Genomic DNA, 144,179 nt, shown 5'->3' with positions numbered 1-144,179 from the left:
ATTCTACTAGTACAACAAATATTTCTTTTGTGCCAAGTCGAATAAGTGCTTGGCTGAAAACATGCCTGTTGCCTAGGCCATGCCTAGCTGTCACATCCTGGCTCTGAGTGCAGCTGTCCTTGCCAACCTTACCTGATGTTTCACCAAAACAACCTTTGGGAAAATCGACCCCCATCAAAACGGCCCACTCTAGGTCTTCCAGCTCTGGTTGCAAGTCTACTTCTCAACCCTCCGGCCTGAAATCCCAAGCTTTAGTTCCTTCACAACTATGGGTTTCGAGTTAGCTTCCCACCCCATCCCTACTCACTCTGCCGAATAAATCTTCAGATATTTCTTTTGCCTAGAAGATTTGTCTGACGATGAATTCCAAATCTGTTGTCGTCAGACATACCCATCTTCCATCATTCTTCCATAATCGGAGTGGGAAGCAACCGATGATGCTGATCTTTAGGAGTCCTGGGGGTCATTAATCATGACTTGTGACCTACCTTATGGCTGTGAAGCTCTGCGAGGTAGTTGGAAGGTCTACCACCCCAATTTCCTAGCCCGCCAACTAGGCTATCTCTAAGGGTGCCCTTTGCTATTCTTTTCATCTCACTCCCTTTTGAATCGAGAACGCCCTTTTGGTTCCTCGAAAAGGGAATGCGAGATAGCCGAGAAAGAGTTTACCGAACGGCGCACCAAATTCCACCTTCGGTCGAGAAACCTAGAATCCTTGTGTACCAGCACCTTCGTCGAGTGGTGAGATGTTTACCCTAAGGATTTCTTCTACACCTCGGCCAAAGAAATTCTAAAGAAACTTTTTGGCGGTCGCCCAAAGAAAGTCCTTGCTCCAAAATCCAAAGAAACGGCCCAAGGCATATACCTTCTTACTCTTCTTGTTCATCCATTTATTTAAAACTTTTCTAACTCACTCAGTGTTATTAGGTGGTCGTCCCATAAAACGGACCAAGGCGGTGGCGATGGCAATGGCTAAAAGGAAACTTGCCCCTCATGTGAAAAAGGTGGTAGCTGTTGCACTGGCTTCATTGAGCAGATGTCTTCGCCTAGAAACTGAAACGGTAGGAGACACTCATCGACCTAAAAAACGCATCAAGAAATTGGCTAAGAAAGGGGAGCGGGATTCACATTATCTCCAATCAAACCATAGGAGGAGCTGCTCCTAACGTTTCTCTCCCTCCTCCTGTCGTCGAGGTTTCGATTGTGGTGCAGCTCGATCTGGTGATTGAGCAGACCATCAATCCGGTTGTCGGAAAACTTGCAACTTCAACACTGACAGCTGCTCACGTCGAAGTCGGCCTCGTGGTTGTCATCTCGGAAGAGTGACTCCGACGGTCGAGAAGAATCCTAAAGAAAGCTGCAACGGTCATCCTGGAAGAAGAGGTATAACATTTTATAATGTTCTTCTATCTAAAACTACTTGTCTAATAACTGATACCCTTCTTGTTTTAGGAGGATGAGAACGAAGGCCCTTAACTGATGAGGGGGCCTCGGGCGGCCGAGAGAACACCCTAAAATCCCCAATTGGTGGTCAAAACGGTCGGTTGAGACGAAACTCCCCTAGCTGAAACTGGTCCTGATCTTGCAAGGGCACCGCTGGCTAAACCAGAAGCAATAGCAAAGACTCCGGTTCATCTTCAAGATCAAAATCTTAGCATTCCTTTTCAAGAAATTACTTTGGCTTTTGTAAGGCTCGACCACTTTCTTTTGTTAATTTTATTATAACAAGTCTAAACCGAGAAAAATATTAAATGTCAGGTGGCACGCAGGCCAAGTAATTAATAAGCTAACTACGTCATTCGGTTGTGTGTGGGCATGTCAACTCATCGCCCAAGCTTGGCCGGGGAGTAAATGTGTTTATGTCGCGTTGGGAGAGCTACTGACTTCTTGATCTTGCGACTACGGCCGAGGAAGGAACACGTCTCAACCTTCGGGTTCTAGAGACTGAAGACAAGGCTGCTAGTCTTGCGAAGTTCACGGATCGTTGGCGCCAGGTTCGATCACTATGATTATATTCGTGAGAGTATAAGCACACCGATTTGGTACCAAACTATACGGGCACAAGTACTCAAAAGAGATGTATGTCTTGATAGTAAATGTGGTTCGACCATCAGAATGCCGAACTTTAAACCTCACTTGTGAATATCCAATCATAAACAACTTGACGTTCAATGTGCTGAGCCCAGTAATTCGTAACACCTCATTTCGCCGAGAAGGCTAATGAGATGACCTCTGCCAATAAGGTTTGAAAATCATTCTCGACCAAGTCTTGGATAGATAACCAGTCGGCTTCAAAGCAGTGTTGTTTATCCAAACTGGAGGTGCTCCGCGGTCGCCTGATTCTATGACAACAGTGCTGTTTATCCAAACTGAAGATGTCACCGGTTGCATTCACAGTGCTGTTTATCCAAACTGAAGATGTGTCGATGAGAAAAAGAAAATAAAAATCTGAAGGTTGTTGAGAGATTTTGTGTAGAGCGAGAGTTTGCGTAGGGCAGTTTGTGTGTTGAATTGAAGAGGGCTCGAATGATACACTCCCCTATATATATATAGCAGCGAACTTACTTCTAGCCAAACTAGAGATGAATCCAGACTAAAACTCCCAAATCTAATCTGATCAGGATTCGGCCAATCCTAGTTTTAATAGGTCTCTGAACCAAGCTCTATAATGAATCATATTCATCCTCGAATTCTCAATGCCTTCAACTTTGAAACCTCCTTATTGTACTAGGACTGGACTTCTTCGCTCTAATCCAAATCAATCCTCCTTGCAATAGGACTCGGCTGACTTGATTGGGCTTCTTATGACAACGGGACGGCCCATCAGGCCCGGCCCAGGCCCAGTGTAGGCAGGACGACTGTCCGGGGCCCAAAAAAATTGGGGGCATTAAAATTATTAGGGTGGTATATTTATATATGTTTTTATAAGAGTATAACTTTATAAAATTTGGTTTAGTAACAAAGAAATTTAACTAGAACTAGTGGTTTGTTATTTAAAATGAATGAGGAGGTCTTAGGTTCAAAACACCATGTGTGCTTATTTACATTCCAATTTTTACAATTTTTTTTTTCATAATAGTATAAATTTATAACATTTGGCTAAATGATCAAGAAGTTTAATTAGAAGCAATGATTTTTGTTGTTTAAAATTAACAAGAGGTCCTAAGTTCGAAATGCTATGTGCATGTTTATTTTTTCAATTTTTACAAATTTTTCTTTGGTTGTTAATTTATTTACTAGCTAGTAGCTATGTGGGTTTCTATTTTTAAATATCCGTTCCAATTCAAGTCTAATCTTCATCAAAGAGTAATGCGTAGAATAAATTTTTAGACCAAAGTTGCAAATAATATTATGTGTCATCAAAAGTTTAATTTAATGTTCATTCATTAGTTATACATATCATTAAAGACTCAAAACCATTAATATTTTTTTAGTCTTATATTGACGAGGTTAGTAAATAAGAAAAAATAAGTCACGATTTATACAAAAACACTTTAAAAGTTCAAATGGAAAACAAAACTCATAATCTATCTACTTGAAGGCCCGAAATTTTTTAGTTTCCTTCTCTTGATACAAAATAAATTAATTATTCCATGTTTCTAAATTATTGAGTTTAAAATGTTTTTCTAAATATAATTTTATCGATGTTTTATGTGTGAAAACAAATATTTTTTTTATATGAAATGAGGGCACATTTTTTTACGTCACCCCGGACCTCAAAAATCTCTGGAACAGCCTTGCAGCCCATAGTATTTCTGAAAGAGTGTTGGATTGAACACAAACTTAAACTCGGCCCAACAATATAATTTTGGGCCCAAACAATATAAATTCTAACGATTGTATATATAAATTCCAACGATTGTATATTATGATACAAACGGTTAAAGCATTTGTTGTTTTGTATACTATATATAATTTCCGAAACATTTCTGAATGACCAAGCGTTTCAGGTAAAATTTGCAACATGAGAGTGTACACAGAACAAGAAGTTTGATTATAAAAATGCTTTTGTATCATACCAAGGTATCTAGTTTCCCAAATTGGTTTTTGACAAAATCCGCTAGGGAAGCAACACAAGCAGGATCCGTTACATCAAGCTGATGAAAAACCACAACGTCAGAGAGGCCACACTCTTTCAATTTTTCAATAACTTCAAGACCCATTTTCTCATTTAAAGCAGTTAACACCACCATGATCCCATTGGCTGCCAACTTCTTCACTGTTCCAAATCCAATGCCCTGATTCGAGCCTGTGACAACCGCATACCTGACAAATCAAAGGCTCTTTTTATTAAACATCAATGAAGATATATGCATTACCGTGGATAAATCACATGAACAAACCATTGTATACAATATTTCACAAGACCGATTACACGACTAGCACGTGAAAGTAGGGTTATATACAACGGTTGTGTACAAGAAATTTCATTACTGTGGGTGTAGCCAAATGATCTGATGTGATGTGCGGAGCATCAAAAACATGAGGGAAGCAGTGAGTACTACCTCCTTCCTTCTTCTGCCATGGTTGATGAGCTTTCAGATTTTCTCTTTCTGATTTCTGTGTGAAATGGACTTTGTTTATAAAGTCATTTCTGTTGATCTTGGCTCTTGAGTTGGCTTGTCTTTGATAGGGATTTTACTACTCATATGAATGCGATAAAAACCTCCTATTATACTTGCAAGAATCACAAGGTTGTTGTAAGTACAAACGGATCTCGCAAGGTCGTTCTCCACAGGGATTATTGAATAATTCAAAACTAACCAAATTCCAATTAATTATTGTAAAGTAGAAATTGAGATGATTGATTTTATAACCTACTTAAATTAAAAACGAATTTAACTATTAAAGATAAGACAATCTGCAATATTAAAACTAGAGAGAAAAGAAAACAGTTTTGGGAGAATCAAATTAAGAAAACACTAGGACCATCACCTAGCAATCCTATGAACTTTTACCAATTACTTATGATCTATACATGCCACTTTGAAGGTTAGATTTTCTTAATTCACATTCTACTTGGAACCTCCAACATAGAACATATATCTAACATGCAACCCGTCCGGACGTTTGGATCAAATCTGAACATGAAAGACTCATTATGCTTTATGAAAATCCTTTGAAAAACCATGCAATCCTTAAGATGTGGTATTCATCCTAAGTGAAATTACAATTATTAATCACAAGAAGCCAACGTCAATTTCAGGGAACCTTCCGACCAAAATTGCATCAAATTACTTTTCTAAAGATCCTAATGGTGATCAGGCATTAAGACAATTAAATAGTTTTTATCTCGGTGATTAACAATTCAAAGTATGCATGCAATCAATCATAAGCAATTAAATAAAAATCACATATTCATGCTAAGGCTCAAGGCTTCGCCCTAGCAAAAGAAATTAGTTACGCATATTCATAATTGAAATCATAGAAAATATTATTAAGAAAAGGATTGAAAGTACCTTCAAGTAGAAAATCTCCAAAACCCTAGCAATTCTCTCTGTCTCCAAAGTTGCATAAAATAAAGCGTAGAGAAAAATTGTAGATGGCCAAGCAATATATCTGCTAAGCCTCCACACAAAACCTAAAAACAGGTCCTTTATTCCCCCTAGGAAACTAAAATTAATAATAAAATAAAATAGGAAACATAACCCTAAATTAAATGGTAAAATTCGCCTAAAATCTGAACAGCCACGTTTTGGACCCATAAGCTGCTCCAAAACTGGCCTAATATAGCTGGATTTAATGTTTGGAATATTCTGAACACTTCTCCAGAAGGCCACGAACTCATCCGAGGTCATCTTGGGCTAAAAAAACGCAATTTAAGCCCAAAAACGTCATTTTCCAGCACTGCCCACTGCTTCTTTATTCCATCGCCAGAAAATAACCGCTTGGTGAAAAAATCCCAAATTTTGATACGATCAAGCTAAGTGACTCATGAACGTTTTCCAACTGGAATTACTCCAAAATTCGTCCGTTTGGTCCTGTTTTGCTCTAGAGGAAGTCGAAAGTCCTATATTGAAAATACAATTCAAAATATCAAAATTCTTCCAAAATATTAACCAAAATATACTAAGATTAGGCTAAAATATATAATATAAAATCTACTCATCAGTCTTCTTTTGCTGGTAGATTGCGTTTTGGTCTTCTAGATCTCGTCTTTGATTAAGCAAATCAAGATTGCCTCTTATACATGCAATGCAAATATCAAACTTATAATATGTCAAGTTTATCCCCCTCCAGGTCCGACCAATATCTTGAGTTTATTACTAAATACTATGTTGCTGTAGGATTCTTATGGATAAGCAGCCACATTCGATGAGTGCATAATGATTTATTTTAAGGAGTTTTAACGAAACACTTCCAATACTATTTATTTTAACGAAAAAAAACAATTTTACTCTAAAAAGTCACTCTTGATACTATTCATTTACAACACCTTTTTGTCATTTTGATTAAAACTCAAAGTTTTCAAGCTATTTTTATTAGTTTTCCTTTTATTTTATTTTTTAAAAAGATTTATATTTGGGATTCTCTGTATAAAATTATAGTTCTCCCTCAGTCCGTGGAGTTGCTGGTATTTCAATAAACTAAACCGCCAGGGATTAAGCATTGATGAAGCTAAGAGTTTGAGAGAGCGATTCGGTTTGCAGACTGCAGAGCAGCCTCTTTCTGTTTTAAACTATTGCTGTAGAATGTGCAAAACGATAACAAAATATTAGGCAAGTAATAAGATATTATCTAGGGTTAAGTATATTTAACACCATGAAAATAAGGAAGTATATCAGAAAATGAGAAAACAAAAATTTAACCGTAGTTAAACTATTAAATAGGTGGCAAGCAATGGGATACCGGGTAGCATACACCAAGGTTAGATTCGGGTAGCAAGTACTGCTCATTTGTATTAATTACATATACTTACGTGGTATCTCACCGTTTATAGTGATTGTAATGAAGGTATGCATGTATAGTAGCCAATAAAAAATAATATAAATCACAAAAGCAAAAACTTCCATCAGATAGTAGCCTCCGCCCTCTACTCTGGCGGCGGTCAAGTTGGCGACTGCCTCTTTTTCTCTCTCCTCCCTCTACCCATAAAAGAGAAAAAAAATAATGCAATTAGCATAAATGATCAGTTTTTGAGTTTTGATTGTAGAAATGATCAATTTTTAGTAAAGACAGACATGTTGTTCATACATTGTTGACTCAAGGACCACATAACACTGTAACGATGATATAATGATGACATAATAAACATTGATTATTTTTATAAGGCCTTTTAGCCAAAATGGTCTATGGGATTTTCATAACTCATCATTTTGGTTCTTGAGATTTCAAATGAATAGAAGTGGTCCCTGAGATTGTCCATCATCCATCATTTTGGTCATTCCGTTAAAAAACTCCGTTAAGTGTTTCAGAGCTCTTGGCCAGAAGTTTGGGTAATTTTCAAAGCTTCATAACTCAATCGTTTCTTAACCAAATTTGACCCATAATGTATCAAAATGAAGATAAAAAAATGTAGAACAAGATTATACCTATTTGGAAGCCCAATGGTTACCGGTGATGGTCGGAAAATAGCCTCAAAGTTGACTGGTCCGAGGGAAAACTGGAAAACTCGCAGGAAACTGGGTAAACTTTAAACGTTCATAACTTCTTCAATACTCAACGAAATTAAGCAATTTAAAAAATAAAAATCATACTTCTCGACGAGACAAAGAGAATGGTACCTTTTTCAGTGGCTAATTTGCCATGGTTTGGCCGGAACAAGGCTTGAAAGTGGCTATCTTGGTCTCGAGTTAGCTACTTTCGATCAGTTTTTCGGCCAAACAACCGCAAGTTAGCTGTCAGAAAAGGTAGAATTATCTTCAACTCATCGAGGAGTATGATTTTCATTTGTTGAATCACTTGATTTCGTTGAGTATTGAAGAAGTTATGAACGTTTAAAGTTTACCCAGTTTTTGGCGAGTTTTCCAGTTTTCCCTCGGACCAGTCAACTTTGGGGCTATTTTCCGACCATTTCCAGTAACCATTGGGCTTCTGAATAGGAATAATCTTATTCTACACTTTGTTATCTTCATTTTGATATATTATGGGTCAAATTTGGTTAAGAAACGATTGAGTTACAAAGCTTTGAAAATTGTTCAAACTTCCGGCCAAGAGCTCTGGGACACTTAATGGAGTTTTTAACGGAATGACCAAAATGATGGATGGTGGACAATCTTAAGGGCCACTTCTATTGATTTGAAATTTCAAGGACCAAACTGAGGAGTTATGTAAATCTCAGGGACCATTTTGACTAAAAAGTTTTTTTATAACTAAATGTCAAAAACTGATTACTCAAGCTAATTGCCAAAAAAAAAAAAAAAAAAAAAAATAGAGGGTAACTTTTTTATTCCCAACCACTCCGATTTCATCAATTCGTGGCCTACCTTTAAAACCATAATATTGTCCTCAATGGACACTGGTAAAATAAGTAATCACCATGCAAGACGACTAACTCGATGTGCTACGTTGTACGCCCATAGAATCTGCGGTTGCTGCCATGGTAGGTGTGTGGGTTTTTTTTGGGGGGGGGGGGGATTTTTTTTATAACAATTTTTTTTCACACCCAACAAAAAATTTAAGTTGACTATGGAAAGATAACTGTTGGGTTGGAATAAAATTTCTTTCAAAATTGTGGCAAGAAAACTTAATTGGAAAAACTGATGGCTAAAAGTCATTAAGTAGGTTAAAATGGTTGACTTTCCAAATTTTCCCTACCAAGGAAGTAAAATATAAAGCTTTGGCAATTCCTTTCTGAATCCGTCAGTGTTGCTAGCGGACAGAAGAAGCGTTAATGTGCGCGATTTGGGTCTTTAACATTATGTATATGTTGATTTGAACATCCAACTAACAAAATTATTTCGAAAGTCCAATAATAGAACAATTATTAGAATTTGATATTCCTATTATACTTCCAACAAACAAGGGAAAAAAAACAGCAGTTGGCGAAAAGAGGGCGGTGATCATAATTTTTCAGTTTTTTTTTTTAACAAAAAGTATTATCTACATTAAGAGAAGGAGGGTGGACTTAGTCTCATAATGAGTTAGCAATGATGTGATTCAAATTTATCTTTGATGAGAATTGAACCTAAGACCTAAATCCTAAACCGTTCACTTACAAGTGAAGATGAATACTACTAGATCATAGTACTAAGTGTCATTTCTAAACCACATAGGTGTCGGATTTCATTTTATCATCATAATCTTACATTCATCCGTATGTGTCAATAAGTAGAAGTACAGGGCTCTCAAGGCTACTGCTGTATTACCCGAACCTAGCCATTCATTCAAACTAATCTAGAGCCTATACTTGTCCATTTCACAAAGTCATACCTTCCATATTTATCTAAGAAACTAGCCGTTCCAAATAACTGTAAGAAGATGAACTTGGAGGATGGAATTCAATTAGGTTTCAACACTTCACCTTGGTACCGTTTGGTACGTGGGACGAGGTGTTCCGTCCTAAGTTTGGTCCTAAGTTTGGTGCACCAAAAACAGTGAAATGCGCTGTTCCGCGGAACGAAATTTGGTTACTTTTTCATTCCACCTTCCCCCTGAAATGACTCGTTCCATGCTTGTGGAACACAAACTTATAATTTTTTTGGACAACAATACCCCTCCTCTTTTTCATTAATTCCACAGTCTACCCACCCTCTCTCTCCCATAGCCCCCCTCTCTTCTACCCTCCCTTTTTCCTGTAGCCTCCTCCTTCTCCACCACAAACCCAGCTGCATCTTCCTCGACCTCAACGCTCTCTCCACTGCCCATTGGGCTTCCCACTCCGGCCGCCTCGTCACTATAGTTTTTACCTCCCAAACCCTGATTCTCATCTCTTCCAAACCCTGCTTCATCTTTCTCACTCTCAGATGGGTACTCTTGAGTTCAGTTCGAGCAACGAGTTTTCGGCGAGTCGATTGCTTAGAGTGACCGACAACGGCAATGTACTCGACGATGACTTTGGCTTTGAACCCAGCTTTATCAACTCTGAATTGCAGTTGGGAACTTAGTATATATGGTTTTTTTTTTTTTTGGGGAATGAGTAAAAAATCTTCCAACCCAGAAAACAAAATCTCAATTTGCAGGACAAAAGGATCTTTGCTTATTTGCTGTTGGGTTTGAAAACCTTTGTGAGATAGAGATTTTGGGAAACTTTTGTTTTGAAGGGGGTTTGCAAGCAACAAAATCAAGATTGAAAGTCTTTTCAAAACAGGTAATGGGGAAGAAGACGGGGTAGGGAAGAAGAAGATGAACAGTTCATCTTCTTCTTTTTCTTTTTTCTTTTTTAAGTTTTAATTATATAAAAATAAAAATTATTTTTTTATTATTAAATATTTTAAATCTACATGGAAAAAAGAAAAAAACTGTCTTGTTCCGTTCCATGCCGTCATGCGCTTACCAAATGCAAAACGGAACAATCGTCTCGTTCCGTCCCATCCCGTTCTGTTCCGTTTCGTCACATCTCGTCCCGTCCCGTTCCGTTCCGTCCTATCTTGTCCATCCCATTCCGTTCTGTTCCGTCCCGTCCCTTCAGCGTACCAAACAGTACCTTTAAGTTGTTTACAGCCTTAACAGTAAGCAATTCTCTGTGATATATCTTTTACAAGTAGCTTTGTAAAGATGTCAACCACTTGATCTTCTATTTTGCAGCAAAGAAGTTGAACCACATTCTTCTGCAAAGCATCCCTAATTAAATGATACTTTCTTTTAATGTGTCTTGTCTTTTGATTAATCACTAAATTCCTTGTCATTGCTATTGCTGACATATTATCACACATTAAGGCAAGGTTCCAAAAAGCGCTAGGCGCTAGTCGAGTGGTAGGTAGGAGTCCAGTGTCTAGACAATTTTTTTATTTTATTTTTTTAACACATTTATCCCACCATTTGTATAGTGACACGTGATGTACCACCTCATGTGCTGGTCACATTGAAAAATACCCAAAATACTAACCCAATGACATGGCTCAGTAATATTAAAAACACCTGTCATTTAAAATTCTTTTTGAATACTTGTTATCTTGTTAACCAAACACCCAATTTTATCTTCAACCCACATCCAAACACCCATATTCTTCCTTACTTCTTTCCTAGACCGGCACCCCAACCGCTTTCCGTCAATTTCATCCCCACACCTCCTCCCTCAATCTCTTTTCCATCCATCACAACCGCATCTCCTTCCTCATCGATCCCACTCCCACCCCCTCTTTTGTCGTCCTCATCGTAATCCCTTATTTGAATTTCCTTCGGACCTCTGTTAATCTCCACCGCCCTTCCTCTACATATTCAACCAAGATAGTGCATTATCCAAAACCAATTTTTACAGGTGCCATGAATTCCGACGAAAGCGAAAGGGCCGAACCAGCGCTTCTAGGCCTGTGTTCCGACGAGGGGAGGGGAGGGGCGGCTGCCATTCCTCGCCCTCACGTAGCTTTGGCCACTGTGTATAAGAATTACCTTATGTCTTGGTGTACAAAATAGCTTATATTTGGGCAAAGATTTCTTTGGAGAAGGTCTCTGGACCTCAACACAGCTCCCCAAAGGATTGGCACTTTGATGCTTGGTAGTCGGGCTCTTACTTGTTGGTGCGCTACAAGAAGAGTATAAAGTTAATTTTTGAAAGGTGCCTTTGTACGGCCTTAGGTATAAGCATTAAGGCTCGCAATCAAAATTAACAAAGTGCTAGGCTTGTTGGTGTGCTACAAGAAGAGTATAAAGTTAATTTTGAAATGTGCCTTTGTAGGGCCTTAGGTATAGGCCTTGAGGCTCGCAATCAAAATTAACAAAGTGCTAGGCGTGCCATTGCTATCTCAATATAGCAGATGTAGAACAAATGTGTTTTAAGTTGATTACTTGCGCCCCAAGTTATTCAAACTTCTTGTTATCAAAGGATTGTTGCAGATGGGTTAAGTTTGCAGTAAGTTATTTTTATTACCTTGTAAATAAGGACTTTTAGTTCACAATCTTGTATGTTTAAATGGAGGGAGTTCATGGCCTTTTAAATTATTTGATTGTTTCCAAGTTGTTCTTAATGAAAGCAAATCTATTAAGTTAACCAAATCCATATACAAATGGGTTTCTTAAATAGAAAAAAGATGGAAATAACTTGAATACATGCTGAAAAATGCATTAAGCAACAAATCTACTAATTTAGAGGACAAACAAAGAGACTCAGGCAAGATTTCACCTTGTCTGGCAAGGTTGAACCTCTTGTAGCCACTTCTTTTTTAGCTTACAGGGGTTGTATGCTAAAAGGGATGGATGGTAAACAGGTTTACACTAGGGAATCGATACTACAACACTAAGTGAGGTAGCAGAGCTTTTATACTAGACAAAAGATAGCTTTTCTAAGGAAGCTATTGCTAGAAGGACTGAATCTGGGTTGAATTTAGCTTTTTGGATGCAAATCTGGCTTGAGAACATAGTTTGTATGTTTGTTTGTTTGATTGGTTGAGTGCCCTTGTCTCTGGGGCCTGCCTTCCCATTTATAGACAATTTGGCCCGACTGCCTTTAGCTCTGCCTTTACCTGAAAGCTTGTTGAGGGTAGTAAGTCATCATCTTTTTACATGTAGTGCCACTAAAAAGTACTTTTTGGCTGATAGTAGGTTGGTCTCCATCACTTGTCACTTCAGTTATAGACATGTGGCTCATGCCTTGTTTGAAATCCCGTTCCTAGATTTCACTATTATAATCCACGTATTTGTATTATTGAGATTTTATATTATTTTTTGAGAAATTATATTAAATTATTTGAATTTAGATTTAACTCGAAGTTTGAAGTTTGTAAATTAATTATCTAAAATCCATAGACCTTTCGAGGTCACGATTTATATTTTCGAATAGATCTCAAAAGCACGAGTGCATATGCGAAAACTGTTTACGAGTCCGGATTATAACGGTATAGTTACGGACCTTTGAAGTCGTTTTACTAAACTTTAGATTTTAAGTTAAATAAAATCCCACTCTGTGGGAATTTGGCCCTATCAGATATGACTAAAATTGGTTCCAATCAGACAAACGGATGGAGGGGAGGTAACCAATCAGAACAAGGGGGAGAAAAAAAAAAAGAAATGAGAGGGAAGCTCCCAGCCTTCCCATGGCTGGGCACCCACATACCCAAACGACCCACCCCGGTGATTTTTGCCATTTCTTCCGTCGAATCACCACCATCCAACATCTGCAATCTCTTCTACAACATCTTCTCTACCACTTTCACTCAAGATTGTGGGTTTTTAAGTCAAAAATAAAAACCGTGCGGGTGACCAGAGGTGTTCGACGGTGATTCGACCGTTCCGGCAAGTTTCACCACCCTTCATCACCCTTAATAAACTCCACTTGGATCCAGGAACAAGATCCAATTAGTTGTAGGGGCGTTGGAACATCGAGGAAGTCGAATCGAAGAGTACCCATCTTAGGGTTTCCTAAGGGTTTGATTGAATTTAGGGCTTTTCCCGGCCAAATTGGACTTGGCCACATGTATGAAACTTGTTCTACTCATTAAGATCTACATTTCTATGAAATTTGGTAATTTTTGGAGTTAGTCGAACAATTGGGTTTCTATGCGCTGGAAGCCGCCACCTGCAACAGCGCGTGGCCAGTGGATCAGCGATGCCTTTCTAAGTTCAATTAGATGTTTTTGAAGATTAACACCACCCCGTCACCTATTCGGTTGGCATTGATCTCTTTTTTGCAAGAGAACACTGAGGTCTTCGCCTGGTCATACGAGGACATGCCAGGCATCTTTCCCGATATCATTTATCATCGCTTAAGTATTGACCCCAAGACCAAGCTAGTGAGACAGAAGCGAAGATCTTATGATGCTGAACAGTACGAGGCAATGAAGGCAGAAGTTGAAAAACTCAAAGGCATAGGCTTCGTCCGCGAAGTCAATTATCCAACGTGGGTAGTAAATGTTGTCCTTGTTAAGAAGAATCCGACCAAGGAAAGTCTTATGCTCCAAAAGGTCTTGTGGAGAATGTGTGTCGATTACACCTACCTTAACAAAGGATGCCCGAAGAATAGTTTTCCTCTTCCTCTCATAGATAGACTTATAGACTCTACGGCAGGGTGTGAACTCCTGAGCTTCATGGATGCTTACTCAGGATACAATGAACCCTCCGGACCAAGAACACACAGCCTTCACTACTGATAGGGGATTATATTGCTATAAAGTCATGCCTTTCGACCTAAAGAATGCAGGAGGGACTTATCAGAGACTGGTCAATTTAATGTTCGTCGAACAGATTGGGAAGAGCATGGAAGTTTACGTTGATGATATGCTAGTCAATAGCAAACACGCTGACCAACACATCACCAACCTATCTGAAACTTTCACCATAAATGTGCCTTTAGCGTAGGCTCTGGTAAATTCTTTGGCTTCATGATAAGCCAACGAGGCATTGAGGCTAATCCCGAGAAGATCAAAGCAATCCTCGACATGAAGGAACCGGCAACTTCAAAAGACATCCAGAGCCTTACTGGCAAGGTAGCGGCCTTAACTAGGTTCATTTCTAAGGCCACATACAGATGTGCTCCTTTCTTCAAAGCACTTAAGGGAAGTAAGAAGTACATTACATGGACTGATGAATGTACTGAGATATTCAAGAACCTCAAAGACTACATGAGTAAAGCCCCTATGCTCTCCAAACCTGAGGTTGGTGACATTTTCATTATTTATCTGTCGGTATCAGCTTTAGCAGTAAATTCCTTTCTCATTCGAAAGGATGGTATTGTCGAACGGTCTGTCTACTACGCTAGCAAGGCCTTACAAGATACGGAGACACGATACTCTAACATTGAGAAATTGGCTCTAGCATTGGTCATGTCTGCTCGAAAACTTCACCCTTACTTCCAAGCACACTCCATCATTGTGCTTACCAATCATCCTATTCGACAGATACTCCAAAGTCCTGACACTTCTAGGTGAATGATCAAATGGGCGATGGCATTGGGTGAGTTTGACATCTCCTACCAACCAAAGCCAGCTGAGAAGGGCCAAGCAGTGGTAGACTTTATCGCCGACTTCACATATCATGTTGACATTATTTCTACGCCTAAAGAAGTGGTTTCATTACCCTCGGAAGCTTAGAAAATAGAACCAACAGCTCCAACATGGAGTCTATATGTTGATGGCTCGTCCAACTAACAGGGTTGTGGAGCAGGACTAGTCCTTACGACCCCTGACAAAGTGGCGATGAAGTATGCTATTCGTTTCAAATTCAAGGCGTCGAACAATGAGGCCGAATATGAAGCCCTCCTAGCAAGCTTACTTTTGGCCAAACACCTTGAGGTTAAACGAATTGATATCTTCAGTGACTCCCAATTGGTGGTTAACTAGGTCACCAACAACTTTGATGCTAAGGATAGCTCTATGGCAGCATATCTAACACAAACACAATTGTTGCTTAAGCACTTCCACTACCAGATCATCCAAATTCCTCGAGCGGCAAACAGTCATGCAGATGCTTTGGCTCGCCTAGCCTCAGTGGTGGAAGACAAGATTGGGAGAAAAATTTAGGTCGAATTGTTGGCAGCACTAAGCACCATGGCTGCGGAAGTGTGCAACTTACAACAGAGGGATAGTTGGATTACCCCGATTTATAGATTCCTTGCTCATGGCACCCTTCCAAATGACAAAGTCCAAGCTAAGCAGATTTGATACAAGGCTACCCGTTACTTGATTATTAATGACCGACTCTACAAGCGAGGTTTTAACTTACCATACCTAAGATCCCTTATGCCCGTAGAGGCGGAAACTATCCTTTGGGAAATACATAAAGGAGTCTGTGGAGATCATGCTGGATCTCGATCCCTAGCACATAAGGCTTTTCGCCAAGGATATTACTCGCCAACACTCCACTAAGATGCCATTAGAATATCCCGCTCATGTGATAAGTGTCAACGCTACACAACTATTCCTCACTCCCCTCCTGAGCCGTTAACTTCTATGATCAGCCCTTGGCCCTTGGCCCAATGGGGACTTGATTTGATCAGCCCAATGCCTGCAGGGAAGGGCAATGTTCGCTATGCAATAGTTGTAATTGACTACTTCACAAAGTGGGCCGAAGTAGAACCCTTGGCAACCATTACTGAGGCAAAAATAGAAAACTTCGTATGGAAGAACATCATTTGCAGATTCGGCATTCCCAATGCGATAGTCACTGACAACAGGTGACAGTTTGACAATAATAAGTTCAGGATGTTCTGCTCTAAGTTCAACATCAACTTATGTTTTGCCTCCCTAGCTCATCCCCAGTCTAATGGACAAGTTGAAGCCCTCAACAAAATAATCAAGCGAACTTTGAAAACCAACTTGGACAAGGCTAAAGGTTGTTGGCCATAATTTGTACCCTAAGTTCTTTGGTCATACCGCATTTCGTATCAGATATCAACAGGAGAAACCCCATTCTCACTTGTTTTTGGTACAGAGGCAGTTGTCCCAGTTGAGCTTGAGCAAGCAACGTTCCGAGTCTAGAACTACGTACAAAGCGAAAATGACAAACAACTTACCCTTAACTTAGATTTAGTCGAGGAACATAGAAACCAGGCTCATTTGAGGAATGTCGCATACAACCAGCGTATCTCCAACTACTATAACTCAAGGGTCAAACCTCGTTATTTCAAAGTGGGGGACTGGGTATTGAATAAAAGATTACTGTGTGATAGAGTCCCGAGTGATGGAACACTTAGTCCAAACTGGGATGGACCGTTTGAAGTGTTTAGTATCAGTCGCCCTGGCTCTTACAAGCTTAGAAGCTCCGATGGCAAGACCCTTGGCCATCCATGGAACGCTAATCACTTGAAGTACTATTACAAGTAAACTCACATTGTACAAGTGTTAACCTTCAGCCGTTCGGCATCCAATGTAACGAAGACTATTTGGCATGAATTCAATTAAGAGGTAATTTAGACAACTCGGTCTTAATCCTCTTACATTCATAGCAATGGAACACTCGGGTTCAAAGCTTCACCATGAATGCTTCCAACATGAAACAAAGTCTAAGTATATGTCAACAAGACTATACAAATAAACGAACAGCTTCACAGTATATTCGTTCAATCATACATTCCAACACATTCATACATAAGCCAACTGTGATTTGAAAGGGTTCAACATACTTTGTGTCATTCGAAATTTGCTACGATCTTCCTAGAAACCTTGCCCTTATTCTCACTAACCAGGTGATGAAATGTGAAGAAGGAACTCATATTCATGCCACCAACCAGGTGATGAAATGTACAACCCGTACTCTCCTTCATGCCACCAACTAGGTGATGAAATGTACAACCCGTACTCTACTATCATTTGGCAACTTGCCACTCATGCCACCAACCAGGTGAAAAAGAAACTCATCTTCATGCCACTAACCAAGTGATGAAATGTACAACCCATACTCTCCTTCATACCACCAACTGATAGGAGCATATTTATGCGACTTAGTTGGCTTGTTCTTGTTCATTTATGTCGTGTTTCCTTAGTTATTTTAATGTTTAAAGTCATTTTCGTGTGTTTTCAGATTTTATGGACAAAGTAGGCAAGAAGATGCATTTTGGAGCATTTTGGAGCAAAATGGAGCTTGGAATGCATGTCACATATTTGGGCCAAAGTGGATGGACGAATTTGAGAACTAAAGAGGCCAAGAATGTGAAGAATTATGGTCCAAAAGATGAAGAACTCAGCCCAAAAATTTGTCACCCCAACTTGCCTTCATTGCCATGCAAAACAACATAGAATTCCCTTTGGATTCCCATGCCATGCTTGATCACTCTTGTCCCTTACATAATTTCTGATTTCATGCTTCAATTCATTTAATTATTACACTTAGTTGCTTGATACCTCTTGTTCCCTTCACCCACAAAATTTTATACAACTTTCACAACCATAACATGCACCAATTGATGCTCCATCATTCACATTTGGAATCCCATGCCTTGTGTACCACATGTTGCTGCACCTTTGACCCATTTATTGACACATTTTCACCTCCCTTTCCATCTCTATGCAATGTACACAATCATTCATGCCCCCTAGCTACAAGACCACTCCATTTTACCCTTCACACTTTGCATCATCACTTCATTTTCACCCTTGGACCATTGCACACCACATACACTCTTTGCCGTGCATTCTCCCTAGCCTAACCTGATTCTCTAAGGTTTTTGGGGCCTATATATACATGTTTACACCCCTTGGCAAAGGGTTCACACTCTCATATTCATCATTCATCACAGAAAATTCGTCCATACAACCTCTAGGTAGCAAAACACCCCAAAAACACCATTCTAGTGCCTAGAAAACATAACAGCCACTCCACCTTCTTCCACCCTCTTTGCCTAGTTCTCCACCACCCTTCCACCATCAAACACTCCTCTACACTCACCATAAACCTTTTCATACCATTCCCCATCCATTCTACATCATAAAACTACCCAAAAATCTGTCCACAAAGCAATCTGCCGCAAGCAAGCAAAGGAGAATTCTTGGATGCACTTGCTACCCAAGTTGGAGCATTTTAGGTGTTTTCTTTCCTTTGATTTTAATGTCTAATTTTATGTATCTTTGCTTTGTGAGTATGAGGAACTAAACCCCTCTTAGTTAGGGGGTGATTCGAAACCATGTTCATACTTGCAATATGATTTGATTACATCCAGTTGTGATTCATAAGTTGTGAATTCAATTTACTTATCCGATCATATAAAAAATGATTTGTGTATGTTGGTTGAGAGTGCACGCTTAATTTTCATGCATGAATTTAACGCTAGAATATAAGGAATTTCACCTAATCGTTATGAACTTATATTCACAAGTAGTGAAGGTTGCTAGTCACAATCACGTTAAGTAAATTCTTGGCATAAGTTTCATGCAAATCATAGTAACGAGTGCCTCGTCAATGCTTATGTTTTTCATAGAACTTAATGATTCTTGCTTGTATCTCTATTATGCAATTCATGTAGGGAACTTGTAGGGAATGTTTTGGGTTGTCGTATGCAATCATCCAATCCAATAACTTGTGGAAAAACTGAGGGTTAATTAGTGCAATTCACGGTTAATTTGGGGCGTTGAGTATTCATAGCTTATCGAAAAGCAACTGGAAATCGTTTTGTATGCAAGTGTGACATGTGTGGAGAAGAACCTCCTAGCTAGCCTTCCATCCATAAGTTTCATTCAAATTCATTTTACAATCTGTTTTGATTCACTTAAATTTGTCTAAGAATTTGTTTACTTTGTTCTTGTCTTAATTTAATTATTTTCGTCCAAAATCAACCCCATCTTATTTCTTTGAGTCATATTAATTAGAACTTGTCTTAGATTATGTTTTTAAGTGTTTTAGTTCATTAGAAAACCAAAATTCGTCCAAGTTTGTGTTAGAGTCCCAAAACTGCCCAGATTGTGTGTTTAAGGTAGTTTTGAGTGTTTAGGGGCTGTTTTGAGTCTTTTGGTTTGTTTTAGTGTTTTAAAGTATAGTTTTGCATTCTTTGAGTCTAGTTAGTGTTTTAAACTTTGTTTTTACGTTTTCAAGTCAGTTTCCAAGTGATTTAGCAATCCCTCCTAATCCCCGGCCTAGAACGATCCCTACTTACATACTTTACTACAATTGATAAAAAGAGGGTTTAAATTTGTGTGCTTATATATTTCGCATCAAAATTTTGGCGCCGTTGCCGGGGATTAGCAACTTTGCTAATCTCTTGGATTGTTTTCTTTCGAATTATTGTATTTTGTTTAAGTTTCTGTTTAAGTTGCTGATTTGTTTTGTTTTCTTTGTTTTTAGGTACTAGTTTATGACCCGTAGCTCACAACCTGTTCGTGAGCATATCTCCGACTTTGACGGTGATTTTGAGAGGACTTTGAGAAGGAAAAAGAAATTGCAAGAGTCTAATCCTCCTAGTCCCGAGCCTGAATTAGAAGAGCAAGAAGTTGAGGTTGAAGAGAAGGCCACGACACAAGTGGGTGGAGAAGAGCAAGGTATAGCCATGGACAACCGTACGCTCAAGGAGCTTGCCGCCTCGGGTTTGGATAATGCCGCACCATTGTGTATCCAATACCCCATGGCTGCTCAAGGTAAAACTGAAGAGTTCGAGTTAAAGTCAAGTTTGCTCCACCACATTCCAAAGTTCCATGGGCTGTCCATGGAGGATCCGAACAAACATTTGAAAGAATTTGAAGTGGTGTGCTCAAGTATGACTCCGGTTACCGTTGACGGAAGTATTTTAAAGATGAAGGCTTTTCCATTCTCTTTAATGGACAAAGCCAAGGATTGGTTATACGAGTTGGCTCCCGGTACAGTTACATCTTGGGAGAGTATGAAGAGGGCGTTTCTGGAGAAGTTTTTCCCAACTTCTCGCATCATTCTTCTTCGTAAAAAAAATAAATGGAATTCAACAAGATGAAGGTGAGTCTTTTCCTACATATTATGAACGATTTAAATCACTTGTTGCTTCTTGTCCACAGCATCAGATGAAGGAGGAATTGCTTTTGCAATACTTCTACGAAGGGCTCCTACCACTAGAACGTCAAATGCTCGATGCCTCGGCGGATGGAGCATTGGTAGACAAAACGCCTATGGCTGCAAAAATCTTGATTGCTAATCGAGCATTGAACGCTCAACAATACGAGGGTGTAGGCCAAAGAGGACCCCCACGGCAACAAGTGCATGAGGTAAGTTCCACTTCCAATATTCAATCTCAGTTAGCTAATCTTACTTCTCTTGTTTCACAGATGGCCGAGGGAATGAAGATTCAAGGACCCATGGTGTGTGGCGTATGTTCTATCCAAGGACATGCATCCGAAAAGTGTCCTCAACTCATTGAGAATGGTGGATGGGAGAGCGCTAATGTCATTGGGTTTCAAAGCCAAAATCAGCCAAGATATGATCCATATTCCAACACGTATAATCCGGGGTGGAGAAACCATCCAAACTTCAAATGGAGAGAGCCACAACAAGCCCAACCACAAGGAGGCTTTAGGCAACAACCCCCGGGCTTCTACAACAAACCATACGCACCCCCTCAATTCCAACCACAATCTGCCCCAAATACTTCAAGTAATGCTTTGGATAATGATACACTTGTTAAGTTACTAACCGCTTTGACTAATGGGCAGGAAAATCAAAACAAAAGGGTGGACCAACTAGAGAAACAAATGGGACAGATTGCCGAGGTTGTTGGGCAGATTAGAGACCAAGGAAGGCTCCCTAGTTCTACCATTCCAAATCCAAAGGGAGGGTTTGAATCAGCCAAAGCAATCACCCTAAGAAGTGGTAAGGAGGTTGGTAGGTTCTTCATCAAAAACAGGTCCTAAAGAGGATGAAATGTTGCAAATGGAAGAGGAGGAATCAAGCCCACCCACGGCAAGGATGGACACACCTATGCCGCAAGTGTCCATGGCCCCTAAACCTTCAAATCTGTTCAATAAGGGTAAGAATGTGTTAAATTCAATTCCGACTAATGTTTTTCCTTTGAATGTCCCCTTTCCTAGCAGATTTTTGCAATCAAAGAACGAAGAGGAGGAAAAAGATGTTCTAGAGACATTTAGAAAGGTGCATGTCAACATTCCCCTCCTTGATACCATAAAGCAAATCCCGAAGTATGCCAAGTGTTTAAAGAAGCTTTGTACAACAAAGAAACGTGTCCGGGAGAAAGAGGTGGTACATGTAAGTGAGAATGTCTCCGCCATCTTGCAACATAAACTACCCCCCAAATGCAAAGATCCGGGGAGTTTTACAATTCCGTGTGTCATTGGTAATACCCGTTTCAAATCTGCCATGCTTGATTTAGGTGCTTCTATAAATGTTGTGCCATATTCCATTTATGCATCTATGAACTTAGGAGCATTGAAAAATGATGGTGTAATCATACAATTGGCCGATAGATCTAACGCTTATCCAAAGGGAGTTTTGGAAGACGTTTTAGTGCAGGTTGATCATTTAATTTTCCCGACGGATTTCTATGTCCTCAAAATGGATGAATCAGACCATGCCCCTTCATTGCCTATCCTCCTTGGAAGGCCATTCATGAAAACGGCTCAAACGAAGATTGATGTGGCAAAAGGATTAGTCACTATGGCATTTGGTTGTGACATGATTAGTTTTAAAATTTCTGAATCCATTGAGACTCCTAATGTTGTTCATTCTTGTTGTGCCATTGATAAAATTGAAAAGATAGGACTGGACCGTTCAGCACCAAGCACAAAGGATGCATCAACAACCATGCAAGACGAGGGAATTGGAGTGGAGTACAAGGACCATACGGCCACTGTCCTCACAATGCTCAAATTGGCCGAAAGCACCATGGGGAAGAATGTTCACATTGCTGCCACTTCATCACATCACATAGGTAAGCCACCTAATCCAAATCCAATTCCCATTAAAGTTGATAGGTGGTTCCCTTCTTTGGTGCAGATACCCAAGCAGATCCCCGACGGTGGGCACAGAAACGTGAACCTTAGGCAACACAACGCACCCATCAACAAACATCACTATCCATTTCCGTTCAAGGATGCAATGTACGAGAGCTTTGTAGAACAAGATGTGGAGGAGACAACCCACTATGCTGTGGGTTCCCATGAAGGTTGATCAAGGTGTTCATCGTCCGGCTGGAAGACGTTAAAGCAAGCGCTTTAAGGGAGGCAACCCATTTATTCTGCTTGATTGTCAATTTTATTACTTGTTTAATTATTTTTGGTTATGACTTTCTATTTTGAAACATTAACAAATATGCAAAGGATTTTAACATTAAACTTCATGGAAATGAACAGGAAACTGGGAAATAAAGAAACATAGCATAATACAAGAGGGAGCCTTTACAAAGGCTGCGTGGGAGAGGTTGCAGTAGTCGGCGGAGTCTCAGCAGTCGGTGGGGCCACGGAAGGAGGAGGTATCGGAGGTTGATCAGTTGGAGCTTCACTACGCGGTGCCGCCCCAGAAGACGAAGGCAGATGCTGTTGGAACAAACCCACAAACCTCCGGTGATCAAGTAAAATCTGACCATCAGTTTCCTGCAGCTGGTCAATTTTCCTCTTCATGTTTGTGGCATAATTGTGTGCAAGCTTGTGCAATTGTTTATTTTCATGCTTGAGTCCTCTAATCTCCTCTTTGAGACTCTGTATTTCAGCTGCCAATGATTCAATGTGACGGGTTCGAGCAAATAGGCGTTGGGCCATGTTGGACACCGAACCTGCACACTGCACGCTAAGAGCCAGAGACTCCTTAACCACCAATTCATCAGACCGTCTAGCAAGCAGTCTGTTATCTCTGGGGGTGACAAGGTTCCGGGCCACCACCACAGCGGTCATGTCATTTTTCATCACCGAATCCCCAACGGTAAGAGGACTAGTAGGGGATATGAGGGACGGGCGCCATATGTTGTCTGGAGAAGGAGGGGCTGCGCCTTCACCAAGGTTCAAGTCAAAACGATGGTCGGAAGGGCCAGACATTTTTCAGAGGTGTTAAAGAAAGAGGAGATCGGACAAGTCAAGATCGTAGAAGTGCAAAACGGGAGTTTTTACAGGCAGAAATTCAAGAGTGCTTTGAACGTCCTGCATACCTCTATAAAAATCAGCACGCGATGGGATTTCAGAGATCGCAGAAATCGAAGAAGCCATTCGGAGATCGAAGAGGCGCCAGCTTTCTCAAAAGTTGGGCTTGCTCACAAACCACCAATTCCAGATACCGAAGAGTGTCAACTGTCTCAGCCTCGTCAGAACCCATCACACGCAACTCAGCTTTGCGAAAATCACGGGCAGTCTGTCGAAGCACCAATTCCAACCATATGTCTCTCTCAGCCTCGTCAGCACTTGTCACATGCAATCTCTGCCCTCAACGAAGCTCAGAACTCGAAGCGTAAATTCCGGATATTAAAGAGGCCTCTGCTTTATCGAGACGTGTCAGCATCTGTCAATTTGCACATCTGCGTTGCGTAAATCACGCGCAATCTGTCGAAAATTTTTGGAGAAGCGGAATGCACGTGAAAACTACTGTTAAATTATCCCAGGCTTGCCGACACGAGTAATGGAACAATGCCTTCCCAGCCATTAAGAAAATTCTATAAATGTTGAACTTCAAAGTGAAGCAGTCTCACCCAACTTTCAGCCTCACTTAACCCTTCATCCTCTCTGAAATGGCTTTCCAACAAACCCTCTCGAGTCACTCTGTATTTTTCATCCCCTGGGATACCCCTGCAAACAACCCATCCAGAGCACAAGTATTTCATATCATAAGGGTTGAGAGCACGAGTATCTCATATCATGTTTTCTCCCTGTCCTTTCTCCAACCAGCACCTGCTCTCGAGTACTCATCATCTTATGTTTCCTCTTCGTCTCTCACGTATAAGGGAAGTGAAGATGATACCTCGAAGCATGTGGAGATAACGTGCTGATTCATCCTCAACTAGGGACAAGGAGAAAGAAAGCAAGAGGTGGGCACTTGGAAAGATTGAAGAAAGAAACAGACCAACACCTCTCCCTCGTGCCTGCCCGCCGTGCAGAAGAAACAAGCAGAGAAGAATGCAGACTGCACTCTGATATTCCCTGCTCAGAATTCCAAACCAGTTCAAGATCAAAGCTGTGGAAAGTCACCAAGATCATCTATCTTAAAAACCAGATTTGCGTTCTTAACCTCTACTCTGTCTAATTTTTTTTTGTTTACTTTGCTATATTTGTTCTGTTATTCGTTGATTGTTTTTGTGTGAGTATATGCTTGAAACATTAAGGACAATGTTTGATTTAAGTGTGGGGGGGTAACCAGTGTTTTGCATAAAATTCGTAGAAAATTATCACCCATTACTTCTAGTGTTGTTCCTTGCTGTTTTAAGTATTTTTAAGCTGTTTTGGAGTGTTTCAGTGTGTTTTGACATAAAAATCCGAAAATTCATAAAAATTTGAAAAATTGTTTTTGAAAATCCAAAAAAGAGTTGTTTTTGTGCGCTTATTTGTGTCTTAGGGTACCTTCCAACACAATGATGAGGATTCGGTTTGTAATTGCATGACTGTTAAAGAGAGTTATAAACATGGATGAAAGTTTGATTTACTCTTTATTTATGCGTGGTTGTGGTTATAACTTATGAAATCACATGTAATCATAAAAGAAAAAAATTAGTTTTTGTAACATGCTTGAAGGAAAGAACTCAAACTAACGCTACAACCTTGTGAGACTTGAGCTTAAACGTTTATTTGGAGAGTTAAAATCTGTGCATTCTTGTTTTCTAAAGTCGTTGCATGATCTCATTATTCTTTGCTTGGTTATTACTTAGAAGGCGTTTCATCATTTAGTTCCAAATGCTAGAACTCATGCCTATTTCATTCAAAGAATGCTATTGATTTGCATAAAACATATTCAAGATGAAGTTGTGTAGTTATCACCACCAAAGCCAAACTGCCATGTATCCCATATCGTTATATGTTTAAGTTAACCCCATTGAGCCTTGATAGCCTACATTCTTTGTTAAACCACATTATCCTTACCTAGCCTAGTTTAGAACCATCCATACCCTTATTCTTGAAGCATAGTAAAGCATGATTCAAATTGAATTTCTTTTGATTAATGTATGGCAGAAAACAAGTGTGGGGGAAGTGTGAGTTATTATGCTTGTTGAAAAGAAAAGAAGAGTTGGAAAAAAAAAAAAAAAGGAGTTGAAAAATATGTGAAAAAGAGTTTTAAAGTGCTGCTTGTTGAAGAAAGGGTCCAAAACATAGAATTCGGCCCTAAATATTGCTTGAATTTTCCCTTCGTGTCTAAAAGTTGATTTCTGCAATCTAAGTGAATTCTAAGTTTCAATTTCATTACTTTACTTGCTATTGCTTTAAGAACGATTGTTATCCTTATCCTTCATTTGTTAGCCATCACCCCAAGCCCCGTTACAACCCTTAACTTCATCTTGAGTGTCATGCGTTTCAATATGTGGAGTTTGAAATTGATATGAGCATATGGTGTCACTGGTTCTCGCATCTAAGTAGTAGCATTCCATTCATGAGATCATATCTAAACATGCTTATTAACTCCAGAAATTGCTTTCTTTGTGATACATATATGTGAGCGTTCGTTTTCATATCTACATCAATCTTCTCACATATAACTAGTATAGGGTGTGTAGTTAGAAAATCTGAGTGAAAATTGAGTGCATATCTTGTAAGGAATTGAGTGATTTCTCTAAGGCATGTTACTACATCAAAAACATTATTTTAATCGATTAATTGTGAACAAGTAAGTGGTGACTATGATTAAGTACGTGCTTAAGTGTAAAGATGACTCAAATCTGTGGGGATAATAATTTTTAACATGTCATGTGCATTGGAAATCCCTGAGGCAAATGTTGGAAGGTTTAGGTTGTGTTTTTTTTTTACTTTGTTTCGTTTTATCTCTTTGTTTTGCTCGAGGACTAGCAAAAGCTAAGTGTGGGGGAATTTGATAGGAGCATATTTATGCGACTTAGTTGGCTTGTTCTTGTGCATTTATGTCGTGTTTCCTTAGTTATTTTAATGTTTAAAGTCATTTTCGTGTGTTTTCAGATTTTATGGACAAAGTAGGCAAGAAGATGCATTTTGGAGCATTTTGGAGCAAAATGGAGCTTGGAATGCATGTCACATATTTGGGCCAAAGTGGATGGACGAATTTGAGAACTAAAGAGGCCAAGAATGTGAAGAATTATGGTCCAAAAGATGAAGAACTCAGCCCAAAAATTTGTCACCCCAACTTGCCTTCATTGCCATGCAAAACAACATAGAATTCCCTTTGGATTCCCATGCCATGCTTTATCACTCTTGTCCCCTACATAATTTCTGATTTCATGCTTCAATTCATTTAATTATTACACTTAATTGCTTGATACCTCTTGTTCCCTTCACCCACAAAATTTTATACAACTTTCACAACCATAACATGCACCAATTGATGCTCCATCATTCACATTTGGAATCCCATGCCTTGTGTACCACATGTTGCTGCACCTTTGACCCATTTATTGACACATTTTCACCTCCCTTTCCATCTCTATGCAATGTACACAATCATTCATGCCCCCTAGCTACAAGACCACTCCATTTTACCCTTCACACTTTGCATCATCACTTCATTTTCACCCTTGGACCATTGCACACCACATACACTCTTTGCCGTGCATTCTCCCTAGCCTAACCTGATTCTCTAAGGTTTTTGGGGCCTATATATACATGTTTACACCCCTTGGCAAAGGGTTCACACTCTCATATTCATCATTCATCACAGAAAATTCGTCCATACAACCTCTAGGTAGCAAAACACCCCAAAAACACCATTCTAGTGCCTAGAAAACATAACAGCCACTCCACCTTCTTCCACCCTCTTTGCCTAGTTCTCCACCACCCTTCCACCATCAAACACTCCTCTACACTCACCATAAACCTTTTCATACCATTCCCCATCCATTCTACATCATAAAACTACCAAAAAATCTGTCCACAAAGCAATCTGCCGCAAGCAAGCAAAGGAGAATTCTTGGATGCACTTGCTACCCAAGTTGGAGCATTTTAGGTGTTTTCTTTCCTTTGATTTTAATGTCTAATTTTATGTATCTTTGCTTTGTGAGTATGAGGAACTAAACCCCTCTTAGTTAGGGGGTGATTCGAAACCATGTTCATACTTGCAATATGATTTGATTACATCCAGTTGTGATTCATAAGTTGTGAATTCAATTTACTTATCCGATCATATAAAAAATGATTTGTGTATGTTGGTTGAGAGTGCACGCTTAATTTTCATGCATGAATTTAACGCTAGAATATAAGGGAATTTCACCTAATCGTTATGAACTTATATTCACAAGTAGTGAAGGTTGCTAGTCACAATCACGTTAAGTAAATTCTTGGCATAAGTTTCATGCAAATCATAGTAACGAGTGCCTCGTCAATGCTTATGTTTTTCATAGAACTTAATGATTCTTGCTTGTATCTCTATTATGCAATTCATGTAGGGAACTTGTAGGGAATGTTTTGGGTTGTCGTATGCAATCATCCAATCCAATAACTTGTGGAAAAACTGAGGGTTAATTAGTGCAATTCACGGTTAATTTGGGGCGTTGAGTATTCATAGCTTATCGAAAAGCAACTGGAAATCGTTTTGTATGCAAGTGTGACATGTGTGGAGAAGAGCCTCCTAGCTAGCCTTCCATCCATAAGTTTCATTCAAATTCATTTTACAATATGTTTTGATTCACTTAAATTTGTCTAAGAATTTGTTTACTTTGTTCTTGTCTTAATTTAATTATTTTCGTCCAAAACCAACCCCATCTTATTTCTTTGAGTCATATTAATTAGAACTTGTCTTAGATTATGTTTTTAAGTGTTTTAGTTCATTAGAAAACCAAAATTCGTCCATATTTGTGTTAGAGTCCCAAAACTGCCCAGATTGTGTGTTTAAGGTAGTTTTGAGTGTTTAGGGGCTGTTTTGAGTCTTTTGGTTTGTTTTAGTGTTTTAAAGTATAGTTTTGCATTCTTTGAGTCTAGTTAGTGTTTTAAACTTTGTTTTTACGTTTTCAAGTCAGTTTCTAAGTGATTTAGCAATCCCTCCTAATCCCCGGCCTAGAACGATCCCTACTTACATACTTTACTACAATTGATAAAAAGAGGGTTTAATTTTGTGTGTTAACTTATTTTTCACATCACCAACCAGGTGATGAAATGTACAACCCGTACTTTAATATCATTTGGCAACTTGCCATTCATGCCACCAACCAGGTGATGTGATGAAATGTACAACCCGTACTTTAATATCATTTGGCAACTTGCCATTCATGCCACCAACTAGGTGATGAAATGTACAACCCGTACTCTACTTCATGCCACCAACCAAGTGATGAAATGTACAACCCGTACTCTAATATCATTTGGCAACTTGCTACTCATGCCACCGATTAGGTGAAGAAGGAACTCATCTTCATGCCACCAACAAGGTGATGAAATGTACAACCCGTACTCTCCTCCATGCCACCAACTAGGCGATGAAATGTACAACTCGTACTCTAATATCATATGGCAACTTGCCATTCATGCCACTAACCAGGTGAAGAAGGAACTCATCTTCGTGCCACCAACCAGGTGATGAAATGTGATGAAAGGTGATGAAGGAACTCACCTTCGTACCACCAACCAAGTGATGAAAGCAACCCACCATTCATTCCACCTACCAGAAGATGAGTGGTACAACTTGTACATGTGAACTCCTAGCATTCATAAATAATAAAAAACCCTTAAGCTTGACAACTTAATCAAGGGAGCACTTATGCCCAATAAGAGTTATAGTCACCAACAAAGTCTTATTGCAAGCCAACAACAACTTCAGTGCATGGCATAAGAAGATCAAGCTATTCAGCCCTCTTGCATTTGCTTCAGACATTTCCCCTCTGTAACAATGGAAACACTACAGCTCGTAGAAAGCTTCACACACTCTTGATCAATACAGTGTGAAGCAAAACCAATTTTGTGGTGCTAACAAGAGCTTCATCAATGGAGGGTAACCACAATTCTCAAAAGCTTTATACACTCTTGGTCAAGACAGTGTGAAGCAAAACCAATTTATGGTGCCAAAGAAAGCCTCATCAAAGGAGTTCAACCATAATTCTCAAAAGCTTCACACACTCTTGATCAAGACAGTGTGAAGCAAAACCAATTTATGGTGCCAACAAAAGCTTCATCAATGAAGGGCAATTACAACTCGTAGAAAGCTTCATACACTCTTGATCAAGACTGTTCGAAGCAAATTCAATTTATATGGTTCATCCAAACCTTTGACTACTACAAGGTGTGGCTTGCATCACAATTTCTTGCTCAACAGTGTGGAAGTAAAATTTGTATATGTTGTCTCTCCCACATTTTTAAATTTCTAATTTTCCCCAAAAAAAAAAAGAAATTGGGAAATTCAACAATTTTCTAGTTTTCGCCCAAAAAAAAAAAGGAAATTGGGAAATTCAACAAAGCTTCATCAATGGAGGACAACTACAAATTCTCAAAAGCTTCACACTATCTTGATCAAGATAGTGTGAAGTGTGAAGCAAAATCAATTCATGGTACCCAACAAAAGCTTCAACTCCAAAGCTTCACCTACAAAGCTTCAACTCCAAAGCTTCACCTATAAAAGCTTCACCCACAAAAGCTTCACCCATAAAAGCTTCACCAACAAAAGCTTCACTCACCATAAAAGCTTCACCCACAAAAGCTTCACCCACCACAAAAGCTTCACTTACAAAGCTTCAACTCCAAAGCTTCACCTATAAAAGCTTCACCCACAAAAGCTTCACCAACAAAAGCTTCACCCATAAAAGCTTCACTAGCAAAAGCTTCATCCACAAAACTTTCCCCCACCACAAAAGCTTCCCCCACTACAAAAGCTTCACCCATAAAAGCTTCACCAATAAAAGCTTCACCCACAAAAGCTTCTCCCACCACAAAAGCTTCATCCACCATAAAAGCTTCACCAACAAAAGCTTCACCCACAAAAGCTTCATCCACCACAAAAGCTTTACCCATAAAAGCTTCACCAACAAAAGCTTCACCCATAAAAGCTTCCTCCACCACAAAAGGTTCACCCATAAAAGCTTCCCCCACCACAAAAGCTTCACCCATAAAAGCTTCACCAACAAAAACTTCACCCACCACAAAAGCTTCACTTACAAAGCTTCAACACAAAAGCTTCACCTACAAAAACTTCACACTATCTTGATCAAGATAGTGTGAAGCAAAATCAATTCATGGTACCCAACAAAGCTTCAACCTCAAAGCTTCACCTACAAAGCTTCACCTATAAAGCTTAATATATATTTATTTATTTATTTTTGGAAATTCGAAAATTCAAAAATTCGAAAATTCAGAAATTTGAAAATTCAAAAATTCAAAAATTCAAAAAAAAAAAAAAAAATTGCCTATGCCTCATTTTCTTTGGGCCTAACAACTTTCATAACAAATATATATAAAGGAGGAGTTTTGGACTACCACTTAGAAAGGAAAATGGTGATGTTTTGTTACTTTGGAAACTTGGCTACTAGCAAGACACCTTATTCGTTAACTCCCTCAACTGGAGACTTGAGGGACTCCTACCATATGCTATTGCACCTTGATACTTGGAAGTCTCACGACCACTCAGTGACTTGGATTTTTTCAAGTCTCCAACTGAGAAGTTTTCCTCACTCGGGAAATTAAGGGAGCACTACCTCAACCTACATGCTTTACTCACAAAGCTTCAACACACAAGCTTCAACAAAAGGAAAAATTCAAAGAACTTAGTGAAGAAGGCCTTGGTGTATTTAACACAATACGTTGAAATGAAGCAAAGCTTGTTTATTGATATCTTTGATAAGTTACAAATATGTACATATACATGAATCAAAATAAACAAACAAGAGGGAGCCTTCACACAGGTTGCTTAGGAGAAGTCTCAGCAGTCGACAGAGCCCTAGAAAGAGGAGGCACCAGAGGGTGATTATTCGGAGCCTCAGTACTAGGCAAAACCCCAGAAGGAGGAGGCACCGAAGGTTGATCATTTGGAGCTTCATTAAGCGGTACAGCCCCAAAAGACGAAGGCAATAAATGTCTTTAGAACAAACCCACAAACCTCTGATGATCAAGTAAAATCTGAACATCAGATTCCTGCAGCTGGTCGAACTTCCTCTTCATGTTTGTAGCATAGTCATGTGCGAGCCTGTGCAATTGTTTATTCTCAATGGTTGAGCCCTCTGATCTCCTGTTTGAGACTTATCACTTCAGTCGCCAATGATTCAACTTAGCAGGTTTGAGCAAATAGGCGTTGGGCCATATTAGACACATAATCTGCACACTGAACACTAAGAGCCAGAGAATCCTTAACAGCCAACTCATCAGACCGTTTGGAAAGTAGTCTATTATCTTTGAGAGTGAGAAGGTTCCTAGCCACCACTGTAGCGGTTATATCATTCTTCATCACAGAGTCCTCAGCGGTAAGAAGACTAGTAGGGGATAAGAAGGATGGGCACCATATGTTGTCTTGAGAAGGCATGACTGCCTCTTCACCAAAGTTCAAGTCAAAACGAAGGTTGGATGGGCCAGACATTCTTAGGAATGATGAAGGAGAAATGAGGTGCAATAAATCTCTGAAGTAAGGGGAAAATTCCTACAAGCAATAACTCTCTGTATGTATTTCTTGCACACAATTGGTGCCCTTATAAAAGAAAGGGCAACAAGGCTGTTGGTTCAAAAATCGAAGAGGCACCACTCTCTGGATTCCGAAGAGGCACCACTTTCCACATGCAACATCAGCTCCTTAGGTACCACAGATAACTTTGCCAAAGATCTTTGACAAAGTTTAGACACATAAATTTTGAAGGTCCAACTACCCTACTATTACCCATAAGGGTAAAGGAACAACACCACTGCTTGATAACTAGAAAGTCCTTATGTGTGTCAACCTCCATGCTCCGTAGCAAGGCAGACTAGCAAAAATGCCCAACCTTTACTCACATTCGAGAAAACACTTCCAACAAGATTGCTTGCTAAAAAATCGAAGAGGCACCACTCTCCGAATCTAGAGAGCCAGACTCCCAAAAAGATTGCTTGCTCAAAAATTGAAAAGGCACCGCCCTCCGAATCTCGAAAGCCAGACTCTCAACAAGATTACTTGCTCAAAAATCGAAGAGGCAGGTCTCTCCGAATCTCGAGAGCCAGACTCTGAACATGATTACTTGCTCAAAAATCGAAGAGGCATCGCTCTCCGAATCTCAAGAGCCAGACTCTCAACAGGATTGCTTTCTCAAAATCAAAGAGGCACCGTTCTCCAAATCTCGAGAGTCAGATCCTCGACAGGATTGCTTGTTCGAAAATCGAAGAGGCACCGTTCTCCGAACTTCGAGAGCTAGATTTCCTTGGATAAAGCTTGTCTGTAATCTTCACACGCAACATCAGCTTTCCAGATACCACAAACCATTTTTTCAAAGTGCTTTGACAAAGTTAACACACGTGAATCTTGCAGCTCCTACTACATTGCTATGATCGAAAATGGTAAAGGAACAACGTTACCACTCTTTGTTGGGATAATTCTTATATATGTTGACCTTATCCTCTATAGCCAGGTAGACCTGCAAAAAAAAAAATCTTCACATCCGAGAGAGCACTCTCAGCAGAGTCTCTCGAAATACTCAGCTTATTTTCCCCCCGATAATACCTCTACAAACTAGCCACACCAGAGCAAGAATATCTCATATCATCAGGGTTAAAAAGAAGATACCACATCTGCCTGAAGAACAGATAGGGCAAGTGAGAAGGATACAAGGAAGCATGTGGAGACAAGCGTAACAGAACATGTGCCGAAACATCCATTACTTTGTCAACAACAAAAGTATCCCATATCATCAGGGTCGAACGTACTCTAGATTTGATGGACTTATTTTGACCATCAAATTCTTGAGTTGGCCTTATACTCTTGAGGAAACCAGAAAACCTTCCAGCCCAGTTCAAGAATAAGCCTGTGGAAAGTTACTTCTTCAAAAGCAAAAGTATCTTATATCATCTTTTCTCCATTTGCTTCTCCTTATTCTTGTTGTTGTTTATGACACAAGGAGAAGGAGAACAATTAACCGGAAGCCGAAGTCGAACCTCCGATCCAGTTGCTTGCTTGGAAGTCTGATTGCTTACCTTGTCTGTTACCTCTTTCGGCAAATCTCCTGGCTCGGCGACTTGAGGGACTCCTACTATAGGGTTTGTATCGCACTTGACCAAGCCCGAAACTACAAGTAAGCTTCAAGTGAAGATTGGCACTTGGTCATGTATAGAAAGGGTTTCCTTGGGCACAGGCACGTGCTGTTGCTTGACCGAAGTGTTGTAACATGATCGTGCACTAAGTTGATCTCCTATGATGTAACCATTGCCATTAGGGGTCGGAAATTTTATCAACAACATATGTGTGGATACCATCGCCTTAAGATCATTGATGCATATGCGTCCGAAGATGACATTGTATGCCGTTGGGCAATCAACCACCAGAAAGTTAGTGGTAATGGTAGTTGTGTAAGGGCCGATACCAATGATGAAAGGTAAGTGTATGCTCCCCAAAGGTTACACGATATCACCGGAGAAGCTTATCATAGGGGAAATTGAGCGATCGAGCAAATGTTCAGCTACATGAAGTGCCTTGAATCAGCAAACATAATATTGATCGAAGCCCCCGTGTCTACCAGGATTCGTCGTACTTCAAAGTTGGCTATGTGAGCTTCCACGATCAGTGGGTCGTTGTGAGGATAGATGATACCTCTTTCTTCCTCAGGGTAAAAACATATTGGATCCCAGTTAGGCTTTTGATACTTACCTCCCTTGATGTCTTCCACGTGAAACATTTGGTGGCTAGACCTTAAAGCTCGTTCACTATTTTTCATGGCCTTGTTGGAAGATTTAGATATGGGTGTGCCACCACTAATGGAATATAGCACATTCACTTGGCGTTGGTTACGGTTACCCCTTGGAGGGTGAATGAGGAATTGATCAATTTTTCCTACACGTGCCAACGCTTCAATATGATTACGAAGGGTGATACACTTCTCGCTGTCATGGCCGTTATGCTCGTGGTAGCAGTAAAACGTGTCTGTGTTCTTCGTGGGCTTGTAATCCGGGTGCCTGGGTTTTGGCTTTGGTATCAAGTGTGCTATGCTAGGGTAAATGGCCACGCATGTTGCGTTCAAAGGTGTGTATGGCTCATACCTCAGGGTAGGGGCTGTCCTGACACGTGCTTAACCCACTGTGTATGCCTCATACCTCAGAGTAAGTCTTCCAAGTGTTGGCATTGATCATGTACTTGAAGAAACAATCACGTAGGCCTGCCGTGAAGGCCTTGAGGGCGGTCTTGTCATCTGCCTCAGCGCAGCAAGAATACTCATGGCTGAAACGACCGACATACTCTCGTAATGACTCGTCTGGCTTCTGGCGAATAGTGTATAAGTCATCTGCAGAATTCAAGTGATCGGTTTGGAAGATGTGTTGATAGACAAACAGTTTCTTTAGTTCCTCAAATGAGTTTACTATCTCAGGTGGAACACGGTAATAGCAGTTTAAAGCTCCGCCAGAGAGGGTGGAGAGGAAGAGAAGACATTGCTCTTCATCGGTGTGCATCCAATATGCCATGGTGGACTCAAAGAGGTTAATGTGTTCAATTGGGTCGTCCCTTCCAGTATAGAGTTGTAAACCAAGCTTTTGTTTTGTCTTCACTTAAAGAGGGTGTCGAGGATCCTCCTTGTGAGAGGGCCAGGCCTGGGTTAGTTCCATTCAGGTATCTCGGCCTGACGTTCGCCTTCAACTTGTTTACTTCCTTAAGAAGCTGTAGGACAATGGGGGTCCTGAGTGGAGTCATGTACCACTGGAATTTTCTTTCGTAAGTCTCCATCGCCTCTTGGAAGTAGGAAAGTTTGAGTAAAGGCATGTGATTTTTCCTTGGACTCGCCGTACTGACTTCTAGGGCGAGTATGTCGGAATACCTCAGAGTCCCCTGTACCTTTATGTTCCTCTAGGACCTATCGTTCTTTCCCTAGATTGGCAGCTGGCCTGGGTTGTAGGAGGGGACCGAGTCTTTCAGAAACCCTTAGGTCATTGATCTTCCAGCATATGTAGAGGGGATTCTCTCGACGTTGCTTTAGGAAGTCTCGGCAGTCACGATAAACGGCTTTCGATCCTTCCAACCCTTATGCAAGGAGGTGTCTTCCTCCACTTTTCCTGCTTCGGGTTGAAGCAGCTGGGTTGAGAGAAGTCTCATGTTGATCAATGTTTTGATGATAGCTCGCTCCTCATCAGGGATACCCATGTCGAAGGAAGGTGACCCTCCGTGTTAAGGGCACCCAGATGATGGTTGGTGTCCACAGAGGCAACGAGCTCGCGTGTTTGAGTACGCCTAGTTTCGTGGAGTGTCTTAAAGAGCTTCTCATATTGCTCCTGGAGGACCTCATTCTTCATTACTATCTTGTTGTTTTGAGCTTCTAACTCATCGACTTTAGCTTGAAGAGCAACCCTCTTTCCTTCCTTCTTTCGTTGCCTCGCACCAAGTGTAAGAGGGGTGTCATTCTGAGTGCTGTGGCTTCCTTCGCTCCCCATGTTAGAGAGGGATGCCTAGTTAAAAAAGAGTGTATGAATGGTGGCAACCAGCTTAACAAAGCTGAAGAGAATGGGAATAAGTGTCATTCCCACAGACGGCGCCAAATGTTGATGCACAAAATCAGTGAGGACTTTGGTACAACAGAAAGTGTTAAGTTTGTGACCTTCGCTAGATTGCTCCGGTCACTAGTGTGGATAAGTATGTAAATGGATAAGGACAGGGAAGAAAACACAAGATGTACGTGGTTCACCCAGATTGGCTACGTCCAAGGAGTAGAGGAGTTCTCATTAATTGTGAAGGGTTTACACAAGTACATAGGTTCAAGCTCTCCTTTAGTCAATACTAATGAATGATTTAGTACCAATGACATTAGGAAATATTGTGAGAGAATGATCTCTATTTATAGAAGAGAGTTTCTAGTTTCATTCTGACATTGACACATGTCATGTTATGATTGGCTTCTGATGTTGACACGTGTCGCGTTATGATTGGTTTCTGATGTCGACATGTGTCGCGCTGTGATTGGCCTCCTGGTTGGAGGGAAACTCTTTTAGGTCCTTGACGGTATAACGTTGACCGGTACTCGGTAATTTGGAGATTGGTCAAGTATGGTACAAACAGATGTCCTGACTTTGTATTTGATATTCGTATGACATGAATTGATCATTTGAACCTAATTTCACTATGATACATTACTTGATCAAATTATGAATCGACGATCCAACCGTTGGATCGTTACTAAACTTTAATACCTTATAATACATAATATTTGAGAACCATAGAAACTTACGGATTAGGGATCTGACATACAGATCTTCCCGAATTGAATTTCTAAGTTTGTAAAATCAAATGTTTGCCGCCACTTGAATTTGTAGTTGGCGAAGATCCAATCGTCGGATCGCAATGAAATTTTAGTATATTATTTTAGAAGCATAATTTGGACTTTAGAAAGTTACGGATCAGAAATCCAATATGTGGATCTTCTGGATCGAATTATGTAGAATTGTGGACCCTACCTTTGATCGAAAGTTGACTTTTGGCCAACATGTCTCGAAACGTTCTAAGTACTAAGATTAGTAGTATGGGAGGCTTAAGTGAAGTCTAGTGGGCCTATATTGGTTAGAGATTGACTTGAACATATGTGATATGGTTATTACCTTGATTACTTATATTGGTATCATTTGTGAATATGACTTGGTTTTATAATGTGATTTCTATTGAAATGTGATTATATATATTTAGCCATATACTTATGTTATTAAACAAGATTTGGCTTATGTACTGATGATGATTGTGATATGTGATTTGACGTGCATATTTGAAAGGTGGTTGATTTGCATAGATGGTATGATATGATGAAATGTGAGTGACTTTAATATATGTGAATATGAAATGGTTTTATAATTATGTTTCCTGTAAATTGTTAATTTTTATATTTAGCCATCGATGTAGTTTTATGAAGTGTGATTTGACGTGCATATTGGAATGGTTTGTTTTGTATGATTAGATAGATGTGATTAAATGTGAGGGCTAGTGGTGGACCGTTAACCCATTGTCATGGGGTTTGTTGCTTCGAAACATGTTTCACCCCTCGTTTCATTATTTCATTTCTTGTTTCGTTGAGCCTTTATAACTTGAGTAAAATGATTCATGTCTTGTTTCATTAATTGGTTGTTATGCATTGTACTATACGATTCTATTGAGTGATGGTCTGGAATCGTATCCACTCGGATTCAGTTGAGTAATGGTCCAAAATCCCTTATACTTCATGATTCCGTTGAGTGATGGTTCAGAATCGTATCTTAGTTTGGATTCCGTTGAGTGATGGTCTGGAATATCTTCTACTCTGCGATTCCATTGAGTGATGGTCCGGAATCCCTTCTACTTCGCGATTCCATTTAGTGATGGTCTGGAATTGTATCCTAGTTTAGGTTCCATTGAGTGATGGTCCGAAATCGTATCCTGGTTTGGATTCTGTTGAGTGATGGTCCGGAATCCTATATACTCCACGATTCCGTTGAGTGATGATTCAGAATCGTATCCTGGTTTAGGTTCCGTTGAGTGATGGTCCATAATCCTTTCTACTCCACGATTCTGTTGAGTGATGGTTCGATTGAGTGATGGTTCGGAATCCCTCATACTCTACTCCATGATTCCGTTGAGTGATGGTTCGAAATCACATCCTGGTTTGGATTCCGTTGAGTGATGGTCTAAAATCGTATTCTGGTTTGGATTTTGTTGAGTGATGGTCTGAAATTCCTGCTACTTGGTGTTTTGGTTCTGTTGAATGGTCTAAAACCTGATGTTGATGAATTTCGTTAAGTGATCCGAAATCGCATCATTTGACTTGTTGGTTCCTTAGATTCGAGTTCAACTTCAGAGTTGTAAGCTTTTGCCAAACCGTGTCGCACTAGCCCTGTATTTCGATGCATTGTACATGTTATTGTTTGGTGAGATTATTGGATGATGTTGATCGTGATTGTTGGCATTATGATTAGACTTGTTGATCAATATAACTAGAGAATATAATTGTGCTTGGTCGTTGTTCTTTGTAATATTGGATGATATGCATTGTGGTATATTATTGAGACATATCGATTTATATGATGAATATTCGAGTGTAGTGAAATGACGAACTATGAATGACTTGATCCCTGTTTAGGGTACGTAGGCAGTCTAACGAGGTTAGATGTAGCCATAAAGTTTATGAAAATTACCACGCAATTCAAATCTTGAGTTATGTTTTGTACATATCCCAGAGGTATGGTATGTTAAATATATGGTTACTTGGTGATGTCATGTGTCGATCCTGGCTGAAAAAACTTCAATTTGCTTCAGATTTGGTGGCTGGGTTTCGGGCTGATTTACCTTGTTTTGATCTCTTTGGGCCTTCCTTTAGTCTTGCCCAATATTCAAATATTAACCCAAATAGTGCCCCCTTTAATCATTGTTAAGTCTGCAATCTGAGGCGTTTAATGATGATTAAAATGAACCCCATGCCTTTACTCAGGACTTGCACCACTTAAACAACCATTGTTAACCAACCTTTGCACTAACTCACGATTTCCAACATTAACTAATTGTCTCTTATATAATCTTCACTTAAATCCTTCGGCCAAGTACCTTAGCATTTTTAATTCCTCGAATTTCCAGAGTATTTAGATTTTCCAGAACTCTCTTGTTTTCACAGTTCTTGTTGACTATTCCCAACTTTTTTCTTATTTCCTTTCAAAATTCAATGGCACCAAAAGTTGTTCAACCTTCCTGTGAATCCTATGAGGGGATCGTCACCCTACATTGCTTGCTCAACGACCTTCATCGCCTTTGGGCTGGCCTGCAAACTTCACTTTTCTTTGAAGAGGGAGGAGTGCACTCCCTAGGGCCTGCATGGACCTCTCAAGTCCCGATTGTTGTGGAGAACAATATGCCCAAGGCCAATTGATTTACCCCCAACCCGTATTCGGCCGAAGTTGGCATCTCATCCTCCAAGTGGTCTACTCATCGCCGAGGCTTTCCATTGATGAAAGATGAAGCCTGTGCATAATGGTAAATGAGCTCGAACCCATTTTCAAGAAGAAACGGATGAATAATGGGATCTATGAGCTCATCACGCTTTTAAAGGTCATGGTGGTTGCCAAGCCCGAGCTTTTGATTATAACACTCATCTTCTGGAATACAGGGACCAACATGTTCAATTTTTGAATAGGTCTCATATCACTAACCATTCTAGACATGGTCCAAGTCTTTGGGCCAAGGCCTTCGGGTAGAGTCGTGGATGTTACCCACGACTGGTCTCCCTCCTCTCGCCTGACTGCTGAAGGTTTAGGTGATTCTGACTCAATCGTTTAATTGGAGTATAATTTTTCAACATTTAAAAGCTATAGGACTTCTTTCACAAGCTTCATCCCATTTGTTAAGAAGAACTTTGGCCCGGCCTCTTCGAATGCCAAAGAGATCAGGAGCACATGTACTTTCTTTTGTACTGGCTCAACAAGCACATATTCCCGCAACAAGTCCAAGGGAGTAAAGGTTAAATGTATCCCTTTGGTGAAAGCCCTTCATTCCTTTGATAATGTAGCCACGAGACCATTTTTCCCCGCACATCTTTATCACATTCTCTTCGAAATGACTAGGGGTGAACCTTTCGAGACCAACCTCAACGGGCCAACCTAGATGGTCCAGTTGTGGTTGCAATGGTACTTCCCCAAGATTCGGGCACCGAACCTAGAATTCCCCAAAAGCATGGCTCCTGCCCGCATCTTAGCTGAAGCTTCTCCCATCAACCATTCCACATTCTCCTACCTCTACTTCTTTAGAGTTTGCTGCACTTGGGCAGACTTGGAGTGGGGAGCTTAAGTACTAAAAAGATACCTTTGGTTTTCAGATCAAATCTTCCAGGATGCCTTTGGGGATAATGCCAATGCCTTCTGCAATGAGAGGTTTATAAGTTGCATTCAGTAGAGAGACCTAGCCTGGAGGGTGATAAACAACCGTTAAGAACGAGGGCAAGAGGTCTACCACCCGAACCTTTGCAGTAGGCAGCTGAGGTTCAGACAAGCCATCCCAATGCCTTTATTTGATTCTATGCATTGTGGCACCTCCTACCATTTTTGCTCTCATTCAGAAGTCATGTTTCGGGCAGCTTGGCATAACTTAGAAGTGATAAGCAAAATCGCCAGCAAGCCCATGGTACTAAACTTTGAGTATATTTTTTGCTTCTCCACTTGGTGGGAAGCCAAGTGTACCAAGAAGTATGGAGGGGATATCAACGAGTCTCACGACCGTCTCTTTGGGCATTTCACCATCAAGTCTTATCCTAAGATGAGCGAGCTTGAAAGCTAGAAGGACATGATCTATCAGAAGAATCAGCTTATTCTAATATGCATCATTTGTTATTTCTAACTTGTATTTTATAATTCTTTTATAATATGTTTTCCATTAATCCTTCCCTTGGTTATCTTAGAACTTGCAGCCCAAGGCATTACTGAATAAGTGGATGTCGGGTTAGATGAAGAAGCTGCAGACAAACTTGTCCTTCAGGGGGCTGCAACTGAGGCTGCAAGGCAAGGAGCTGGGGAGGGTGGAGATGTCTTTGAACTTTTTGGAGATTTAGAGGCTAAAGTTAAGGTCGAGACTTGGGCACCTCGGAGGTTGAGGGCCACTGTGGTGGAGACTTCAGAGTTTGATCCTGAGGAGTAGCCTCAGCCTTCACCCAGGTCTGCGGGTAACCCCTCCAAAGAAAAGGACTAGAGCTCAGACCTCCAAGATCTCCCAATCTTTTTAAGTCCTCCATTGTTCCTCTAGTTAAAGCGGGCATAAAGAAGCAGAAATCTTCCAGTAAGTGAACTTTATTTTCATCTTCTTTTCTTAACTACAACTTCCCCCCCCCATGAGCTAATAACTCATTCTACCTTGTAACTAGGGCCTCAAGCAACCAAAAGACCCATTTTTGCTTCAAGAAAGGAACCCTTGGGTGCTAAGATGCATAAGAGGGATAAAGAACTTCTTGACACTATCCTTGAGGATGTGCAGGTATGAACTCTATCCTTTTGAGTGTTAAATCATTTTTTTAACCCTTGCATTGATCATCTACCTGATTGTTGTTTAAAATAGGCTACCAAGGAATAAGAGATTTCTCAGCCTGAAGCTTCTTCTCTTTCAACCTGAGCGGTTCATCATTATCCTCATCGGGCCAAATCCTCAATGGTATATTTCTATTTTACCTTTGGCTCAATTGGTGATTTTCCGAATCTTGAAGTTGATGACTAAATTTTATTCCTTTATAGGAAAAGGTTGGAGATCCTGCACCCCCAGTGGAGCAAAGCTCTACTCCCACTCCTTCGACTTTTCTTCCTGCACTGGTGGTGACTCTAACCTCTTAGTTTGATCGAAGAACTAGGGAGATGCTACACTTTGTGGAGGACAACAGTAACTCAGTGAATATTTTTCTTTAGGTTGAACTTTTCTGTCCTTAAGCTTTCACTTTATTTATACTTATATTTTACTTTACTTTTCGGTCCTCCTCAGCACCGAAGATCAACCAACCACCTTCCACTTCATTTGGGGGGCCTATATTCCCTGAGATCCCTGAAGGGAAAATTATGAGTTTAACACATGGGATTTCTAAATGACTAGCATGCATATACAATTCAAAATTTATATACATGAGCAACGGAAGCAATTTATCAAATAATATCAAAGCTATAGTCATGCAAATCCCCTTCAAGGTTCATAGGTTTATATATAATGCATCAAAACATTTTAGTAAAGAACAAGGTGTAGGTTTAGTCTTATACCTCTTAATCTAGACTTGAGACCAAGGATGGACCACCTCCAAGCCCTTTGTTCCTTGAAGTCCTTGAGCCTAGCCTCCCTCCTTGCCTCCTCCACTTTGTTAGTAAGAGTGCTCCAAGGTTCTCCTTTAGTCTCCAAAGGAGAAGACCTCTAAAGATCCACACCCACTAGTGTAGTGAGATGGATGGAGGAATAACCAAAAGGGTGAAAGATTGTTAGTAAATTCACCCTCTAGGTGGCCGGCCTTTGTGGTTTTAGAGAGCTATTTTCTTTTGCCTCTTTGTTGTTCAAAAACACACAAAAACCCTAAGGATTAAAACTCTATAAAGTTCCTTATATAGACAAAAAGAAACCTAGTCAACAACTTGACTAAATATCTCTCCCAAACCCTTTAAGTGGCCGGCCCTTTAGTGTTTGGTTTGGGCTTTGGGCTTTTATTATTTCAAGTCATCCTATGCTTGAATAAAAGCCCAATGGGTTTAGGCCCAATGGGCCCAATTAAACCCGAACGTTTCTTTAAGCCCAAAACGATCTTTTATCGCTTTTATGATTTCTTTAGACTTTCTAAATTAATCACAACACTTAATTAATCCAATTAATTATTTCCATCATCCATTAATTACTCACTACAAGAGTGTATCGGTGTACAATCATTTTAGGTTCTAATTAGCAAGGCAGTGAGGTGATTGACATCAATCCAATTGATTATATTTAATCCAATCACTTAGTGAATTAAAACTTCATTTTAATTCACCTTTCTTCTTTGATGACTACATTTAATCATCTAGAAGAACTCACAAGCTATGAGTGACATCTAACCATATGTCATAGCTACCCAAGCTAATGTAGAAGTTGTTCGGAGAACCTATTCAGTTGGAATTACAATGTAATTCGATCCTTCTCTAAAACAATACTCTCAATCACATTACTAGGGTATGGATATATTATGTCAAACCCCTAATGTGATTATTCCTTCTTATATGATTCAATTGAGTCGTATAGGAACGCTTTCCTTTATTACGCTCGATACTTCGGCCGAAGATTCCCGAATCATATCTTAGAGTATTCTTCCTCTCTAATCGAGGATTAGAGATTCCTTGTTGCGCATTCACTTGCCTTCATGACTAAGTGGCTTAACCCCAATTATGCCGTGGACATCCGCGAATGGGGTGACTTTGACATAATCAAAGATTAAGTACTTAGCCACAAGATAACGACGATGCCTCAGGTCAAAGGACTACTTACATTATTCCAACCATTACAGTTACTTGCTTGACATGTGAGTAGACCTCCATGCAAGTACTCTCGTTCGATTGTGTTTAGTGAACTCATTTCCTTAATGAGCACCTACATACTTGTCTTAGTGTCACAACACGAATGGGATGAGACTTTCCATCCTTCCATTTGAAGCGGACACAGTATGTACCGGTCTAAGCATTGTCAGTTTCCCTCCGACAATTCAATGACTAGGAACCTTTTGGACATAATGGTTATGTGAAGAAGGTCTCTGTAGTCTAACATCATTAGATTACTTCTTCAATCGATCCATTGTCCATGGATACACTATTTAGGACATATATCGTTTATTGAGATAGTCCTAATTCGTGTCTTTGCCATTTGATGTATAAGAGTCATCCATACATCGATTCATTTGTCCTGAAAGGTTTCTTCCAAAGATTGACTTTCAAGGCATATTTCCAACAATCCCTATGATATCAGAGGTGACTAGATCGCAAGCTTTTCCTCAAGCAGCAGCAACCACAGATGAGCTTCCTCCTCTTATTTAGGATTTTGCTCAGGTATAGAAGTACTTTCACTTCTATTTTCTTTTCTGCATAAGTTAGTTTGTTAACACTTGTATTTTTTTAGGGTATCATTCCTCCTTATTCTTCAGTGAGCAGGGTTGATCCTCCTCTGTCACCAAAGGAAACAACTCATCCTCCACCTTTTTCTAAGGTTTCATGCTCTATTCAGGTATACTAACTCTTTTTTTTCTAGTTTTTCTTTAATCTAATTTGAGGGCTACCCTCTTGACTTATGCTTCCTTGGTTTGTAACAAGGTCCTGGAGAGGGCTCGGGCCAAAGTTTTCCGCCATTGGTGTGCAAAATGGCTTTCCCGCGACCTCCTATGGCTTTAGGATTTGCAGGGATTCCTATCCTTTGGTCTAAAAAGAAAAAGACCAAGGCTGCTGCCGCCATTGCTACTTCCACTCCAACTTTTAGACCTCTTCCTTCAATCCCTTCTGAAGTTACCTGTTCTACTACTACTGGAGGTGTTGGAACGATGCCACCTCTCATTGCATCTATCCCTGTAGTGGCATATTTGCCCAAACTTGTTAAGAAGTTCGAGCAAATCAAAACTAAGTTATTGTCTCCCCCGTCTTCTTCCGAGCCTCAACTTTTTCAAAATGCACGTTAGATCTTCAAGGAGTGGATGAGGTGGGACTTCATTACTTTCTTCAGCCTCAAGGCTCTTCATGATGCTGAGACGACCTTGACCGAGCTTTACAAGGCTCAGTTACTGCCAAAGGCTTAATACGAGTCCTTTCTCAGTTTCTTTGAGAACTTGCGGGCGCTAAGGGATCAACATCAGTGGGCGGAGTGGGAATCCAATAGAGTGAAGTGCTTCCAAGAAAAATACATGAGAACTTCTGTCACACTTTAACAATTAGTAGGGGAAGGATCAGCCATGGAGGGAAAGGATTGCAGTGGTGGATTCTGAAATTCAAAGATTGGAAGAGCAGCATTTTTCTTTGAAGGCTGGGAAGATGAACCTAGCCAATCATCTTTGCAAGAAGATAGAAGAAGTGGAAAAGGTTAACTAGGAAGTCAAAGATTCTGAAGCCCAACTTGCCAACAACATGTATTTAGATGGCAGGATTTTTACTATTATGCAAACCTACTATTCTAGATAGCTGCTTTGGCTAAAGATGTAAAACTGTTAGGTTAGGGTCTTTGTAATGTTCTTCTGAAATGAAATGAATCTCTTCTTCATCTTTACTTGTCTTATTACTTTTTGAAACTTTAACTGTAGTAAACTGACTTTTAACTTTCTTTAACATGCTCAAATTTCCTCGATATAACAATATCTGACATCCCACAAAGTTGGGTGATATCTCTTTTAAAACTTAACATTGACTGGATGCCTTTGCAAGTTTCCTTCCAAATCTGCCAAATAATATCCCCCTCTATCTAATACTTGGTTGATAATGAAAGGGCATTCTTGAGTAGGACTCCACTTCTTAAAGCCTCTGACTTGAGCTTCTAAAGGAAAAATTGCCTTCCATACTAATTCTCCTTCCTTAAAGGTTTTCAATTTCACCTTCTTATTGTATGTTTAAGGCAAAAGCACTCTTCCCTTCTTGAATTTTGTTTGAAGCTTCAATTCGGGATACATCCAGATCTTTAACTTCTTGGCATGTAGCTTGAATGTATTCTTCACTGTGTATCCCAAACTGGTTTTGAATTCTAATAGAGCTCACATTATTTTCCACAGGTAGTACAACATCTTACCTGAAGGTTAAGGCACAAGGAATAATTCCAGTTCCTGCCCTCTTGGAGGTTGTGTAAGCCTACAAAGTGTCTCCTAACTTCTCATGCCATTTCTTCGGACTATCTGCTACCATTTTTTTTACAATATTTGCCAAGATCTTATTATTGGCCTCTGCTTAACCATTTGATTGGGGGTAGTAGGGACTGGACCGGATCATCCTTATCTTGAACTTACTTGCAAATTCCTCTACTTCTTTTGAAATAAAAGATGGCCCACGGTCTGTAACAATTGTCTCAGGCACCCCATATCTATGTAAGATCTTGATTTTAATGAACTTCTTGACAGCAGTTGAAGTGATAGTCTTTACAGCTGAAGCTTCTACCTACTTGGTAAAGTAATCTGTTGCCACAATTATGAATGTTTGTCCCTTACTAAAAGCTGGATAAATTTGCCCGATGAAGTCCATTGCCCATCATCTGAAAGGCCAAGGCTTCACCACATGATTCAAGGGTACTATGGGTACATGTTTGAGAGGTCCGTGCCTTTAACATTCTTCACACCTTCGGGCATAAGCCTTGCAATCCTTCTCTATCTCGGGCCAGAAATAGCCATATCTTCTGAGCAACCATTGCATCTTAGTTCCAGCTTGATGTGCTCCACATATCCCTTCAGCACCTCGACATTAATTTTATTGACTTTTCTTGGCCCATGCACTTCAACAAAATACCATCTGAAGTCTTCCTTAGCATACACTCATCACACATATCATAATTAGTTGCTTGTTGTGTATTTTTCTTACTTGTGGGGAAAGAAGGATCTTTTAAGTACTGAGTAATAGACATTCTCTAGCCTTTTATCTCTGGTTCTTTAGTCATCACATCTAGGTTGAATCCTCTTTCAAAGATAGAAGAATGATTCCTCCTTTGTACTTCCACATCTACCTCGAACCGTTTTTCTTGGATCTGTGCTCTAAAAGCTATCTATGCCATTTCATTGGCAATGGAATTTGATTCTCTGGGGATCTGGTTGACTGATACTTCAGCACCCCAATAGCTTAATAGCTGTGTTGTTGCTAAATAATAACCAGCCATGGTGATGTGTTTGCACTTGTATTCCCTATTCAGCTGATTGATTACCAACTTTGAATCTCTAAACAGTTCAACTTTAGTTACCCCCAACTCTATCAAGATTTCCAGGCCAATTCTCAGTGCCTCATACTCTGTCTGATTGTTGGTAGTATCTTAATAATCCAGGAGGAATGAATACCAGTGGTGAACACCCTTGGGATCAATAATGACGATCCTAGCTCCAGCAACGTTTTGAGTACAAGATCCATCAAAATACAACCTCAAAGGAGTGATCCAGAGGCTGGTTATTCTCTTTGCTTCTTGTTGAATCCATTCCTCCTTGCTCGATGAGGTTTTGCTTGGTGGGATCTAAATGCTGGCCATTTCTAGAGCTCTTGGGATGTTGATAAGTTCTTCTTGGGATCCTTGGTGCTCTGCCAAGAAGTCTGCAATTGCATGCCCCTTTATTACTCTTTAAGGCACATATTGAAGACTGAATTCGGATAGTGCTAGTATCCACTTTCCAATCCTTCCAGTTAGCATTAGTTTTGATGGCATGTATTTGATTACATTTATCTTGGCAATAATGTGGATATGGCAAGGCAACATATTGCAGGCAGTGAAGTACAGAGCCAAACACATCTTCTCCACTGGGGTATATCTTATTTCTACCTCAGTAAGGATTTTACTAAGGTAGTATATTGCTTGCTCTTTCCCACCTTCATTGTTTTGGGCCAACAAGCTTCCTATTGACTTTTCAGAGGCAGAAATATAAAGCTTTAAAGGCTTCCCTCTTTGAGGTGGCATGAGAACTGGTGGAGAGGCCAAGTAAGTCTTTATTCTATCAAAGGCCTCTTAGTGTGGTGGGCCCCACTCAAATTATTCTTTATCTTTCAATCTTAACAGGAGAGTCAACGACTGAATCTTGTTTGCCAAGTTAGCAATCAATCTCCTTAGGAAGTTGATTTTTCCTAGCGGCCTTTGCAATTGTACTTTATTGGTGGGAGGAGGTGATTCCATAATTGCCTAAGCTTTATTTTTGTCTACCTTTACCCCTCTTTGATGAACAAGGAATCCCAAAAAGTTGCCGATTTTACCCCAAAAGCACATTTCTTAGGATTCATTTTCAACTTATGGGTCCTTATTCTTACCAAGGCTTGCCTAAGGTTTACTAAGTGTTGTTCTTCAGTTTTAGACTTCACCATAATGTCATCAATGAATACTTCCATGCTATGGCTGATTAAGTCATGAAAAATGGCATTCATTGCTTTTTGATAAGTTGCACCAGCATTTTTTAGGCCAAATGGCATTACTAAGTATTCATAGGCTTCAACATGTCTTGGGCATCTAAAAGCTATCTTATGTATAACTTCTTTAGCCATTTTTATCTGATTATAACTAGCATTTCCATCCATGAAAGATACAACTTTGTGTTTTGCAACTGCATCTATGGTTAAGTCAGCCATGGGCATGAAGTATTCCTTTTAAGGCATGGCTCCATTAATGTTTCTATAGTCAATACAACACCGAATTGCACTAGTTATAGCTTTTAATACAAGTACAATGTTGGCTAACCACTCAACATACTTGGCAGGCCTAATAAATTTAGCCTTCACCAACCCTTCAATCTCTTCTTTGACCTTTTCTTCTATCTCTTTTGACATTCTTCGTGGTGTTTTCTTTACAGGTTTATATCCTTCCTTAAAGGCATCCTGTGTTCTACTAAGGTTGAATCTAAACCTGGTATTTCAATATAATGCCAAGCAAAATAATCTTTAAACTTGTGTAGAAGGCTAACTATTTTTGCCCGATCTTCTGTTTCCAACAGGCCACTGATTGGTATAGGCCTTAGATCATCCTTAGTTCCCAAATCTATGGTTTCTAAAGGGTCTTGTACATAAAAATTCAACTGACTCTGGGCCTTCGAGCATGTCATCGGGCCAATCCAAGTCATATATACACTCAACCATGTCTGCCACTATTTCTTTCTCAAAAAACTATTCTCCTTATGTGTTATGGCTGCTTGAAACTTCTTTCTTGGCTAAGCTCTCCCTTTCTTGCTTTCTTTCTCTCCCATACACCAATAATTTCTTGATTAAGGACCTAGCTGCAACTACTTGGTCATTTCTTCTTTATTCTGACATTACTAGCATTGGGGAGCTGGGACGATATGAGGTTTATCCCATTCTTCCCTAGTGAGAAACAATCCTTTTTCCAAGAGCTTTTAGGCCATCAACTTAGTCAGGTGGCCATTCTAATCATCTCTTAAGCACTTTAGAATCCTAACACTGGGATTATAAAAGCTGACTTCTGTAAAATTGGCTGTAAGGAGAAATGGTTGTGATTCAGCCTCTACCATCTCCAAAAATCCCGGTCCCATGGCCTCTACCTCATGGCAAACAGCTACTTGTTGATGTAGGGTGGAAGGCACATAGAGACTTTGGTGAATCCAATCTCTACCAAGCAAGGCTCTATAAGTGGAGCTACTGTCCACCATAAAGAATGCTAGCATGATTTGCTTGGACCCTAAGTCAACTTCCTAGGGAAATATCCCATGAGTTCTAGTAATGGCTCCATAAAAGCTAAAGACTATTAGGCCAGTAGGAATAAGATCATCTTCACTCTCCCTAACCTCTTCATTTGTTTCATTGGAAGTACATTGACCACAACTCCTCCATCAATCAAAACCCTCTTGAAGGGTACTCCCTCTAGATGAGCAGTTACATATATAGGTTTGACATGGTTAGCTAAGGCTATACTTGGTTAACTAAAGACCATTCTGTTCGAATACATTATCTCGAGCTTCTTCCTTGAGAGTTTGAGCAAATCTATCTGGTTGGATTTATTTTTTCCTGCTTCTTCAACACTAACATGTGCCATCATAGGTTCTGTTGCCAAGTAATCACCCTCCATTCTGGCAGGCTAATCAGGTTTGGCCCAAAACATGGCAGATAGTACATATGTCATGTTTACGTGGAAGTTGCTAGGTCTAGGAAAATCATCCTTCATACCTCTAACATGGTATGCAAACTCATATAACCAAGCCTGTGCTTCTTTTGGTAACATTAGTTCAGGCAATTCTTCTTCCTTAGTTCTACCAAAGTTTGGCACTTGCCCTGGGATCTCACAAAGGGTTTCAAACAACAAAGGTGAGGGTATTCCTCTCTCAGGTGAAATAGTTCCAAAATAAATTGGTTATGGACTCTATCTTGGGGTTGGCATCGTTATCATATCTTCTTGAGATCTCCTTAAGATTCAGTACTTTCCAGGATAAGGGTTTTCTGGCACATGATCTCCCTGTCCCTTAGTCTTGCTATTGGCTCTTTATACCTCATTTTTACTTCTCCATTGAAGTTGATTTCTTCCCCTATGAGGCACCATTTCAAACTTCACACTCTCAGAGGTTGCTGACGTAGCAGAAATTTTAAATGACTTCATATGGGCTTTATGTTACCTTTGGACTCTCCTGATCATAAAAGCTCCCATTTCTTTTATTGGTTTTCCATCATTCCCCACTACATACCATTTCTGCTCGAGTCGGGCAGAATCCTTCTTAGTAACTGGGGATATTAGGTTCTTTGTTCTTCCTTTCATTCTGACATCACTATAACTTGGTTGGGGATGCCTTACATCCATCCATTTTGGCATTTTGGTCTCTCTATCATCCACTTCTTCTGAGGCTTCATAATTTCTGAATACCTTGGACAAACCTTTTGGCTTAGAGTCATCTCCTAACCTCTGGAAGTCATTTTTAGAGGTTTTCTTCTCAGTTGCCTGCCAGCTTCCTGCTTTTCTGTCTCTCTTTTCCTGATCAATTCTTGATTGATAATAGCTCTTGATGCTGGCACTTCTAGCTCACATTCACATTGGCACTCGCTAGACAACACCACCTCTTTGACTATGGCTGCTTTGGGTTTTTTGGGCAACTTAATAACTCCTTCTATAGGTTTGTCAACTTGCCTCCTCTCTATTTTCACTTTCTAACTGGCTTTTCTCTTCCCTCTTTCAGCCCAAGTTAGGTTGATCATGTTTATTGGGGCCTCTGGGAAGGGATCTGTGTCAATCATCATGTTGGCATGGGTTTCTCCAACAACAACTTTCCCTTGACTATGAGGTCTTGTATCCAGTCTCTGAACTGAACACAGTTGGTTATGGAATGGTTGAAGGTATAATGCAACTTTCAATACTTCTTTCCTCTCAGCTCCTCGAGTTTAGACATCTTTTTGGTGCTGTCGAACACAATCACTCTTGCTTGCACTAACTCTTCATAGATCTCCGAGGCTTTAGTTAAATAAAAAGAATAACTCTAGTATCTAGGAGGCTTCATGGGGACAAATCCACCATTATTCATCACTACTTTTTTATCTTTGACTGGATGGACCAACCCTTTTACCATTAAAGGTTTGAAGGGAGTAGTCATCTTTGTTGCACATATTTCAATTCCTTCTCCTCCATGACCATTACTTTCTTTTGGCTCTACGCCTTCAAACTTAAATTGATGAATTGCAACTTTATTCTTGTAAAAATGAGACACCTTGGATAAGTGTTTCACTTGTTGTTCTTCAATCAACAACTACTTATACTTTGTGGCAGCTATTACCAGTTTTTGTAGCTCATTGAACTGTACATCATAAAACTTCTTTCTCAAAGGTAGCCTCAATGCCTTTTGAGCAATGGATATAAGTTGGGCATGGTTGATAGGAAATTGGCACCTCATCCTTGTCTTTCTAAACCTCATCATGAAGTTCTTCGTAGACTCATGTTCATTTTACTTCACCTTAACTAGATCGTTGATAGTCATCTTGGGCTCCACCTTATATAACTGTTCATAGAAAACCATTTTCATTTGCCCCTAGTTAGCAATGGAATTAGGGGGGCAATAGGGAACACCATTTAGACCTTAGGCCAATCAGCGAGTTCCTATACAATCTTAACTTATAGCTAGGATTGTCTACAAATGCTAAGCAATGGTTGGATAACTTGAAGATATGATCTTTAGATGACACATTGCCATCTTCTCCACTAATGTTGGGAACACAGACATCTTGAAGTAAAGGGGAAATGGGTTTTGCTCATCAACATACTTGGGGTAAGGCTTCTGGTAGGTGATCCTGAATAGTGGGTGAGCTTAGGGTTGAGCATTTTGGACCACTATCCTTCTTAACTCGACTAACTCATCTCTGAGTTGCTGGTTGCTTGTATTATTATATGGGGTGTAAGGAGTTTCCCACTTTGAGCTACGTTTATTGCTTGATAAAGTCTTCTTCTTTGGTTCGGGCTGTCTCTATCTGGCCCCTCATCCCTTATTAGCCAATGGTGGTGGCCTATAAGGAGGATGCTTGCCCGCAGTTATGGACACAGCTTTTCCACTGGATTCTCCAACTTATTGGTTCATTCAGTACTTATTCTTGTCTTACCCAGCTTGCCCCTCTTATCTAGTGGAAATAGTAGCGGGTCGGGCAAATCTGTTTCTAGGTTCTCTTCTAATATTGGCTGACTAGCTTCAGGCCCTACTTTCTTCTCTCCTCGAGCAAAGAAAATAGAGGAATATCTGGTTACTTCTCAGGGCTTGGCTCTCTCATCATTTCTCTAGCATAGCTATCTTTTGGGGTAGAGTACTCTAGATCTAGTATTCTCTGCAAACTTCCTATTCAAGAACAGAGTCTATTCACTTTTCCTCTGGTTTTAAAAGAGATCTTCTCCATACTTTTCAACACTTACACCATGGTGACTTGCAAGTCTTCATTGGTCACTTTTCCTCATGACTTCTCAAATGACGTCGGGCTTTTCAGAATAACTGGTCTTTGTAGGGAGGGAAAATTTTATGGGTGAGTAGTCATGTCCGACCTTGGTAGACAGTGGGTTGGCCTCTATTCTGTGTTCCACCTGAAGGTTCGCTCATTCCTCTTTCTTCTTGGCATACAAGACTTGTGAGATCCTATTGGGCATGCCAAAACTATGTTTAGGCAAAGATTTCTTTAGAGAAGGTCTCTGGACCTCAACACAGCTTCCTAAGGGATTGCCATTTTGATGCTTGGTAGTCGGGCTTTTGCTTGTTAGTGTACTACAAGAAGAGTATAAAGTTAATTTTGAAAGGTGCCTTTGTAGGGCCTTAGGTATAGGCCTTGAGGCTTGCAATCAAAATTAACAAAGTGCTAGGCATGCCATTGCTATCTTAATATAGCAAATGTAGAACAAGTGTGTTTTAAGTCGATTATTTATGCCCCAAGTTACTCAAATTTCTTGTTATCAAAGGATTGTCACAGATGGGTTAAGTTTGCATTAAGTTATTTTTATTGCATAAACAAGGACTTTTAGTTCACGATCTTGTATGCTCAAATGGAGGGAGTCCATGGTTCTTTAAATCATTTGATTGGTTCTAAGGTGTTTTCAATGAAAGCAGATCTATTAAGTTAACCAAATCCATATAAAAATGGGTTTCTTAAATAGAAAATAGATGGAAATAACGTGAATACATGCTGAAAAATGCATTAAGCAACATATCTACTAATTTAGAGGACAAACAAAGAAACTCGGGCAAGATTTCACCTTGTCTGGCAAGGTTAAACCTCTTGCAGCCACTTCTCTTTGAGCTTACAGGGGTTGTATGCTAAAAAGGGATGGATGGTAAATAGGTTTACACAAGGGAATCGATACAACAATACTAAGAGAGGTAGCATAGCTTTTATACTAGACAAAAGATAGCTTTTCTAAGGAAACTATTGCTAGAAGGACTAAATCTAGGTTGAGTTCAGCTTTTTAGATGCAAATGTGGCTTGAGAGCAGAATTTGTATGTTTATTTGTTTGATTGGTTGAATTTCCTTGTATCTGGGGCCTGCCTTCCCTTTTATAGACAATTTGGCCTGACTGCCTTTAGCTCTGCCTTTGCCTGAAAGCTTTTTGAGGGTAGTGAGTCATCAGCTTTTTACATGTAGTGCCACTAAAAAGTAATTTTTTGGCTGATAGTAGGTTGGTTTCCATCACTTGTCACTTCAGTTATAGACACGTGGCTCATGCCTTGGCTGAAAAGGCTTTAATTTGCTTTAGATTTCGTGGCTGGGTTTCGGGCTGATTTACCTTGTTTTGATCTCTTTGGGCTTTCTTTCAATCTAGCCCAATATTCAAATATTAACCCAAAACAACTTCACTTTGACTTATCTGAAATTCATTTTTAGTGAAATAGGAATCAATTTAACCATACCAAAGTGCTTGCTTTAAGCCAAACAAGGATTTCTTGAATTGACTTTCTTTTTTGCATTTTCAACTAGAAATGTTGTAGTATGTTCTACATAAACTTCCTCCTTAAGCATTACATTTTGAAAAATTATTTGACATCCAATTGGAACAAGTTCCAACCTTTTTGAGCTTCCAATGCAATCAAAGTTATGATTTTATCCAATCTTGCAACTGAGGCAAAAATCTCTTTGAACCCAATACCAGGTTACTGTGAATTGCCTTTGGCAACAAGTCTTACCTTGTTTTTATGTACCTACTCATCTAGATTAAGTTTGGCGTTGCACACCTCTTTACACAAATGATAGGCTTGTCACTTGGTCTATTAACTGATTCTCATGTTGAATTTTAATTTTTTTAATATCCAAGTGGGCACATATTGACACATGGCTTCCAATCATCGTCCCACGTGGGCACCACGTCATAGGTTAACGACTGTTTTAACAGACAACTTAACAAATGTATGAAAGTGTCATAGAATTATGACTTACCATACTGGGATGAAAAAAATTTGATGTATGAATTGTTGAAAATAAAGAAACTTCAGGGTAGCAAGCTGAAACTAACCCCTTTTTGTTTATCTTTTTTCATTTTTTTAACCTTTTTTTTTTTTTGTTTTTATTACTTTTCTAGACTGGCTATGCAAAATAACACAAGACCATAAAAGCAACAACAAGTGGAAAATCAGTTTATGCACTGATTCAATGCGTCATAGCAGATGTGGTGGTTTCGAATAGTGAGATGGATTGAGATGCTGGTGAGGTAAGGGATGTGGGTAGTCAGTTTTGTTCTTGGATTGTGAAAGATTAGGGTTTCAAGCTACCTATTAAAACAACTGTTAACCTATGATGAATTAATAATATTTTAATTTTTTTATTAATATGCGCACTAATAAGTTTTTTTGTGTGTGTTTAACAGAAAAGAGCGAAGGCCAACGCGATAAATATGTCGAAGAAGAAACTTATTCACCACTCCGGCTCACGACCCTTCTCCTATAAGATGGAGGAGCGACTTCAGGTAAACATATATTTATTTTAAATTTTAATACATTTTAATCTTTATTACACAACTAATAACTCATTTGTTAATAATTTTTATTTTAGGTAGGGTCGAAGTTTCCTGAGATTGACATTTTCAAGGAGTTATATGTGCAGCCCAGTGATAAGCTGACGGAGCAACTCCATGTAAGTTTTTGTAATTCGTAGATTTATAATTAGTTTTAAAATTAATCATATTTTATATAAGTATTAATTAGCATGTTTTTATTATTATAGATTACTATGGTGTAGAAGAGCCAGATTGTTTTGTAAGAGACAGCTTTATAGCTTTCATGGACACCCCGATAGATGACGTCGTTCCAACCTAGGATGCGGGTCATCATATTATGAAGAAGACCTTCGATCAGAGCCTCGGTTGTAAGCCAGGGAAGGTGTACTGGGGCATGGGGAATGCCCTCTTCCAACATTAGCGCGAGATGGGTCGCAATGTTGACGATGCAAGTTGCAAGCCTAGAGCAGTAGCTAGAGGTCTATACTACCCACATTAAGGCCTATGATGCTCACTTTACGACCTGGGAGACTAGGATGACCTAGATCATACACGCTCTTCAGTTGTCTGACTTCCAGTTCCCAGAGCTTGCACCTCCTCCTCATACACCTTCGACCTCTCAGCCCCTTAATCCAGCACATACATAGCCGATCGACGGAGTTAACTTGCATAATTTTGATTTGTAGTTTTTATACTTTTTTTCGAATTTTTAAAATTTCCCCCCGTTGTATGTACTTTTTCTTATTTATTTGAAATAAATATCATCTTGAAACCACTGACGATAATGGTTTTGAATTTCTTTGTATCACTTCATACGAATATGGCTAAAAGCATATTCATGAGAAGCTGGAACGTCTGCCGAGTGGGTTGTACATCACAACCATTTGCGGCATAGAAGCCCACAATGTGGCCAGCCCTATGCCTTAGTTCTAGGACACTTTGTTGCTTTGGCATGACCATTTGGGACATCCTGGACGTGACATGATGCGCCGTATCCTCAAATCTTCACACGGGCATAAGTTACGTCCCTATGTTAGACTCCCGCCATGTAAAATGTGCTCTTTAGGGAAGTTGAATACTCAACCCTCCTACACAACGATTATTCACGACCCCCCTAAATTTCTTCAGAGGATTCAAAGGGACATTTGTGGACCTATCCAACCAACCTGCGGACCATTTAGGTACTTTATGGTGTTGGTTCATGCATCAACAAGATGGTCACATGTTTGCTTATTGTTCACAAGCAACACCGCGTTTGCTAAACTCTTAGCTCAAATCATTAAGCTAAGGGCTCACCACCCTGATTATCCGATTAAGTCGACTTGACTGGATAACGTTGGAGAGTTTACGTCACAAACTTTTGACGATTATTGCATGTCAGTAGGGATTGATGTGGAACATCTTGTACCCCATGTTCACACCCAAAATGGCCTGGCATAAGCTTTCATAAAGCACCTTCAATTGATAGCTCAAACTTTGGTTATGAGAACTAAACTACCGGTATTTGTCTAGGGCTATGCAATATTGCACGCAGCTATGTTGGTCATCCTAAGGCCCACCGCTACTCAACCACATTTACAGGTGTTTGGGTGCATCATTTTTGTGCTAATAGTGCCGCCGCTACGTACTAAAATGGGAATCTATGTCGGTTATGATTTGCCATCAATTGTTCGCTACTTAGAACCCTTGACAGGAGATCTCTTTACCGAACGTTTTACGGATTGTCACTTTGATGAGACAATCTTCCTGTCGTTAAGGAAAGATAAGCATGCTAACGTTCTCGTAGAATGTCGTGAATTGTCGTGATATGCTTTCACTATGTCTCATTTAGATCCCTGCACTGCCCAGTCTGAAATTGAGGTGCGACGAATTATAGATCTTAAGAGCATTGCTCAAAGCATGTCAGATGCTTTTAATGATCTAGCAAAGGTGACAAGATCACATATACCCACTGCAAACGCACTTGCAAGGATAAATGTACCTAACGTACATCCACAACCCGCCTGGGAAGGCCGGACCGTCATCTGCTCAGACCCTGAAGTGTGGCAGACCCCTTGGTTCAAAGGATTCACAACCTCAGAAGAGGAAGATGGCACTAACTAGTGACCCTAGTTTGAATCCAACCATCGTTCACTCATCCGTTCCAACGCATGAGGTTATTCTAGATTACGGTGATGTTTCAGACGAAACATGCGGCCTCCCGAGAATCGTGAGATTTCGGTCCATTACGCAGTATTGGATGAGGTTTGGAATACGAATGAGATGATCGTTGACGATGCATTCGCTTACTCAGTAGCTATTGACATCATGCTTAGCGATGACATTGAACCACGTTCTGTTGATGAATGCTGACGTAGAACTGATTGGTCAAACTAGAAACAAGCAATTAAGGTTGAACTCGATTCGCTCGCAAAACGTATGGTGTTTGGACCTATCGTTCATACACCACCACGAGTGAAGCTCGTTGGCTACAAGTGGGTTTTTGTGATGAAGCGTAATGAGAAGGATGAAATAGCGCGATACAAGCACGCCTCGCAGCGCAAGGCTTCTCTTAGCGCCCTGGGATTGATTACGAGGAGACGTATTCCCCCGTAATGGACGTTATAACGTTCCGCTACCTAATCAGTTTGGTAGTTTTCAAAAAACCGAATATGCAGTTTATGGACGTGGTAACTGCGTATCTCTATGGGGATCTAGATACGGAAATTTACATGAAAGTTCCAGAATGACTTCCATTTACTGGTTCAAATAGTTCTAGACCACGGAACACTCTCTCAATTAGGTTGAGGAGGTTACTCTACGGATTGAAACAATCCGGGCGAATGTGGAGTCAAGTTAGTTTAGAATTTGTCCAAATCACTCTTTAGTAGTTGTTTTGAGTCAATTTGGTCAGTTTTGAGTCATAAGAGTCTAGTTTTCTGTTTTTTGAGTCTAGTTTAGTGTTTTAAAGTTTAAATTGAGTAGATTAGCATCCCTTCTGATCCCCGGCCTTAAATGATCCCTACTTACATATACTACAATCATAGGGTTTTAATTTAAGTGTTGGAATATTTCACATCAGGGGGAGTATCTAGAAGCATACTCACATGATTTTAATGTACGCTTTTTCCTACGATTATGAGCATTTTTCCCATTGAGTTTTTGCTACCTAACGAGGTTTTAATGAGGCACTCATCCTGGGATGATCATACTCCGTTGAGTTCACTACTTTCGTCTTGTTTGAGATTTGTTTTAGACATTATGCATTCTTCTCATTTTTCTCCTTAGTCTATGGGTTTTCCCCATGCCTTGGGTTTTACCATAGTGAGGTTTTTGTGAGTTTTACTACAAATTCATACTTCACTTAAATTTGAGACTCGCGATCACCCGTTGTGCCGATGACTTCATCAACTATTCTACCTTATCTGCTGAAGATCTGATGCTATGGTTTGTTGAGTATTTACACACTTAAGGGGGAGTGTTGCAATCATATTTAGAATAGGAATGTGATTGTGTAAATCCTAGTAGATATGAGAATGTATCTTATATTCTTATTTAGAGTAGATTACCTATTAAATGTTGTAATCCTAAAGGGAAAGGTGTTTACCTCTCCTACTACTAGAAATAAAGGCACAATGGAGTGAATCAAACACACCTCACAATTAAATTAATCTCTCTTCTCCCTTAATATTGCCGGCCGCCTCTCTCTCTCTCTAAACCGTAGATCGTTCAATCAAATAGGCCTACAACACTCCCAATTTAAAATATGTGAATTTTATCAACCTAAAATGGTCCGATTATATAAACAAGTATTTAGTTAGTGAAAAGAGGGCTGTCGAAAAAGGGAAGAAGGAAGAAATAGAGAAGATGCTAACGGTTGCCGGCCTTCAAACAAGTATTTATTTGTCCTTTCCAAACCTTACGAAAGAAATAGGTGCCTGCCGGATTTGGATGGGGGTGTCGAAACTAATAAGGGAAGAAGGAAGAAATAGAGAATATGCTATACCATTGCTAAAAAGAAAACAAATAAGGAAAGAAGGAAGGAAGAAAGAAAGAAAGAAAGAAAGAAAGAAGAGGAGCCAAAATAATTGAAACCAGAAGCAACAATGGCAGCAGCTGAGATGACAGTATCAGCACTGCTGGGAGGCTTTGTGTTATTCGTATTATATGTCTATGAATCTTTGGTCTTAAAGCCAAAGAGGCTAAGATCAAAGCTTGAAAAGCAAGGGATTAGAGGGCCTCCCCCTTCATCAATTCTCTTCGGCAATATCCCGGACATGAACAGCATCAAACTCAAGGTGATGAGGGAGAAGTCAACTGCTACGGAAACAAGTAGTACCAGTGTCTCAAAAGACCGGCATGTTTTGATTGATCATGATTGGCCTTCAACCCTTTTCCCTCATCTCGTGCAATGGCGAAACCACTTTGGTAGACCATTTCTGTCATCATAATCTGTTTATATACTTTATTTTACAATAACATAGTGGTCGAAAAGTAACATAAGCAGTCTTGTAGTTACCTTTCAATTGTTTGCTATATAAGCAGACCTGTAGATGGTTTTGTTTAACATGGTAATCTCAGCTCTTCAATATTATTATTATTTTTTAAATAGTAACAGAAAGGAGGTGACCAGATTTTCCTTTTGTTTTAGCTCTCTTCCAGCTATCTTCGGTATGCTTATTTAGTATATAATGGTGGCAGGGCCAAACTTCACATATTTAACTGGAAGCATACAGCAATTAAGCATAACTGATTTAGAAATGGTGAAGGAAGTTTGTTTGTGTAGATCTTTGAACTTAGGGAGGCCTACTTTTGTATCTAAGGATCGTAAGCCACTGTTCGGCCAAGGAATTATAGCGTCAAATGGTCCAATTTGGTTGCACCAAAAAAAAATTATTGGTCCAGAGTTCTACTTTGAAAAGGTTAAGGTAAATGACAACTAAACCTCAGACTAGAATTATTAAATTTACTCTTTCAAAGTTTAATTTGGCAATTACCAAATTGACTGCTTAATTTTAAGGGTATGGTGGATTTGATGGTGGACTCCACAACCACCATGTTGAGATCTTGGGAGAGTAAAATCGAAAACGAAGGAGGAAGTGCAGTCTTTGAAGTTGATAAGGATTTGAGAAGCTTGTCGGCCGATATTATATCAAGAACGTCCTTTGGAAGTAATTATTCACAAGGGAAAGAAATATTCTTAAAGCTCAGAACTCTTCAGAAGATCATGTCCCAGGGAAATACTGGTGTACCGGGTGCGAGGTATATATGTATAACAATATAACAAAGCTCATGTTCATCATACTTTAAGCATTTAATAATACATATACCACAAATGGAAAAAATTGCTGTAACCGGTTATATATATATATGGTACAAAGAGTTTTCTGTATACATATGCTCCATAAAAGCTTACAATGGTGTCAGTAAATACCTCCTTGGTATCATACTAAAGGTTTGTTAAATGTATGAATGCCAGACACTTACCAACGAAAAACAACAGACTGATATGGAGACTAGAGAAAGAGATCAGTGCTATGATTTTAAGGGTTGCGAAGGAACGCAGTACTGAGGCTACTTGTGACAAGGATCTTCTGCAAATAATACTCGAGGGAGCCAAAAATTATGAAGACGCTAATAGCCTATTTTCAGGTATATCCCAGGATAGTTTTATAGTGGATAATTGCAAGAGTATATACTTTGCTGGCCACGAAACCACTGCCACAGCAGCGTCTTGGAGCTTGATGTTATTAGCTGCACATCAAGACTGGCAAACTTGTGTCCGTGCTGAGGTGCTTGAATTTTGTAGGGATGGCATTCCAGATGCTGATTTGCTTCGAAACATGAAAATAGTACGTCACTTACCATATACGTTAACATACCTACATTTAAATATGTGTGTGTGAATGAAATGTATATCTGCACTCCTTTGACAAAAAAAAAATGTATATCAGCACTCCCATAGGCACACAAGTTCTACGCACTCTGGTACAGTACCAGAGTGTACAAATGATGCTGATATACAGTACCAGTGGTACTGGAAGTATTATGTTACCCTACACATTTTTGTATTATACGAATTGATACTCTTTCTATGAAAATGATACGCAATTTATTCATAACTAATTGTACAAATGATGGCAGTTGAATATGGTGATTCAAGAGACACTGCGCCTGTACTCACCATCAACGGTTGTTGCAAGAGAAGCCTTGGAAGATATTGAGCTGAAAGGCATTCTAATTCCCAAAGGAACGAACATTCAGATTCCAATTCCTATAGTGCATCGACTTCCTGATATCTGGGGTCCCGATGGCCATGAATTCAATCCAAAAAGATTCGAGCATGGAATTGCTGGGGCTTGCAAGTTTCCTCAGGCTTATATGCCATTTGGAGTTGGTGCCCGTATCTGTACTGGCCAACACTTAGCCATGACAGAGCTGAAGGTGATTCTGTCACTTATTCTGTCCAAGTTTTCCTTCTCACTCTCACCAGAATACCAACACTCCCCGGCTTATACGTTGGTTATTATGGAACCCGAACATGGAGTTAGTCTCCATATGAGGAGAGTGTGACTAGTTGTGTTTTCGTAGAGATGTACTGATATGTTGTGGATGTTCGATTTTACAATAGAGTAATGATACGTAATGATAGTTTAATTAATTTCGTATTTATAGCCGAGTTTGAGGATTTAGGGCTCTCACGCAACTTTTGCTTTGCGGTTTATGGAGCTTTGGGGGTGTACTTTGTTCTAAAAGGGTTTTTCCTAACCCGCATCTTAATAATATTTTGATATTCAATTATGATGATGCAAAATTAATTGTCATTTTCTAGGGCGAGGCTATGAGCCTTAGCCTGCTTGTTTTGAATTTTCAAAGCATGCTTACTTATTCTTTTCAATTACTTATGATGTTATATATGCATGCTTGCTATGAATTTTCAATCACTCTATTTAAACTAATTCTATGTCTTAATCCTTAGCTATCATTAGAATGTTTAGACAAGTAATCATAAACAATTTATGTTGGAATGTCACTTGCAATGGTTAATGCTTTTGTTGGAATGTCGCCTACGTTGTGCAAGAGCAACTAAGAGCTAACTACATCCTTCTGGTAAATGCGGGCATGCTAACTCGTGATTGAGCTTGGTCGGCGAGTAAGACAAACATGGTGGTGGTGTGGAATGAACTACAAACTTCTGTGCTTGAGCGATCACGACCGAGGAAGCAACACGTCTCGATTTGGGTTCTAGAACCTAAAGCCAAGGTTGCTAATTTACTATCAAGTTCAAATAAGGTTCGACTTTCAATGTGCGGAACACTGAGTAACTTGATAACACGTCACTTCGCCAAGAGGTTATTGAGATGACCTCTTCAATGAAAGAACTGTTGGAAGTATGCCCACAAAGCCACTCATTTGATGTAATAGCTTTTGGAAAACTTATTGTGTTAAACTATTATATGTTTAATGAAGGGCAAATCTTATTGTTAATCACTATTTATTGTATTATGTGTTTAAGCAATAAGGAAATCCAAGGAATGTATTTAATGTAAGAGATAAGTGATCTAAGTAAGTTAGATTAACGAGACCTTTCTCTTATGTTCATTCCTAAAACGTTCCTAGCCATAGGATTGCCAATTGGGCATTGACAATCCGCTAAGGTTAGTATGTGTTATGTTAACTCAAGCGTGAGTATAACTAGTCTCAAGTCATTTAGTGTTGGACACTGAGACAAACACATAGGTGCTCGAAAAGTAATTGAGTACACTGAACAACGATAAAAAAGGAGTTCGAACATACATGTCATGTAAGAACTCTTAAGTTGCAATATGCAAAGTAGTCCTTTGACCTGAGGCATCATACTTGTCTAATGGTTGGATCCTTGATCTTTGATCATGTTAAAGGCATTCCATTGAGAGTGTCCACGGCATTGTTGGGGTCAAGCTATCTAGTCATGTAGGCATATGAATGCACAACAAGGGATCTCTAACCTTCCATGGTGGAGGGAGAATACTCTGAGATATGATTCGGGAGTCTTTGATCAAAGCATACGAATATGACTTAGGAAGTTTGTTTCAAATCATATTCAATTGAATCATATAGAGAAGTATCACATTGGATAGTAGACATGAAACAAACTATCACTCAAACAATATGATTAAGAGTATTGTATTAGAGAAAGACGGTATTGCGTTGTACTTGTAACTGGATAGGTTCTCCAACCACTTCTACTTAGCTTGGGTAGCCATGACATATTGCTAGATGTCACTCATGGTTTGTGGAAGCCCTAAGGATTAGCAAACACTAATCTTCATCAAAGGGAGAATTGAAATTTAGTTTCAATTCACAATTGATCGTTAAGAGTAACAACCTAATGGATCGTACACCGAGTAAGGATGAATATGAAGAAATATATATGAGATGGATAAGCAATTAAATAGTTTAATTGAGAATGGTCAAGATTAATTAATTAGTTAATTAATCTTAAGAAAGGTTCGTATTGGGCTTTTAAGTTGGTTTTGAGTTTCGGAGCCCAAAAAGGTTTGTGGTCCACAAGGCCCATTGAGTATAGGTTGTGTGACAGCTAAAACTAAATGAAAATTAACCCAAAAACAAAGTCAAAACCGTCCAAGGGTGAGTGGTAGCAAACTTGGGTTAATTGCAAGTTTGCCACTCACATGTGAGGAGGTATAAAGGCAACTTTTTAGCCATTCTCTCACTACAGTTTTCTTGAGGAAACGAAGAGAAACTTTTTCTCTCTTTTTCTCCATACAGGCCGGCCATTTAGGGGAAGGATAGCTAGCAATCTTTCTTCCTCTAAGTCATCCATTTCATCTTCACACATCATCCTTGGTGTGGAGACTTAGAGACACTAAAGCTTTGGTGTTCTTGGAGATCTTTTCCTCACATCCTCAAGGAGCAAAGGAGTATCAAAAGGAAGAAAAACACAAGGAAGATCTAAGGAGCTAGGAGGTGACTTGAAGGCCCTCCACTTGGGTGAATCCCTTGTGTAAACAAGGATGAGCTTCAAGGGTAATGAATCTCAAAGTCCTTTCTTCTCTTTAATATTGTTAAAGAGTCTTGTGGTTCACCATTCACTAGGCTTTGAAAGTCATGGGTTTTAGAATTGTTTTTTAATGCATGCCTAGTTTAAAGTGTTATTAGTTTGCTTATGTGTTCAAATGTTCTCACATGTTCTTAGCTAGGACAAAATTTTTTCCTTCAAGAACAAAGACTCCTTACTCACAGAGACTTGGATAAGTAATTAGCCGAACTTGAAGTAGTGTTGTTAATCCAAACTGAAGAAACTTCTTGACCGTCGAATTCTATGGCTCCAATGTTCTTAATCCAAATTGAAGATGTCTCCGATTGTCAACACAGAGTTGTTACTCTAAATTGAAGATGTGTTGACGAAGTGGTTAGGGTAATTAGTAATTTCTCATAGTGTGACAAAGATCTGTGTAGAAAGGTTTTGTGCAGAGTGTTTATGTGTTGAGTTGAAGGTCTTCTCCATATTACCAAACAACTTCTATTTATAGGGGTGAATTTCATGATGACCACGTATACCGAAGTAAAGTTTCAACAGGTGAGTTGAAGGTCTTCTCCATATTACCAAACAACTTCTATTTATAGGGGTGAATTTCATGATGACCACGTATACCGAAGTAAAGTTTCAATAGGACTATGACTATTCGGCATATACTTGTATATTCTTGATATTATCCCATCACTAACCAAAACTAGTTTGGTCATTGTCTCGGACACTTTAACTTGAACCAGGATTCTGAACCTAGTCCTCTTATGTGTTCAATTCACTTCCCTTATTTGATCAGTCATGTTTTGATTCTTGGAATGATTCGAGTCCTATCAAAACCATCCTAATCATTAGTGATAGGAGCATATTTATGCAATTTAGTTATCTTGTTTTCTTGCATTTATGTTGTTAGTTCTTACTTATTATAGTGTTTTAAACTATTTTCGTGTGTTTGTAGGTCCAAATGATAAAGTAGGCAAGAAAGTGCATTTTGGAGCATTTTTTTAGCCAAGAATGGATAGCACATGTATGGAGCAAGGTGGATGGACGTTTTTGAAGTTCAAAAGGCTAGGAATATGCTAAGGAGATGAAGAAAATCAATTCAAGACAAATAAGATAAGGAATCAGCTCAAAAGAAGGAAACATTATCCAAAACCTTATCCAAACTAACTTTATCTTATCTTATCCTATCATAATCTTATCCTACCTTATCTCCAGCTGCAAAAGGAGTCCTTATCCTATTCTAAATCCTTCCCATCTGAATTTAGGAGTCCTAATCCATCTAAACACATTAATTTTTTTCCTCCCTGGAATCTGATTAGAAGTATCCTTATTCCTTGATGATTTGGAGTCCTAATTCTCTTCCTACTCACCCTAGCCGTGCCTTACATTCTCCCTATAAATATAAAGTGTTGTAGCACTCAGAAATAACCCACCTTCCATCATAAATTCGTCCCGTACATCACTCATACACATTCATCCCATTGTGTTGCAACTTTGCTAGGAGATAGGAGAGGAGACCCCTGGAGCCATGCTTGCCATTCAAGACGTTGGATTATTGGAGCATTTCTAGGTGTATTCTATCGGTTGCTTTAATGTTTAAATTTAATTGTCTTTGTTTAATTGCAAACATGAGGAGCTAAACTTGTTTTAACTAGGGGGAAATTCAAAGCCATGAACATATTTGCAATATGAATTGATTACTTCCAATTATGATTTCATGAATCGTGAATGCAATTTACTTAACTGTTTGATTCAGAGCTTATTCTTGTTGGTTGATTAAGGGTGCACACTTAGTTTGCATGCAGGGATTTGATGCTAGAATATAAGGGAATTTCACCTAATAGTTATAAACTTATATTCACAAGTAGTGGAGGTTGCTAGTCACAATCGTGTTAAGTGAATTCCTGGCAGGAGTATCATGCTGTCATAGTTACGAATGCCTTGTCAATGCTTATGATTTTCACAAAGTTTAATGATCTTTGATTGCATCTCTATTATGCTGTTCATGTAGGGAACTATTGAAGAATAATTTGGTTGCCGATGCGTTGTCTATCCAATTCAATGAGTTAAGGAAAATCTGAGGGTTAATTAGTGCTGTTCACGGTTAATCTAGGGCGTTGAGGTTCATGGTTTATTGGAAAAGCAATAAGAAATCGATTTGTATGCAAGTGTGTCATGTGTAGAGAAGAACCCTCTAGCTAGCCATTCACCCATTAAATCACCAATTTCGTCCAAAGTTATTTAGAGTCTTAAATCTATTTAGTTTAACTTTAAATTCGTCAAAAACCCAATCCCCTTTACTTTGCTGTGTCAAGTTAGTTAGAATCTATCCAATTTGTGTTTTTAAGTGTCTTGAGTCAGTTAAAATCAATTTTCGTCCAATTCACCCTCTAGTGTCTAATTTGAGTCTATTTGATTGTTTTGTGCTGTTTTGAGTCTTTTGAGTTTGTTTTGAGTTCTTTGAGTCTAGTTAAGTGTTTTCAAGCCTAGTTTTGTGTTTTTGAGTCAATTTTTGTGTAGATTAGCAGCCCTAGTTAATCCCCGATCTAGAACGATCCCTACTTACATCTACAATTGTTAACAATAGGGTTAATTTGTGTGTCACTTAGGAGTTTCAATTCAATCAGGACTCAACCGAATCATTCCTAGATCCAATCCTCTATGGTTTCTACTTCTACCGAGATTTGACCAAATCATTACTTGGGTTGACTATCATTTAGCCTGAGAAATCTATTATTGTGCCAAGAGTTACTAAAGCTAGGTTATCCTATTTTGGCCCAAACCTAATATTTCAGGTTGAAAACATTATTCCTTCGCTTCTCAAATCCTCGGCCATGAACACCTGGCCAGAGATTGAAGAAGCAGATGCTTCTCAACCAACCTCTAATTAGCATTTATTGCATTGATTTCTATGTTCACGCCACTTTGCCTCAACTGACACAATGTTGCCATGTGTCGAATTCTTATGGGCACTGTTCTAAAAATCTCCGCCTAGCCCTACCTAAATCTCGTTTAGGCGCTAGGCAGCTGGTTACCACCCCGATTAATGCCTAGACATTTGAAAATTAAGAAAGGGCGTTAGACCTGCTGAGGCGCCTGCATAGACCTCTTAAACACCTGCCTAACCCGTCCAGACCCGCCTAGGTTATGACTTATTTAGACAGAAAGTACATAACTTTCAATAAATTGTAAAAAACTTGTTGAATACTTAAATGAGCACATATTATATGCTTGTACCCTATGTTTTCATTATGTTCTAATACTTCATAATCCATATGTCACTTTATTTTGTAGTTTATGATTAAATTATATATATTTTAAGTATAAATAGACACTTATTTACACAAAATATAATAGATTAACATAAATCCACCTAGTTCGCCTAGGCGTCTGCCTAGACCCTACCTAGCTACCTAAGCGTTGGACTTCAGCCCATCGCCTGACTAGCGCCTAGCGTCTTTTAGAACCTTACTTATAGGGTCTCTCTATCTTTGTCCATTCCACACACTGCACTCTCGAGACAGCCTGGCCACCGAAACGTCCATCCTTGATGGACATGCTTTGAAAATCGAGACACATCAGCCCCGTGTTCACTTGGGCAGCATGAAGCAGCTCAAACGCATCGTTAAATCCTATGTTCACTCTAGATTTTCTCGGTTATAAAAAATTAGAACCCTAAACTCCCCAAGGTTTTGTGTATAAAAGCCTCCAAAAACTCTGCGCACTTGAATTCAACCTTTCAAATTCCCAGAAATCTAACCTATTTTCCATAATTCATCCAACCTTTAAACCTTTCCAAACGACTCAAACTCGAACCTCCTATTCTTATTGCCAAAAGATCTCCGATGAGCTTCAAAGAATCAAAAGCTTCGTCGATCACTAAACCACAAAACTATTTAGTCATTGTGATGAATATGATGCTAGCCACCAAGTCTTTGGCCCTCTGTTCAAGGATTATATCCCGAATTCCATTACCTCACTGATGAAGAAAAATATGATAGAACTTCTTTTCTAAGGCGGCGACTAGGCTAAGTAAGAGTTTACCAAGCGTTAGGTGGCCTAGCCTTTGGCCTCAACTGCTTGGGCCACGTGGGTCAACCAAATGGAATCCTATTTCAACGACTCATGGAAGAGTCTGGGCATATTCGACGCCATGGACTAAGAACTCCTGATGGCGGCCTTTGGTGCCCGACCACCAATATGATGATTCTTTCTTTTGGCCCAATAAGCCCGACTATGTTAGACATCATTGCCATCCTTGTCACACTTCCATCTAGTGTCACGGTTGATGCTAGGGATGGGCACTATGCGGTTCCACCCTTAAACCAGAACTGGAATCGGAAAATATCAACGGTTCGGTTTGATGCGGTTTCATTTAAATTTATTACTAAAACTTTACAGTTCAGTCTACACCGGTTCCAATTCGGTTCTTGCCAGTTTACGGTTCCGAATACTAAATTATTTGAACACCAAATCATCATGCATTCAAATAAATTTCTAAAATTGATTATATAAAGTTGCATATAACACATATTCCTTTTAATGCAAATGTCTTTGGTTAGTGGCACCAAGTCAACAAAAGGAAAATTAAAAGAAATATGCATAAAAGTCTGTTCCTCTCAATGTAATTGTGACAGAGAAACCAGAGATTGCTGTAAAATTACAAAGACATAACAATCTTAGAATCAGGATGGCAATATCAGGTAGATGTCAAACACATGCCATCTCTTGTTTATTTTTCTTCTAGGGTTTTGGGGTGAGGAGAGAATGGAAAACCAGTAGAACTCAACCATATTCCCAATCTCAAATATGAAAAAAGATAGAGAAAATACCAAAGAGAGCCATAACAAAGATAAGCTCAAAAGCAGTGTAACTTACATCTTCCTACATTGGTCGGTTGTGAAGAGAAATAGAGATAAACACAAAACCAAAGAAAGAGGAAAACTTATTCGTACTTCATTAAATAAAGGCTAAGAAGAAATTCCATTAACACATCAAATTAATCATTACCTCATCTCGAACAGAGGTTTCTGGGAAGTTCTTAATCCAAAAGCTGAACCTGGCAAGGAACAAGATATATCAAGTTAACTGGTATCAAGTAAAAGCTGAAAAGCAGACGCTACTAATACTAATCATCAAAATGCTAATAGCATTTTAGAAGTCTACAATAGAAATTACTAAATAAGATCTCATAAATTCAGTGGATGCATCATGCCGAATCCAAAACTAAATTACAACTATGTAAATCAGCATTAAGAAAGCAAAAATAAGTTGGACCGTGCTTGATGATTCAGTTGAAACAAATACTAGTACATTTATAATGGCCATACTAGGGAGAACGAAATTTTTGGATGAGAGGCCATGAGTGAGGTGGGCGGCGACTCGGCTGAGTGAAAAAGGAATGGAAATCTAAAAGTATGAAATGGGGGATGAGGTCGTGAGTGAGGGTGAGGGTGAGGTGGGTGAGCCCTAATTGGGATGGGATCCACTGACAATGGAATGAATAATATGTAAATAAAAATTGAAAGCGATTGATAGCCAAACCATGAAATCACCACAACATGCATGAGTTCTACGAAGGTTTCAGAGCTTACATAGAAAAAGAACGATGTCAAAAGCAAAGGAAAAGGGAGGTGATGGGATTGTAGTAGAGGTCATGGTGAAAAGGAAAACGGCAGGTGTATCCACCAGGACCAGGACAATCCACCATAAGCAAATGTAGGAAGAAAATACAATTGTTGAGTGTCACCTAACCAATGCCGCAAGTTGAGATAGTAAGTCAAGCTATTCCTCACCATGGAATCATATGAATTAATTGGCCAAGCTAAACTCCTGTATCCATTAACACATATAAGTGGAAACTAAAATTTTATATTGTTGAAATGCTGAATTACGTCATTTAATTATATGCAATGACATTAGTGAAGGCTAAGATTCTATAAATGACGATATGAATACATTTAGTGAACTAATCAAGTTCCAAATGAACTGGAGTTGTTAAATGTACTTTGAAATAGTTATCTTGTGCGCTTCATTAGTGAATTGTTTGACTCACCATCTACTGATAGAAGTATATATTTCACAATCTATTACATTAAGATAAGGGGTACTTTGAGAATGATTAGATTGATTCCAATTTTTAGAAGTCATGATTATGGCTTACAGTATTGTGAGTAGACATTAGAGACCATGTGTGAAAATTATAAACTGGATTCTCCATTAACATAATCTTCCATGAAAATAGTAACAATTTTAAACAATATACTCATATAAAATTGCAAACTTAAACTGAACTCATTATTAGCTGCTAACAATAATCATAAATAACATTAAACCCCACTAATACTTCAAAGGAAAAATAAAATAAAAACGGATAATATTGGATCAGACCTAAATCTTGAAATACAGAAGAAAGTATTGATGGAAACATAATTTGTATACAAAGTAGGATTGTGAGAGCAGAATCCCAAACTGTATATACAAGTAGTTTGCCAAATTAAGCTGCTCCAATTAGTGGTAAAAACATATTAAGAACACAATTCCAAATATTACCAAGAGTAACCAACTCTGGTAAAATTGAGAAAGAATAAAAAAAACCCAAATTCTAGAAACCAAGAAGAATGCAAACTTTATATGGAAATTGAAGGCTACCCGCAGATAGGCAGCAGCAAAAACAAACGGAATAGGGAGAGGCGAGTTGAAGAGGCAAGGCGTCTGGCCCCTGTTGGTGTGTAACCCTTTAGCTGAAGCTTGGCAGCAAGGATCATGTTTTATGTTTTATTTCAGCTTGAATGTGAGCCATTGGATCATAGTCCACATGGCATTTTAATCATGTTTCTAGTCTAAGTAATAGAATAAGTCATGTGGCATCATCTCATAGGAGGATAGCAATGAATGGCTAAGATTGTATTGTATGTTAGAGAGTGAAGGATCTCCCTTCCTTTCTTCATATAACGGTTAGAATGTATTTTGTAAAAGTGTGGATGAAATTTGAAGAGACATGTTCTTTGCAGCTTCTTCTCTCTGAAACTCTCTCCACCATTAAAGATAACTTCCATTGAAATACATATGGAAAACACACACAAACACTAACATGGCCTCAGAGCCTGGTTTCATCGTCTAATCTGGGCGTGAAATATGTGCGATTGAGCTACATCTTTAAGCTTCAATCGAATCTGGAAATTGTGATTTCTTGTATCCAAGTCTAATATGGCTGGGTCCGGCAATGTCGAGCTTAGAGCTCTGGTCTTCAATGGAGAGAACTATGAATTTTGGAGGATTCGTATGACAACTATACTGAAATTGTATGGTTTGTGGGAGCTGGTAGAAAATGGCTTTGAACCTCCAGATCCGAAGTCTGAGAAAGCTGTGGTCGACGAGACGAAGAAGGAGATGACGGATGAAGTGTCATTCAGTGAGATTCTGATGAAGGATGCTCGTGCGCTTGGAATGATACAAGGTGCAATCTCGGATCAAATCTTTCCCAGAATCGTGAATGAAGAGACATCCAAAGGAGCTTGGGATGTTCTGAAGGGTGAATTCCGAGGAGATAAACAAGTAAGAAATGTAAAATTGCAAGGTTTACGTAGAGACTTTGAATATACTCGTATGAAGGATAGTGAATCATTATCTGTATATCTCTCTCGATTGTTTGATATCATTAATCAAATGAAAAGGTATGGAGAAGAACTATCTAGGGAGAGAATTGTGCAGAAATTACTTATTAGTCTTCCGAAAACATATGATGCAATTGTTTTGTAATTGAGCATTCTAGAGATCTTGAAACTATTGAGGTTCAAGAAGTTGTAGCTTCTCTAAAAGGATTCGAACAGAGGCTTGATTTACATACTAAGTCTTCGACTGAGAGGGCATTTGCAAGTTTAAATGTAGCATCTAAGGGTGTCAAAAGTGGTGGATTTTCTGGGAATCAGAGGTCTCAAGAAAGTTGGAAGTCAAGGGGAAAAAGTTGGGATCATAAACCAAACTTTGTTCAGAAGCAGTGTAACACTCAAATGAGTTGGGATCACAAACCCAATTATTCTTAGAGACAGAATAATACTCAAAGGAAATGGGATCATAGGCCTAATTATGCTCAGAAGCAAAACAACGTCAGGGTGATTGTAAGTGGTGTGACAGGTTGCACTATGGGAAGTGTTGGTATGAAGGTAAACCAAAGTGCACAGGCTGTGGTAAGCCAGGCCATTCTATAAGAGACTGTCATGAGAATAAAGGAGTGCAGAAAGTTAATTATGTAAAGCAAATGGGAGAAACATGATCATTGTTTTATGTCTGCAATGCAGTGACTGATGTGAAAGTCAATAACTCATGGTACATTGATAGTGGTTGCAGTAACCACATGACAGGAGATGAGAGATTATTGGTCAATGTTCAGAAAGATTTGACCTCCAAAGTAAAGATGGGAACTGGAGAAATTTGTCAAGTGGCAGGAAAGGGAACTTTGGTGATTGAAACTAAATTGGGAAGAAAACATATACAAGAAGTAATGCTTGTTCCTGGACTTGAAGAAAATCTTCTCAGTGTAGGACAAATGATGGAAAATGGTTATTATTTGTTGTTTGGAGGTGATATAGTTAATATTTTTTATGGTTGGTCACTGGATAATTTAGTAGTGAGGGTGCATATGACCAACAATAGATATTTCCCTTTGAAAATGTTGCCTGCAACACAATATGCACTAAGAGCAGGTGTCACACATTGCTCTCAGATATGGCATAAGAGATTGGGTCATTTGAATGAGAGAAGTCTCAAGGTACTTGAAGAACAGGGGATGGTGCATGGATTGCCTAAATTAGAAATGTCTCAAAGTGTGTGTGAAGGCTGCATGTTGGGTAAACAACATAGGGACTCATTCCCTTCTCAATCAACTTAGAGAGTTAGAGATCCATTGGAGTTGATTCATACAGATATTTGTGGTCCAATGCAAGTAGAGTCTCACTCCCTTTCTGTTGGTCGATGTGAGATCTTACAATCCACCCCCCTTATGGGCCCGACATCCTCATCGGCAGACTCGCACCACACGACAGAGTGGCTCTGATACCATTCTGTCATATCCTAGGCTCGACTCTGCTGTAGCACGATATTGTCCATTTTGGGCTTACCATTCCTTCACGGATTTGTTTTTGGGAACTTCGACGAGAACTTCCCAGTGGGTCACCCATCCTAAGACTGCAGCCGCCCGAACTCGCTTAACTTCGGAGTTCTGATGGAATCTGAAGCCAGTGAGTTCCCAAAAGGCCTCGTACTGGTTTAGAGCAGATTGATTTGGGAGAGAAGAAGACAAATCAGACGGAGATTCCATGAAAATAGAGAATCAACACTCAGAGATGCACATAACCGGTGAGAAATCAAGAATTCAAGTATGAATTCAAGTAAAAATTTGATGAAAAATGAAGCGGAAGAGGATCGAGATGTCAACGAGTATAGGAAACTTAGCTTGTAATGAAACCTCAGTTGTAAAAAATGTATTTCAATTTCATTCAATGAATAATTTCAATGTACACTTTGTTATATATACAGATACATTTCTGATGACCTTTCTATCCTTAGTTGTCATTCCCCGACCAGCAAGTAAGGACTATTCACGAGTTAAGGTATGAGTCATATCTTAGCTATAGAAATAAATTCTACAACCAAGATATGGTGGAAAATAAAAAAAAATTATACCGATTACACATACATCACATAACAAAATCTTACATAAAATTTATCGAAAACGCAGCAGAATAACGTTTGTGCACAAATTAGGTTACAACAAAAACTACCAATTAATAATAATAAAATTGTAACAATTCTTTCAATGCATAAAGCATATGCAAATGAGATGCATGAATGTACTCACTCTCTTCTAATCCCGCTAACACATACCTAAGGCACGCAAGCATTCACGTCTCATACCATGCTTATACCACTTGGCTTTGAATACCTTAGAATACGAGTTAACTCCTGTTCATCCCTTAAACCCAATTCTCATAATTAAATTCTCAATTTTCACTTTATTTATATAGGCACTTCCCCCGACGCCCAATTGTGCATTCAAGCCCTTCTCCCGACCATGACATATACAAGATTTCATTATTTTATAACCAATCGGTTGTATACTCAAGCCCTGCACCTGACGCCTGACATATACAAGGTTCATTATTTTGGATTTAAGGCATTCTTCATCCCTTGAATATCCTCACAACTCAAACACAACTCAACTCTTTTTCTTACTTTACAAGAATGCTTATGTATATGTCATGTAACATGGATATCAATAATCACATGCTCTAAAACATCTGCAACACTAATCAAATTGTTAGTAGCCAAAATTGTATTATATTATCAATAATATAGGTGATATTGATGCATAACCCCATTTGAGTTCCATAGAGCAATTCTGTTGGGTAAGCTATCATGCATTTTATGAGATTTGTCTCTTATTTTATAGCATTCTTAAGGGAAGTAAATGGAGATTTTTGATGGTTTGGTGGGAGTGCTTCTCATGACAATGATCTCAAAATGTAAATTCATAAACAACACAAGATTTAAGTGGTTCACCAAATTGACTACATCCACTGGGGTTTGCTTTCGTTGTATTTCACTATATATGAGAGACTTATAAATACAATGAAAGATGGCTTAAAGCCTTAACAATATATAAAAGAAAGATAAGAGGTAATATGAAAGGGAGAATGGCTTTTTGTTGGAGTTGGTTCTTTTTCTTTCTTTTTTCTTCTTCTTCCTCTCTCTTTTCTCCATGTCCCTTCCATTGGTTCTTGCTCCTTCCTTTATAGAGATTGCATGACATCTTCCTCTCCAAAAAAATCTCCCAAGTGTGCCAATAGAAAGAAACCAAGTGTTGTGCCAATCATTAGACATAAAATGTGTTCCAATAACAAGGCAACAAATGTTGTCCTAATCGTTAGCCATGAAACGTGGTCCTATAGAAAAACAACAAATGTTAAGCTAATCATTAGCCCTAATATGTGTTCCAATAGAAACACACCAAATGTGAAGTTAATCATTGACAATGGTATGTGTTCAAATGGAAAAGATACATGTGTTAAGTTAATCATGAACTAATGAATATCATGCAAGATGGATGCAAGCATCAAAGGCCATGTCAAGGTTTATCTCAAGGTAAGCTTGTTGGATCAAAACACTTTGGTAAGTCTACAAAGAAATGGGCTAGCCAAATGGTGGTGAAATAAAAAGCTCCAATCAATGAAAAGCCTAACAAAATAATCTAACCTGCATGAAGCTACCAACTTAATGCATATTGCATTACAATTTATAATGAGATGTTAATTAGTACAAGCATCTCCAATTGGAAAAAAATTAAGTCTAAAAGTACTAGCTAGACAAAAATATATTCTTGTAGTAAAAGAATCTCTACTAACTTACATGCCAAAAATACGATATTTGTTTTTTTTGTTTTGTACTCATAGCGTATATAAAGAAACTTAATAAAATCATTGCATAAATATTTTTTTTTTTTTATACACACACATATATATTGTCATTTTTTTAAATACGGAGTGTTATATTAACTAAATTAACTAATTACAATCAAGTTCCTAACCAACACAACCTTAAACCAAAGGTGTATGCGTGTGCCCGTTCTTGTGAAACCATACCGTGAACCATTTTGCAAGAACTAGGTTCACTCACTATAGCGACGCACTTCCCTGGATGCAAGGCCCCACAACAATAAGCATCACGGGCCGCCATGTGCCTCCACCGACTGTGGTAATTGTGATTGTTCGACAATCAAAATTCTGATTTTCGAAAGTGCAGTTAGCTGGAGTAGACACATGTTGACATTTTTTACACATGACTAGATTCTCGTCGGAAAACGGCGAAGAAGTTTCAGGTGGCCTAATGCTTTGCGGGTTGATTTGCCACCTACAATGAGATACGATGATTTGGGTCTTTCGGATATTTTTCCCCTTGGGTGATGATTTACGGTTTGGTGGTGGCGGCATCCGTTGTCGCCGGAAGTGGCCAGAAACGGTTGAGAACCGTGTACTTATGCTCTATCTACCTAGCTCAAAATTAGATTGAAAAGATCAATTGAAATTTTAAATTACAAAAGTTTCATTAACTCCATTCGGAAAAATAAAATATGACGAAATTCAATTAAAACTAAAAATCAAAATACTATAAATGAAAAGTAAATCAAAATACTATAAATATGACGAAATTCAATTAAAATTAACTCCATGCAGTGGTGTTGGAGACAACAGTGGTTGCTAGTGGTGATTTACATCTCATTTGAAAAAGTTTAACCATACAAGACGATTATTGCCCGAACATGATTTCGTACAGCCGGGAGTGTTACACAAGTAAGATACTCAATGAAACATGGATTGACTGAACAAATACGTGTGAATTCGAATTGGCCCTGTTCTACATTTGCCACCGTATCAAGTATAGCACTCTATAAATCTAATACCACCTCTAATGAGCCCAAAACTAACTTTTGCGCCTTACGATATGAGCAGAAATCCTGAAGAGTTTCATGAGAAAAGAGACCTACTCTTGTTACGTTCCAATCGAGCTAGCCTCTGTTGCAACAAAAAACATAAACCATATAAGCAAACGAGCAGCATACAAAATTACCAATGCAAACAGATGATGCCTTCTATCTGCAGACTTTGGTGCGTATGTGGGTAAACAATGGAAAATGACATGCCAACGAAATTCTTTACAATCGATTCGTGCAACACACGACCATCATGTTCAAGTATCTACCAGAAACAAAATTAGACAGCTTAAATTTTTTTATCGACTATGCCTGGAACTTCATTTTAAGGTTGGTTTTTTTTTTTTTTTTTGTCAATAACCTGACTTCACTGTGTAAACAGATGAAGATTAAGTTGCATAGATTCTTGAAAACATATAATTATCCAATTATATTTATTTCTTTACCGGAAGGACCTCATAGGCAATGATGGATATCCAATCTTTCATCAGGATGTGCAATAAACGAATAAAGACTACAGAGCAATCAAGTATCTAAAAGTAATAATACCTCCTGTTTCTTGCATTCTTTGTAAATATCAAAATGCTTTTGACATTTGCTCTTGTCCGAGTTATATTCTTCTAGACCTGCAAAGTTTACAAAAGGAATCAACACTTAGCCAAAATTACAATTGATCTCCATTTTGAGTTTGTAAACTAAGAAACATAACTCATGAAAGAATATGATTATCAAACTAGTTCCAAGTTCCAACCCTCACAGTATCTTTCCAACCCGTGTTGTGTCCCTATGTGCACATCTGTGTGCAGCCACCGCTAAAAGCTCAGATGTATAGATCTCTTATATCAAAGTATACCCTTCAGCATTACCACAGGATAAAGGAGCTAGAATTGCATACTCATAATTTAAGACCACATTCAAGTAAAATACAAGAAAAACAAAAACTAACCAAGAAAAAGAAATCCACTATAGGGAAGTCGAATACGTCAGTCTCATAGAAGAGAGGATGGAAAACTTAGAGATGATAAAATGTAATTGGCATGAGTATGTTGGGCAGTTGGGGACAATTAAGGAAGAAACCTATCTTAATCCAAAAGTAGTTAAATGCCGTAAGGATGACAAAAACTATGGAAAATTTGTAATCAAGTTGGTCTTAGAAATGCGGCGAAAAGACTGGTACTGGTACACGCAACATGTGGTTGAGAATGAGGCATCATTCCAGTTGGCGTGATGAGTCAAATTTAACAATAGCTCTTAGGTAGCAACATTACGAATAACCTTACACAGAGGCCAGAATATCAGAGTGGAAGGGATGCAGTTATAAGAGCTTACCGGAAAACTGCATCACCTTAATTATATCATGTCTTCTCTTATCATCTATCCTAGTCTTCATTCCTAAATTCTCTGATCTAAACATCAATCAAGTTCGATGGAGTGTTCATATAATACAGTGGAAAAACTTTATGGTTCCCCTTAACAACCCAATCAGGCCACCAAATATCAGAATTTTTTTCCACTTTGGCGATTGTCCAAACCTAATGATTCACTTCTAGACTTGTCAAGCAATGCAGTTCTTAAAAATACCTACGAAAACTGGGTTAAGCTTTATAGAACATAATTAATGGTTTCTTTTCTAGAGATAGATATATTGTGGATAATTCTTCTAAACTAATCATGGGTATTTCTGTGCTCTCAAATTGATAAAATATTCATATTTCTAACACCTTTATCAATTTTCCACTAACAGAAATTTAACTGTCTTACCAAAACCGAAATTAATATGGCTACTCAATGAATGAGGAGGAGTTCCTCCTCAATTCACTACGTGACTGATTTACGGAATTTCATGCTTATGATCAGAACAATTCATGTTCTAGAAGACTTTGTAAAGATCATCTCTACAAAAAATCAACTAAAATATGCAGAGATGATATATTATATGAACAGTTCCGATCGATGTTATCGACCACAGCATATCCAGAGGAGGAAATCTTACTCCATCTTAACGAGCCAAGCCTCTCTCACCAAAAATAACAGTTCAATTTCCACCAGATTACTGCTACACCAAAAAAGAAAAGACAAAAACTTTTGAAACAAATTCTGCGAACTTCACAAACCCTAAGTCGCAAATTCGATACCATACAGAAATTTGAGCCTCAAAACTCAAAATTAAGCTTTAATTAACATCCCCAAATCCAATACCAATTAATTTTTCTTTGGAGGTTGGAGCTTAAAAACAAATTTGTCTGATAATGATCGGGCGTAATCAAGAAAAGTTAACAAAAAGGTTAAATTTGAAAGGAAATTTTATGCTTCGAAGTAAATTTAAGAAAACAATGAAAGCGTTGGAGGTAGCATACACTTTAAAGAGGCAGTGTACTGAGGATAACATTGAGAATCGGAGATTCTAGCAGCGCTTGGATACGGCGGTGTTGACGCTCCCGATGCCATGGCTGTTTCTACTCTGTATGTCTCCCACAGTTAAGTTCCATCTACAATTTACCGACTTTAAGGGGTGTATTATTTTAATGCACTCAATTATGTTTTTAATTGATTCTCAGGATTTTAAGATAATTTATTAAAATTTTTAGAAATTCGGATGTATTCAATTATAATTTTAAAGAAATTTATAACATTCAATTATAATTTGAATTTAAATCATTTGAAAAAGTTGAGGAATTTGAGAGAATTTGAGAGATTTTGTAGTATATTGTAAGCATCCATAAATCTCATATCTCCCCATGAGATTTCGAGCTAATTGAATTAAAATTTTACATAGAATCTCTATAAATCAGTTAAACTCCATAAAAATCTATGGATTTATAAATCCATTAAAATTTCTCAAATTCTCAATTGAATACACCTCTCATAAATCTTCTCCACACCAAATAGGTTTGGCCTATCTGTGGTCTCAATTATAAGTTTATGATAAACTTACAAAAAGTTAAGTTTATAATTACGTGTCAATTAATAATTAGATTTATATGAAAACTAATGAAAAGAATTTGAAAACTTTGAGTTTTAACCAAAAGTCATCTAATAACTTTTATTTAATGATAAGGACAAGAGATAAAAAACAAAAAATACAAAAACTTGTTCAACCCAAAGTGCGTGTGCACGTGAGCAATGCGAAAGCAAGCATTTACCAATTCAACAGAAAACCAACAGTGCAAAAGCAGCACACAAATTACTTTTTAAATATTTAATCGGGAAGGAAAAGATGCAGAGAGACATTGTGAGGGTAGAGAGAAGAGAATGTCAACCAAATCTAATCAAAATGACATCAGCAAACCCCAAAAAATTTGAGAGAGAGAAATTTGAGATAAAAAAAATATATTGCTAACATCAATACATGACTACCACTTAGCCTTACACGTGGGGTAGCATGTCATCATCATCCTATGTTCAAATTATGGAATTCTTTATTAATTTTAACCCTAACCAACTAAAACCTAAAAATAAAAAATATTAGATTATGATCCTCAATGAAAGCACATTAGCTTTTCTGATCTTTCATTTATGTTTTCGTTGTTAATTTTGTATTGAATAAATTAAAGGAAAGTCAAAAAAATTGTTCGAAGAAATGTTAAAGAACAAATAGGAATGTGAAAAATCATTATTCTAACTCTGTATGAATATAAATATTATTGCCAATGATTCATATGATAATGTGAAGAGAGCTTCAAATTTTGAACCTTTTAGTGTTCAGTTTATAAAATAGTTGGTGTTCAGTTTAAAAAACAGTGATAGTGCTAGTGTTCGATTTTAAGAAATAGTCAGTATTGAGTTTACGAAATAGTTAGTTTTTTGTTTAAGAAATAGTCAATGTTTAGTTTACGAAATAGTGACAGTACTAGTTTACGAAATAGTGATAATACTAGTGTTTGGTTTAAGAAATAACCAGTACTTAGTTTACGAAATAGTGATAGTATTATTACTTGGTTTAATAAATAGTTTATTTAGTTTACGAAATAGTGATAGTACTAGTGTTAAGTTTAAGAAATAATCACTGTTTAGTTTACAAGGTGTTCGGTTTAAGAAATAGTCAGTGTTTAGTTTACGAAATAGTAATAGTACTAGTGTACAGTTTAAGAAATAGTTAGTGTTCAGTTTACGAAATAGTCAGTGTTCAGTTTAAGAAGTAGTGATAATATTAGTGTTACATTTAAGAAATAGTTAGTGTTTAGTTTAAGAAATATTATTCAATTTAAGAAGTAGTCAATGGTCAGTTTAAGAAATAGTGTTCGGTTTAAGAAGTAGTCAATGTTCAGTTTAAGAAATAGTGTTCAAATTTAAGAAGTAGTAAATGTCCTGTTGTTTGGACCCAAATTTACACCATCGGTCCGTGCAATCAAGGCCGTTGAGTAAGCGTAGCTCCTAACCGTTGGATGGAAAAATGAAGATAATTTTGTTATTGTTAAATGATATATTGTGGTTTTAATCATGATATTATCTTTTAATAATATATCAATTTATCTAAACTAAATATGATCGATATCATGGTGTTTGTTTGGAAATGGGTTTCTCTGCATGGGATAATATTAAATGAGAATGGTTATATAATAATCATTTGTCAGAAGAAGAATTGCCATTCATTTGCAATTCTTCAGTGGGACATGCATACACGTGGAAGGCAAACAATGTGATCAAGGTAGTTTTTTGGTCTCCTTTATTGCCAAGTCTAAGAGATAATGATGGCATCTCAAAGATAGGTTGTTGCTTATCTTGAGAAATCTTTGATTGAGACTCTAACTGACCAGTTTGAATTGAAATCAAATCCTGCATTAGTGTGAAGTTGCGCCACACATTTGTTTCTATAAATACAAGGCTACAAACAACGGGAAGAAGACCTCAAATTCAACACACAACTGCCTTGCGCAAACTCTCTAAACAACTTTGAGATTTTTTATTTTCTCTTTTCGCTGACACATCTTTCGTTGGCATCAACAACACTGTGAAAGCAACCAGTGATATCTTCAGTCGGCATAGATAGCTATGTCGTCATAAAATCAGCCGATCTCGCAGCATCTTCCGTTGGCATCAACAACACTGCGGCGAGAATGGTTGGTTACCTATCCAAGTCTCGGTCGAGAAGGATTTTCGAATCCTTATTGATCGAGGTCATCTCATTAGCCTTCTCGGCGAAGTGAGGTGTTACAGCTTACTGAGCTCGGCGCATTGCACGCCGAGTTATTTTATGATTGGATACTCTTAAGTGGGATTTAGAGTTCGGCATTTAGACGGCCGAACCACATTCACTATTAAGACTTATATCCGCTTTGAGTATTTGTGCCTTTACACTTTAGTGTCGATTCGGCGTGAGTTTACTCTGACGAATACCATCACTGTGACCGAATCCGACGACGACGATTCGTGAACTTCGTAAGAATAGTAGCCTTGTCTTCAGGTTCGAGAACCCAAGAGGTCGAGACGTGTTCCTTCCTCAACCGCAATCGCAAGACGCAGAAGTCAGCCATGCACCAAACGTAACATCAATAAATTTTACTCCTCTGCCGACGAGTTGGCAAGCCCCGCATTCACCGAAAGATGTAGTTAGCTCGTAGATTACTCGGCCTGCGCGCCACGTAGGCTTGGTAGTTTGTAAGGTCAACACCTGTTTAAGAAATAGTTACAGTATAAGTGTTCATAAAACTGAATAATAAAGTTTTTCTTTATTTTTTATCATGTAATATTATTACTTAGTTTATTCTCAAAAAATTGAAAGAATAGTCAAATAAACAAGTAATAAAATAAAAATAAAAATAAAAATAAAAAATAAAATATTTATGGAGTGAGGTGAAAGGAGAGAGAAGAGTGGGGAGAGGTGAAAAAAAAGTTGATGTGGATAACGGTTGAGTGAGAAAGTGTGTGTATGTGTGTGATGTAATGCGTAGTCCCGCGCGTCACTATTTGTTGATTTTTTATTTTTTATTTTTTGTTATTATGTAAAACTTTTTGTCCTTTTCATTAAAATTTGAATCCTTTTTATTAAAGTTTAAGCCATTTTTATTAAATAAAGTTAGTAGATAGTTTTTGGTTAATTAAAAGTTTTGAGAAACCCTTTTCATTAAAGCTCCCTAGATTTATAGAGAGATTATATCTATTTTGAATGCAGAAGATTTGATCTAAAATTTGAATGAGGATCCTCTCTGGATCCACTTTGTAAGGATCCTAGAAATTAATTAATCTTAGTCATGCATCGTACATCGTGTGACTAGCTTTCTTTAGGTATTGTTTGTGTTCAGTTTTAAATAAAAAATTCAAAATTATTTACGGCAACAAGATGACTGATGAACAAATATGATGAACTGATTAATCACTATGAAAGTTTAGATAACTGAATATGTCTCATCATTAATGGCTTATCTTGCACGTCTTTTATTTCCAATCCATCTCGATCCAAAATTCTTTTAGACTTCACATTTTTTGTCCACATTCTCATGATGTATTGGCTAGACAAATCTACAATATGAATACTTTTGAGAAAAAATATAAATATGCGTGTATGGAATTCCTTTGAATTCAAATTTTTGACAGGTGCACTTTGCAAAACTAGAAACTTTTTCATAAACAATATGTTGCAATTACGAGCTTTCTACATCAACACGTATAACAACTTAAAATAATTGTTTGATTGTGATGATTAACCCCTACAAGGGAGCAAAGTTCACACTATACTTACTTGTGTTGTAAGTCGTATAAAAAACAATTACATCACCAAAAAAGAAGTACGCATTTGTTGCAGTGGAATTGACCCAAAAACGACAACTCAACCTATTTTCCTCACCTTAATCAACTTCAAAATAAAAAGATAGGTTCTTTTCCTTTTTTGAATCAAAATATTTAAGAAGAATTTCAACATCATGTCCCTTGATTTCTTTCTGCAAATCTCTTTCTACGTTTCTCAAATCTTTATCAATACATCCAACATTTGCAATTCCACATGCTCATTTTCCATTATTTTGAATTGTTGACTTGTAGGTACATTTGCACTACTTAGTGTTTCCATGTAAAGCTTCTTTACTTTCGAAACTTTTCAGTGTGAAGGTAGTAGGTATGCCTCTGTAGGTGTTGAAAGTACATGATTATGACACTCTTTAAAATTACAAATAGACCACTTCATCCCAGACTTGTCTTGACAAATGCTTAACTTTGCCTTACAACCCACACATGTTGATCCAAGATTCCTTTCTTCCTTGGTTGATGTATTCTTCTTTATTTTCTGATAAGTCTCATCTAGTTCGCCTTCCTTTAAATAAACAAATTGTTTCCAGGGGATTTCATTCGTTCATTTTTTCTTCTTACTTGAACCCATATGACACTAAATCTAACTTCTCGAGCATATTGATTGTAAAAATCATATGCTTCCGTTATTGATCCAAATTCTTTGCCAACTATGGGATTATGTTCATCTACAACTTGTTTGAGGTAAGGTCCCTTGGGAAGATTATTCTTCCATCATAAAGCAATATGCAATTAAAATTAAAAGTGAAGCAAAAAAGAAAAAAATAAGAAAAAAAAAGGAAGAAGAAGAATGTGTTAAGGTTGAACCACCACCACAAAGGAATATAAAATAAAATGGTTCTCAATTAGGAGAGCATTCCTAGGTTACTATGAAACACAATTAAAAGAAGAATGGTGCGGATCACATCAGTGCTTAAGTTTCCATTCTACCGAAAACATCAACATGATACTAGTCTTTTTCGACAACAGTGACCGGAAAATTGGGAGAAATTGAAATCAATACAACCACAAAAGAAATACCTTTTCGTAACTTCAAAGAGAATTTCAATTTTTCGAGGACCCTGTGAAATTGGAAGTCGTGCTACTCTCCTTTAGAACCAGGTCTCCTTTGGACCCAAATAAACTGAGCCTAAGGATCAAAGGATCTGGATTGTTGAAATTTGAACAAACGGCTACAATTATTATAACTTTTAGAGGGGCCCTATCTTTGTAGCCATTTGATCAAATTTCAATAGCATGGACTCTTTGCTCAGGAGGCTCAGTTTAGTTGGGTCCAGAGAGGATCTGGTTCCCTCTCCTTCAACCTACAGTTGTAGAAATTTTGAGCGTGAAACCTATTTTTAATTTTGGCGTGTTTTGATTTTGTTTAGGTGTAAAAGGGTTATATAAACTCATTAGTTTTTGTCCTCGCTAGATTAATTCTATGGCTTTTATAAAAAAAGTTCATCACAGATCCATAAAAAGAGGACCTTAGAGCATCTCCAATAAAGTCCCTAAATAGGGATAACCACTAAATAAAATGAGTATAAAACAACTATTGGGACAAAATGAATCTCCAATGGATCAGAAAAGGAGTCCCTAATGTATACGGACTCACCAGGTACATAGTGTATGTCCTCACACATGAGGACTGTAGAAGGACAACCTTGTGACACACCCCAATCTCAATATCATCTAATCATTAGGATGGGCACATGCTGGCTAACATCTAAGGGTGACGAAAGCCAATCTAACATGCTTATGCTAAGAACATGCAAAACATGTATGCAAATTTGGTGCGAAATAAAGTAAACATAACTAAAAATGCGTAACTCAAACATGATAATGTGTGAACATGTTTAGAGCATACAACTAATCAAGATTATCAGCGGAATGAATATTATAGGAAAAGTGTGATTACAAAGAAAAGGTCCTACCTAGAGAAAATGACTCGGAACTACCAATACGGGAATGCCTCAACATCGGAATCATATGCCTTATTTCTAAGTCCTGAAGAGGGCACCAAAACAAAGGGTGAGTGGATCAAAGATTATAATAATAATAATAATAATAATAAGACCAATTTTCTTTTTGAAAATACTAAACCCCCTCCCCCTCCCCCAACACACGTTTTGAAAACACCATATCATACTACATAGTAGGTTTTTCTGAAAACTCTAGCATGCCATGAAAACGTTCATAAATAGTATAACCATGTATTTAAATAGTGGCATCGTAATCGCCCAAAGGATAATCCATTATATGCTCGTAAATCATAAAACTTTGTACTTAAATAAGGATATCATAGTTGCCCGAAGGCATATCCATCACACGAGGGTGAAGCTGCAAGACACTGGGTTACGCTAATGAAGAAATATGGTAGGCCTATCACCCGAATGAAAAGTTGTACAACTCTAGGTTACGCTAGATAAGAAAAGGTACATAACACACTGACACTAGTCGTGGCTAGCGAAACTGTCCGAACTGGTTTCGCCAGTGAAGCTGGGAGTATGTCATAAATATCCAATACGCGTAACATATCACACCGAATGCATCATCCCGAATGTGAAGCTGTATGACATTGGGTTGCGCCAGTGAAGAAAACATCATAAAGTACCTCAATATGTGTAAATTGAGTCATATGGCCACAGATAAGGACATACTCACGTTGTGTGCATGTGTTGTATGATTGCCCACTAAGTAAGGACAGAAAACATAAATCACATTTTTCATATCAAACCTCAAAGCTTAAAAGCTCAAACATCATATCATAAATGTAAGAACTTAGTTTGGACTATACAAATTATGATAAGGCTTAATTCCAAAATATCTTCAGTTAATGTTGATCAAGAGTTAATAATAAGGTTAAAACATACTCATTGAAAGTAGGACCATAAGATACACACGTTGAGATAGTGGAGCAACCCATGATTACCATTAAGTAGAAGTGCTTGAGATTATCAACTAGTGTCCATAATGGGTGGTAGATAGTTAGATGATCACTCTATAAATATATTGATCCCTGCTCATGGAAAGTGTGCATTCCATTAAGTATTCTAGATCCATTACTGGAGTGAATTATAAGGTTTTCCATTGAGTAAAAGAGTGATCCCTATGCAAGTAATAAAATGTCAGGCAGAATTCTTGTACTAACACTGCACAGGCATGAAAGTTAGTTTAACAAGTTGTAGCATTATCCTTGTCATATACAAAGTAACAAATGAATTATTATCCTAATGAGTTTTTACATTTGGTATCAGAGCCAAGGTTTTCTTGGTTGTGAATTCAGGGTTATAGCTTTTCATTATGTTATATATGTCTATGTTGTCTTCTTTAGTTTTTGTTTTGCAGAAAGCTTGTACGAAGAAGAAATAAAATCAGTAAGGGATAAGGAATAAGAATCATATATGATAGAACAATTGTTTGAAAACCTTCATCAAAATGGGGTTTTATGAAATATTGTGTCTTTAAGTTTCCTATCAGAATTGTAGTTCATGATTTATAAGGTGCATTCATTTCTTTTCAAAGGAAGAAGTTGAATGAAAGGTTCAAATTATTAACTAGAGTATGAGATTTTGATGAACAATTGAGCCAACTATCGTTTTGTCCAAAGACTCAATAATTTTTGTAACTTAATGGTAAATCAATAATAGACATACTGAAATGCATAATGTGCATGTATTGCAAATAATGCGACTTGCTCAAAGGTGTTGTATTATTCTGTGTTAACACCTCATTTATCATTTCATGTGATTAATGTGTGTTGAATGTCTTCTTCAATGAATACTAATTCCCTCAACTTTTCCTCAATTGAGTCCTTAAATGGAGGGAACGATAAGAAATGGTGACAAGATATGGAGATCATGCTAGGGTTGATGGACCATGACTTGGCTCTTAAGGAGAATGCACCATCTACATTAACTTCTGCAAGCACTGCTGAAGATAAAGTTAAGCATGAGAAGTGGCATAAGGCAAACAGAATGTCACTTATGGTCATGAAGAGGACCATTAGTGAGACAGTTAGAGGAGGCATACCTGCATGTGACAAGGAAAAAGACTTCCTGGATGATGTGGGAGCCAAATTCAAAGTATCTGAAAAGGCTGAAATGGGGAATTTGATGACTACATTGACGTGGATGCTGTTGGAAAACTTAAGTACCTTGAAGTCTCTGTGAATGAAACTTTTGATGTTCATATGGCCCTCAATTCACTATAGATGCATTTGAACAACTCAAGGTTTCATATAACACACATAAGGAAAAATGGGGAATGGATGAGATGATTTCCATATGTGTGTAGGAGGTGAATAGGCTCAAGAAAGGCAAGGTTGAATCGGTGAATTATGTGCATGCAGGAAATGGCAAGAAACCTGTGAACATTTGTAACACTTTCAAGCCTTATAACTCCTATGGTACTAATGTCGTTGGTGCTTCTTCCTCCTCTAGAGGGCCTCAAGTTTATAAGGGAAATTATGAAAGCATTAAGTGCTTTTTTTGTAAGAAGCCTGGTCACATGAAAATGGACTGTGAAAAGCATAACAAATGGGCTGCTAAGAGAAGTATTAAAATTATAAATATTTTTGTTTGTTTTGAATTAAACCTTGTTGAAGCCCCCTCCAAATACTTGGTGGTTTGACACTGGCTATTCGATGCATATTACCAATTCCTTGCAGGGATTCACAAGAAGGATTTCAACAAGAAATGAAATTTGTCAATTGCATGTTGGGAATGGAAATAAAGTAGTTGTGGAGGCAATAGGCACCCTCAAGCTTAGACTGTCAAATGGTTTTATTTTAGAGTTGTTTAATGTTTTATATGTAACTTATTTGAGAATGAGTTTAATTTTAGCTTCCAAGCTTGTAAAATCTGGTTTTACTTTCATTGGAGACAATGAAGTATCAGAATTTCTTTGAAAAACAATTTGAATGAAGTACTTGGTATTTGTCTTTTAAGTAATGATCTTTGGCAGCTACTGTGCAATGTTTGCGTTGATTCAAGTTGTTTAAATATTGATTCCATTTTGTCGCTTAAAAGACCTCTCATGGATGAACAATCTACTGTGCTTTGACATAGGCGATTAGGACACATTTAAAAAAAATAAATGTCTGATAAACAATCTTGCCAAATTTGGATTTGTCAAAACTCAATGATTGTATCAATTGTTTCAAGGGAAAGTTAACAAACAAAAGGAAATTTGGTTCAATTAGGAGTAAAAAACTTCTAGAAATTATAAATTCAAATGTCTGTGGTCCATTTCCAAACTCAACAATCTACAAAAATGTCTATTTTGTGACCTTCATTGATAATGTTTCGAGATATGGATATGTATATTTAATCTCAGAAAAATCAATGGTTTTAAATTGTTTTAAAGTTTTCAAAAATGAGTTTGAGAAACGATTAGACATGAACATTAAAATCTTGAGGTCTAACATAGGGGGAGAGTACCATGGCAAGTATTCTAAGGAATGGTAAAATAAGGGACCATTGGCTGTGTGTTTTGGAAGAATGTGGTATACAAGTACAATACACCAATCCTGGTAGTCCTTACTAGAATGGCATGGCACAGAGAAGATACAGAAGCTTGAAAGAGATGGTAAGATATATGATGAGCCCCACAAATTTGCCTATATTTCTTTGGGGAGAGGCGTTAAAAATGGCAAAATATATATTAAATAGAGACCAAACCATGTTAGTGGATAAGACTCATTTTGTTAAATGGACTTTTAGGATGCCTAGTTTAAAACACTTACATATTTGGGGGTGTAAAGCCGAAGCCATGATGTATAACCCCACAAAAAAGAAGCTTGATTTAAGGACAGTGAGTTGCAATTTCGTTGGTTTTCTAGAAAAGTCCAAGGGATATAGATTTTATACTTTCACTTTGATCACAAAAATTATTGAGACTAACAATGCCAAGTTCCTTGAAGATGAAAATAGTCAAAGTTGTTCACATCAACCTAGTTCATTTTCGAGGAAGTGGGGCCTTCATTGTCTTCTGAGCCGAATCAACAAACAATGGTTGACATGCAATCGTTGCCCTTGCATGAAATCACAACCACTGAAGCCACTACAAATGTGGGTCTTCCTCAGTTGCAAACTATGCAGCATGAACAACATGAGCAAGTCAATGAGACGATGAATGTCATTATTAAGAATGAAGAAAAATAAGAGATAACCAGGAGAGTGTCTTAAAGAGCTAGAAAACCAGCCATCTCTGATGGCTATTTGTTGTATCTACACGAGGAGGAACATTAACAAGGTATTGAGGATGATTCATTAACTTTGGAGCAAGCTATGAGTAGTGACAAAGCTGTTCTTTGGCAACAGGCTATGAATGAAGAGAATGAATCAATGAACAAGAATGCAGTTTGGTCATTAGTTGAGTCAAATAAAACAATGAGGCCCATAGGATCCAAATGAGTATTCAAGAGAAAAAGAGATTCGAATGGAAATGTAGAGAGATATAAGGCAAGATTGGTTGCCAAAGGTTTTACACAGAGGGAAGGTATAGATTACACTGACGCTTTTTCACTAGTGTCATCCAAGGATTCATGGAGAATAATACTTTCGTTGATAGCTCATTTCGACCCTGAGCTTCATCAAATGGATGTCAAGACAACCTTTTTGAATGGAGACTTGGAAGAAAACATTTATATGCAGTAGCCTTTGGGTTTCATTGAAAAAGGAAAGGAAAAAATTGTTGCAAGTTGAGAAAGTCAATTTAAGGATTGAAACAAGCATTAAGGCAGTGGTTCCTTAAATTTGAGGAGAAAATTACAACTTTTGGTTTTACAGAAAACAAAATTGAAGACTGCTTGTACATTAAGGTTTATGGTTCGAAGTTCATTTTCCTTGTGCTTTATGTTGATGACATACTTTTGGCTAGCAATGATTTGAACTTGTTGCTGGAAATAAAAAGGGTGCTAGGCAAAACATTTGATATGAAAGATCTTGGAGAAGCATCTTTTGTTTTGGGGATAGAGATCATACAAGATAGAAAGAGAAATCTATTAGGTTTATCTCAGAAGTCTTTTGTAGAAAAGGTTTTAAGGAGATTTAATATGCATGCAACAAAGCATGCAACACAAGCCATATGCTTCAAACTCAACAAGAATCAGTACCCCAAGAACAATCTAGAGAAACAAGGCATGCAACACAAGCCATATGCTTCTTTAGTTGGAAGCCTAATGTACATTCAGGTTTGTACAATACCTGATTTAGCTTTTTGAATCAGTGTTTTGGGCAGATTTCAAACCAATCTTGGGGAACAATACTGGAAAGTAGCTAAAAAGGTAATGAGATACCTTCAAAGAACTAAAAGCTTCATGCTAGTCTACAAAAGGGTTGATAATTTGGAGCTACTAGGGTATATAGGTACTAATTTTGTAAGGTGTGTGGATGATCAAAGGTCCACTAGTGGGTACATATTTTTCTTAGCTAGAGGTGTTGTGTCTTGGAGAAGCCAAACAAAAAACCCTAGCAACATCCACAATGCAAGCTGAATACATTTCTTGTTTCAAAGTCATGGAACAAGGGCTATTGCTAAAAAATATCATTTCATTTTTAATGGTGGTGGATTCAATTCCTAGACCATTGGTCATTGTGACAATAATTCAGTAGTTTTATACTCCAAGAACAACAAGAAGTCCTCAACTACAAGACTTACGAATGTGAAGTTTTTGTCGGTGAAGGAAAATGTCAAGAAAATAGTGTTGTCAATAGAACACATTGATTCTGTATCAATGATTGCATATCCTCTCACAAAGCCTCTTGCAATGGGAATTTTCAAACAGTATGTACAAAGATGGGAGTGCTAGAGTCATTTGATTCTACTGAAGCGTAGCAGTAAAAGTTAGTATGTTTCAAATTTTCAGTACATGATTGTGTGTTATTGCTTTACTTTTGTACGTGAAAATGTATGAACTCTATTGCTTGGATAAATATGCATTATGAACTGTATTTCATTCAGGCTGAAATATTGCATGAAAGTTATGCATACATGCATACATGCAAACATGTACTGTAAACATTAAGGGTGCAATAGACCATCATTGCTGATTTTAAGAAAATGCCAAGACAATAAACTCATAAAAGGTGATTAAGTTAAAGTATGATAACTTAATTAAAGGGCATAAGGATGTTGTGTGGGAGTATAATATTTGAACTCTCATTCATTCAACGTGTAAATGCATCATGTGTGACTGATGAAAGAGGGATGTAATTTCAAAATGCTTGTGCTAAAGTTTGCACAAGATTTTCTAGGGTTCGAACTTATAAATTAGTCATGACAGATTTATGAGGAATTATAGAACCATATTGACTCGTGTGATCACTAAGGAACTGACGTTGTTGAAACATATATTGATGATTAAACATGATTTGTAAAGTCCAAAGTGGGAGAATGTGAGAACTTAGTTTGGACTATACAAATTATGATAAGGCTTAATTCCAATATATCTTCAGTTAATGTTGATTAAGAGTTAATAATAAGGTTAAAACATATTCCTTGAAAGTAGAACCATAATACACACACATTGAGATAGTGGAGCAACCCATGATTGCCATTAAGCAGAAGTGTTTGAGATTATCAATTGTTGTCAATAATGGGCGGTAGGCAGTTAGATGATCATTCTATAAATATATTGGTCCCTGCTCATAGAAAGTGTGCATTCCATTAAGTATTCTTGATCCATTACTAGAGTGAACCATAAGGTTTTCCAATGAGTAGAAGAGCGATCCTTGTGCAAGTAACAAGACGTCTTCTTCAAGTAGAATTCTTGTACTAACACTACACAAACATGAGAGTTATAGTTTAACAAGTTGTAGTACTATCCTTATCATAGACAAACAAAGTAACAAATGAATTCTAATCCTAATAAGTTTTTACAATAAATCCATAGGAGCGTTCTAGCTCAAATCATCATATCATAAACCAAACCTTTCGCACTCAAAAGCTCGAAATCTCGTATCGCAAATCATAGAAAATTTCTAACTTAAAGTATAATCATAAATCATATTCATAAATATTTTCATGAAGAGTAAAATCAGGAAGTCATACTTTTCATGAATGCAATCCTAGTATTTTTATAAAATCATGCAATTTGAGAAGGGGTCCACCCATAGTTACTCTGACGTCGAAGAGTCGTTCAAACTAAGGGGGACGGGGTGGCCGAAAAACGCCTGTAAAAATCACGGTTCTTGCTGAAAAACTGGGGAGAGCTTCCCCAGTATTGGTCTTGTTCGGAATCGTCGACAACTCGCAGGGTGTTTGATAGGGGAGAAAGTGAACAGCGGAGGCCTTGTCCTAGGTTCGTGATGAAGAGGATTAGCTGGTGGTGGTGGTGCTCGCCAGAGTGGCGAGGCCAGAGGTGGTGCCTCTTGGGTTTTACAGAAGAGGGAGAGAGTGATGAAAAATAGTTTAAGGGAAAGAGAGACGAGGGAAAGGGTTCAAAAAGTCCCCCAAGAGTTTGGGCAAGAAAATGACACGAGGAAGGAGGGGAAGTGGGGTGTGGACCCCACTAGCCACAAAAACTCACCAGAAATTATTAAAATAACACAAATATCCAACCCTAATATCTTGAATAGTGAATTGAATTGACTACTTTGCCCCTTGACTTCGTAATTCCCTAATATGATCATCGTAACTCTGAACTCGATTCTGCTTGTGCCTATGCTTTCGTAGCGACGAATACTACTAGAATATACTAAAAGAATGGGTCAAATGTGTCACTACATGATGGCCAACGAAAGTCAACACTCTCGCCTTTAGGTGCCTTTTGGTCATTTCACACATTTGGTATTAAAATACTGTAAAATCAGGGACCGATCCTAACACCTTGAGTGGAAAAAAGGTGCCACAATCTTGATTGAAGCTTTTAATGATTTTCATGTTTTTAATTTCAATGCTTTCAATTATTTTGAAAAAAGGTTAATATAAACAAAAATAATGTGCATCTTCAATGGAAAACGGGATCCACAATCTTGATTGAAGATTTTAATGCTTTTAATTAATTAAAAAAAAAGGTTGACATAAAAAAATGTGCACCTAATCAAATTATCACCTAAAAGCCTAAAAACTTCAAATTTAGAGATTCTACTATAAGGACTCAACCATTGGAGGCAATATTCATTTAGGGACACAAAGATTCCCTTTAAGACCTTAAATGAGTACTCTTAAGTAGTGGTTGAAGTTCATAAATATTAAAAAATCACTAAATCGACACCTTGAAACTTGTGGAACATTATTAAAGAATATAAAACACATGGAAGAATTTTTTTTTTAAATTATTTTAGCCGTTGGATTTAATGAATTTATAAATATAAAACTAAAAAAACACACATATATGGTGGGCTAGCCCACTAAACCAGAGGGAATCCTAGGCTAAATTTGCTTCAAAAATGAGTTTTGGGTTAAAGCTCATATTTGGTTCAAGAGTTGGAGCAAGTTGAGGTTGGTTTAGAACATAAAATTTGGGTTTTACTCTAAGGAACTTTAACGAAAAACACCCGGTTCTATTCACTTTAACGAAAAACCACATTTTTACACTAAAAAGTCAATTCTGGTACTATTCACTTTACCCTTTATTTTGTCCTTATGATTAAAACTCAAAGTTTTCAAACCTTTTTCATTAGTTTTCCTTTTACTCTAAGGGTTAGACTAGGTTAGGAGAGCATTCCTGAGTAAAGCTATTAACAATTTTTCTTTGCCATATATGTAGCTGGAATTATTATCTTTCTCACTACTTTAATTGTGTGGTTGCAAGCGAACACCATATGCAAGAAGGCGCTATATACAAGTGTAACATGGGGTGGTCTCGAGTTGTAATCAAACCTGAATGTGGCATGAAAAACTATTCAACGGTTTAACTTCTAGAACTTTAATAGAATACAAGCAGACAACGAAAAAAAAAAATTAGAGTCTAACAACTAAAGCAATCGAGAACTAATGTTTATTGTCATGCTAAACAAGCTGAACAGCAATAGCAGAAACCACACGTCCACAAGCACATGGTGAAACCCCATGCTCTGAGCAACAGAAACACCATAATAAAGTTCCCAAACTTCTGCAGTAAGAACTTCCCCAAACCCTAATTTGACATCAAACCTACAGAACATGGTTTCGGTTACGTATCTGAAAAGGTAAGTGTTTTGTTTCATTGTTCTGCATTACTTATATACCACATGGCGAAAAGATCTAAGAAAAATTCATCATCCAGCAAGAATTTTATGAATATAGCACAAGATGGCATTGCTATATCAAAATAAAGGAGCCCAAACATTTTATTGCACAAACATAACAACATGATTAACAAAAAATGAGAAAAAGAAAACAGAAATAATCAAAAGTACTCTAAACTAGATCCCAAAACCATGATAACCACCACCAAATTGGCCACCGTGACCACTAAAACCATTTGTCATCATTGGGAGATGACAAAGTCGATGAACTGCTGGAATCGGTGGAAGCGCCCCCGGGTTCAACGTCCCATTCAAAATCTTCATCTCATGAAACCTAGCAGCAACCTTCTTCCTCACATCCTCTAATGCGATCAAGTAATGCTCGACTTCCTGCACATCCAACGCATCCAAGTCAACACTCTCATCCTCCCACCAAAACCTCTCATCACACCCACCCACTACACCCATCACAACCTTCTTCATCTTTGCCGCCTCTTTGACCTCCGCAACTCTCTTCTTCTGTTCCTCCAACTCCCTAATAGCCTCCATGTAATCCTTGTTGAACTCTGCCACGGGAACCCTATTAGGGCTTTGATCTCCTGCCGTATCATCAGACACTGCAGGAGGAGTTACCCCACTGCAATACCAGTCTAGAATGGTGTCCATGCTAGGGTGCCCATAGCAAAACACTTTTCCTGCTGTCGAGAAAACAATGACCGCCACATCAGCGCCGCACAAAACGCTCAGTTCCGCAGCCTTCTTGAATATACCAGCGCGGCGCTTGGAGAAGGTGACTTGTTTGCTGTTAAGGTTCTCAAGTTTCTTGATCTCGATCCTCTTTCGACCTTGGGTCTTCTTGGGAAGATTTTTTAAGAGAACCATGGTGATAATATTGGAGTTCGATAAAGATCAAAGAGGACCGTTAACACTAACTAGCATTAGCACAAAGTAAACATATTGTATGGTGGGTTCATTTAGGAGAGTTTTCAATTGTCATTTTGTTTGACTTTGCACCTAATTAATTTCTAATTTTTTGCGAATTTATTTTCTCAAAACTTTTAATTGATAGGATTGATGATGAGGAAGACCATTAGTGCACTATACCTGTTTGATCCTAATTTGTTAAATATATACCAAAATATCAGCATTAGATATTCATATACCAAACGATGTGCAAGGTTAATTAATTCAAATTTGAATTATGAAACTAGTTAAATTTAATTAATTTCTACCTTTGTGATTAAGTAAATATTTACAATTATGTTTTGGACATTATAATTTGAGTTTTGAGTATATGTATAAGTAAAAACTTGAAGCCCTTACGTTAAATATGTTTTCTTTACCATTAATTAATATATTAAGGTGTTCCTAAGTTTCTGCTAGAACTACTAGAAAATATATAGAAAAAAGGAATTAATAATTTTTTTTTCTACATTTCCTAAATTTTGGTGTTTTGAAAACTTTGGTGAAATTGTGTCTGTGTAAATAAGAGACAATTAGCAGTATCTTAAGCAGAGAAGATTGCGGCTTAATTACCACAATTGAAGATTAATTTAAATCAAATCGAATTTTTTTTTTTCAAACAAATGTTCTCATAGATCAATTAATTGCCACAAATGCAGATGTTTTGTCCAACCACATAAACGATGCTATGGTATAACTTACAAAGGCCTTGCTTTCGGCCTGCTGATAAATTGTCTGTTACTTTTTTTTTATTTTTTTATTTTTTATTTTTTTTATTTTAAAGGAACAACTAGTGACAAACCATGTTTATCCATCGTTTTCGAGAGCCAGAAAGACTCACAGAGCCATTCCAGCCTCCCCCTAGCCACAAGTCTGGCACCAGTAGCGGGTTTCGAACTCGAGACCTCCAGTTTTAATTTGAAGAAAGTCTTGCAATCTATTTTTTACCACTAGACCATCAGCTCGTAGTTGATAATTGTGTTATTTCATTTCTGTCCTCTGTGGCTTGCGTTTAACAAACTGGCAGGCACCGGCGGAACTACTAACAGGCTGGGGTGGGCTTTAGCCCAAGGAAAAATAGCAAGCGGACCCTAATACTTTATATATGAACAAATAGTCCTTATTATAAACATGTAGCACTCACTATGAAAAGGCAATTATGATGTCTTTAAATTCGCCCTATATTAAATGGCTTTTTAGTCAAAATAATTCTTGAGATTTGCATAACTCCTTACTTTGGTCTCTGAGATATAAAATCAATAGAAGTGGTCCCTGAGTTTGTCCACCATTAATCATTTTTGTCATTCAGTAAAAAATCTTCATTAAATAAGAATAAAATGACCAAAATACCTTTAATTTTATCAAATCATTTTGGTGCATTGTTTATTTATCATTTTGATCCTTATCTAACATAACTTTGCACGAAATTACCAAAATGATTGATGGTGGACAATCTCAGGGACCACTTCTACTGGTTTTAGATCTCAGGGACCAAAGTAATGTGTTATGCAAATCTCAATGACTATTTTGGCTAAAAAGCCTATTAAGAATAATGTTTGGCTACTAAAAAATGAGTAGGAAAGCTTACTTAAAACTCTTCATGTTCGAATTACAGAGGTTTATATTTAAAATCAGAACCGTTCATATTATAAATCACTTTGTAATGATTATCTCTGCAATAGTTCATTTGTTTTTATACAATTTGATAACTAAATGACCTTAGTTTTAACTAAACTAGCTGGTGGCCTAGTGGTAAAGGGCAAATTGCGAGGCTTCCTTCAAACTAAAAATTGGAGGTCTCAGGTTCGAAACCCACTACTGGTGTGGAAGCCAGACTTGTGGCCAGGTGAGGCTGAAATGCCTCTGTGAGTCTTTCTGACCCTTGGAAGGGCTAGATAACCATGACTTGCCACCAGTTATCCCCTCTTTTTTTTTTTAAAAAAAAAATTTAGTATGAATGTTCTAATCATGAACACAAAATCTTATGAATCACAATGAATAGTTTTGAGTAGGAAATCCTACTTATTCTTTGAGTAGCAAAGTATATATTAATCCTATATTAACTAGAGGGTTTCTCTAGTGGGGACATTGCTAAATAGTAAATACATGCGCTATTTTCACATATCGTTTTGACCATTTCTACGGCTGGTGTGAAATTAAGGATGGCAACGGTTCGGTTTGGGGACGGAAATGTCCATCCCCATAACCACAAAAATTAACCATATCCATAACCACAAATTAACCATCGGGGATTATCCATAATCATATCCACTGGGTAACGGATTTTCAATCGGTTATCGGTTATATCCATCTTCGTCAAATAACAAAAAAAAAATTTATATTCATCCAATTGACGCATTATAAATTTTAGTAGATACTAATTCTGTCATTAAATAGCAACATCCAATTACAAAAAACATAACAATATATTTGAAGTTGTTCATGATAACATGCACCAATTTCTTGACAGCGATACTCTTAAAGAGAGATGAATCTGATAAACTTGTAACATTTGATAATTGATATATAAAATGATTCAATGAATTAACTTGGTTGAGCATAACAATAAGAGTATTGAATTGATGAGGTTATTGGTATGCCCCATGCATGGTGCATAATAAAGATAGCATAGGGTTTGATGCATGCATAATGAATTAGTATAGGGAGGGTTCGGTAAATTGAATAAAATTATATTATATATCAAATATATACATGTATAATATATTCAGGTCGGATTCGGGAACGGATACGGATTGGGGACCCCTATAACCATATCCAAAACCATAACCGAATAAAGTTCACGGCTTTTCCCCATATCCATACCATACCCAAATTTTCATATCCAAATCCAATCCATTTGGACGGTTATCCACGGTTATCGGGTTTAACGGTTAGAATTGCCGTCCCTATGTGAAATTTTTATTAATGCTATAACTGGGTCTTTTCGATGACCCCGTAAAAGCATATAACCCAATAACTTCTCTCTCTCGGATCGCCACCTCAACTTAATTTCACCCCCTTTCCATCTCTATGACTCTCTCCTCCATCGAAACCAACTACGCCTTCATCGGAGCCGGTTTGGATCTCCTTCTCTTAATCCTCAAAGCCCAGCCGTCGCCTAATTTTGCTTTGCTTGGTTAAACAACCAGATCAATAACCATAAGCCATATATTGGCGGATTGAATTTTTACACATGTAAAAATCGGATCCAAATATGATTTCTTTTGGTTGCATTTTTGTATGTTTTTATGTTTATGTCAAAAGCTATGGAAAAATAGCCATGAACTAGCTTGTTTTATTCGAAATTATTTATATTATTTATACTATTTCTAGAAAGACTAGTAACCGAATGTATACCAAAAAATTAAAGAAAAACTAATAAAAAGAGTTTGAAAACTTTGAGTTTTAACGATAAGGACAAAATAAAGGGTAAAGTGAATGTAGGATTGACTTTTTAGTGTTAAAATGTGATTTTTCGTTAAAGTGAACAGTATCAGGAGTTTTTCGTTAGATTTTTAGCTATAATTTTTGCTAGCCCATCTGCTATAAAATTCATGGTTCCTCCCTTGCTAGCAGGATTAGTGGCATTGTAACATAAGTTCCTCGAGAAACTTACGATGCCATTATACTTAATGCATTCTGCAGCATGGTAATTCCGGCTGCCTTCTTTTGCAGAGAAGGTTTATCGGTCCCAAGAGCTTGTTATTATGATGAACATCGTTGCAATAGTGAAAGGACGTTAAGCATGGCGGCGATCATAGTATTTCTAGAGCTATGAGAGTACATTGCTTGATCTGGTTGCCAAAGATGAACTGACGTCTATTTTAACAATAATCGAGGAGGATTGGTTGCCGTAGACAAGACGGAGAAAATGGCGGCAATCAAAGCTGCTGTGGTCATTTTTTATACTTGAACATTGAAGACTACAATTTCACAATTCTCAAATACTACTTCAATTCTTATTCTTCTCGATAAGGAGGTATTTATAAGATTACAAAGGAGAAATACTAGGAAATAGAATAGCTTCTATGACGATAGGCGTAAAGGCATGATTAGTTCCACAAATCTCACTGCTATTCTTCCAGACTTGAAGCCAAGTAAAAGTGGAATGTTGATGTGTTTGGGAATTAGAAGGGAAAAGAGGAGTAAGGATTTAGTGATCAACTCTTCTAGCAATCGTGTTGATCAAAACAATCATTTGTCTACAAGACAAGGAAACTTATACCAAATCAAATCATATCAACTTCTTAATTAAATCATATAAATCACTAATTAAATCATATCCCTAAAATATTTTCTTTTTAATTTTCCAACACTAACAAGAGTGAGATGCAAGTGATGGATTGTCCTAATAGTTAGGGCTTTTTTCTTCAACCCACAAAGTCTTCAGTTCAAACCCTCTACTTTAAAATAGATTGGTATAAAATATCGCATATAATAAAATAAATAAATAATAAGACTTGGTGAGGGCATGAGACCAATATTATGCACTTCTTATGCTTGTAGGATATCTTGGAATACACGTAATTCTGAATAAATTGGGACGTTGATTGAATATAATTGAAAACGATGTTTAATAAATTCTTTGAAAAGGGAACTACAATCATGCCGTGATTTATCCATTATTACACAGACAATTCCAAAGGATAGGAAGTCAAATTTTATGATGTGCAAGTCTCACCTAGTTTTTTTTTTCAAAGGTAGAAACTTTTCGGCTAGATTGTCGCGAAGGCTATATCATGAGTTTCTTTTTCGTTCTTGAATTCTACTAATAGTTTCTCCCGTCCTTTAATTATGTCATTTGTTGCATTAGCAGTCTTTTTGTAACAGCCCGTCGCTAAAAAGTATAAATTTTTTTATAATTTTATTACGTGAAATTACGGAAATACCCTAGGGCAAAGCGTAATTTTTTAGGACGCATGTGATTCTCGTGTATTTTGTCATGTTTCTCGACATTTTTGGATAGAGCTCGATCTTACAGACGCGTAGGCACAAGTAGAAGTGAAATTGGGGTTACAATTAAAGTTTCGTGGAATTATGAACCCGAAAGTATTTGGAAAGAATCATTTTTTTTCATTATCTGACACTATATTTTTATTATTATTACTAAATGATTTTTATGATAGATGTGTGTGTGTGGTTGGTGGAAAAAGGGAGAGGAGGAGATTGGACGGAGCTGCCTAATCTGAAGAGAGAAGAGTAGAGGACTGCTGCCCTATCAGAAAGGAGGAAGATGGGAGGATGAATCAGGGAGAGATCAGGGAGGGAAAGGAGGAAGGCGAGAGGCACCTAACCATGATCTCCTTCCCCTTGACCCGTTTTTGACCCGCGTGACCCGTTTTAAAACCCAAACGCCCGTGTGTTTTTCCGATGGTTTTTCTCCAAGTCTCCGGCGAGTTAGAACCTCCCATCACCACTAAACATCATCCCAACATCCCATCGTTCCACTCTAGCCAAAATAGACATGAATTGATTAAGATTTCATGAAGATTGTACCGCGGGTGTCGCAGCCCTCCTTGTTCGAATTCCCCCAAATCTGAAACTAATTGGATCAATTACTACGACCATTAGACTTCCCTTGAGGTATGGAGCAAAGCCCAATCCGTTGTAGGGGCGGCGGATCATCGAGAAGGAAGAATCGAAGCACACCCACACTTAGGGTTCCAACGAATTTTAGCTAAATTGGGGCTTTTCCCAGCCAAATTGGCCTTGGTCACAAGCGACGATGGTTCGCGATGTCACGATATGCGTGCTAGGGAGTCGTAGCGCGGACCTCAGGTAAGTGGGTCTTTTCCTTTTTTTATTTTTTATCATATAATATATATATATATATATATATGTGATTGACAATTCCACAACGTTTATAAATTGCTTATTGCGTATAATTACTGTAAATGCTTTAAAGTACTTATTTGAACTACGGATGGCTTGATCCATGTTTAGGGTACGTAGGCAGTCTAACGAGACGTTAGATGTAGCCATACAATATTTGAAACAAAAACCTTGTTTGGGAATTGAGCAATGTGAAGGAAATTGGTGAAAATATGACATTTAACCTTTTGTTTTTAGTGATTGGATGTTAGTCATAAATCAATGTGGAAGGAAATCAAGAAACTGAAATAAGGAAACGTAAGTAATGATAGTTAATTAAACTAGTGTTTAGTTAGACTTATCCCTGATAATTATTCCCGAAAATAAATAGTTCGAGAGTAGTGCATTACAACTTATGCATTTTTATTCCATATAATATATATATGTGTGTGTATATAATTGATAATGCTATGTCATGGTTAAGTATTAGATTGCATCATGGTATATCCATATGTATGTTACCTACTCATAATTATTATGAATGCTTTAAAGTTCGAAGATGAACGCGGAACACACAAGTAAGTTCAGGTCAGTTATGATATTAGTTGAAATGATTGAGTTATGGCATGATCACATTATGTTTTAGGCAACTCTGACATTGTCGTACAAGTTGCCTATGAGTTGTATATGTCACATGAGATGCATTTAGACCTCATAAACCTACACACCGGTGTTAGTGCACCCGCATGTGGCTAGGGCACAGTCATTCACGTGATGTTCACCTCCCGCACCTTACGCTCACCTGGTGCACAGTCTTGTCGTACAGACCACTATAGGTGGTTCCGACTCGTAGGTGACCTGCGATTATTCGCACAGTCTTCACGTGATCGTAGCACTTAAGAGTATTTATTTACACCCAGTCTTGTCGTACAGACCACTTTAGGTGGTTCCGACTTGTGTGCAGGTATACTTATTGAACTATGGATAAGTCGTACAGGTCACTAGAGGTGACTCCGACTTATGAGCTAGCATATATGATGAAATATGTAATGAGGTAGCATATATGATGAGATATGTGATGAGCTAGCATATATGATGAAATATGTGATGAGTTAGCATACGTGATGAAATATGTGATGAACTAGCATATGTGATGAGATATGTAATGAGCTAGCATATATGATGAAATATGTGATGAGCTAGCATATATGATGACTTATGTGATGAGCTAGCATATATGATGAAATGTGTGATGAGCTAGTATACGTGATGAAATGTGTGATGAGCTAGCATACGTGATGAAATATGTGATGAGCTAGCATACGTGATGAGATATGTGATGAGTTAGCATACATGATGAGATATGTGAGCTAGCATAAGTGATGAGATATGTGATGAGCTAGCATACGTGATGAGATATGTGATAAGCTAGCATACATGATGAGATATGTGAGCTAGCATACGTGATGAGATATGTGATGAACTAGCATATGTGATGAGATATGGGTAAGTCGTACAGGTCACTATAGGTGACTCCAACTGATGAGTTAACATTGATTGATGAGATATGGGTGCAGTCGTACAGGTCACCATAGGTGACTCCGACTTGCGTGCTAGTATGGGTTATTAATCACATGATTATTGATATTGCTGATGAGATGCTGTGTTGTGGTATATTTATGATTTTTCGGGAAACTATATACAGGTGTTGTAGCGAGGGGTCATAATGTTTTATATGGTTTCTATTAAAATTTTATTTCCAGGACCACTCACCCTTGTTTTGTTTTCACCCTCCAGGTTTTATTAGCCGAGTTTTCTTATCGTCGAAGATTCGTGGCGATTCTTAATATTAGAGATTATTTCGAGGGTACGATTCTTAATTCACTCTACTGTACTTGCTTATGCTCTAACGTCACGTGTGAAGTGGGTTCATTCCCACTCACCAGTGCATTCTGGTATTTAGGCACTTTTAGGTTTAAATTTATTCACATTTTTTCCACATCATCATACTTTATGGTTTCGTCGCCCTTCAAGTGTCGGCCATCATAGCTCAATTCGGAGTCCTATTGGACATCCCGGGTCGGGGTGTGTCACTTTTCGTTAACTTAACTCCGTCAACTTCTCCATTAAGTTGAGGGGTAAAATAGGAATTTTATCTAAAAAATAAGAAAATGAAGTTTTAAAAAGAAAGACTTGGCTTTTCAAGGATTGTGGAGGAATTTCTTCTTTAAATATGTTGTGACCTATTCACAAAACTTCGTACTTATGATCAGAACTCCTTAAGGATTTGACAAATGATTTTAATTTTAATTAATTATTTACAGAGATGCTCTTTACATAGGGATTTATAATATAAAATGTTTCGATCATAAGCACGAAATTCTGTAAATAGGTCACGAAGTATTTTGAGGAGGAACTTCTCCTTAACCTTAAGGAGTCAAGCTATTCTTTTTTTAAAATAAATTAGATTTTTATGTATGAAAAGACCACTACACCCTTAAATTTGACGGAAAAGAAGACAGATTTGACTAAAGAACTACACATGCAACACAAAGTTAAGCTGGAGCATGGAAGAAACTAATATAAGAGTTCAAGGACGAAAATCAAACATGGGTAAAGTTCAAAGACCTTTGATACCATACACCCTTTTATTGATTAATTATTTGTCCCTATTTGACATGGTTTTAATAAAATAAGTTTTGGGCTTTATTTAATTAAAAGTGGTCCAAGTCACAAGTCCAAGAGGGCCAGTGAAAGTGGGATTGACGCAAGGCACATGAGTCGCGTGACCTTAGCTGTCAAACACTAAAAGGTGCGACTAAGGCTGTATATGTACCCCTTATGTTTCTCATATGTCTCTAATGCTAAGTGCAGTCAGTTTTTTCCCTCAAAGAACAGAGAAAAAATCCCTAAGCTAAAAACACTTATGTGCCACCCAAACCCTATCGATCCAAGAAAGATATTGCTAGCACATTTAAATTAACCACTTCATCATCCGTTGCTAATTTATCAATGTGGATACTCTTAGGCCTTCCATAGTAGGCCAAAAAAAGTGAGTGTCATACCAATATATTAACTCATATGGGAATCACACTTCTACAGTGAGCGAAAAATTTGAGTGCGATACCAATTTATTGAAATCACGAGTTCAATATATTAGACTAATGAGTTTAGTATATCAAACTCATGAGTGTGGTACCAATATGTTGAACTCACACTAGTATAGCAGTAGTGTTATATAAATTAATCTCGTGATGTATGACTCTTACATATAAGTATCACACTCACCTGAACCATTGTGGAAGGCGTTAGAGGTTTAACACTTGGAGAGCTTCACATGATCAATCATAAAAAGGAAGATCACAACCATGAAGATGATCCAGTCAAGGGGCACTTGTGTGGCTAAAAATTCATGTATCTCTTCGTCGTCTTTATTTGTTGCATTATCAAATACAACCAACCGGGTACATAATTAGGATAACATATTGTACGTGAATTATTATTTTTCTGTTACATATTTAATTATTTGAATTAAATTTATTTCAATAATATGCCTGGAAACCCAACAGAAAGCCATACAACTGTCAGTACTTAAAGCCGAAATCTTGTCGAGCACTCACATAGACAACTTGGCCCACATAGTCTTCGACTCCTTGTAAAACTCGACCCTTTGGGCATTCGAGCATTATTAGAGGATGGTTTTAGTGGTATTCTTTACTTGTAAGTGATAGGTCTCAGGTTCTACTCACATGGATAGCTAGGAGGTATTATATTTGTTTAGAGACCAATACCTATTAGCATAAGTCGACCTTCGTGTAGAATATTGTTGTATATATAAAAAAAACACTTGGATATTTGATGTAAATGTTATTAATATATTTATTATGATAATAGATCTACACTAAAGGGTGGACGAACAAAATTGGTTGTGAACTTATCATTTCCGAGATTCGAACTTAAGTCTTTTCACTTACAAGTGAAAAAGAATATCACTATATTGTAGTACTAACTAAGACTTAAACAACGATAACAACAACAACAACAACAGCAACAACAACAACAACAATAGCAACAACAACAACAACAACAACAAAGTCTTATTCCACTAAGTCGAGTCGACTGTATGAATCCTAGAACGCCGTTATACTCGGTTTTGCACTAAATCTATAGTCTCTTTCTAAGTCCTCCTAGGTTTTCCTCGAACTCAACCCTTTTTTCCTGAGCATGTCTCATAATCACATCTTCTAATTGAAGCATCTATAGGTCTTTGGTTCACATGTCCAAACCACCTTAACTGATATCTCTCATCTTGTCTTCAATTGCAGCCACTCCTACTTTATCTTAGATATCCTCATTCTTAATCATGTCCATTTTCATGTGCCCACACATCCAATGAAACATTCTCATATCTGCTATACTCATTGTTTGCACGTGGTGATACTTATAGCCCAACATTCAGTGCTATAAAGCATTGATGGCCTTAGAGCATATTTATGCAACTTTGTTAACTTATTTCTTTGCATTTACTTAGTTTCTATTTATTATAGTGATTTAAGCTATTTTCGTGTGTTTGTAGGTCCAATTGGCAAAGGTGACAAAACAAGGGCAAAATGGAGCAATTTGGAGCAGTTTTAGACTTGGATTGGATAGCATGCGTTGGGAGCACTTGGGACGGACATTTTTGGTGGTCAAATGAGGCTAGGAATGTGCTACAATCTAGAAGAATTAGGATTGAGGCTTGGAAGACAAGGAATCAGAAATTAAAGGGAAACCTTATCCAAACTTATCTTCTCTAACCTTATCCTTGACAAACCTTATCTTATCCTAATCCTACTTTATCTCCAGCTGTAAGGGGGATTCCTTATCACATTAAACCACTTCCTATATGATTTAAGGAGTCCTAAATAATGCAAACAACCTAATCCTTTTCCTCGACAAATTATGATGTGCCCCTACCTATAAATACTACTTATTGCCGCAACTTTCAGGGGAGAGAAGACTTGTGCCGCATGCCTTATTCAAAGCTTGTGCCGCAACCTGCAAGGATCAGAGAAGAAGGAGTGTGTCGCATATTGCATTCAACCATTAGAGATTTTCAGAGTTCTTTCTATCCTTGTTTAGTTTCAATGTTTATTTTAGATCACTACTACAATACTAGCTTTAGGTGGCGGATGATGGTGGTGGATAATAGAAAATACTGTAGGATAAATTATATCCGACACATCATTTAATTACTAGCGGATATTAGAAAAATATTGTCGGTTATATCCGACATCAATTCCTGTCGGATATTTACTAGCAGATATCAAGAAAATTCTGTCGGTTATATCTGACAGTATTTTTGAAATTTTTTAATATTTTTTACATATTCTGGCGGTTTTAAGTTAATGGTGGTGGTTATAACCGACAGAAATTGACTATTTTAATATTTTACTTTATGGCGGTTATTATTTTAGTATTTTAGTGGAAAAAAGCTTTATTATTGTTGTTGTAGTTGTAATATTTAACCCCAATTATTATTTATTTCATGAATAATAAAATTTGTTTCTTGAATTTTAGTTTAGTTTATAAAATGGTGGGAGTTCAAGTGCAAGACACCAAGTGACCCACTGAAGTTCTGAACAGTGAATGTCAACAGCCAAGCCACTCAGGCACTTGCGTACATAGGTTTGGTTTAGTGGAAAACGAGCAAAGTTTAGAACTCAAACTTTGAGTTTGAGCTCTTAGAATGTATTTTTTGGCATCATCAGTTCTAATTTAACATACCATTTAACTCAGAAACCGAAAATACACAACTGCACTCGCATTATGTGGTACAGAGATTGTATGAAAAGGGAGATTAGTTAGCCGTCCATAGATATATGAATTGTCACATTCATTTACCTCTATTTGGAGTTTGTTATTTTTTCCCTACAATTATCTTTTATCGTCCATGCGTGATAAATATGATGTAGTATTTTCATCTTTTAGTGTAGTTTGGACAGATGCACTCAATAATATGGTTTGTACCTTCATTTTTTAGTGTTTTTAGTCGAGATGGATTGAGAGGTTGACAATACATGATTGGAAAAAAATATTAAATAGTGTTATTGACACTTTTAAAAAGTTATTTGACACTCTTTTCAAGTGTGTTTTTTTCTCTCTTGTATTTCTATATGGTTAGAGTGCACAATAATTATTTTGAATTGTTAATAACAGCTTCCTAATGTTATTCCATTTTAATGTCTTAAATTTTAGAGATCTATCATTGGAGAAAATCTTATAGGTTTCCAAATTCTCTTGTATCTAGATATCATTCTTTATCAAATGTTTATGATTTAAACTTGTTTGGTAACAATTTTGTTTTCAGCTTTCATTTTTCTTAAAATAGTAAAAACAATTACCAAATAAGTTTTTAAGTTTGCAAGTAGGTGAACTAATATGGTGTTGAATTTCCACCCATCCGTTATGAGTTCAAAACTCCATTCCTTAAATTATTGTAATAGTTTCAAACACTTTCCCTTCCTTTAATAATAATTTTAAAAAAGTTCTTCAATTTTTAAAAAATTGAAAGAAAACAAATGAAGGCTTCATTTTTTTCAAGAGACATGACTTTGAAGCTTCATTGGGCAGTAAGGGGAAAAACGTTTTATCGATGTGACCTAGATTAATTATCTTTGACACCTTCCTATATAACTCAACCGGTGGCGAAGCCATAAATTTGGGGGGGGGAGGGGTGCGAAAACTCGTCAAGCACTTCCACAGTCTCGTCCATTTCTCCGCATTTGGAATACAATTCAATCAATGCATAACTAACAAACATATTCAATCGAATTCGTTCACTGCATTCTTATAGGGTCGAGGAGTGTAACTAAAAAAATCATCAAAATTAGAGCTAAAGTAACCGTTAAATTGTGATTTTTCGTTTATAACCATTGAAAACTTTTGTTTTGTTACCTAATCTCTTAATGTTTGTTTTTTGTGATTTTTTACGTATGCGATCTCAGAGTGTGTACAAACAAGTTTGACGGTTGGATCATTGAAAAACACTTCGTAGAATGCGTAACGCATCAAAACGGTAGATTAAACAAACACTTAGAGTTAATGTTATACTTCCATTAAGTATAAGTGTAAATATTTTAAATTGAATATCAAATTTATTCATTAGACAATATTTATTTATGTTTTTCAAGTATTGATTAGACAATATTTAGTTTGTGTGATGACATTTTCATTGTACAATTCTTTTTTTGTTTCTTTATCGCATATTTTACATGGATTATTCTCTATTAAACCAAAAGTGTAAAAATTATCTATATAGATAATATTTTAAATAATTTATTTATTTATTAATTTTTAAAAATATATTCTATTTAAATACATATTATTTATTTATTTATTTATTTTAAAAATTATTCTCTATTAATTCTTTTTTTGTTTCTTTATCGCATATTTTACATGTAAAAAGATATTATTTAAATACAAATTCTATTATTCTCTATTTATTCTCTATTAAATAAAATAAATAATTTAAATAGAATATGTATTTAAATAATATGTATAAAAAGAATTAATAGAGAATAATCCATGTAATAAATTATGCGATAAAGAAACAAATAAATTATTTATTTAATTTTTAAAAACATATTCTATTTAAATACATATTATTTATTTATTTATTAAACCAAACAATTATTATTTTATTTTTAAAATCGTAGCAAAATTTTGGGGGGAATTTAAAATTTTCAGAGGGAATTTTGCCGCCATTTTTTCTGTCGGTTTTTATTTTAAAAAAATGTTTCTGTCGGTTTTAATCGATAATAATTAAAATAACCTAAATTTTAAAAACCCCTCCATCTTCCTTGCGCCGATGCTTCTCCCTTCCCTCTATTCTCCTGTCCTCATTTCCTTCTCCTTTTCCTCTATTCTTTTCTATTCTGTTCGAACATTTGCAACCAATTCCAACCAATAATTCCACACACACTGCAGACAGACTCTCTCTCTCTCGTTGGTGTCTGTCTCACACTCACAGCACAGTAGTACTTGAGTCTAGCTACCAAGCTTAGCTAGCTAACATAAAGTTATTAGTCGTCTCGTTAAAGTGAATAGGGATTGTAGGCTCTTGTGCTCATCTTGTTATGGTTAATTCGTCCTAGACTCAGTCCCATATCGAAAAGCTCTGGAACATTCCCCACTCACTCACTCTTTCAACTCGTTCTCAATGCCACTCACCTTCTAAATTTTGCACTCTATAAAGTTTTGTTTCTTTTTTGTGAGCTATGAATTGTCCTGCTGTTAAGTACGCGCAGAACCGGCACCACACTACGATGGTGGCCAATTCGGCGGAAGCGGACGAGTTCGAGTCCGTGAGGCCGCGTGTTGTGCGGATATCGATCACTGACGGTAACGCCACTGACTCCTCCATCGACGACGAGGCCAAGGAGTCGTCTTTTTGTGGGACCCGCCACCGAGTCAAGAGGATTGTTAATGAGATTACCATCGAGTCCTGCTCAAACAGGGACACCGACTCTGCTGTTTGGAGGAGTCGGATGTTAAGGACCAGGAGGAAGCGGTCGTCCGGGAAATCCGAAGGTGGGAATATAAACCGTATGAACACAAGGTACTAAGATTTTTGCGGCTCGTGTATAGGGCCTTTATTATTTGTGGATATTGCAAGTCCTTTCTAATTTGGTTGTTCCTTTCTCAGGCACATGGTCTCCAACTTGAGGCCTTTTCAGTTGCCATTGGAAAATTAGATGCACACTTACCTAGACCTAAGCTTTAGTTTGTGGGTAGCTGCCGGAATAAGGCAGATGAAGAAAGATTGCAACATTTGAAAGATAAAGCAGTTGAACTGAAGGTTGACGGGGACGTAGAATTTCATAAAAATGTATTATACAAGTCTGTGCCAAGGATTTCATGTTCTGCATCCTTTAATGTAAATGTCTAGATAACTTGTTCTTCTTGCTCTGTTAAACGTAAACCATGCATAATCTGTTCATAAGTTTCTTATCTTTGGTTGGCTTGCATTGTTAATTGCTTCCCGTCTGAGGATTGAATCATACAAGTAGTGATCCTAATATATACAGCATAAATGACTCAGATAATTAGCATTTTTTTTGTGCATCTGCCTAGGTGAATTCGAATAAGCTACATAGTATGTAGCTGAATTAGACAAATACAAACTGTTTGGTGTGAACATCTTCTCAAAACCATTTTAGATGTTGTTTTCGTAAACATATTTTTCCTCAATGTCAACGATTATTGGCTCTCTTTTGTTCTTGTAATAATGTACCCTGTTTGGATTTGTTTTTGCTTTCTTAGCCTTGGTTATTTATCACATCTACAGGGACTTGGTGCAACTTCTGGGAGGGGCCATCACAGGAATCCATTCAATGACAGATGAACATTTTGGAATAAGTGTTGTGGAGTATATGGCTGCAGGAGCCATCCCAATTGGTGAGCATCTCAAAAGTTATCCATCATTTTACCAACAAACTTTCTATCTTACCCTATTCACTTTTTTTCCTGCTCTGATATTCCTCATGTTGAACCAGGGTTGGATGAAGTGATGGGGGAAGGCAGACAATGGTGACATACGGTGGTGATAGGCGGCGGCGAGATCGAGCTCTGGCGAGGTTGGATGGTAAATGCGGGGATATGGAAAATGCAGAAAGTGATTTATATTTTTTTTATTTTTAATATCATTCCTGTCGGTTTTATCCGACATACAATGTTTTTATTTATTCATTATTAATTTCTTCCTGTCGGTTAAAACCGATAGTAAATGGTTTTATTTATTCATTATTAATTCATTTCCGTCGAATGGTTTAAGCATTTTGTGTCGGTTTTATCCGACACAATTTCTATCGGTTTTAGAGTATTTTCTGTCGGAAAATTAATTTCCTAACGTAGGCAATTCTGTCGCTTATTATATCTGTCACTGTATCCATTTTTTGTCGGATTTTGCTTAAAATTCGACAGTAATACATGTTTTTTGTCGGTTTTCAAAACGCCACTAATAACTAGTTTCCTAGTAGTGGATTGCTTTTCAATTATGATGAACATGTGTAACTAAATTTCTTTTTAGCTAGAGGTGAATTCTAAGCCATGATTATATGTTTTATATGAATTGATTACATCCAGTTCTTGTTTCATAAAACATGAATGCGATTTACTTATCTGATTTATAGAAAATTTATTCTTGTATGTTTGCTAAGGGTGCATACTTAGTTTGCATGCAAGGATTGATGCTAGAATATAAGGGAATTTCACCTAATCGTTATAAACTTATATTTATAAGTAGTAAAAGTCACTGGTTATGACTGAGTTAAGTAAATCCATGGCAGGAGTATCATGCTTTTCATAGTTACGAATGCCATGTTTATGATTTTCACATAACTTAATGACCTTTGATATGTGTCTCTATCATGCTTTTCATAGTTAGGGAATTTGAGAAGGATAATTTGGTTGCGTCGCTGAGTCCAATTCAATGAACTTAGGAAAGTCTGAGAATTAATTAGTGCATTCACAATAATTTGGGGCATTCTCATTCATGGTTTATAGAAAAAATAACTAGAAATCAATTTATGTGTATATGTTTCATGTGTGGAGAAGAATCCTCTACCTAGCTTTTCACCCATATTCTCTTTACAACTCAATTTAATTGCTGCTATTTACTTTTGTTTCTTAAAATTCGTCAAAAAACCCCCTCAGTTCTTATTTTGTGTTAGTCTAGCTTAGTTTTCAGTTTTTAAGTTTAATTTGTGTTAATTAGCATCCCTTCTAATCCCTGGCCTAGAACGATCCCTACTTACTCATACTACAATCATCTAAATTATAGGGTTTAATTTGTGTTTAGTTTATACCACATCAAATTTTGGCACCGTTGCCGGGGATTAGTAAAATTGTTAATCCCTCTATTTTTTGTTTATTTTTCTTTTGATATTTCATTTAGTTGTATTTATTTGATTTCAGGTACTATAGAAGCAAGACATGGCAATTGCTAATCTTCAAGCTCAAATGGCGAATCTTACTTCTCTTTTATCACAGTATATCGAAAGGACTGCAATGTAAAGTGTGGCTACATATGGTGTTTCCTCTAGGCAAGGATATCAAACTAATAAACATCCTTAATTAATTGAGAATGGAGGTTGGGATGGTATCAATGCTTGGCGTTATCAAGGCCATAATCAATCAAGGAATGACTTGTTTTCCAAATCTTACAACCCTGGTGGGAGAGATCATTCAAATTTTATATGGAGGGAACCTCAACAAGTTTAACAAGAAGGATATTGGCAGCAACCTGAGGAGTTCTATTCAAGACCTATGCAGCCACCACAATCTTCCCCACAACAATCATAACCAAATTCAGGTTCGTCAATGGATAATGAAAAAATTCTTCAAGCACTAACTTTTTTGACTCAGGGTTTACAAAATCAAGCCAAAGAGAAGGGTGAAATGAAGAATCAAATGGGGGCAGATAGCAGAACTCATGGGACAATTTAGAGAACAAGGCAAACTGCCTAGTTCAACTATTGTCAATCCAAATGAAGGTTTTGAAATTGCTAAGGCTATTACCTTGAGAAGTGGTAAAGAGATTGGAACAAATCCAAAAATGTCCAAACCTAGCCAAAAAGAGGACGAACAAGTGCTGCCTGAAGAAGAAGAGGTGGACAAGGCCATGACAAGGAAAGAACAATCCTTACCGTAGCCTCCTAAGGCTTCTACGCCACCTAATTCAGGTAAGGTGGGTTCGAATTCAATTCTTTCTAACCTTATTCCACCAAATGTGCCTTTCCCTCGCAGGTTTATGCAATCTAAGAAAGAAGAGAATGAAAAAGACATCTTAGAAATCTTCAAGAAGGTGCAAGTTAATATCCCACTTCTTGATGCAATAAAGCAAGTTCCAAAGTATGCTACGTTTTTTAAGAAGCTTTGTACAACAAAGAAACGGATTCCTGAGAAGGAGATGGTACATGTAAATGAAAATGTCTCTGCAGTTTTGCAAAGAAAGTTGTCACCTAAATGCAAAGATCCAGGTAGTTCCACTATCCCTTATGTTATTGGTAATACAAGGTTTGAACATGCTATGCTAGATTTAGTTGCTTCCATTAATGTCATGCCATATTCCGTTTATACATCTATGAATCTAGGAGAGCTTAAAAATGATGGTGTCATTATTCAATCAGATGATCGATCTAATGCATATCCGAAAGGAGTTTTGAAAGATGTTTTGGTGCAGGTAGACCATTTGATTTTTCCAGCAAATTTTTATGTGCTTGAGATGGATGATTCATCCCACTCTATACCATTGCCAATCTTACTTGGAAGACCTTTCATGAAAACAACCCAAACCAAGATTGTGTGTCCAAGGGAGCGTTAACTATGGAGTATGATGGCGATATGATTAGTTTTAATGTTTCTGAATCCGTTAAGTACCTTAATGATGTTCGTTCTTGTTTTGCCATTAATGTGATTAAAAATATAGGGCAGGAATGTTCAACACCTATCAAGAATGATGTATTTAAAACCACCATTGAAAAGGGAATTGGAGTGGATCACACGGGACAAGCCACTGCCCTCAAAGCACCCAAGGCTGAGAGGACCACCTTTGAAATTGTTGACAGTGCTGCTACTTTTGATTCTTCATCGCAGTATATCGGTGAGCCACCTATTCCAATTCCAATTCCCATTTCAAGTAATAATTTATTACCTTCTTTGGTTCAGGTGCCCAATCGAATCCAAGCTAGTGGGAGAGTTTACATTGACTTTAGAAAGCTCAACACCACAATCAGGAAGGATCATTATCCCCTTCCATTCATAGATCCAATTCATGGAAGTTTTAAGGAGCATGTTGTGGAGGATGTACCCCTCAATGCCGCAGGCCATAATGAAGCTTAAATGGAGGTATTGTCCTGCTGGAAGACGTTAAAGCAAGTGCTCATTGAGAGGCAACCCATGTGATTCAAATAGAAAGACTTTGGAATCTCCGAGCTCTACAACCAGATTTGCTCTCTTTTACCCTTCTCTTTATTGTTTTTACTTTGCCATGATTGTCTTGTTTGCTAGTTATCTTTATATTTCTTTCTTGGTTAAGTTTATTTTTGAAACATTGAGGACAATGTTTGGTTTAAGTGTTTGGGGGGGGGGGGGAGTAAACATAACGCTTTTCATGATTTCTCTCCGAATTTCACCACTTATCACTACTAACGTTGTTATTCACTGTTTTAAAGTGTTTTATTGTGTGTCATATAAAAAATTTTGAAAAAATAAAATAAAAATCGAAATTTTTTGAGAAAATACCAAAAAGAGTCGTTTTTGTTGCTTGTTTGTGTCTTAGGGTACCTTCCAACACAATGATGAGGATTTGGTTTTTAATTGCATGATTGTTAAAGAAAGTTACATACATAGGTGGAAGTTTGATATGCTCTTTGGTTAATACTTAGTTGTAGTTGTCATTTATGAATTCACATGCAACCACAAGGGAAAAAAAAATCAGTTTTTGTAATATGCTTGAAGGAAGAAACTCAAACTAACGCTACAACCCTATGAGACTTGAGACTATTCTTTGTTTGGAGAGTTAGTAATATGTGATATTCTTGTTTTCTAAAGTCATTGCATGATCTCATTATTTCTTTGCTTGGTTGCTACTTGGAATGCTTTTTCATCATTTTAGTTCCAAATACTAGAACTCATGCCCGTTTCATTCAAAGCTTAAAATTGATTGCATAACAAAGAAAATAAAAAAGTTGTTTAGTTACCACCAGAGCCAAAAAGCCTTATCCCTTGCATATGTATTGTAGGTTTAACCCCTTTGAGCCTTATTTAGCCTATTTTCTTTGTTAGCCTGAATTATCCTTACCTAGCCTAGCATAGGAATATCCATACCCTTGTTCTTAAAGAATAGTGAAGCATGACTTGTTGGGAATTCCTTTTGATCTACGATCTGCAGAGAAATAAGTGTGGGGGAAAGATTTGTTCTTTTGAATCCGGTGAAGTGTAGTGTTTATGTTTTATGTTTAAAAGAAAAACAGAAAAACATTGAAAAAGAAACAGAAAAGAAAGAAGAAAAAAGTTGAGAAAATAAAAAAAGAGGTTGAAAAGAAAGTGAGAATGAGTTCATAAGTGTTGGTTGTTGAAGAAGGGTCCAAAAATGTGAATCTGACCCTAAAGTTGTACGAATCTTCCCTTTGTGTTTAAAGTTGGGTGCTGCAATCAAAAGTTGAATTCTAAGTGTTGATTTCATTACTTTGCTTATTATCACTTTAAGAATCTTTGTTTATCCTTGATCTTTCTTTGTTAGCCAATACCTTAGCCCCATTACAACCCTTAGACTTTTATCTTGATTGTTATGTTATTCAATACGTGGAGTTTGAAATTGGCATGAGCATATGGAATCCCTGGTTCTCGCTTCTAAGTAGTGGTATTCCGTTCATGAGATCATATATATGTTTATATTAAGAATTCCAGAAAGTGCCTTCTTTGTTATAACATATGTGAGTGCTAGTCTACATGTTTAAATTAATCTTCTCACGTATACTTAGTATAGGGAGTGTAGTCAGAAAATTTGTGTGAAAATAGAAAGTATATCCGGTGAGGAATTGAGTGAATTCTCTAAGGCATGTTACTACATTCAAAATGTTGTTTTAATTGATTAAATGCGAGCTAGTGAGTGGTTATTGCGGTTAAGTATAAGCTCAAAGGTAAAGATGGCTAAAATCTATGTGAGTAGTGATTTTTAACATGTCATGTTTCATTGGAAATCCCTGAGGCAATTGTTCAAAGGTTTAGATTTTGTTTTGTTTTCTTTGTTTTGCTCAAGGACTAGCAAAAGCTAAGTGTGGGGGAATTTGATAGGAGCATTTTTATGCGACTTTGTTATCTTATTTCTTTGCATTTACTTAGTTTCTATTTATTATAGTGATTTAAGCTATTTTCGTGTGTTTGTAGGTCCAAATGGCAAAGGTGACAAAAAAGGGCAAAGTGGAGCAATTTGGAGCAATTTTGGACTTGGATTGGATAGCATGCGTGGGGAGCACTTGGGATGGACGTTTTTGGTGGTCAAATGAGGCTAGGGATGTGCTACAATCTAGAAGAATTAGGATTGAGGCTAGGAAGACAAGGAATCAGAAATTAAAAGGAAACCTTATCCAATCTTATCTTATCCAACCTTATCCTTAACAAACCTTATCTTATCCTAATCCTACTTTATCTACAACTACAAGGGGGATTCCTTATCACATTAAACCACTTCCTATTTGATTTAAGGAGTCCTAAAACAATGTAAACAACCTAATCCTTTTCCTCCACAAATTGTGTTATGCCCCTGCCTATAAATACTACTTATTGCCACAACTTTCAGGGGAGAGAAGACTTGTGCCGCATGCCTTATTCAAAACTTATGCCCAACCTACAAGAATCAGAGAAGAATGAGTGTGCCACATATTTCATTCAACCATTGGAGATTTTCAGAGTTCTTTCTATCCTTGTTTAGTTTCAATGTTTATTTTAGATTGCTTTTCAATTATGATCAACATCTGTAACTAAATTTCTTTTTAGCTAGAGGTGAATTCGAAGCCATGATTATATGTTTTATATGAATTGATTACATCCAGTTCTTGTTTCGTAAAACATGAATGCGATTTACTTATCTACTTTATAGAAAACGTATTCTTGTATGTTTATTAAGGGTGCATACTTGGTTTGCATGCAGGGATTTGATGCTAGAATATAAGGGAATTTCACGTAATCACTATGAACTTATATTTATAAGTAGTAAAAGTCACTAGTCATGACTGAGTTAAGTAAATCTATGGCAGAAGTATCATGTTTTTCATAGTTATGAATGTTATGTTTATGATTTTCACAGAACTTAATGACCTTTGATATGTGTCTCTATCATGCTTTTCATAGTTAGGAAACTTGAGAAGGATAATTTGGTTGCGTCGCTGAGTCCAATTCAAAGAACTTAGGAAAGTCTGAGAATTAATTAGTGCATTCACAATAATTTGGGGCATATCATTCAAGGTTTATAGAAAGAATAACTGGAAATCGATTTATATGTTTCATGTGTGGAGAAAATCCTCTAGCTAGCTTTTCACCTATATTCCCTTTACAACTCAATTTAATTGCTGCTATTTACTTTTGTTTCTTAAAATTCGTCAAAAAATCCCCTCAGTTCTTATTTTGTGTTAGTCTAGCTTAGTTTTCAGTTTTTAAGTTTAATTTGTGTTGATTAGCATCCCTCCTAATCCCCGGCCTAGAACGATCCCTACTTACTCATACTACAATCATCTATATTATAGGGTTTAATTTGTGTGTTAGTTTATACCACATCAACAACAATCACATAACACACGCGATGCACTCTTCCATTTCATCCATCAAGCTTGCATTCTATGGTTAAGATTTTCATCCAATTTTCCATTCGTTTGCAAGATAAATCCAAGGTCATGAAAGCATTTAATCTTTGGTACTTCTTGATCTCTAATCATTGCCCCTATCTCAGTTAAACCCCTGTTTCCATTGAACTTGCACTCCATATACTCTGTTTTTTACCTATTTAGGTGAAGACCTTTAGATTTGAACACCTCCTGCCAAAGGTTAAGCTTCGCATTTACTCCCTCTTACGTTTCATCTATCAACCTTATATTATCTACGAAAAGCATACACCAAGGGATATCGTTTGCTGTAACCATATGGTTATGGGAAAGCTTTCAGTTTGTTTTTCATGAGTTCTTTCTGCAATCATTGTTCCATCATACATATCCTTTATTGCTTGGTACATGCTACTCGTACTCCTTTATTCTCTAGAATCCTCCAATACATTTCTCTTAGGACCCTATCATACACTTATTCTAATCCTGTAAAAGTCATTTCAAATCTTTTTGCATATCTTTATATCGTTCCACTGGTCTTCATAAGAGATAGGTTGCCTCCATAGTTTAGCGTCCTAGCCTGAACCTGAATTAATTTTATGAGACACATATCTCTTGCCTCAATCTATGCACAATTACTCTCTCCTAAAGCTCAATTGTATAACTTATAAACTTAATACCCCTATAGTTCATGCAATTTTGCATGTCGCCCTTATTCTTGTAGATAGGTACCAAAATGTATCCACTCATTTGGCATCTTCTTCGTTTTCAAAACATAATTGAAAAAGTTTGTGAGCCATGCTATACCTGCCTCTTTCAAGACGTTCTACACTTCAACTGGTATATCGTCGATACCCACTGGCTTTTTGTTTCATCTTTTTTAGAGCTACAAACACTTTCCCTTTCTTGAACCACATTCTCTGTAGCTAGAACATTTCTATTCTCATACTTGATACAACTTACTTGGTATAAGTCTCTTGTCTTCATTTTCCTTGCTCTCTCCTATTTATCGATATCCAACTCTCCTTCTTTGGTATCTAATTGCTTATACATATCGCCAAATTCGCTAGCTTCACTTCTCTCATGGCTTTCTTCGCCTTTTTCTTTGCTATCTTATACCTTTCACAGTTTTAATCGATTATATCCTTGTACAAGGCTTTTCAACATTCCGTCTTAGCCTTAACCTTTTCCTTTACCTCCTCCTTCCACCACCAAGATTCTTTTTGATGTGGAGCAAAACCCTTAGACTCTCCTAATACCCCTTTCGTAATTTCCAGATACGCTAGACATGGAATCCCACATTTGGCTTGCGTTTCCCTTTGTATCCCAAACGCATAGGGCGAGTACTTTGTCTTTGCAAGTGACTTGTTTTTCTCTTTTTAGATTCCACCAACTAGTTCTTCGAGACTTCAAGGTCTTGTTCTTTATTTTATCTTTTCTGATATGTACATCCATCACTGATGCGTAAAATAACTAAACACACAAATTAACCCTCTTGTTGACAATTGTAGTATGGATAAGTAGGGATCGTTCTTAAACCGGGGATTAGGAGGGATTGCTAAAACACTCTAAACTGACTCAAATTTGTAAAACAAAGTTTAAAATACTAAACTAGACTCAAAGAATGCAAAACTAAACTCTAAAACACTAAAACAAACCAAAAGACTCAAAACAGCAAACAAACACTCAAAACTGCCTAAAAACCACTTTCTGGGCAGTTTTGGGACTCTAACACAACTTGGACAAATTTTGGTTTTCTAATGACCTAAAACACCTAAAAACATATTCTAAGACAAGTTCTAGTTAATATGACTCAAAGAAATAAGATGGGGTGATTTTGGACGAAAATAAATAAAACAAAGCAAGAACAATGTAAACAGATTCTTAGACAAAATTAAGTAAATTGATGGGTGATAGACTAACTAGAGGGTTCTTCTCCACACATGATACACTTGCATTCAACTTTGATTTCCAATTGCTTCTTTCAATAAACTATGAATCTCAACGCCCTAGGTTAACTGTGATAGCACTTTTTTAACCTTCAAGTTTTCCTAAAGTTAGTGAATTGGATGGGAATGCACATGTAACAACTCAAAACATTCTCTAAAAGTCCCTTACGTGAAAAGCACAATAAAGGTACAATCAAAGATCATTAAGCTTCATGAAAACTATAAGCATTGACGAGGCAATTGTTAATATGAAAAGCATGAAACGTTTGCCAAAAATTCACTTAACACGATCGTTTATAAGCGACCTCCACTACTTGTAAACATAAGGTTGTAACTATTAGGTGAAACTTCCTTATGTTTTAGCTTCAAATTCCTGCATGAAAACTAAGTTGGCCACCTTAATTAACACACAAAAATAAGTCATCAATCAAACGGTTAAGCAAATTGCATTCACAATTCATGAAATAACAATTAGACGTAATCAATTCATCTTGCAAGCATAATCATGGTATCGAATAACCCCCTAGCCAAAAAGGCTTAGTTCCTCATGTTCATAAAACAAAGGAAAACAGATTTATACATTGTAAATATAAGAAAGAGAACACCTAAATATTCCAACGATTCGATGTTGAACAGCTAGAATCTTCAAGTACTTCTTCTTCCTCTCCTTTGCTGCGGCACAGGGACTTTGGGCAGGTTTTTGGGTTATTAAATGATGTAGAATGGATGGGGGACGTATGGAAGTGTTTAGGGTTGATGGGTGATGCGGCTAGGGGTGATTTGTGGCAGAAATTTGGGTGAATGGTGGTAGAATGGTGCGGCTGAAGGTGGAGACTGGTTTCTGGCGTGAATGGGCAGTGTATATATCTTTTGTGGCTGCCAAAGAGGAGTTTATTTAAAGGATTTCAGGAATTAAAACCCTAGGTTATTTAGGTAATCAGAAATTAAGTCTAAGGCTTCTAGAAATAGGAAACAAAATCAGAAAATTAAAGGAAAGGCAAGGGAATATGCGGCAAGGTCCTAAAACACATTAGGAATGTGTTTTAATGCATAAAATCAGGAAACAACCCTCTCCCTTGCACGGCAAGGAAGAGGAAATGTCAAGGGGGTGCGGCAAGGGTTCATAATGTGCAAGGGATGTGTATTTGATGTCCTAGAATGCTTAGGATGCCTTCAAAGTTGATAAAACTTAGGAACATTTAGGAAAGGTCAAACCAAAGTAGGAAACCTTGGCTTAACTTTCCTATTTCAAGTAGGAATCCTTCTTGGAGTAGGAATCCTTGTTCTTCTAGGAATCCTCATGTGATTAGGAATCCTTCGTCGATTAAGAATCCTTCGTTAATTAGGAATCCTTCGTTGATTAGGAATCCTAATTTCTTCAAGTCTTCAATTCATCCATTCCTTTTGCTCCAAAAGGCTCCAAATTACATCATTTTGCACACTTCGGCTTTGGAATCTGAAAACACACAAAAGTGACTTTAAACAATAAAATAACTAAAGAAACACAACGTAAATGCACGAGAACAAGCCAATTAAGTCGCATAAATATGCTCCTATCAAATTCCCCCACACTTAGCTTTTGCTAGTCCTCGAGCAAAACAAAGAAATAAAACAAAACAAAACAAATAAAACACAACCTAAACCTTCCAACATTTGCCTCAGGGATTTCCAATGCACATGACATGTTAAAAATCATTATTCCCCACAGATTTTAGTTATCTTTACACTTAAGCACATACTTAATCATAGTCACCACTTACTAGTTCACAATTAATCAATTAAAACAATGTTTTTGATGTAGTAACATGCCTTAGAGAATTCGCTCAATTCCTTACAAGATATGCACTCAATTTTCACTCAGATTTTCTAACTACACACCCTATACTAGTTATATGTGAGATGATTGATATAGATATGAAAAAGAATGCTCACATATATGTATCACAAAGAAAGCAATTTCTGGAGTTAAAAAGCATGTTTAGATATGATCTCATGAATGGAATGCTACTACTTAGATGCGAGAACTAGTGACACCATATGCTCATACCTAATTCACACTCCACAAATTGAAACACATAACACTCAAGATTGAAGTCAAGGGTTGTAACGGGGCTTGGGTGTTGGCTAACAAATGAAGGATAGGGATAACAACCGTTCTTAAAGCAATAGCAAGCAAAGTAATGAAATTGAAACTTAGAATTCACTTAGATTGCAGAAATCAACTTTTAAACACGAAGGGAAAATTCAAGCAATATTTAGGGCCGAATTCAAAGTTTTGGACCCTTTCTTCAACAAACACATTTTAGAACTCTTTTTCACATCTTTTCAACTCTTTTTTTTTTTTCTTCTTTCAATGCCGTCTTATGGCACAATAACTCACACTTCCCCCACACTTGTTTTCTGCCATATATTAATCAAAAGGAATTCAATTTGAGTCATGCTTTACTATGCTTTGAGAACAAGGGTATGGATGGTCCTAAACTAGGCTAGGTGAGGATAATGTGGTTAACAAAGAATGTAGGCTAACAAGGCTCGAAGGGGTTAAACTTAAACATAAAATGATATGGGATACACGGCAGTTTGGCTTTGTTGGTGGTAAGTACACAACTTCAACTTGAATATGTGTTATGCAAATCAATAACATGCTTTGAATGAAATGGGCATGAATTCTAGCATTTGGAACTAAATGATGAAACGCCTTCTAAGTAGTAACCAAGCAAGGAATAATGAGATCATGCAACGACTTTAGAAAACAATAATGCACAGATTTTAACTCTCCAAATAAACGTTTAGGCTCAAGTCTCACAAGGTTGTAGCGTTTGTTTGAGTTTCTTCCTTCAAGCATGTTACAAAAACTAATTTTTATCCTTTGTGATTGCATGTGAATTCATAAGCTATAACTACAACCAAGCATAAACAAAGAGTAAATCAAACTTTCACCCATGTTAATAACTTTCTTTAACAGCCATGCAATTACAAACCGAATCCTCATCATTGTGTTGGAAGGTACCCTAGACACAAACACACAAAAACGACTCAAAACACTCTTTTTAGGCTTTTCAAAACACTTTTTTCAAATTTTTATGTGATTTTCGGAGTTTTATGTTAACACACACTAAAACACACCAAAACTGCTTAAAAACACTTAAAAACAGCAAGGAACAAGTCTCTAAGTAATGGGTGATAAAATCCCACGAATTTGCATCAAAAACACTTAGTTACCCCCCCCCCCCACACTTAAATCAAACATTGTCCTCAATGTTTCAAGCATAAAATCACACCAAATAAAATTAAACACACAAACAGCAACTAAACAAATAAACTGGGCAGATTAGAAACAACAACAAAGAGAAGGGTTTTAGGAACGCAAATATGGAATTGGAGTGATTCCTAGGGCTTCCTTTGTTGTACGCATGGGTTGCCTCCCACGTAGCGCTTTCTTTTACGTCTTGCAGTCGGACGAAGAGCTCATTCAGCTTTCATTGGAACCCACGGCATGCAGTGGGATCTCCTCCACAACATGCTCCACAAAGTTCTCGTAGTACGGCTTCAATCGATGTCCATTCACCTTGAATTCTTGCCCGGTTCTCAAGCTCTTAATTTGGACTGCACCATGCACAAAAAGATTAGTAACAACAAATGGGCCAACCCACTTGGAAAGTAACTTACCAGGGAATAGACGAAGACGGGAGTTGAACAACAACACTTTCTGCCCAAGTGTGAAAGTCTTGCCCCGAAGCATCTTATCATGGAATGCCGTGGTCTTCTCCTTGTAAATTCTAGCATTATCATAAGCTTCATGCCTTATCTCATCAAGTTCACTCAATTGAAGCTTTCGATGAATTCCAGCTTGGTCCACATTCAAATTGAAGGTCTTGATGGCCCAATGCACTCTATGTTCTAATTCCACGGGTAGATGGCATGGCTTGCCATACACAAGCCGAAAAGGAGACATACCAATGGGGGTTTTGTAAGCCGTTCGATACGCCCATAGTGCATCATCCAACCGTAAGCTCCAATCTTTTCTATTTGGCCCCACGGTCTTCTCCAAAATCTGTTTGATCTAATGATTAGACACCTCGGCTTGGTCATTGGTTTAGGGGTGGTAAGGTGTGGAAACCTTATGTGTCACATGGTACTTCTTGAGTAATGCCTCAATGGTACGGTTGCAAAAATGAGACCCTCCATCACTGATGAGCACCCTAGGCATCCCAAATCTAGAAAAGATATTAGTTTTCACAAAATCTGCCACAACTTTAGAATCGTTAGTTCGAGTGGCTTTCGCTTCCACCCACTTTGAAACATAATCAACGGCAAGTAATATGTAAATGAAACCAAAAGATGAAGGAAACGGACCCATAAAATCGATACCCCAAACATCAAAAATTTCAACAACAAATATGGGTACCTGCGGCATTTGATCTTTTTGACCTATATTACCTGTCCTTTGGCAGCGATCACATGTTAAACAAAAGGTTCTAGCATCTTTAAACAAAGTAGGCCAATAAAACCCACATTCAAGAACCTTAAAAGCTGTCCTTTGGGTGCCAAAATGACCCTCACATGCATATGTGTGACAAAAACTTAAAATTGAGTGAAAATCTGATTCATGCACACATCTTCTTATAACCTGATCTGAGCAATATTTCCACAAGTATGGGTCATCCCAAACATAAAATCTAGCATCCTTCTTAAGTTTATCACGTTGGAATTTGTTTAGGATGCTAGGAACTTGTTTAGTCACCAAATAATTCACCAAATTTGCGTACCAAGGCGCACTTACCTGAATGGATAAGAGTTGTTCATCCGGAAATGTTTCAGAGATGGGAAGAACCTCTTCTTCACGCACCAACCTGCTTAGATGGTCGGCAACTACATTGTCACTCCCCTTCTTGTCCTTGATTTCGATGTCAAACTCTTGAAGTAGAAGCATCTAACGAATGAGTCTAGGTTTAGCTTCTTTCTTTGTGAACAAGTACTTCAAGGCTGCATGGTCAGTGAAAACAATGACTTTAGTGCCAATTAAATATGATCTAAACTTATCTAATGCAAAGACAACAGCCAAAAGCTCTTTCTCAGTTATGGAATAATTTAATTGTGCATCATTTAAGGTACGAGAAGCATAATAAATAACATGTGGCAGCTTGTTTTTCCATTGGCCCAAAACAGCTCCTAATGCATAATTCGATACATCACACATTAGTTCAAAGGGAATGGACCAATCCGGTGGAGTGATAATTGGTGTCGTGGTGAGGAGGTCCTTGAGATGGTTGAATGCTTGCTCACACGCCTCGTTGAACTCAAAAGGCACTTCCTTTTGTAGGAGACGGCATAGGGGCTGTGCAATCTTGGAAAAGTCCTTGATAAATCGTCGGTAGAATCCTGCATGACCAAGAAAAAAACCAACCTCTCTCACCGAAGTAGGAGAGGGTAAGTAGCGTACAAGATCTATTTTAGACTTATCAACCTCAATTCCTCGTTCAGAGATTATATGACCCAAAACAATACCTTGTTTAACCATAAAATGGCATTTCTCCCAATTTAACACAAGGTTTGTTTCAACACAACGTTTCAAGATTAAAGTGAGATTATCCAAGCAATTATCGAATGAATTACCAAACACACTAAAATCATCCATGAATATCTCAATAATCCTCTCAACATAATCAGAAAAGATGCTAACCATACACCTTTGAAACGTGGCAGGAGCATTGCACAAACCGAATGGCATGCGTCGATATGCAAACGTTCCAAAGGGACAAGTAAAAGTGGTCTTTTCTTGATCATCCGGGGCAATAACAATTTGATTATAATCGGAGTATCCATCAAGAAAGCAATAAAAGGAATGACCCGCTAACCTTTCGACCATTTGATCTAGGAATGGCAATGGGAAGTGATCCTTCCTTGTGGTGGCGTTTAGCTTCCTATAATCAATGCACACTCGCCAACCGGTTTGAATTCGGGTGGGCACAAGCTCATTCTCCGCATTCTTTACAACCGTCACTCTAGATTTCTTGGGCACACATTGGATAGGTGAAACCCAATGGCTATCGGAGATGGGATAAATCACACCACAATCAAGGAGCTTGATTATCTCCTTTTTCACAACTTCCATCATCGGAGGGTTAAGACGGCGTTGAGCCTCTCTAGTTGGTTTGGCCCCCTCCTCAAGAAATATGTGATGCATACATGTTGTAGGACTTATACCTTTGATATCGGCCAAGGTCCATCCTAGGGCAGATTTGAACTCCTTCAACACACGCACTAGTTTCTCCTCCTCTTGTGCCATGAGGGATGAGGAGATGATGGCGGTAAGGTCTCGTTTTCCCCCAAGAAAATGTACTTCAAATGGCTTGGTAGGGGTTTGAGATCAAAGATGGGTGCCTGAACAATGGATGGAAGCAACTTGTTAGTCGAAATTGGAATTGAATCGAAGTTAGGAGACTTACCACCATGCTTAGGTAATGACTCAAGGGCAACAACCAACTCAATAATTTCCTCACTAGGAGGCACGGCATGGAATGGGTCATGTATGTCGTGGGGTAGCATAGAATTTGCCCCCTTGGTTTTGAATTCCATGCCTCGTGTAATGACTTTTTCAAGCGTATCGTCATTCAAATCTTCGAGATATCCCTACGCCAAAGAGTCAATTATATCAATAGAGAAACATGAATGGTCCTCACTAGGGTACTTAATGGAATCAGAAAGATTAAAATTAACAACTTCCCCATCAAATTCCATGGACAAAGTTCCACTATACACGTCAATCTTCGTCCGGGCCGTTTTCATGAATGGCCTTCCAAGGAGGATGGGTAATGATGTTGCATGATCCGATTCATCCATCTCGAGAACATAGAAATCCGCCGGGAAGATTAAGTGATTAACCTGCACAAGAACATCTTCCAAAACTCCCTTTGGATAGGCGTTAAATCTATCGGCCACTTGTATTATTACACCATCATTTTTCAACACTCCTAAATTCATAGATGCATAAATTGAGTATGGCATAACATTTATAGAGGCACCTAAATCTAGCATGGCAGATTCGAAGCGAGTGTTACCAATGACATAAGGAATTGTAAAACTACCCGGATCTTTGCATTTGGGGGGTAGTTTGCGTTGCAAGATGGCGGAGACATTTTCACCTACCTTTACAACCTCCTTGGTCGAAATCCTCTTCCTAGTGGTGCACAACTCCTTTAGAAACTTGGCGTATCTCGGAACTTGCTTGATTGCATCCAAAAGGGGTATGTTAACTTGAACTTTCCTAAGTGTCTCAAGGATGTCCTTTTCAGCTTCCTCCTTCTTTGTTTGCATAAACCTACTAGGAAAAGGAACATTCGAAGGAAAAACATTAGTAGGAACTGAATTTGACACATTCTTACCTGTATTGGACAGATTGGACAACTTTGGGGTGCTAGAAGCTTGCGGCAAAGGTGGAACCACCTTTGCCGTGGGCTGTCCTTCTTCCTCCTCTTCAATTTTCAGTTTTTCATCCTCTTTGTGACCTGATTTTGATGGTATAGGACCTGCCCCAACTTCTTTTCCACTTCTCAACAATATAGCTTTTGCACTTTCGAACCCTCCTTTCGGATTTGGAATGGTAGAACTAGGAAGTTGGCCTTGGTCTCGAAACTTCCCTACAAAGTCTGCAATCTGCCCAATTTGTTTCTCCAAGTGATCCACCCTTTTGTTTTGGTTTTGCATTGCTTGGGTGTGATCGTCTTGCCCCTGAGATAACTTGGTTAGTATCTTAAAAAGTGCATCATTATCTAGAGACGTACCTGAAGCATTTGGGGCAGATTGTGGTTGGACTTGAGGGGGTGCATATGGTTTGGTGTAGAAACCCGGGGGTTGTTGCCTAAAGCCTCCTTGTGGTTGGGATTGTTGAGCCTCTCTCCATTTGAAGTTTAGATGGTCTCTCCAACCTGGATTATATGTATTTGAATATGGATCGTTCCTCGGTTGATTTTGGCTTTGAAATCCAATGGCATTTGCGCTCTCCCATCCACCATTCTCAATGAGTTGAGGACACTTTTCGGAGGCATGTCCTTGGATAGAACATACGCCACACACCATTGGTCCTTGAATCTTCATTCCCTCGACCATCTGAGAAACAATGGAAGTAAGATTAGCTAACTGAGATTGAATATTGGATGTGGAACTTACCTCATGCACTTGTTGCCGTGGGGGTCCTCTTTGGCCTACAGCCTCGTATTGTTGAGCGTTCAACGCTCGATTAGCAATCAAGATTTTTGCAGCCATGGGCGTTTTGTCCACCAATGTTCCACCCGCTGAAGCATCGAGCATTTGACGTTCAAGTGGTAGGAGCCCCTCGTAAAAGTATTGGAGAAGTAGTTCCTCCTTCATCTGATGCTGTGGACAAGAAGCAACAAGTGATTTAAAACTTTCATAATAAGTGGGAAAAGATTCACCTTCCTCTTGCTGAATACCACTTATCTTTTTACGAAGAAGGATGATTCGAGAAGTTGGGAAGAACTTCTCCAAAAATGCCCTCTTCATACTCTCCCAAGACGTGACTGTTCCGGGAGCCAATTTGTATAACCAATCCTTGGCTTTGTCCATCAAAGAGAATGGAAAAGCCTTCATCTTCAAAATACTTCCGTCGACATTAACCGGAGTCATACTTGAGCAAACCACCTCAAACTCTTTCAAATGCTTGTTAGGGTCCTCCATGGACATCCCATGGAACTTTGGAATATGGTGGAGCAAACTTGACTTTAACTCGAACTCTTCGGTTTTACCTTGAGCAGCCATGGGATATTGGATACACAAGGGTGCGGCATTATCCAATCCCGAGGCGGAAAGCTCCTTGAGTGTACGGTTGTCCATGGCCATACCTTGCTCTTCTTCACCCACTTGTGCCGTGGGATCCTCCTCCTCTTCTGGAACTTATTCTTCAAGGTCAGGTTCCGGGCTAGGTGGGTTAGACTCTTGTTGGTTCTTCCTTCTTCTCAAAGTTCTCTCAAAATCGTCGTCAAAGTCCAAAATATGCTCACGAACAGGTTGGGAACTTCGAGTCATGCACTAGTACCTAAAAACAAAGAAATAAAACAAATCAGCAACTAAGATAGAAAACAAACGAAAAATAAAAAGAAATAACGAGGGATTAGCAAAGTTGCTAATCCCCGGCAACGGCGCCAAAATTTGATGCGTAAAATAACTAAACACACAAATTAACCCTCTTGTTGACAATTGTAGTATGGATAAGTAGGGATCGTTCTTAAACCGGGGATTAGGAGGGATTGCTAAAACACTCTAAACTGACTCAAATCTGTAAAACAAAGTTTAAAATACTAAACTAGACTCAAAGAATGCAAAACTAAACTCTAAAACACTAAACCAAACCAAAAGACTCAAAACAGCAAACAAACACTCAAAACTGCCTAAAAACCACTTTCTGGGCAGTTTTGGGACTCTAACACAACTTGGACGAATTTTGATTTTCTAATGACCTAAAACACCTAAAAACATATTCTAAGACAAGTTCTAGTTAATATGACTCAAAGAAATAAGATGGGGTGATTTTGGACGAAAATAAATAAAACAAAGCAAGAACAATGTAAACAGATTCTTAGACAAAATTAAGTAAATTGATGGGTGATAGACTAACTAGAGGGTTCTTCTCCACACATGATACACTTGCATTCAACTTTGATTTCCAATTGCTTCTTTCAATAAACTATGAATCTCAACGCCCTAGGTTAACTGTGATAGCACTTTTTTAACCTTCAAGTTTTCCTAAAGTTAGTGAATTGGATGGGAATGCACATGCAACAACTCAAAACATTCTCTAAAAGTCCCTTACATGAAAAGCACAATAAAGGTACAATCAAAGATCATTAAGCTTCATGAAAACTATAAGCATTGACGAGGCAATTGTTACTATGAAAAGCATGAAACGTTTGCCAAAAATTCACTTAACACGATCATTTATAAGCGACCTCCACTACTTGCAAACATAAGGTTGTAACTATTAGGTGAAACTTCCTTATGTTTTAGCTCAAATTCCTGCATGAAAACTAAGTTGGCCACCTTAATTAACACACAAAAATAAGTCATCAATCAAACGGTTAAGCAAATTGCATTCACAATTCATGAAATAACAATTAGACGTAATCAATTCATCTTGCAAGCATAATCATGGTATCGAATAACCCCCTAGCCAAAAAGGCTTAGTTCCTCATGTTCACAAAACAAAGAAAAACAAATTTATACATAGTAAATATAAGAAAGAGAACACCTAAATATTCCAACGATTCGATGTTGAACAGCTAGAATCTTCAAGTACTTCTTCTTCCTCTCCTTTGCTGCGGCACAGGGACTTTGGGCAGGTTTTTGGGTTATTAAATGATGTAGAATGGATGGGGGACGTATGGAAGTGTTTAGGGTTGATGGGTGATGCGGCTAGGGGTGATTTGTGGCAGAAATTTGGGTGAATGGTGGTAGAATGGTGCGGCTGAAGGTGGAGACTGGTTTCTGGCGTGAATGGGCAGTGTATATATCTTTTGTGGCTGCCAAAGAGGAGTTTATTTAAAGGATTTCAGGAATTAAAACCCTAGGTTATTTAGGTAATCAGAAATTAAGTCTAAGGCTTCTAGAAATAGGAAACAAAATCAGAAAATTAAAGGAAAGGCAAGGGAATATGCGGCAAGGTCCTAAAACACATTAGGAATGTGTTTTAATGCATAAAATCAAGAAACAACCCTCTCCCTTGCACGGCAAGGAAGAGGAAATGTCAAGGGGGTGCGGCAAGGGTTCATAATGTGCAAGGGATGTGTATTTGATGTCCTAGAATGCTTAGGATGCCTTCAAAGTTGATAAAACTTAGGAACATTTAGGAAAGGTCAAACCAAAGTAGGAAACCTTGGCTTAACTTTCCTATTTCAAGTAGGAATCCTTCTTGGAGTAGGAATCCTTGTTCTTCTAGGAATCCTCATGTGATTAGGAATCCATCTTCGATTAGGAATCCTTCGTAGATTAAGAATCCTTCGTTGATTAGGAATCCTTCGTTGATTAGGAATCCTAATTTCTTCAAGTCTTCAATTCATCCATTCCTTTTGCTCCAAAAGGCTCCAAATTACATCATTTTGCACACTTCGGCTTTGGAATCTGAAAACACACAAAAGTGACTTTAAACACTAAAATAACTAAAGAAACACAACGTAAATGCACGAGAACAAGCCAATTAAGTCGCATAAATATGCTCCTATCAATCACCAACATGCATATTGGTTAGCCATGCTCTCTCCCATCATAATTTTGCAATCCCAACAATCACCATTCCTTATTGAAAGAAATCTATTTATGTTTTTTATGACCCACTCTTGTTGGTGACCCACCCTTAGTGTGGAACAAAGAAAAAAGATATTGACTAGAAAGAGATCGTATGCCATTGCAAAAGTGGCTTAAACATCATAATAAGTTTGGCTAAATTGTGGCCAAGGTCCCTGAACTATATCACGAGTTCATTTTTCGTCCCTAAACTCTACTAATAGTTTCTCATGTCCTTGAATTATGTCATTTATTGCACTAGTAGTCCTTTTGCTAACTATGTCAACTATTCCATTAAGATGAGGGCTAAAATAGGAGTTTTATCTAAATAAATAAGAAAATGATTATTTTTTTTTTTTTAAGAGAAAGGCTTTCCAAGGAATGAGGAGGACCTAATGATTTTTTTTTAAGAGAAAGGCTTTCCAAGGAATGAGGAGGACCTATTCACAGAATTTTGTGCATGTTCGAAACTCCAAAAGAATTAACTAAACGGTCTTAGTGAAACGAAATTCTGTGAATAAGACACGAAGTATTTTGATGAGAAACTTCCCCTTAACCGTAAGAAGCCAAGATCTTTTCTTTTTTAAATAAATTAGATTTTTTTTTTGTATAAAAAGACCAATATACGCTTAAATTTAACGGGAAAAAAAAACATATTTGACGTATAGGTCACTCATGTAACACAGAGTTAAATTAGAGAACAGAAGAAATTAATTTAAAAGTTGAATGACGAAAACTAAACATGAGGTACAGTTCAAAGACCTTTACTACTACCCATCCTTTATAATAATATGAATAGGGTTTAGATGAATCCAAATTTCCATTCACCCAGTTGCGTTAGCGTGCCATCTTCTTTGCGTCATTAAACCCTAAGTTAGCGTGCCATCTTCGTTGCGTCATTAACCCCTAAAAGTGAAAAAAAGGTAAACCGTAAACAGTAAAGGAAATGAAATGTAAAAGGCATGTAGGCGTGATTGAAACGGAGGCTATACTCACATGCACTGTGTCCTTGATTAAGATGGATAATACTGTTATTTCTATGGTAAACTCATTTTTATTGTATAAACATTATAATCAGAACCTTTCATTCTCTTTATCAACGCCTAAAGATCATCTCTTTAAAAATTATTTAGTTTGGATATCGTTTAGTTATTTTCATCGTATGAACATCATAATTGAAACCATTTTTGTCATCATCAAAAGATCTTCTTTATAAAATTATTCAATTTGGAGATTGCTGTCATCCATAAATAGCATCCTTACGATAAACCGTACATTTGTTTGAAACGATCGCCAAATTAGTTTCTAATTTACAGATATATTCTTTAGATAATAATAAAAAAAATGTACGGATCTTATTATAATATTTATTCAAAGAAGATACGCATATCTCAAGTGATGGACAATTAGATTCCTCCATGGAAGGGACACAAGAAGGTTCCTTTTGCCTCTCAGCTCAAATTAAAGTGATCTCAATAATCACCACCATCTTTCCCTTCCCTTCAAAAAGCTCTAAGAAAACTTTTGTTGCAAGTCTCTCTCTCGCTCTTGAACAACCTACATAATGAGAGCTAAATCGGATTGTTGATTTTATATCAACGAAAAACATTTGAGAGAGACAGAGATCAGTTTTAATTGTTTCAACACCTTAATTTAAGCACATGTGTAGGTAGCCAGGCATATGGATAATGCTAATACTAGAACAACAACAGCAGCAGCAGTTGCAGCAGCTCCAGCAGCATCAACATCAAAGTTCATCAAATGTGTGACAGTTGGAGATGGTGCTGTTGGAAAGACATGCCTTCTCATCTCCTATACTAGCAACACATTTCCCACTGTATATATTTTTCTTACCTTCAACCCCTTCACATCTTTGTTTTTTCCTTTTTGTCATTGCCATTGATTTTTTTTTCTATTTTTTCCAATTACCTTCTTGTTTTATGACAGTTATATATGATCTTTCTCTGGACTCATTTCCTTTTTCTTTTTAATTGACAGGATTATGTTCCAACTGTTTTTGACAACTTCAGTGCCAATGTTTCGGTTGATGGGCATACTGTTAATTTGGGTCTCTGGGATACTGCTGGTACTCTCTCTCTCTCTCTCTCTCTCTCTCTCTCTCTCTCTCTCTCTCTCTCTCTCCCTTGTATAATTTGCATGCTGAATAGGAATTTTGAACTTTGGTTGCTTGCTTGTACTTCAGTTTTCTGCCAATTTTGTTATGACAATTATTGGTACTTTTGTTTTAGTTAAAGCCGCTTAAGACTGCATCTTAATTTCAGCTTCATGCCACTAAAACAAACAAACTATGACCATTTTCCAGTCTGCATCCATGAGCCATGTGTTCTTCGCAATAAAACAGGAATAAACTATAAAGCTTTCGTCCTAATAAGTAGGACATGAATGCCAATACTTTCAAATGGAAAGGAAAAATTCCAAGCAAAGTTGAAAGTTAGAGTTTTTTTATATAGAAGCTACAATGGAGGAGAGAACCGAACTTAGGACCTTGAGTGTTGGGGTAAGTGTTCTTACCCACTTTGTAAGTTCATAGCCGCTGTTAAATGTTAATGCAAGCCGCTTGCAAAAGTAGAGTTGTTTAAAGAATTAATATTAGCCAAATGTGTGATGCCAAAGACTGCAATAATATAAATCAGTTATGTTCACATATTATAAGTTCTTTCTTGTTAGTGTTAACTGTAAAAAGCAAAAGAATTCTATATTTAGATTAATTCTTATAAACTTATAGCATTGTGCCATTCGATAAATGTTTCCACTCACTGCATAATGTTATTTTTATGTTTCATTTATGTCAAGCTTTTCGTAAAGAGAAAAAGGTGGAGTGAGTGAGCTCTGCTGTATAAGATCCCAAAAGGGGTCTCTTGGATTCAGCAAGTCAGTTGCCATGAAAACAGAAAACTGAAAAATTTGCATATATTTGAGAAAAAAAATGCATGTAACAAACAAAAAAAATCTGAATTAAGTTTAACAAAATTAGATATATGATCAGTTGGAAAAGTACCAACAATCAATCACAGATTATATACATTGCAGAAATAAATTCAAAATATATATATATATATACAAACTATATGCTAATCAACAGTAAATCGCAACTATATATTGACAAAATACGAACGAAACAAACGAAATCAATGGGTATAATTCCATTTGAGAGCAACTTCTTAAGAGTATTATGCCTACGCCTGATATGTCTTTGCTTCCCATTGTATACATGGCTTTGGCTCTTGATTGGGTGCAGTCATACTATCACAATGTATACACATAGCAGTCACAGGCTTTGGCCACACTGGAATATCCTCTAGAATATGTTTGAGCCATTTGGCTTCTTCACCAGCCAAGGCTAAAGCTATAAATTCTAACTCCATGGTGGAACGAGTTATACACTTCTGTTTAGAGGATTTCCAATATATTGTGCACCTCCCAGAGTAAAACCTTAACTACTTGTTGATTTGGATTCTATAGTGTTAGAAATTCAATTGCTGAAGCCTTCCACAACAAGTGGATACTTGGTGTAGTGCAAACTGTAGTCAAGCATATTTCTCAAGTACCTTAACACTCTTACTAAAGTATCCCAATGCTCTTGTGCTAATTACTAGTATATCTACTAAGCCTACTTACTGAATAAGCTAGGTCATGCTTAGTGACTTTAAAAAGTAAATTAAAGTACTTCCTGTTGTAAAATCGACGGTGGGTGCAGCGGAATAAATGAAACAAGACACAAAATTTACGAGGTTCCTCTACAGTCAGTGTGACTGGAGTACGTCCTCGGGGCAGCAGTGGTGCTTTCATTATAATCTAAAATAATAGGAGTACAAAGATAACTCTCTTTAATCTCCCCCTCATTTTCTCTTCTTCCTCTCTTCCTCTTCTTTCCTCTCTCTCTCTCTTCTCTCTTCTTTTCCTTCCTTTCTCTCCCGTGAACCTCTCTTCATTCATCCCCTCTTCTTTCTTTATATAAACAAAAGAAAGCACTATTCACTTTACAAATTTTCCACAAATGAATAGTGAAAATAATGTGCATAAATAGTAACAAACTATTCATGTGGACCATCCACGTAATATTTACAACACTCCCCCTTGGATGGCCACAAGTCTTCGATTGACTCGTTAAAATCTTGATCTGTCTTGGATGCTCCCCTTGATGAGTATCTCCCCCTGATTTCAAATCATTTAGGTTGATCGTTGATTGTTCTGCTTTAGTCTCTTAGTAAGAAGAGTTGCTAAAAGAGTTGCTTTACTTATTGTTAACTTTCCACAGCCTTTTTCTTGAACTGGGTTGTAGGACTTTCTGCTAGACTTGCATCCAAAGGTCTGAATTTACTCCTTTGATCTGGAGCAGATTTGATTCAAGTGTGGTGGACACTTAATCTTGAATCGGACTTGTAATTTCTTTAAGGACCTTCGAAGCTTGATCTTGAATGAAATTGGACCATAAGGAGCTTCACGTGACAAGGGTTCTTCGGTTTAGTTGTGGATGAATCAACACGTGTTCATTGCACTTGTCTCCACATGCTTCAATGTATCATTTTCACTTTCCTTACTTGCTCCCCTGGCTTCAGTAGTATTTTCCCTGGTTTTTCCCCCATGCATATGTGGCATCTTCTCTTGTAGGATTTGTCCCCTGGTGCAGAAGTGGAATGCAAACCCTTGCATTTGGATGGTTCATCACTTCTTGGTGACTGGAGACCCAACTCCAACCGTTGAAGATGACTACTCGAGAGCAATACTAGGTAAGCAATCAGGAAAGGTTCCAGGCAATCGGTTCCTTACCGGGAGTTTGAGTGGAGGTTCCGACATATTGCTTTCCTTATCCTTGTCTTTGCAGGCAAGAACATGGACAAAGGAAAGGACAGGGAGATTGCATGATATGAGATAATCTTGCTCTGGTCCCTGAAGATATGTGATAATCTTGCTCTGGTGTGACATGTTTGAAGAGGTATTCTCGGAGAGGAAGAAAACTAAGTATTTCGAGATGCTATGTTGAAGATGCATTCTCGGAGATGAGGAAGAGTTAGGTATTCTTGCAGTGTTGCAGGTCTGCCTTGTTATGGAGAACAGATGTCGACATATATAGAGATTTCTCAATAGCAAGTGGTGGTGCTGTGCTTTTACTCTTGTCAGCAACTGTGGTGTAAATAGAACAGTAAGATTTACGCGTTTTCAACTTTGTCAGAGATCTTTGACAAAGTTGCACGCGATATCTGAAAAGCTGAGATTACGTCTGAAAAATGCCAACGAATTTTATTCAGGAAAATCTGGCTTTTGAAATTCGGAGAGCGGTGCCTCATCGATCTTTGAACAAGTGGCTCTGCTGCCTCTTCTTTTATAGAGACATCAATTGTGTTCAAGGGTATGCTCAGAAAGTTGCTGCCTGTAGAAATTTCCCCTTCTTGCATTTCTGAAATTTTATTTGACCTCTGTTTTTCCTTCATCATTTCTGAAAAATGACTTGCCCATCTAACATTTGCTTAGATTTGAGTCTTATGAGTGATACAGACGAGCAGCGTCAGGATAATATATGGCGCCCGTCCTTCTTATCTTCTAATGGTCCTCTTACGGTTGGGGACTCTGTGATGAAGAATAACATAACCGCTACTGTGGTAGCTAGGAATCTTCTCACTCCAAGGGATAACAAGATCCTTTCAGAACGGTCTGAAGAGTCGGCCATTCAAGATTCCTTGGCTCTCAATGTTCAGTGTGCTGGCTCTGTGTCCAATATGGGCCAACGCCTACTTGCTCAAACTCGCCAAGTTGAATCATTGATGGCGGAAGTGGCAAGTCTTAAACAAGAGATCAGAGGGCTTAAGCACGAGAATAGGGTGTTACACGTGCTTGCAAATAGTTACTCTACGAGCATGAAAAGAAAGCTCGTCCAACTGCAGGAATCCGAAAGTCGGATTCAAAGTGATCACCAGAGGTTCGTTGCTAGATTCCGAAAGCAACTGATGCCTTCCCCTTCTGGTGTTTTGCTAAGTACTGGGGTGCCACATGAGCAATCTCCAGTGCCTCCCCCTTCTGGGGTACTTCCGAGTACTGAGGCTTCACATGAGCAACCTTTGTGAAGGCTCCATCCTGTTTGTTTGTTTTAACTCATGTGTATGTATATATCTGTAATTTCTTGGAGATATTAATAAATAAGCTTTATTTCATTCAATGTATTGTGCCAAATACAATAAAGCATATACTTCACTAAGATGTGGTACTTCTGGACCAAATATTAATTTATCTTTACCCTCACGAAGATAAATGATTATTCTTAGTGTCTTCATCATATGAGTATTCAACTCATAATCTTCAATCCATATGATTCTTTTAATATCATAAATATCATGGATAAGATTCGTGTTGGTAGATTGTTCGATCTGCAGCTCGAGACAATAATTCCTTCAACACTTTATAATTTTTCTAGACTCTTCAGGAGTCCCAATTTAATATCATCAACTCTTCAAGAGTTATAATTTAATGTCATTGACTCTTGCAAGAGATTTTAGTATGTTGCAACAATATCATAATGATAGTACTCACTAAGGCAATTTATATCATCCATTGGTATTGAGTACATATTTTATGTTTTACCCTTCAGAGGCTTACTTCAAGCAATTTGAATCCTTCAAGGGTTTTCTACACTTCATGACACATTTTCCTTTGGAATTTATACAGAGCAATTTGCTCCCATGTATACTTGAGGGATTTACTTATGGAGATATAATGTGGGCGACTCACAACCCTTCGTATATAATTCTCCATTCATATGAACTCGTTTACAACCTTGTGTCATATCATGTAAGTGTATTACACTATATTACAAATGCCCATATATAACCTCCTTGGTTTAACATCATTTGGCTATTTGTATTGTATTCAAATATATATAGGTTCATTTGCCCACGTTCTTACAAAATTTGTAATGGAATTGCCTTTCTCCATTTTTGGCCAATAATTTTTCTTTTGTCGACGAACAAAAGAACGTGACTTAATATTAACACAGCTTATTGATGAATTTAGTAGCTACTTGTAAAAACCAAAATTACCATTGGTTATCATCAATCCGTGATCCCATACTCTCATGTGCACGCGCATGCATAAAAACTTTTCATTTCTTTGGATATCCATTGCCTCTTCAAGGGCATGACGCTATCTCTTCCAGGATAGTCATAATTGAGAGAATGTGGATCATAACCTCCTCTTGAGCGTTATAGAGCTTGGATTTTAATCTCCACTTCCGGGAGTTGAGTCATTGGAACCTATATGTCTATTATGCTTCATGTATGAGACATCAACATTCCCATGTCTGTGGATTGTCCTATCTGGGACGTGTATTCATGCGGCGACTGTCATGCTTCTGGTATGCAACAGTTATGCTTCGGGAATGCAATAGTTCAGTAGTGTCATATTATTCTTCTTTCGAATAACTGAACCTTTTGAGTCTAAAAATCTGCCACGCTTCAGGCGTGCAATAGATAAATCATTTACTGTCTCATTATTTTGTCCAACAGGGACATCAATTCTTGTAGGCACATTTGCAGTAAGTATATGTGATTTCATCACTTTCGTTGCATCATTCAATTATTTCAATTTCATTTTCTCATTGTTTGTTTCGTGAATCAAAATAAGACAAATTCTCTTCGTTCTTCTGGAACGGTCTTTTCTCATCATTCTTCTGGAATGATATTTTCTCATCGTTCTTCTGGAACGATGTTATTTTCTCCCCCTAATGGCAGGAAAACTGTCTTATCAAAATCATAGTCCGCAAATCATGCGGTAGACATATCCCCAGTCAAGGGTTCCAAATATTGAATGATAGATGATGTTCAACATCAATGCCTAATCTACGATGATGCCTCATTTCAGTACGTTGTGGCAGTCTTACATGCACATAGATAACACAACCAAAAACTCGTAAATGTATAATGTTTGGCTAGTTCCCAAACACGAGTTGTACTGAGAAGTATTGATGGTTGATAATATGTCTCAACCGAATTAATAATGCATTATGTAAAGTTTACATGTTCCCATGTAGAAAATTGGCAATTTTGTTTTCTTGAGCAGAGCGTTGGTAATCAATTTCACCCACTTAATAAATGTTTCTGCTAAACCATTTTAAGTATGGACATAAGGAACTTCTGGTCCTTGTTTAATAGTCTGTTAACCGAGACTCTTATGTCCTTTATTATGGTTAAGTTGAGGCACTGCGGCACTTTAAACTTACGGTACTCATCAAGGAATTTCATGTCCTGATCTTCAGGATCAAAGGACTTCATGCCTGATCTTTTTGTATGATGGAACTTCGGGTCCTATCATTTTATATGATGAGGATCAAGAAACTGCAGGTTCTGATCTAATCAAGGAACTCTAGGTCCTTGTTATACTCATTGTAACAAAAGATAAGTACAATAAATAAATTAAAGCAATAGACGGTAATTCCAGCCATAATGAATAAAAATTGCATTTAAGTAAATAAAGCTTGTGACAAGGGCTTTAATTCAGCACCATCAAAACTTAAAGCAATAGGCGGTAAAACCGTCCATGGTAAATAAATTGCTTTAAAGTAAATAAAGCTTGTGACAAGGGCTTTGATTCAGCACCATTCACATAAATATCAAAGCTTTAAAGCAAAGGGTAATAATTCTACCCACTATAAATAAATTGCTTTAAATAAATAGAACTTGTGACATGGGCTTTAAACCAACACCATGCACATAAATAAATATATAATTTTATTATTTCTTTTCATAATGGTGATGTTCTCATCAACTTCCCACTATCAACTTTATTATTATTTTTTATTATTTCTTCCCTTCACTTCTGTCGGGGCACCCATCCAAATTGTCCTTATTTTATTAATGTTTTCATTTCACAACAACAAGTCCTTTTAGTTACTCAGGAAGTAAAAGTAACAATAAGTTCCAATTGGTGTTCCTCCTCCGGTGAGTTTCGAAAAAGTCGAAACGGTTCCCATAAGTTTTGGAGTCAAAAGTGTCTGCAACTTATGAGAAGATCAAACCGTTAGATTTAGTTCAAATTTTAGTATGATATGGATAAGAGGATACCAAACAACTTTCGTGAAGAAACAATTTCGATTTGAGCTACAGAAATAGAGTTATGGTACTCATAAGGTGGCTGTCCAGTTTTCTGCGGAAATTGGAAACTGGTTTAGTATTTCAGACATCTGCAACGATCGCACCGTTAAAGTTTTCTGAAATTTTGATATGTTGTAGATATTGAGTGGACGAACAACTTTCAAGAAGAAAGTATTTTAATCCGAGGTCCGCAAGTTGGAGTTCAGAGGCTGTTTACATTGCTGTCAAATTCTTTACGAATTTTGAGTATGTACTCTTTTGCTTCTGCAAAGGATGATATACAGTCATACAACAATATATATAGTTGCTTCAAGAAAATCAATTGTACTGAGATTTGAAGATGAAATGAAAATTGTTTCTTATCTGTGAGATTCCAGTTGAAGGAGGTGAACATGATTTGTGGCGTTGTGCTTTCCACTGACATAAGAGCTTCTCGTGCTGATAACGTGTTGTAAAATCGACGGTGGGTGCAGCGGAATAAATGAAACAAGACACAAAATTTACGAGGTTCCTCTACAGTCAGTGTGACTGGAGTACGTCCTCGGGGCAGCAGTGGTGCTTTCATTATAATCTAAAATAATAGGAGTACAAAGATAACTCTCTTTAATCTCCCCCTCATTTTCTCTTCTTCCTCTCTTCCTCTTCTTTCCTCTCTCTCTCTCTTCTCTCTTCTTTTCCTTCCTTTCTCTCCCGTGAACCTCTCTTCATTCATCCCCTCTTCTTTCTTTATATAAACAAAAGAAAGCACTATTCACTTTACAAATTTTCCACAAATGAATAGTGAAAATACTGTGCATAAATAGTAACAAACTATTCATGTGGACCATCCACGTAATATTTACAACACTTCCAATTACTTGGAAATATTCAAGTTGAGATATGGCATTGCCATTATTTTTCTCTAACTTGAATCCATCATCAAAGGGAGTCGCAGCAGGTATGCAGTCAAATTGACCTAACCTCCTTACTATTTTTTATTCATAATGAGACTAGGTAAGGACATAACTTTCACTATTTCTCTTAATTTGAATTCCTATAATGATATTGGCTTGACCTAAGTCTTTCAGGTCAAAACTTGTATTCAACATTTTCTTTGTTTTATTTAAGACATCTTTATTAGTTCCCATTATGAGCATATCATCCACATACAAGCACACAATAATGCAAGAGTTACCATTACTCTTAATGTAAACACATTTATTGGATTCGTTAATTTTAAACCCATGGGTCAACAAAGTATGATCAAACTTCTCATGCCATTGCTTTGGTGCTTGTTTAAGTCGATATAATGACTTAACTAATTTGCACACTTGCTTTCTTGTTTGTTAAGCACAAACCTTTAGGTTGCTCAATGTATATTTTTTCATCTATTTCTCCATTCAAAAATGTTGTTTTTACATCCATTCGGTGTATAACAAAATTGTACACAACTACAATTGCTATTAACGTCATAATAAACATTAGCAAGAAACTGGAGTAACGTGTCGAAATATCCAACCCTTCCTTTTGGCAGTAACCCTTGACTACTAAACGTGTCATGAACTTGTGGCAGTAACCCTTGGCTACTGAACGTGTCTTGAGCTTGTCAATCAAATATATTTTAAATATATATAATTATCACACCCCAAAGCCCAAACTCAAGGTTCAACTCAATGTTTGTTCTCTACAGTCCATCTTTCCAATCACTTTTAAGAGGGACTAGATGTTATAAAATGTGAGAGAGTTTTAACTGTGAGCAGTGTGTTCTACTAAAAAAACTCCAACATGAACTTCTTTCTGTGTGAATTAATTTGCAGGTCAAGAAGATTACAACAGATTGAGGCCTCTTAGTTACAGAGGAGCTGATGTGTTCCTTCTTGCCTTTTCTCTCATAAGTAGGCCTAGCTATGAGAACATATCAAAGAAAGTGAGTTTCTTTTTTCTCTACGTTAGCTATTAAATTCTTCTTAAGATTCACTTTTTCTAATTGCATGTACCAAATGTATATACCAATCAGATTCAGTGTTTTCTGTCTCTCCTTTTCCTTTTTCTTTTCTCCTCTTGTTATGTTGGAGAAGTGGATCCCTGAGCTAAGACATTATGCCTCATCAGTGCCTATCATTCTTGTGGGGACAAAACTAGGTAACCGTTCTTTCCACTAGCAATTGCTACCTCTGCAAATTTGAGTGATTTAGTTATGTTTCTTTTCCATTTATAAATTTCTCTATGCTCTAAATAATGGAGAATGTTTGGTTAGGAAAGCTAAAAATTATAAGTAACAAAAAAAAAAGCAACTGTCTTTAAACTTCAATCTAATATTTTTCCTTAAAGATTACTTTAGTCATGAAGCATAATAGACCAAGGGATTGGAGAAGATACATTAAATATTACACTTAATTAGTATAGGCCCCTAACAATTGTTTTTTTTGTTTTTTGAACAAATGATATAATCTACACTAAGAGGGAGGAGGCCCCTAACAATTGTTAATATTAGTAAAAAATACTTCAACAATAATACTATAGGAAAAATAAAGCTATCAACTAAAAATGTTGAGTGCATCTGAGTTCATGAGTATTTTTCTCGAAACAGTGTGTTAAGTAGTTTTTGCTATGAAATAAAGTTTTGAGAGGTTTATTTGTTGAAGAGCCCTGACGATTCAAATTAGAACGCAATGGCTCATTTTCTTTTAATTTTTCTGTGTTTTGTCTCTGCTGTTTTTCTACAACTTATGGTTTCTTTGCTATGGCAGATCTGAGAGAAGACAGACAATTCCTAATGGATTATCCCGGGGCAAGTACCATCTCTACACAACAGGTAGATTTCCACTTCTGCTACTTCGGTCCTTATTACTGCTGCTTTGTGACATTGGTATAGCTGAATTATTTTAATATGATAGAAAATTCAATTCTGGGGAACTTTTTTATTTTATTTTATTATAATTTAATTATTCTTCTGCATTTTTAAAAATATTGTAGGGTGAAGATTTGAAGAAGCGAATAGGTGCTGTGGCATATATTGAGTGCAGCTCAAAGAAACAGCATGTAGGTATATATATATGTGCGCTCATGAAATTCACAAAAGATAAACATGAAAAGAAAAATGGGGTTCTTTTATGTTCAATTCAATATATGGTCTTCTTGAGGAACTTCTCCAGGAACCTAGAATGTGTTTTTTTTTTTCATGTTAAAATATGTGAATATTTGGTGGAATTTGCAATCACATTAGGTTAATTTCAGTATGTATTAATTACCCAGAAATTTCATGTCTGTACTCATGGTTATAATTTGGACATATTGTTGAAATTTCGCTGAGTAAGGGTAACTGAAGTGTCCAAAATGAAACCGTGTGTATAAACGGTGCTCTTTGGTGCAAAACTTATGGTACCATGTTGAAATCGACCCTATTAATTTTTCACTAGGTCTTGTGGCTTGTGCTGATGAGTTGAAAAATTATTGTTAAAATTGTGCAGAATGTGAAGGCTGTTTTTGACGCAGCTATTAAGTTGGCTCTCCATCCTCCAAAGTCCGAGAAGCGAAAGAGAAAATTGAGCATCTGCAGCGTTCATTAACCTATCTCTCACTGAGATCTTATTTTACACTATGCATTCTTTCCATCCCTCTTTTTCTTTCTGGGTGCTTCCTTCTCTTTTCTGAGAGAAAGTGTGTTCAATATTTGTTGTGTTGTTTACGTAGTTATAAGGTTATTGGTTTTGGGTACTCATGATAGACCATATTAAAAAAATTATGTGCCAAAATCATGTATATTAGGCCTTTTTTTTTTTTAGGCAACGGCCCCGTCAACATTAATTTTTAGATGGCCTGCATGGGGTGTTCCCACTTCCAGATCTCCAAGCCTCCTACACTAGCAAATTCCCTGTGGAAGGAAAACTTCATGTAGTCCTGCCACCAGCTAACTGCTCGAGGATAGAGATATCCGATCGCACCATCTTAGCTTTCCATAGGACGTCATTCTTGGAGACCCAAACTGCCCACCAAACCACCCGATAGGTCAAAATTGTGCCCGACTTAGCTTCAAGGCCAAGTGAAGTGCCCGTTCTTCCATTGAGTTCAATTGCACTCCTCTGTCAGGGTACC

The 144,179-nt window shown here is 37.7% G+C and overlaps 7 protein-coding genes and 2 long non-coding RNA genes across 12 annotated transcripts; 6 read left to right on the top strand and 3 right to left on the bottom strand.

The window, feature by feature from the left end:
- The first annotated feature begins 59,316 nt into the window (after positions 1-59,316).
- Positions 59,317-61,783, top strand: LOC103418437 (cytochrome P450 714C2-like). Its single transcript, XM_029098805.1, has 6 exons — positions 59,317-59,567; positions 59,997-60,138; positions 60,231-60,472; positions 60,690-61,062; positions 61,165-61,260; positions 61,355-61,783. The coding sequence occupies exons 1-6, from the start codon at positions 59,317-59,319 to the stop codon at positions 61,781-61,783; spliced, it is 1,533 nt and encodes a 510-aa protein (XP_028954638.1).
- Positions 61,784-68,843: 7,060 nt separating this feature from the next.
- Positions 68,844-71,079, bottom strand: LOC114823773 (uncharacterized). Of its 2 annotated transcripts, XR_011574789.1 has the most exons (4): positions 70,896-71,079; positions 69,839-70,076; positions 69,255-69,303; positions 68,844-69,128 (listed from the first exon to the last, which is right to left on the bottom strand). It is a non-coding gene; the product is annotated as an uncharacterized lncRNA (long non-coding RNA). The 2 variants fall into 2 exon arrangements; XR_011574788.1 differs by lacking the exon at positions 69,839-70,076 and having other exon boundaries at positions 70,896-71,075.
- A 5,351-nt stretch (positions 71,080-76,430) lies between these two features.
- On the bottom strand, positions 76,431-79,276 carry LOC103406581 (cytochrome c oxidase-assembly factor COX23, mitochondrial). Its single transcript, XM_008345568.4, has 3 exons — positions 79,089-79,276; positions 77,281-77,357; positions 76,431-76,813 (listed from the first exon to the last, which is right to left on the bottom strand). Exons 1-3 carry the CDS (start codon positions 79,177-79,179, stop codon positions 76,766-76,768), a joined length of 216 nt encoding a protein of 71 aa, XP_008343790.2. The 5' UTR covers positions 79,180-79,276; the 3' UTR covers positions 76,431-76,765.
- Positions 79,277-87,305: 8,029 nt separating this feature from the next.
- Positions 87,306-87,626, top strand: LOC139191569 (uncharacterized). The gene has a single exon (XM_070812479.1). The coding sequence runs from the start codon at positions 87,306-87,308 to the stop codon at positions 87,624-87,626; it is 321 nt and encodes a 106-aa protein (XP_070668580.1).
- A 7,072-nt stretch (positions 87,627-94,698) lies between these two features.
- LOC103407015 (agamous-like MADS-box protein AGL29) lies at positions 94,699-95,551 on the bottom strand. Its single transcript, XM_008345980.3, has one exon. The coding sequence runs from the start codon at positions 95,508-95,510 to the stop codon at positions 94,806-94,808; it is 705 nt and encodes a 234-aa protein (XP_008344202.1). The 5' UTR covers positions 95,511-95,551; the 3' UTR covers positions 94,699-94,805.
- Positions 95,552-109,660: 14,109 nt separating this feature from the next.
- LOC139191568 (ethylene-responsive transcription factor CRF2-like) lies at positions 109,661-110,008 on the top strand. Its single transcript, XM_070812477.1, has one exon. It carries the CDS (start codon positions 109,661-109,663, stop codon positions 110,006-110,008), a length of 348 nt encoding a protein of 115 aa, XP_070668578.1.
- Positions 110,009-110,054: 46 nt separating this feature from the next.
- LOC108170122 (uncharacterized) lies at positions 110,055-111,207 on the top strand. Of its 2 annotated transcripts, none has more exons than XR_003771723.2 (3): positions 110,055-110,319; positions 110,731-110,840; positions 110,939-111,207. It is a non-coding gene; the product is annotated as an uncharacterized lncRNA (long non-coding RNA). The 2 variants fall into 2 exon arrangements; XR_003771722.2 differs by having other exon boundaries at positions 110,056-110,282.
- Positions 111,208-112,875: 1,668 nt separating this feature from the next.
- Positions 112,876-113,766, top strand: LOC139191566 (uncharacterized). Its single transcript, XM_070812472.1, has 2 exons — positions 112,876-113,090; positions 113,190-113,766. The coding sequence occupies exons 1-2, from the start codon at positions 112,876-112,878 to the stop codon at positions 113,764-113,766; spliced, it is 792 nt and encodes a 263-aa protein (XP_070668573.1).
- An 18,709-nt stretch (positions 113,767-132,475) lies between these two features.
- On the top strand, positions 132,476-143,865 carry LOC114821314 (rac-like GTP-binding protein RAC2). 2 transcript variants are annotated; one of them, XM_029093372.2, is made up of 7 exons: positions 132,476-132,841; positions 133,003-133,090; positions 141,902-142,011; positions 142,163-142,226; positions 142,835-142,899; positions 143,061-143,126; positions 143,555-143,865. In XM_029093372.2, exons 1-7 carry the CDS (start codon positions 132,686-132,688, stop codon positions 143,651-143,653), a joined length of 648 nt encoding a protein of 215 aa, XP_028949205.1. In that variant the 5' UTR covers positions 132,476-132,685; the 3' UTR covers positions 143,654-143,865. The 2 variants fall into 2 exon arrangements, with proteins under 2 accessions (XP_028949205.1, XP_028949207.1); XM_029093374.2 differs by having other exon boundaries at positions 132,492-132,841; positions 143,061-143,130; positions 143,555-143,805.
- The last annotated feature ends 314 nt before the right edge of the window (positions 143,866-144,179 follow it).

The sequence above is a fragment of the Malus domestica genome, chromosome 02, assembly GCF_042453785.1.
Source record: "Malus domestica chromosome 02, GDT2T_hap1".
NCBI classification, from domain to species: domain Eukaryota; kingdom Viridiplantae; phylum Streptophyta; class Magnoliopsida; order Rosales; family Rosaceae; genus Malus; species Malus domestica.
Note: the sequence above shows the minus strand (reverse complement) of the source record. Positions and strands in the feature narration are given on the sequence as shown.

Coding starts and splice junctions, on each gene's coding strand:
- LOC103407015 (XM_008345980.3), bottom strand. CDS start 95,510: ATGGTTCTCTTAAAAAATCTTCCCAAGAAGACCCAAGGTCGAAAGAGG.
- LOC103418437 (XM_029098805.1), top strand. CDS start 59,317: ATGGCAGCAGCTGAGATGACAGTATCAGCACTGCTGGGAGGCTTTGTG. Junction 60,139..60,230: donor TCTACTTTGAAAAGGTTAAG/GTAAATGACAAC, acceptor CTTAATTTTAAG/GGTATGGTGGATTTGATGGT. Junction 61,261..61,354: donor AGTGGTACTGGAAGTATTAT/GTTACCCTACAC, acceptor AAATGATGGCAG/TTGAATATGGTGATTCAAGA.
- LOC114821314 (XM_029093372.2), top strand. CDS start 132,686: ATGGATAATGCTAATACTAGAACAACAACAGCAGCAGCAGTTGCAGCA. Junction 142,012..142,162: donor ATGAGAACATATCAAAGAAA/GTGAGTTTCTTT, acceptor ATGTTGGAGAAG/TGGATCCCTGAGCTAAGACA. Junction 143,127..143,554: donor GCAGCTCAAAGAAACAGCAT/GTAGGTATATAT, acceptor AAAATTGTGCAG/AATGTGAAGGCTGTTTTTGA.
- LOC139191566 (XM_070812472.1), top strand. CDS start 112,876: ATGGGACAATTTAGAGAACAAGGCAAACTGCCTAGTTCAACTATTGTC. Junction 113,091..113,189: donor AGGAAAGAACAATCCTTACC/GTAGCCTCCTAA, acceptor TTTCCCTCGCAG/GTTTATGCAATCTAAGAAAG.
- LOC139191569 (XM_070812479.1), top strand. CDS start 87,306: ATGGAGATCATGCTAGGGTTGATGGACCATGACTTGGCTCTTAAGGAG.
- LOC139191568 (XM_070812477.1), top strand. CDS start 109,661: ATGAATTGTCCTGCTGTTAAGTACGCGCAGAACCGGCACCACACTACG.
- LOC103406581 (XM_008345568.4), bottom strand. CDS start 79,179: ATGGCATCGGGAGCGTCAACACCGCCGTATCCAAGCGCTGCTAGAATC. Junction 77,358..79,088: donor GTACACTGCCTCTTTAAAGT/GTATGCTACCTC, acceptor TAAACTTTGCAG/GTCTAGAAGAATATAACTCG. Junction 76,814..77,280: donor AAGAATGCAAGAAACAGGAG/GTATTATTACTT, acceptor TTGTTGCAACAG/AGGCTAGCTCGATTGGAACG.